Raw genomic sequence first — 144,179 nt, 5'->3', positions numbered from 1 at the left:
ACCCCAACTGATGGAAATCCGTTGTAGCGATGGAGAACTTTAATCCCTGGTACTAGTATAAAGCATTCAGTATGCGTACTGGTAATCCCATCCCTGTATTTTCGATATATCAGCATTGGATGTTGCAAGCTGTTAAGACCATTGCTTCTGCAGTGGCTCAGAGCAAAAACCAAAAACAAACAAACAAAAAAACACTGTGTCATCTTTCTGTGCCTTACAGGGTGGTGGCAACACAACAAACAAGACCAGCACATCTGCAGTGAGTTTTCAAAACATTTACGCTTTGTTTTCCTTCAAAGTTTGTGTACATCCTCTGGCTGCGTTTGCGCGGCTAAAACAGAAGCTGAAAACAGAGCAACACAGCAACAGCAAGATTACAATATAACCCAATGCTAAAATACCCTTGGCTGTATGAGCATGTACCTTTTAACGGCATCTGCGGGACAGATTGCGTGTGCGCATACTTGAGCTTTTGAAAAGACCAGTTACCTTTGACTGTGTGTGACGTTTGTGCATGCTGACGTCGGCAAGATGTCTTGTGAATTCACTCCAGAGGTGTTATCAGGTTACAGAAACAATATTTTCAGTTTTACAAGTGATTATTTCTCATTAGCTTCCACATCATGAGAAACATGTTAGATTTACAAAGACACGCAATGGTTTCGGAGCAGATTCTGCCACGTGATGCACGTGCACGCCATGTCTGTGAGATGCCTTGTAAATCACTCCAAAGGTGTTATCATGTTACAAAAACAGTGTTTCCAGTTTTAGAAGTGTTTATTTCTTGCTAGTTTTTACCTCATATATGAGAAACATGTTAGATTTACACAGAAACGCAGCGGTTTTGGAGCGGATTCCACTATGTTGAATTAGCAGCCAGAGAGAGACCAGCCAGTGACGTCACAGTGCCTCTCTACTCTGATTGGCTGTCACCCTCCCCACCCCACCCCAACCCAAAAAAGCACATTTGCATGATTCATAGCACAAAAATAGGAAACAGAATGTGACCTTTTGACATCTTAAAATAAGTTATGGTTAGCCATCTCTGAGCTTGTCTAAGGTTGGTGTCCCAAAAATGTTCCCTGTGAATTTGAAGACATTGGCAGTAATAGGACTAGACTTATGCTGAACACAGATGGACGGACGGACGGAAAGCCTTCGCAATACCCGATGGCCATATTTTGATGGTGTCGGGTAAAAATAAATAAAAACAAAATACTAATGCTTTGCCGCACCTATGTCTAAAGTCTGCTTTTTGAGGACGGCACAAGATGAAAGCATGATTAAAACCTTCTTACCTATCAGACACACAGCGCTTTCCACATAAATACACAAGTTCTCCATTCTTAATTGTTCAAAATAGGGGCTCACAGACAGAAAAAAAATTATGAAACAGCCCTCCACAACAACCTTTGTGTAAAAAGTCCACCTTTGAAGACATTTTTTCACACTACTGCTGCTGAAAATAATAATAAAAAAAATCATTAAAAATGTAATTTAAAATTACTATGTATTATTATTATTATTATTTACATAATAATAGGAAATTTAACAACTAAAATGTTAACAACTAATATTCCTCTGTGCCTAAGTTTTACGACAATTCTGCAGTAAGTGCAACTGCTGAGTAATATAAAAATATGTTTGCTTAATTTAATTTTTCTCCATAACAAAGGGGAATGTGAAGTAATATTTTTTAAGCACTACCTATGCAAGGGCATAACTGGGTCTGTTTGGAGTTCTACCTTCACAATCAGGTCAGTTAGTGTTAGAGAAAGGATAATTATGAAAACGATTAAGGCTCTTGGGGCTAGTAATCTTGTCAAACAAACATGAAGGCTGTGACGTCAATTTGGGATAGGGTAAAAGCAAAGAAAAGGTGAAAATATGCAAAAGAAAATACTAATGTAACACACATCAAGCAAGTACTAAAAATCTGGGTTACACACAAACACCACACACAACAATTTCTGAAGACTTTTAAATAAAATTAATGTAAGCAATATTAAGCACATAAATGTATCAATAGTTAGTTAGAACACACCCTCCGTGTTCCAACTATAAGGGGATCACACTCCTCAGCCTCCCCGGTAAGGTCTATTCCAGAGTACTGGAGAGGAGAATTCGACCGATGGTCGAACCTCGGATTCAGGAGGAGCAGTGTGGTTTTCGTCCTGGTCGCAGCACACTGGACCAGCTCTACACACTCCATCGGGTGCTCAAGGGTTCATGGGAGTTCGCCCAACCAGTCCACATGTGTTTTGTGGATCTGGAGAAGGCGTTCGACCGTGTCCCTCGGGGCACCCTGAGGGGATTGCTCCGGGGATACGGGGTCCGGGGTCCTTTGCTAAGGGCTATCCGGTCCCTGTATGACCGCAGCAGGAGCTTGGTTCGCATTGCCGATAGTAAGTCAAACCTGTTTCCAGTGCACGTTGGCCTCCGCCAGGGCTGCCCTTTGTCACCGGTTCTGTTCATTATTTTTATGGACTATATTCTTATATATTTCTAGGCGCAACCAAGGTGTAGAGGGGATCTGGTTTGGGAACCACAGAATCTCATCTCTGCTGTTTGTGGACGATGTGGTTCTGTTGGCTTCGTCAAATCAGGACCTTCAGCGTGCACTGGGGCGGTTTGCAGCCAAGTGTGAAGTGTCCGGGCTGAAAATCAGCACCTCCAAATCCGAGGCCATGGTTCTCGACCGGAAAAAGGTGCTTTGACCTCTTCAGGTCGGTGGAGTGTCCTTGCCTCAAGTGGAGGAGTTTAAGTATCTCGGGGTCTTGTTCACGAGTGAAGGACGGATGGAGCATGAGATCGATAGACGGATCGATGCAGCATCTGTAGTGATGCGGTCGCTGTATCGGACTGTCGTGGTGAAGAGAGAGCTGAGTAGGGGGCAAAGCTCTCGATTTATTGATCGATCTACGTTCCAAATCTCATGACCGAAAGAACGAGATCGCGAGTACAAGTGGCCGAGATGAGTGTCCTCCGCACGGTGGCTGGGCGCTCCCTTGGAGATAGGGTGAAGAGCTTGGTCACTCGGGAGGAGCTCGGAGTCGAGCCGCTGTTCCTCCACATCGAAAGGAGCCAGTTGAGGTGGCTCGGGCATCTTTTCCGGATGCCCCCTGGACGCCTCGCTGGAGAGGTGTTCCGGGCACGTCCCATTGGGAGGAGGCCCCAGGGAAGACCCAGGACACGCTGGAGGGTCTACATCTCTCAGATGTAGGATGGATGGATGTATCAATGTCGTAATATGTAGGTATTGGACGTACAATGTATTATATTGAGTTTTGAGAAACAATACAGAGTCCTATTGCCCACTTTCTGATGGAGCTCACTGTAAGCAGTGACAATACATTCCAAGCTGTACAGCTGTCAACTTTCTTGAGCTTGTTGTGAGTCGTAAATAAGAAGCAAGCAGCGATGTGCTTCTGAAATGTTGCTGGACATGACATTACATTGACAATAGTCTCATTTAGCCTGATTAATTGCTCACAGCTGCCTTTTTTACGTGTTGCGCAATGCTGTTAAAGCTCCAGTAGGACGCCAGTCTGATTAAGGCATTTCATTGATTATGTTTACATGCAGCCAATAACCCTTTTATAACCAGAATATTAGCAATAACCCGGTTGCGCACGGCCATGTAAACACCCGCAAAAACCTGAATAAGACCGCCGGGTTACTCCTTTTCTAACCTGAATATCAGGTCATATAAACGCGCATCGGGATATCCCCATAGAAAGGAACATTATTTTGTGTTCTGCGCATGTCCTATCCGCAAGGAATCTTGGTCTTTTGAGTATGGCAACTACTTGTATGTGGCGCGCGCAACCCACCGGACACCACAGAAGCAGAGGTAAACAAGTATGGGGACATCCAGATGCGGCAGCACAGCACCACACTTTTGGAGTGAGGAGGAAACCCAATACTTCATTAGTATAGTGAAAGACATGAATATAATGTCTTTTATTGACGGTAGAAGGAGGAAGAAGAAACTAAAATGACGCATATTTGCGTCATGACGTTCTCCGTGCGTCTGGATGTTGTCCATGTGTCGCTGTTTAGATGGGGATATTCCACATGATACCAGTGACCATGTATACAGGAGTAATTCTGTCTGCTTAAGCATGTAAACGGTTTATTCCTAATGATTCAGAAACTGGAATATTGACCTTAACCCGAATATTAACGGCATGTAAACGTAGTCTATGTCTGCAATGCACCTCAGCAATCAGAATACTTAATTAGATTATTGCTTACGATGATTAGGACCTTACTCTGGTTCAAGCAAACAGAAAACGCTGTTTACATGGCAGTGTCTTATTCTGACTGTTCAAATGAAGATCAACAACAGTACTGCAAACAGTAAATCGGCCACCTTATTCTTTTGGTTGAAACATAACTCGCTTCACGTATAAGCCCAGTAAAAAAAAAAAAAGAGTGTTAGATGATTGTGGTGAGATCGGACAGTAGATAATGTTATCGAGACATCAGCGGACGGAAACACAACCGTAAAACGCGCGGTTTTCACGTAGTGTGAAACCATTTCGAGCGCTGGTTTCTTGCTCAACAGCTGAGCAGAGAACATCCAGGAACACCACTCAAGTGTCTGACAGAGGAGCGAGTGGACTCGGCGGTTGGCGCTCGAAGAAGCAGCAGCTGAGGCGGCTCAGAGCCATTAGTCGCTCTCAGTGCGCAGGATATGAATGGAGCCGCTGGCTGGCTACAAGCTAGCTGCTACTGCTTTCAAACTCCGTTACCACAACGTTTTCCAAAATTCCACAACATCTGCAACGTTTTACAGCCACATCACTGACTAAACACTGCAAGACGTCCGATTCCAACAAGCGCTGCTCCTCTTTCGGAACATTTTAAAACATCCGGGCTGCATTTCGTTAGCGTTAGCTGACGAGCAAAAGCCGTCCAGCTAGCTTGTGTGCCTTTGACATTCAAAACAAACCGATGTGACGCTTTTAAAACGCTGGTTCTGCGCGGCAGAGCCTCGATTCAGCAGTGACGAGGTGGCGTTGTTTGCTTTAGGTGTGTAAACGCAGTTGCGTAGCCGAGCTGCGATGTCTCCTTGCGAGCTAAATCTGAGTTATGTTGGAATACTCTTGGATGAGGGGGGTATGTTTGGGAATTCAGTGGAAAATGGCCATGTTTGCCCGGCCGGGGCACAGTGTGGCGTCCGGATTGCGGTAGCAGTGTAGTCTGCGGCTCCTCTGCACTACGCGAAGATTGTAACTTTGGTGCAGTTATTCGAATTAAGAGAGAAATAGCTACATTGTAACAAACTCACCCGAGACGATAGCGGTGCAGGTAGCGCGGGGTCTCCAGGACAGCCTCGCACGGGCTGCTGCGCAGGACCCAAAGCTACAGGCAGGAAACAGGAGACTTCCGTTTTGCCTGACTGAAATCTGGGCTTGGTCGAGTTTTCGCTGCAGTTCGGGGCCCTGAGCTCACAGCGTTTTACATTCCAGCAGCACGGGAAGGAGTAAATGTTGTGAGGCTAATTTGTGTTAGAGCAGCTGTTTGCTTTGTGTTTAGTTGTCCAGCAGTTATGTTGTTTTCATTGCTCACAAACTAGAGGTGGGCGATACCAAGTAAATACGGGCCCAGCATCGCCGATACCGATACCGATACTCAACACAACTTAAAATCTCCTGAGGTAGAGGGCTGACAAACCACAGTACAAGGGTGCGCTGCTCCGTGTTGTGTGACACAGAGCAGCGCTGCTCTTACAGACAGAGAGTACACTTTGCGCGAGAGAAAAAAGCTTGTATCGATCATTTTACACGAGGATCGTTCAATATCAATACCAGCGTTGGTATCGATATTAGGATTGATCCGCCCACCTCTATCACAAAGTGTAGAAACACCAAAGGTAACACTTCGGGCCCTGACGGCTTTGACCCCCGTGCTATACCTTAAATCATATTTTAGATCACAAGAACCAATTTTAAAATGTTGACTGAATTTATTTAGTACAAATCAATACACATATCAAAGTACGTGCATCAAATGCAAAATGCTTGGAGGTGTTCCTCAGGGACTACACAGTGCACACATAGTAAAGAGAGAAGCTAAAACTCCAAAATATGATATAAAACTGTAAAAACTAACGTAAAAATAAAGACCTACACAACAGTGTTTAAAATTTCATTTTCAAATATTTAACGTGAAATAACTTTCACATTATTTTTGAGCACATAATGTTTGTTTGTGGTTACATAAACTGCATTATTTTAGGTCACAGAATAAGTTTGGGGCAGCACGGTGGATTAGTGGTTAGCACTGTTGCCTCACAGCGAGAAGGTCATGGGTTCAATTCCCGCCTGCGGCCTTTCTGTGTGGAATTTGCATGTTCTCCCCGTGTTTGTGTGGGTTTCCAAAGACATGCAGGTTAAGTGGTTTGGAATCTTTAAATTGTCCGTAGGTGTGCAAGTGGGTGTGACTGTGTTTGTTTGTCTATATGTGGCCCTGCGACAGACTGGTGTCCTGTCCTGGGTGTACCCCACCTCGCGCTCTATGACTGCTGGGATAGGCTCCAGCCCCCCGTGACCCCCAGTTAGGCTAAGCAGTTGAAGATGAGTGAGTGAGTGAGAATACGTTTGGATGACTTCTGCTGGGGATGAAAGTCAGCCCCTCCAAATCCTAGGCCATGGTTCTCGACCAGAAAACGGTGCTTTGCCCTCTACAGGTTGGTGGAGTGTCCTTGCCTCAAGTGGAGGAGTTTAAGTATCTCGGGGTCTTGTTCACGAGTGAGGGACGGATGGAGCATGAGATCGATAGACGGCTCGATGCAGCGTCTGCAGTGATGCGGTCGCTGTATCGGACCGTCGTGGTGAAGAGAGAGCTGAGCAGGGGGGCAAAGCTCTCGATTTACCGATTGATCTACGTTCCGATCCTCACCTATGGTCATGAGATTTGGTTCATGACCGAAAGAACGAGATCGCGAGTACAAGCGGCCGAGATGAGTTTCCTCTGCAGGGTGGCTGGGCGCTCCCTTAGAGATAGGGTGAGGAGCTCGGTCACTCGGGAGGAGCTCGGAGTCGAGCCGCTGCTCCTCCACATCGAAAGGAGCCAGTTGAGGTGGCTCGGGCATCTTTTTCGGATGCCCCCTGGACGCTTTGCTGGAGAGGTGTTCCGGGCACGTCCCATTGGGAGGAGGCCCCGGGGAAGACCCAGGACACGCTGGAGGGACTACGTCTCTCGGCTGGCTTGGGAACGCCTTGGGGTTCCCCCGGAGGACCTGGGGGAGGTGTGTGTGGATCGGGAGGTCTGGGCAGCTTTGCTTGAGCTGCTGCCCCCGGGACCCAACTCCAGATAAAGCGGAAGAAAATGGATGGATGGATGGACTTCTGCTGGTTTGGTGTTTTGTTTTTGTTGTGTTCTTATGTATCTTGTACACTCACCGGCCACTTTATTAGGTACACTTGTTCAATTGCTTGTTAGTTGCTGCAACTCAATGCATTTAAATGTGGTGAAAACGACTTGCTGAAGTTCAAACCAAGCAATCAGAATGGGGAAAAAAAGGGGATGTAACTTTGAAAGTGGCATGGTTGCTGGTGCCAGACAGACTGGTCTGAGTATTTCAGGATCTGCTAATCTACTGGGATGTTCACCAAACCATCTCTAGGGTTTACAGAGAATGTTCAGAAAAAAGAGAAGATGTCCGTTGAGCAGCAGTTGTGTAGATGAAAATGCCTTGTTGATGTCAGAGGTCAAGGGAGAATGGACAGGTGGGTTGAATGGGTGACAGTGTGATGCTCTCATGCCATCATGTACAAATATCTCTTAGGAATATTTCCAACACCTTGTTGAATCTATGCCATGAAGAATTAAGGCAGTTCTCAAGGCAAAAGGGGGGCCCAACCGGGTACTTGCAAGGTGTACTTAATAAAGTGGACAGTGAGTGTATATGAGTAATGTAACTTTACCCACCCTACTGTCTACATTTCTAAAACACAATAAGAAAGCATCCAAGCATGTACTGATGTACTGTCATAACCAGTTTAATCATACTGCGCAGTTATGTTTTAGGGGCTAAATGGCATGGAGGTCACATGTCTTGTGCTGCATTCAGAACCCTCAGAAGTTTGGAGATTCTGACCTCCGAACTTCTGTGGGTTCCGAGGATCCCAAAAAGGTGTTTTTTGGACAATGATTTCCTTGACCATTGACCAAACTACTCCAAAATAATGACCTCTAAATATCTATCCTATAAATATTCCCACCATGTTCAATCCGTCAAGGCTTCTTGGTTGTTGAGATATACGAGGTTTATTAGATAATAAACCGACCCTTTTATTTTATTTTTTAACTATATGGATTTGAATGACGTGCAATTACACCAATCATGCTTGAACCCTCGTGCGCATGCGTGAGTTTTTTCACGCATGTCGGTGACGTCATTTCCCTGTGGGCAGGCCTTGAGTGAGATGTGGTCCCGCCCTCTCGGCTGAATTCCTTTGTTTCACACGCTGCTCGAGACGGCGCGCGTTGCTATATCAAAATTTTTTCTGGACCTGTGAGGAATATCCGAGTGGACACTATTCGAGAAATTAAGCTGGTTTTCGGTGAAAAGTTTAACGGCTGATGAGAGATTGTGGGGTGTTTCTGTCGGTGTAAGGACTTCCCACGGAGCGGGACGTCGCGCAGCGCTTCCAGGCGCCGTCGTCGGCCTGTTTCGACCTGAAAACATCCTAATTTAAGGCTTAATTCACCCAGGACGTCGCGAGAGAACAGAGAAGATTCAGAAGAGGCCGGCATGAGGACTTTATGCGGACATTCCACTGTTTAAGGACATTTTTTAATGAAAGACGTGCGCGCAAATTCGCCGAGTCGTTTCCGTGACGACTCGGCAAATCTGTGTGCACCGTGACAGGAAAAACACCTCCATGTTGAAAACCATTTGTAAAATTCAGGCGGCTTTTGATGGCTTTCAACAAGTGAGTAACTGAGAAATTGTTTAACAGCTTGGGCATGTTCCAACTTGCCCGTTAAGGTTTCCAACGGAGGTGTTTTTCCTGCGGTCGGGTCCGACCCGACATGCGACTCAGCCCGCACGTTCTTTCATTACAAAATGTCCGTTAACAATGGAATGTCCGAATAAACTCCTCATGCCGACTTCTTCAGAAAGTTCTCTGTTCTCTGACGACTTACTGGGTCAACAGAGCCTGAAATGTGGAAGTTTTCAACTTGAAACGGTGAGACGCTGCCGCTTCGAAGCGCAGATCGCCGTCAGGCGCCGTGGGCCGTCCTTACGGCGACACTACCAGACCAAAATCTCTCATCAGCCGTTAAAATCTTTACCGAAAACCAGCTGAATTTATCGAATGGTGTCCACTCAGTTGTGCCTTACAGTTTTGAAAAAAATTTTGATCAAACAAAGCAGCAGTCTCTGAGCCATTCCTAAACAATGAAAAAAACGACGAGAGGGTGGGTGACTCCTCACTGAAAGACTGCCCACAGGCGAATGACGTAACTGACAGGCGTGAAAAAACTCTCGCATGCCCACGAGGGTTCAAGCATGTCTGATGTAATCACACGTGATTCAAATCCATATGGTTTTTGAAAAAAATAATAAGGTCGGATACTTTTCTAATAGACCTCGTACAAAGTAGGTGTTTCCACACTATGTATTCTGTGACCTTGACCTTTGAACAAATTACTCCAAAATCTAGTAAAACTAGTGAAATCTATGTTGTCCTCATGAAATGTTTAATAGCCCAAAAGTCACCTGAGAAAAAGTGATAGATGTTCCTCAGCACTGACTGTCTCCCTCATATTGGTATCCATCTGGGATATAACCCTGAAAGTCATTCGCATGGTCCTGTATACATCTCATGTGAACAGTTCACCGCTAGTGTTAGCACATCACATTAACCCTATGTGCAATGTGCAGGTCCATGTGAATAAGACCTTTCAAAGTCCATGTGAATAATCAGGTGTGTACATAACTGGTGCTCATGCATGCTAAAAATAAATGATGCACCACAGAATATAGACGGAATCACTTCTTAGGAGGAAAGCATTGTTGACAGATTGCAGGAAAAGAGCACCTCTCCATGTTTTCTGTTGTACATCATTTATTTTTAACACAAACGAGCACCATGAGCACCAGTTATGTGCAGGTTTGTAAATACCATTGACTTGTATGACTGTAGTTAAAAATATAGATGAGTTGTATTTTATCCTTTACAGTCCCTATGGTTACAATACCATGCCACAAAATAAAGTTATTTTTTCAGTTAGTAGCACTGTGATTGATGATTTGAAAATCTTTGACCCTACCGATAATATTTTCATTGGGGAGACTTTAATATAACCGTGTGGTTACATGGACACATCCCGTTTGTCCCTTCCCTTCAAAAAATTTGCTTATTTAAGGTCTGCTCTTTTCTCTGTCCCTGACCAAGACAGCGTCTCTACATCTGGAGTTGGTCCACGGGTGCTGAACTGTGGCTGCCCATTGCTCCTAGTGGTTAGTTTGTGTCTAACTGTAATTGTAATTAGAATAAATGCACAGGACAATTTTCGTTGTATGTATATACAATGCCAATAAAGGCCTTTTGTCCTTCCCTTTTTATTTTGCTGTTGCTTTTATTTTGACATTTTCTCTCAGTGTTCATTTCTGTACCTTCTGTCATGTTGCTAAATGCACCTGTTTCCAATGTCATTGATTTCACCACCCTCTGTGTGCTTAAGCCTGTCTTTTCCTTCACTCAGTGCCTTGGAAGTTCCTTCATGTATGAGTGGTTTGGTTGAGATGGTGGTCTGAAACGGTCCTGTTTTGTTGGACTGTACTGTCTGGAGTGTGGGCAGCAGCTGGTGTTTTTCATGTGTGGAGATTAGTGAGGTGACAGCTGAGCAGAGTGATGGTGGTGGAGGTGTGCCGTGTATGTATACGGGTGAGGATTTTGAGGAGCCATGGTGAGAGGTGTGACAAGATAGGGGCAAGAAGAAAATATAGTAAAACCTCAGGGTCTGAGGACACTGACATGGGGGTGAGAGGGATAACACTGGAAAATAGAGGTGGGCGGATCGATCCTAATATCGATAATATTGATTCCAACGCTGGTATTGATATTGAACGATCCTTGTGTAAAAAGATCGATACTCAAGCTTTTTTTTTTTCTGCTGCACGCACTGACTGCTGCGCAGGCAGATTTATCAAAGTCTACTCTCTGTCTGTAAGAGCAGCGCTGCGCTGTGCCACACAACACAGAGCAGCGCACCCTCCCCCCTCTGGTCTTTTGTTGTTGCGCCATCACGTGGCTCAGCGGCGCCAGCCAACAACCATTGTCAGGAAAGATGACTTTAAGCTTGCTCTCAGCTTGTTTTCATCTTGGAGTATAATACGTGCCATGGGATTAATATACATGCTGTTGAATTAAACTGCACAGTTTTTGGTACCTTCCAGGAGTAAGTGAGGTCATGCCGGACTTTTCCATTGCAAATGGGGAGGTCCACGGAATGAACTCGGTGGTGAAGACGAGGGAATATATCTAAAAATGATTCTAACATGACAAGTATGATCAAATGAAGTAGTAATGTTGTTGTGTGGGCCGCCAGAAGAGGAGGTACTGCTGGCCCACCACCAGAGGGCGCCCTGCCTGAAGTGCGGGCTTCAGGCACGAGAGGGCGCTGCCGCCACGGACACAGCCGGGAGTGACAGCTGTTACTCATTACTTCCTGACAGCTGTCACTCATTCTTCATCACCTCACTCCATAAAACCCAGACATCATCTCCACCTCATCGCCGAGATATCGTACTTCATTGAAGGTAATATCCTCAGCCGTTTTGTGTTACAATATATCTGTATATTGTGAGTGTTTGCAGGAGTACCGGTTCCTCTATCTGTGGAAGCTGAGTGAGTGCAGGACGGCACTCTTTTCCCCTGAGGAATCACTGCGGTACTCATCACATATTGAGTGAGAGGTGGAGGTGGCATTCCCACCGTTGTTGTTACTGGGTGTACACACACCCACACTTGACTGTCTTTGTTCTCGCCAGCAGTACCAGATCCGACAGTCGAAGACGGTGATCACCTGGGAATTCGGGACTTGGCGGCTCCAGTATTCACCAGGTTCGGTGGTGGCAGAAATCGTGTGGTTCCGGCCCTTCTCAGGACAGACGTCTTCTATCCTTGAGCCTGCCCACACGTCACCTTTGTAATTTGACTGTAATCATATTCTGAGATTGTCTGTATATTCGTTGTGCACATTTCACAACATTAAATTGTTACTTTTTGGCTCATCTATTGACCGTTCATTTGCGCCCCCTGTTGTGGGTCCGTGTCACTACACTTTCACAACAAATGTGTTAAAATTAAGAGTTGATTAGAAGATGTATTTTACGAGTAAGTGAAATGAATGATTATATGAGTTGTTTTTCATAAAGAGTGCAGAGTCAGAGAAAAAGAGGGAGTGAAGAAGATGTCGCAAGTGGGGCAAGAAAAACTGATGTGAAACAATTGACCAAATGATTAAGATGTTGGTGAAATATGAAATGAATAATAAGGAATGAGAATGTTTGTATATGATCATATTAATTGTTTTTATGTGAAAGAGAGTTGAAATGAAATGATTGAATATGATTGATGTGATTTTCAAGAAATGATTTAAAAGAATGAATTCTCAGAAAAGCTTAAGTGTTAACAGAAAAGAGGAACTTGAGAAATAAGTTACTGGTAGGGGCTGCAGAGATTTCCAGTAAAGCAGAAGGAGAAGGGAGGAGGTTTTGAGTCAACAGTGTCCCCATGGTAGCCAAGATCATCTGAGGACGACTGGAGTCAGGAACATATATAACTTGTTGAAACACCAGAAAACGGGGTTATTCTGTTGCCACTACTCCCCTGCTACGAGAAGATCACAAGACTTGACCATCTTGTGAGCATTAATTGGAATCGTGGAGTGAGAGGATTGGAGCCATGCATGTTGTGTGGGCCGCCAGAAGAGGAGGTACTGCTGGCCCACCACCAGAGGGCGCCCTGCCTGCCTGAGTAATTAATTAATTAATTAATTAATTAATTAATAATAATAAATCTCAGCCAATCATTATTTTAATTGTATTTGTATTACTGTTGTGAAATCATCACCATATAACTCATGATGAATATGTTATCGGCCCTTGCAAAACCTGCAATAAAACTCCAAGCATGCAGTCAAAGTGCTAAGGCTCGGACATTGGATTATTGATGCTTCTTAAGGTGTGAAAGTTAAGTTTATTGGGTGCACAACAACAAAGTGCTCTAAAATGTTAGTCTGGTTTTCAATAAAAATAACACATCCTGGGGACTCGCTGTACGAGTCACTAAATTTAAAATCTAGCAACATTCCAAGAGCCCTGATCCATAAGAGGAGAGCTGCCGTTAACGGGCGTGGCCGGTTCGTATCCTGGTTCCTGAGGAGGCTATTCAACCGGGGTGCGAGACCAGCTTCAGCGGGGTGGACGTCCGGATGGAGGCAGTGAGCAGCTAGACGAATCTCCTCGACACCAGCTTAAATAGCCCTTGTGTAGCCTTGCCGGGTAATACCCGTGGAGACACGAAGGTTGGACCCCAGAGACGGAGAGCTGGTTTTACACAACCACACTCATCAGAGGGTGAGTGTGTGCCGTGTATCTAGGTAGTGGGATCGGACACCATGCAGGTAGGCTCAGCCTGGCCCACCCACTCAGCGCTCTCCTCGAGTCAGCCCTCTACCTCAGGAGATTTTTTTTTAAGTTAAGTAATATTTTTTAAACAAAAATGTTGATTGTGATAATAAAGTATTTTGTTGTCATGTACAATGTTTGGCGAAATTCTATCCTAGGTCTTTTGGATCCTTTGGATCTATGAAGCTTAAATATGAAAAAGTATCGGTATTGATATCGGAGATACTGGGCCTGTATTTACTTGGTATCAGATCAATACCAAAATTCCCGGTATCGCCCACCTCTACTGGAAAAAGCAGAACTCAGTCATTCTCAAAGAGAAAGATTTTCTTGCCAGTGTCACTAATCTTCTGTTTATTTAGCAAAACTGGAGATATAGTTTGGGCAAGAATTTTGTGTGATGGTTCATTGCTGATGGTTTGTAGACATGCAGTCCAGGGTGATGAGGTGCCGGCTGTCAAGTCTGTGTGGAAAAGAGGTGAACTTCCATGATGGAATGTTGTTTAGGGGAGAGATTTCTGGGATCTCTGACAGTTGAAGAGATAAAGAAGCACATTGTAGTTGACTGTCTGACAGGTCAGATGATTGAAAACAACTGTAGAGTGTGAGTGAGTGGACACGGTCAGTGCTGATAAGCTCTGAGGGTGACGTGTTGTCCACTGAGGTGTTCACTGGTTTGTGCTGCTACAGTTGTGAATGTTCTGGGAATGTTGCTGTTTTTCACAGGAGTAAGCAGGATGGATGATGTGGATGCGGAGGTGAACATGAGTATGGAAAATGTGAGAGAACAACAAAAATGGTGCAGTTGTGGTGGCGCTCACGCTGCAGCTTATTGGGTTGTGAAACTAACAGGAATGTAGAAGCTGGGGATATCCTGTGCTGAAGCCATGAAATGGGCTGTACAAAATGCACAGTGTGCCAATTACGGCATCGCTGCCCTCAATAGCCACCACACCTGCTGCCTGTTGGTGTGGAAGTACACAAGTAGAACTGAAACAAAAATAAATAAATAAATAAAAATTAAGATCAGTGAAGCCAGCAGAAAAATCTGGATACTGCAGAAGTGAACTGGGAATTGAGTGAGGGGACACCTTGTGTGTTTAAAAGCACTGAGCTGCAGTCCGAGCTGAACGTGTGGTGTGTCGATGCAGGGATTCAGGTCAGCCTTGAAGCCATGTCTTTGGGCTTCACAGTGTGCAGCGAGCAGGCCTGCTGCTTGCTGCACAGTGTGAGGCATCTGATTCCCACTTTGAGCAGGAAAAATATTTGTCCAAGAAGAATATGAGGTGATGCAATGTGGCACGCCTCTTGATAATCATTACCCAGCCCTAATAAACTGTTTTTAACTGTTTTCCATAGAGAAAAATCTGTGGTTAAAGATATATTGACAGCAGTTTACAAAAAAAAAGAAAAAAGAAAAAGTGATGAAGTCTGATTTATGTTACTACAAATATGTGTAAATAAGTGGTTTTATTCATTTTTTTAAATACGTCTTTTTATTCCATTTCTGTCCACCATAGCTGTCTAAGGACACCAGAGACAAAACTGTAGACCTGAACAAGGCTGGAATGGACTACAGGACAACAGGCAAGCAGCTTGATAGAAGACAACAACTGTTATGATTATTTATTAGAAAGTGGAAGAAACACAAGATGACTATCAATGTTTCTGTGTAGGCTCTCAGTTGTCCAGGTGGTTTCCATAGTAGAGAAGCTTGAATCTTCGACTGGACTGGGTTGCTTGATGCGAGGACATTTCGCTTCAAATCGCAGAAGCTTCCTCAGCTAAAATTCTTGCTCTGGTAGTCTGACTTCTGTCTTGACTCTTGTAGAGAAGAAAAAACAGAAGCCACAAAAGCTGAAGTTTTAAACCGAACGAGACCCCTCCTACCGAGAGACCGACTGCTATAGGCTGGTCACTAAACAATAGCACTAGTAAGCACCCTCCTAATGACAGGGCAGCTGTCCCTCCTAATGATGGGACAGAAGCCTCTCCTGATGGCTCCCTTGATGACTCTCCTGATGACGTGAATGACTCATTACCATGAACAAAAGACTGAAACTGCTTTGACCTGAGTACCCCATTGTAAACAGGGGACAAAGCGTGTCTCAGACCCCCTCCCCGGTTAAGGCTGGGTTTCAACCGTTTCACATAGAATGCCTGAACATTGACTATCAATCTCCATCGGTCTGGGATTCCATGCAAGATCTCACTTTGTGGGGTAAGGATGATTCTGAGAAAGCTCAGAACTACACAAGAGGACCTGGTCAATGACATGAAGAGAGCTGGGACCACAGTCACAAAGATTACATTAGTAACACATGATGTTGTCATGGTTTAAAATCCTGCAGGGCAGCAAGGTCCCCCTGCTCAAGCCAGCACATGTCCAGGCCCGTTTGAAGTTCACCAGTGACCATCTGGATGATCCAGAGGAGGCATGGGAGAAGGTCATGTGGTCAGATGAGACCAGAATAGAGCTTTTTGGAATCAACTGTACTTACCATGTTTAGAGGATGAGAACAACCCCAAGAAAACCATCCCAACTGTGAAGCATGGGGGTGGAAACATCATACTCTGGGGGTGCTCTTCTGCAAAGGGGACAGGACGACTACACCATATTGAAGGGAGGATGGATGGGGTCATGTATTGCGAGATTTTGGCAAACAGCCTCCTTCCCTCAGTAAGAGCATTGAAGATGGGTCATGGCTGGGTCTTCCAGCATGACAATGACCCCAAACACACAGCCAGGGCAACTAAGGAGGGGCTCCATAAGAAGGTCCTGGAGTGGCCTGGCCAGTCTCCAGACCTGAACTCAACAAAAAATCTTTGGAGGGAGCTGAAACCCCAAACCTGAAAGATCTAGAGAAGATCTGTATGGAAGAGTGGACCAAAATCCCTGCTGCAGTGTGTGCAAACTGGTGAGAAACTACAGGAAACGTTTGACCTCTGTAATTGCAAACAAAGGCTACTGTACCAAATATTAACATTGATTTTCACAGGTGTTCAAATACTTATTTGCAGCAGTAACATACAAATAAATTATTAAAAAAAAAATCATACATTGTGATTTCCAATGGACATGCACCTAAGATGAAAATTTCAGACCCCTCCATGATTTATAAGTGGGAGAACTTGCAAAATCGCAGGGTGTTCAAATATTTATTTTCCTCACTGTATATATATATCCGTCCTGAACTACAACATTAATGACTTAAAAACAAACAACAATTGTGTGCCCAAATTTGAATTTATTTGGGATCTTCTCAAATCCACACAGGGTCAAAATTATACATACATCCTCAAATGCATTCATACTGTGATGGTTCGGCGTGGGTGGAAGACTAACCCAAGAGCAGGGAGCAGAGAACGGTATGTTAGAAAATGGATTTATTACAAGGAGCTTAAGTACAGAAGATGAAAAAGTGAGCCAATGTGCGTGGCTATCTAGCCGTGTGGAGACCAGCCCGCTCAGCGGGGGAACCAGGGGACCCGCAGCCCAGATGTCTTCAGTTCTGATGGGATGGATCTGGAGCCAGGTGCATGCCTGCAAGCTGTCGATGTGCCTGGGGAGGAGAGACAGATGAGTGCGTGCTGAGCCGGTCACTTCCAGAAGTGATTCTCACAGTCAGTCAGTGACAAACTATCACAGCTGGTCCAGATATGCAGGCAGTTAGACAGAATGATTCAGTTCAGTTTCTGCTTGTAGTTCTTATCAGGAACAGTTCACAGTTCAGTTTGTATGATTATTCCAGGCAGTGTTCAGCGGGCAGCAGCTCATATGAGCAAAAGGAAAGCAAACACTTAGTTGGTAGATGCAGAGTGTGAGAGCTCCGTGCACAGGCTGCAGGTGAAGCTGGTTTTGGTGCAGGAGCAATTAGGAAGATGTCGGCTCTGAGCAAAGGCTCAGACAGAAGGTGTGTGGAAACCCCAAAAAGTCAAAAATATTCTATTTTGGAAAATAGAGAGGCCAAGCTTACTACTGTGGAAGATTAGCTGAGATTCTGGCGAGGATGGAGTGAAGAGCTGGGGTTCATATACAGGTGATACATGACATGTGGATCAGGTGTGTCGATCAGCTTGAGGCGTGCTGCCTGTGCAGAGGAGAGAAACAGCAGCAGCAGCAGGAACAGAGCAGGCAGCCCACAACACATACATTCACTTAAATCTTTTAATACGTGATGCTGAAAGTTCTAAAATGTCTCTTAACATGATAAGGCCAAGGTCTATTACCTCCTCATTAGTGATCAGGATTGATTGCAACTGCTAGTTTGTCTTTGCCAGCATAAAAAGGATGTGTTTGAGAGCACGTATTGGCCTGACCAATACTCAGAACAACAGGAAGGTCCAAGGAACTCATTCAAGGTTGAAGAAGGAGAATTACAGATTTGCACAATTGAGAAGGTCTCTTGGAGCCATTTCTACAGTCAGATTATAACATCATCAGTTCAAACAACTGTACAAAAGTACACGTTATTCGAATGTGTCACCACTTTGCCAGTGTCTGAAGGAAGATCCAAATTGTCACCCTGAGATGAATGTAAATTGGTTAGGATGTTCAGGAACAACCCAGGAATCACCAAGGCTCAGGTCTACCATGAACTGGAAACTGCTGGAACACCAGTGTCACTGTCCACAGTGAAGTCAGTTTTACATCACCATGGACTGAGAGGGCACCCACCAACAAAGAAATCCCTGCTCCAAAATTAAAACCTTCAGGGTAGAATGAAATTTGCAGCTGCCCACATGGACAAGCCAAATGCCTTCTGGAGAAAACTTTTATGGCAAGACGAGACAAAGATTGAGATATATGGATACAGTCACAACAGGTATGTTTGGAGGAGTAAAGGTGAGGCTTTCAAACCTAAGAACAACAGCTGTAAAGCATGGTGGCAGTAGCATCATACTGTGGGGCTGTTGTGATGACAGTGGTACTGGTGCATCGAACAAACTGGATGGAATAATGAAGAAGAAGACTTCCTTCAAATTCTTCTGTGTCACTTCAAATCAAAAGCTAGATTGTTGAAACTTGGGTGTTAATTATGGAGAGAGCCCATAATTGGGTGTTCTAACAATGTGTGTGTCAGGATCTGCCCCAGCCTGGGGTTCTTGTCTGGGTTTTCCCCTTATTTGGTGCTAGGCTTTCTCTAAGGATTTTGCGGTGTTAATTTTCATATCGTTATATGTAGTCATTTAAGTCTTGGTTTTGGTCGGTTAGTTTCTTTACTTTGCATAATGTTTTTGTTACCTATATTCTGTAGTCTCTGGTTTTGTTTTTGTTCATCATTATTTCCAGTTCAGTCAATAGTTTATTGCATTCACTTGCCTGTATCATGTCCTCGTTTTAGTTATCTTTAGTTTTGTGGTTTTCCATTCTTGGACATGCCACCTTATTTCTTAGTTTCACCCCCTCTGTTTTGTTCATGTTTATTATGGTTAGTCAAGCACGTCACGTTTTGCACCATTGAGTTTTCTGTCACTTAATTATCTTGCCCCAGTGCACTTTGCTTTTGTCTTACAGCACTCTCTTGTACTCAACTTTGTCTTCCCCGGTTATGCCCCCTTCCAGCACTTTCTGCACACCTGATCCTCATTTCACTCCCTGATTCTTCCATTGGTATTTAAGTCCTCACAGTCTCACAGTCCCTCGCCAGATTGTTGCATTTTGCACTTACCAGCCTCACGCCTTTGTCCTGTTTTGCCTCGTAATATTTCTGACCTTGACTGTGTTACTGACCTCCACCTCGTCGAATCCCTGAACTCGGCTCGTTTTTTGACTTTGCCTCTGCCTCAGCCCTGTGAACTCCTGTTGCAGTGTATTTGGAACTGTGCTTGTTTTTTGGACTCCGCCTCAGCTTGTTATCTGCCTGTACCTCCACTACGTTGACCGATTTCCTGTGTACCGAACCTATTGCCTGCTTACCAGATAAAGCTATTTTTTCTTACTCCAACACCTGTGTCTGTGTGTCTGCATTTGCCTCCTACAACCTTCAGGGTCAAGCCACCACGAACCATGACAGAGTGTTTCACAATGATCCAAAACACACATCAAAACTGGTTGTGGGTTGGTTAAAACAGGCTAACATTAAACTTCTGAAATGGCCTTCCCAACGCTTTACCCTACTGAAAATTTGTGGAAAAGCTGGATCCATGCCAGGAAACAACAAATTTAAATGAACCCTACTAACTCTGCCAAGAAGAGTGGTCAAATATCAAGCCAGAATTATGCCAGAAGTTTATTGAAGGCGACTGAAATAATCTGGATAAGGTGCCGCTTCACTCAAAAAATGGCTGATTGGATGAATTCAATTCAATTATGTGCAGTATTTCCATCTAATAAATATATGTAGCCCCAACTCAAATAAAACACATCCATGCAAGATAATGTAACTTAATTTAGTTAAGACTACATTGAGATGGTTCTGGTGCTGTTAGAGCTCAATGCTGCATTTGATACTGTGGATCATCATATTCTACTCGATAGGCTGGAGAATCATTTTGGGATTACTGGGAATGCCCTTGCGTGGTTGACATTATACCTGACCAGTCATTCTCACTGTGTTTTGTACAGTAACACTGCCTCTAACCTTACGGCCCTGTCCCACTGGTGTTTAGGAGGATTTGCGCATGAAATGAGGAGACAAAAGCTGAGTGTCCGCAACAAAGGTGGGCGGAAATGACAAATGTCCCGGGGTGGATCAGCGAATACATGAGGAAGAAAAGTGGATATAACAGGGAACAGAAGCGAAGGTGACCGCGGAAGCGCCCCCATGAGGGGCACAGCAGCCGTGATGCACTCGCTTCATCCGTGCCCACTCTGTCTGCATGCGCGACATACCATTTGCGACCGTGATGTGGCCATGCTGGGCATGCGTCATATCTGTTTTGCACGCTGTCCCGGTCCGCCACCAAGCCGTGCCAACCCGTCGGTTGTGGATATCAGCGGATGACAGGGGATATGCAGCACGTTGGTTGTGTATGTCCTGCGTATGTCTTCAGTATGTGTTCAGGCAGTGATGCAGATCTCATCCACAGCAGGATTTTCGAGCCATTCAAAAATCCTGGCTGCGGACATGCGTGCCTCTGCGGATGATCACGGACGTGTTTGGATGGCAGCCGACTCAGACAGGAATGTTACACGGTTATTGCGGTTGTTTGGCGGATGTGGGCCACTTTTGTGCGCATTCCATCTGCAAATCCTCCTAAATGCCAGTGGGACAGGGCCCTTAGTGACATGAAATTTGGGGTTCCACAGGGGTCCATATTAGGCCCCCTACTTTTCTCCCTTTATGGGCTCATATTGCGACATTTTGGGATTACCTTTCACTGCTATGATGATTATACTCAGTTATACATGCCGATAACTGCTGGTAATCGCATCCACATAAAATCCATAGAAGATTGCCTTGCATCAGTGAGAAGCTGGATGTCAAGCAACTTCCTACTTTTAAACTCTGATAAGAAGAAATGATGGTTCTCGGCCCAGTGAGACATCAGCATCAATTTGACCAGTTAATGCTTAGCCTAGGCTTGTGTGTCATACATCACAATGACAAAGTGAGGAACCTTGGGGTAATTTTTGATCCTACATTGTCCTTTGACCTCCACATTAGAGATATTACAAGGACAGCTTTCTTCCACCTGCGAAATATCAATCAATCAATCAACTTTTTTCTTATATAGCGCCAAATCACAACAAACAGTTGCCCCAAGGCGCTCCATATTGCAAGGCAAGGCCATACAATAACCATGAAAAACCCCAACGGTCAAAACGACCCCCTATGAGCAAGCACTTGGCCACAGTGGGAAGGAAAAACTCCCTTTTAACAGGAAGAAACCTCCAGCAGAACCAGGCTCAGGGAGGGGCAGTCTTCTGCTGAGACTGGTTGGGGCTGAGGGAAAGAACCAGGAAAAAGACATGCCGAGAAGGGGGGCAGAGATCGATCACTAATGATTAAATGCAGAGTGATGCATACGGAGCAAAAAAAGAAAGAAACAGTGCATCATGGGAACCCCCCACAGTCTACGTCTAAAGCAACATAACCAAGGGATGGTCCAGGGTCACCCGATCCAGCCCTAACTATAAGCCTTAGCGAAAAGGAAAGTTTTAAGCCTAATCTTAAAAGTAGAGAGGGTATCTGTCTCCCTGATCTGAATTGGGAGCTGGTTCCACAGGAGAGGAGCCTGAAAGCTAAAGGCTCTGCCTCCCATTCTACTCTTACAAACCCTAGGAACCACAAGTAAGCCCGTAGTCTGAGAGCGAAGCGCTCTAATGGGGTAATATGGTACTACGAGGTCCCTAAGATAAGATGGGACCTGATTATTCAAAACCTTATAAGTAAGAAGAAGAATTTTAAATTCTATTCTAGAATTAACAGGAAGCCAATGAAGAGAGGCCAACACGGGTGAGATATGCTCTCTCCTGCTAGTCCCCGTCAGTACTCTAGCTGCAGCATTTTGAACCAACTGAAGGCTTTTTAGGGAACTTTTAGGACAACCTGATAATAATGAATTACAATAGTCCAGCCTAGAGGAAATAAATGCATGAATTAGTTTTTCAGCATCACTCTGAGACAAGACCTTTCTGATTTTAGAGATATTGCGTAAATGCTAAAAGGCAGTCCTACATATTTGTTTAATATGCGCTTTGAATGACATATCCTGATCAAAAATAACTCCAAGATTTCTCACAGTATTACTAGAGATCAGGGAAATGCCATCCAGAGTAACGATCTGGTTAGACACCATGCTTCTAAGATTTGTGGGGCCAAGTACAATAACTTCAGTTTTATCTGAGTTTAAAAGCAGGAAATTAGAGGTCATCCATGTCTTTATGTCTGTAAGACAATCCTGCAGTTTAGCTAATTGGTGTGTATCCTCTGGCTTCATGGATAGATAAAGCTGGGTATCATCTGCGTAACAATGAAAATTTAAGCAATACCGTCTAATAATACTGCCCAAGGGAAGCATGTATAAAGTGAATAAAATTGGTCCTAGCACAGAACCTTGTGGAACTCCATAATTAACTTTAGTCTGTGAAGAGGATTCCCCATTTACATGAACAAACTGTAATCTATTAGACAAATATGATTCAAACCACCGCAGCGCAGTGCCTTTAATACCTATGACATGCTCTAATCTCTGTAATAAAATTTTATGGTCAACAGTATCAAAAGCAGCACTGAGGTCCAACAGAACAAGCACAGAGATAAGTCCACTGTCCGAAGCCATAAGAAGATCATTTGTAACCTTCACTAATGCTGTTTCTGTACTATGATGAATTCTAAAACCTGACTGAAACTCTTCAAATAGACCATTCCTCTGCAGGTGATCAGTTAGCTGTTTTACAACTACCCTCTCAAGAATCTTTGAGAGAAAAGGAAGGTTGGAGATTGGCCTATAATTAGCTAAGATAGCTGGGTCAAGTGATGGCTTTTTAAGTAATGGTTTAATTACTGCCACCTTAAAGGCCTGTGGTACATAACCAACTAACAAAGATAGATTGATCATATTTAAGATTGAAGCATTAAATAATGGTAGGACTTCCTTGAGCAGCCTGGCAGGAATGGGGTCTAATAAGCATGTTGATGGTTTGGATGAAGTAACTAATGAAAATAACTCAGGCAGAACAATCGGAGAGAAAGAGTCTAACCAAATACCGGCATCACTGAAAGCAGCCAAAGATAACGATACATCTTTGGGATGGTTATGAGTAATTTTTTCTCTAATAGTCAAAATTTTGTTAGCAAAGAAAGTCATGAAGTCATCACTAGTTAAAGTTAATGGAATACTCAGCTCAATAGAGCTCTGACTCTTTGTCAGCCTGGCTACAGTGCTGAAAAGAAACCTGGGGTTGTTCTTATTTTCTTCAATTAGTGATGAGTAGAAAGATGTCCTAGCTTCACGGAGGGCTTTCTTATAGAGCAACAAACTCTTTTTCCAGGCTAAGTGAAGATCTTCTAAATTAGTGAGACGCCATTTCCTCTCCAACTTACGGGTTATCTGCTTTAAGCTACGAGTTTGTGAGTTATACCACGGAGTCAGACACTTCTGATTTAAAGCTCTCTTTTTCAGAGGAGCTACAGCATCCAAAGTTGTCTTCAATGAGGATGTAAAACTACTGACGAGATACTAGTAGCTAGGTTTAGGTAGCTACTCTGCTCTGTGTTGGTATATGACATTAGAGAACATAAAGAAGGAATCATATCCTTAAACCTAGTTACAGCACTTTCTGAAAGACTTCTAGTGTAATGAAACTTATTCCCCACTGCAGTGTAGTCCATCAGGGTAAATGTAAATGTTATTAAAAAATGATCAGACAGAAGGGAGTTTTCAGGGAATACTGATAAGTCTTCTATTTCCATACCATAAGTCAGAACAAGATCTAAAATATGATTAAAGTGGTGGGTGGACTCATTTACTTTTTGAGCAAAGCCGATAGAGTCTAATAATAGATTAAATGCAGTGTTGAGGCTGTCATTCTCAGCATCTGTGTGGATGTTAAAATCGCCCACTATAATTATCTTATCTGAGCTAAGCACTAAGTCAGACAAAAGGTCTGAAAATTCACAGAGAAAATCACAGTAACGACCAGGTGGACGATAGATAATAACAAATAAAACTGGTTTTTGGGACTTCCAATTTGGATGGACAAGACTAAGAGACAAGCTTTCAAATGAATTAAAGCTCTGTCTAGGTTTTTGATTAATTAATAAGCTGGAATGGAAGATTGCTGCTAATCCTCCGCCCCGGCCCGTGCTACGAGCATTCTGACAGTTAGTGTGACTCGGGGGTGTTGACTCATTTAAACTAACATATTCATCCTGCTGTAACCAAGTTTCTGTTAGGCAGAATAAATCAATACGTTGATCAATTATTATATCATTTACCAACAGGGACTTAGAAGAAAGAGACCTAATGTTTAATAGACCACATTTAACTGTTTTAGTCTGTGGTGCAATTGAAGGTGCTATATTATTTTTTCTTTTTGAATTTTTATGCTTAAATAGATTTTTGCTAGTTATTGGTGGTCTGGGAGCAGGCACCGTCTCTACGGGGATGGGGTAATAAGGGGATGGCAGGGGGAGAGAAGCTGCAGAGAGGTGTATAAGACCACAGCTCTGCCTCCTGGTCCCAACGCTAGACAGTCACAGTTTGGAGGATCCAAAAAAATTGGCCAGATTTCTAGAAATGAGAGCTGCTCCCTCTAAAGTGGGATGGATGCCGTCTCTCCTAACAAGACCAGGTTTTCCCCGGAAGCTTTGCCAATTATCAATGAAGCCCACCTCATTTTTTGGACACCACTCAGACAGCCAGCAATTCAAGGAGAACATGCGGCTAAACATGTCACTCCCGGTCTGATTGGGGAGGGGCCCAGAGAAAACAACAGAGTCCGACATTGTTTTTGCAAAGTTACACACCGATTTAATGTTAATTTTAGTGACCTCCGATTGGCGTAACCGAGTGTCATTACTGCCGACGTGAATTACAATCTTACCAAATTTACGCTTAGCCTTAGCCAGCAATTTCAAATGTCCTTCGATGTCGCCTGCTCTGGCCCCCGGAAGACAATTGACAATGGTTGCTGGTGTCGCTAACTTCACATTTCTCAAAACAGAGTCGCCAATAACCAGAGTTTGATCCTCGGCGGGTGTGTCGTCGAGTGGGGAAAAACGGTTAGAGATGTGAACGGGTTGACGGTGTACACGGGGCTTCTGTTTAGGGCTACGCTTCCTCCTCACAGTCACCCAGTCGGCCTGCCTTCCCGACTGCACGGGATCTGCCAGGGGGTAACTAACGGCGGCTAAGCTACCTTGGTCCGCACCGACTACAGGGGCCTGGCTAGCTGTAGAATTTTCCACGGTGCGGAGCCGAGCCTCCACTTCGCCCAGCCTGGCCTCCAAAGCTACGAATAAGCTGCACTTATTACAAGTACCGTTACTGCTAAAGGAGGCCGAGGAATAACTAAACATTTCACACCCGGAGCAGAAAAGTGCTGGAGAGACAGGAGAAGCCGCCATGCTAAATCGGCTAAGAGCTAGTAGCTACGCTAAGCTAGCGGATTCCCAAAAACACACAAAGTAAATAATGTGCAAATAATCCAAAGGTGATTCAGCAGAAGGAGTGCCCCAATCAAGGCACCAAACAGGCCATGAAGCAGCACAGGCAACGCACGACAACGGTGCTAAAATAAAATAAAAATAAAAAAAAATAAAAACGAAAGCGTTAGCAAGCTAGTTAGCCTGCCAACGCTAATAAAAGTTAGCTGATAAAAGTGCTCCGTCGCGATGTTTCGACCGTTAGAGGTCTTCCTTAGGCGTTGGAGCACAGTAAAAAGTAAAAAAAAAAAAAAAAAAATTAAAAATTAAAAAATAAAAAAGTAAAAAAAGTCTTGAAAAAGACTGTTAGTTCAAGTCCAAAGCAGCAGGTAGCAGTCTCTGTGTAAAGTCCCCAACACAACAGGAGATGAATATAGAATATAGCTAAGATTCGTCCCATCCTGTCTATGGCTGATGCTGAGACCCTGACCATACATTTGTCTCTTCTAGATTGGACTACTGCAATGTTCTATTTTCTGGTTTACTGCAGTCTAGCATTAGGGCTCTCCAATTTGTTCAAAATGCTGCAGCCAGACTTTTGACACGAAGCAGAAAGTTTGACCACATTACACCCATTTTGGCATCCCTTCACTGGCTTCCTGTCCCTGTGAGATCAGATTTTAAGGTTTTAAGTATTTCTTCTGTTTTTCTTGTTGCTTAATGCTGACAAATTATTCTGTATTTGTTGTCTTTCTGATGCCTGAGTCTGTTTTTTTTTTCTCTCTATTTGAGGTGTGGCTCCATCCAGAGATGGGTGTGGTGTCTGTTTCTGAAACCCTCCTGTCCTGTGAACGGCAACATTTCCTGTATATTCATTTTGTGAATTGTTTTGTAATTTGTGTTGGTAGCATGGCCCAAGCAGAGGGTCACCCCTTTGAGTCTGGTCTGCTTGAGGTTTCTTCCTCAGAGGGAGTTTTTCTTTACCATCGTCATCTGTGTGCTTGCTCTAGGGGTTGGTAAGGTTAGACCTTACTTGTGTGACGCACCTTGAGGCAATTTTGTTGTGATTTGGCACTATATTAATTAAAATAAATTGAATAAAAAAAAATACATATTTTTTTGATGGAATCCAATGCATCAGTTTTTTGAGTGTATCACTCAAACAAATAACTCATTGGATGAACTCAATTCAATAATGGGAAGGATTTCCACCTAATAAATATATGTAGTCCCAACTAAATTAAATTATCTTGCATGGAATGGATCCACATTATTTGAGTTGGGGCTACATATATTTATTAGTTGGAAATCCTGCTCATAATTGAACTGAGTTCATCCAATGCATCAATGAGTGTTGTTAAGGGACACTTAACCAAATATTAGTGGGGGTTATATGTTTATATTTGAATCTGGATGTATAATTTTGATCTCCTGTGGATTAGAGACGATCCAAAATAAATTCAGACTTGTGCACCAGTTTGTGTTTTTAAAGTTATTAATGATGTATGCTGTGCAGTTATTCCACCCTGACAAAAGAACAGTGTAAAGAAAAAACATTTAAAGTACAAAATTAGCATGAAATTCATGCCTGTGATGAGTGTATGTAAATGTCTTACCACAACTGTGTAAATTCTTTGTAGTTTTATAGAGTGTATATTTAACTTTTCTCCATAGTCTAGTCTCACACAAAGCTAAACAATTACAATGTGTTGTAATATCAAATTGCAATCCAGGTGGAATTGCGTTTCTCAAGTGTTGTGATACATGTCGTATAGGGAGTCAAGTGTATCATCCCAGTCCTGTTGTGTACTGATGTTCTGTGTGTGTTGTTGGACTGCCTCTATGTTTACTCCTTCACTCACACACACACACACACACACACACACACACACACACACACACACACACACACACACACACACACACACACACACACACACACACACACAGTCGCCTTGCGGACCGCCTTCCCTGTGTTTACTGACCTCTACCTGCACCAGGATGAAGACTAGTCTTTATTTACCCAGCTATGTTATTATAACAGTAATTATAATTAACTTTATTTATGTGCCACATTCTGGTGTTAATTATCTATTTCAAAGAGCTTTTGCAATTAAAATAAATCAACTATGAGTAATAGCACAATGAAATAATTAAAAGATAAAAATATAACGCAATGCTAAAATACCCTTGACCACATGAGCATAAAAATAGGAAACGGACCTAACCTCTAACCTTGACCTCTTAAAACAGGTCAAGGTTAGCCATTTTTGAACTTGTCTAAGCTCTGTGTCCCAAGAATGTTCCCTGTGAATTTGAAGAGTTTGGCGGTAATAGGACTGGACTTATATTGAGCACAGATGGACGGTCAAACGAACGCAAGGCCTTTGCAATATTAATGGCCATATTTTGGCCTCGGGTATTATTGTGAAAAGGATACACAATAATGTAAAAAATGCACCATTCTCACTTTAAGACGGCCATCCTGTTGTGTGTTGGGGGGCTTGGCTGGACATTGTTTTGCGGTTTTTGTGCTTGTTTTCCTTCCCAGGTGGTTTGGGGCTCATCTCTGGGGAGAATGTGCTGCAGAAGAGTCTCTCACCTCTGTCACGGTGATCTGCTGCACCTGTTGCACTCGTGCGATTCTCTAATCGGGACGATTTACGACACCTGTGACATTCACGTGCAGTTCTGAGGACTCTCAGATGGTATCAATGAAGAGATGAAGAGCTGCATTTAAGCCAGCAGTGATCTGGGCTTAGGGGCCGGAGAATACGACTGTGTGATGATCGTTTGAGGACGTTGAGGGCCGCTCCAGAAGCTGACATTACACCTGTGAAGGAGGACGAGGGTGAGAGGCAAACGCTGTCAGCACACGTCAGAGGTGATTATCCTTAAAAGCTTATCTGTGAATATAATGTGGCGTAGTTGCACAGCTAAATTTAAGTATTGAAGAGAATTGCTCATTTTGCTCCTCGCGGCTGTGGCGTGCGGATTGGTAATCCTCCACAAGCTGTGAGCAGCTGTTCTTTTGAATTAAGCCTGAAATCAGTCCTGAACGTGTTGCTGATAAGTGTGCCTCTAAATAGTGTTTCTTGATATAAGTACTGAATAATCTCACCTCTGTTCCTCCTTCGCAGAGTACAGTCTTGGGAAAAGCCACCTGGGGGGTGTCAGCGGAACTCCTGAGTCCAGAACGTTCGGGCTCCAATCCGTTGAGGCGCTGGGAGAGCGCGCCTCCTCTTCACCCCACCAGACTCATTTATTTTGTGTACAGCACAGTGGGAAGAAAATAAAATTGTTTCTTTTGGAACTGCTTCTGGTTATTTAGTGCTGGGTTCAGTCAGACGCTGGACCGCTCCTCAACCTGCGTCCAGACCATAACACATCCCCAGAAATTTTATTAGACAGGATCATCTTTGGGTATTGCAAAGACTTTGCGTCCGTCCATCCATCTGTCCGTTTGTGCTCAGCATAGCTCCAGTCCTATTACTGCCAGGGTCTTCAGGTTCACAGGGAGCATTCTTAGGACACAGACCTTGGACAAGTTCAAAGATGGCTAACCTTGACCTTTTCTAAGGGGTTAAAAAGTCACATTCTTTCTATACACTCTTTCAATGATTACATGCTCATACAGCCGCAGGTACATTTAGCATTGTGTTCTATATTTATATATTACACTGGTCAACACGATTTTTCTTGCTTAGAGTTTTTCAATGGTATTTGGGTAATTTGGGGACGCTGAATTTGAATCTGGTGTTTAATTTTTGCCAATCGTATCACGTTTCTGAGATATGAAAATATTTCTCATATCAAGCATTGAAGCAAAAGCTGCAGTCTTGCACAAGTCTTCGGTGCGATAAATGACATTACGGCTCTTGTTCACATTTCATGAACCTGGTTTAAAAACTGTGTGTTTGAAGCTGCTTTTGTGCATGAATAGTGGGGTCAAACCTGAGAGTGAATGAACAGCTTTTGTGTAATCCATCAATATACTTGTAGAACATGCAGATTGCAAAAAACGTGATGTGATAGAGGAAATCTGAGCTCAGATTTGGGTGCAGCACCCCAACATGACACTAAATCACTTCTCAAAGTCCATGCAATCAATCAATCAATCAATCAATCAATTTTTTTTTTTATATAGCGCCAAATCACAACAAACAGTTGCCCCAAGGCGCTTTATATTGTAAGGCAAGGCCATACAATAATTATGTAAAACCCCAACAGTCAAAACGACCCCCTGTGAGCAAGCACTTGGCTACAGTGGGAAGGAAAAACTCCCTTTTAACAGGAAGAAACCTCCAGCAGAACCAGGCTCAGGGAGGGGCAGTCTTCTGCTGGGACTGGTTGGGGCTGAGGGAGAGAACCAGGAAAAAGACATGCTGTGGAGGGGAGCAGAGATCAATCACTAATGATTAAAAGCAGAGTGGTGCATACAGAGCAAAAAGAGCCTAATCTTAAAGAGCCTAATCTTAAAAGTAGAGAGGGTATCTGTCTCCCTGATCTGAATTGGGAGCTGGTTCCACAGGAGAGGAGCCTGAAAGCTGAAGGCTCTGCCTCCCATTCTACTCTTACAAACCCTAGGAACTACAAGTAAGCCTGCAGTCTGAGAGCGAAGCGCTCTATTGGGGTGATATGGTACTACAAGGTCCCTAAGATAAGATGGGACCTGATTATTCAAAACCTTATAAGTAAGAAGAAGAATTTTAAATTCTATTCTAGAATTAACAGGAAGCCAATGAAGAGAGGCCAATATGGGTGAGATATGCTCTCTCCTTCTAGTCCCCGTCAGTACTCTAGCTGCAGCATTTTGAATTAACTGAAGGCTTTTTAGGGAACTTTTAGGACAACCTGATAATAATGAATTACAATAGTCCAGCCTAGAGGAAATAAATGCATGAATTAGTTTTTCAGCATCACTCTGAGACAAGACCTTTCTAATTTTAGAGATATTGCGTAAATGCAAAAAAGCAGTCCTACATATTTGTTTAATATGCGCTTTGAATGACATATCCTGATCAAAAATGACTCCAAGATTTCTCACAGTGTTACTAGAGGTCAGGGTAATGCCATCCAGAGTAAGGATCTGGTTAGACACCATGTTTCTAAGATTTGTGGGGCCAAGTACAATAACTTCAGTTTTATCTGAGTTTAAAAGCAGGAAATTAGAGGTCATCCATGTCTTTATGTCTGTAAGACAATCCTGCAGTTTAGCTAATTGGTGTGTGTCCTCTGGCTTCATGGATAGATAAAGCTGGGTATCATCTGCGTAACAATGAAAATTTAAGCAATACCGTCTAATAATACTGCCTAAGGGAAGCATGTATAAAGTGAATAAAATTGGTCCTAGCACAGAACCTTGTGGAACTCCATAATTAACTTTAGTCTGTGAAGAAGATTCCCCATTTACTTGAACAAATTGTAATCTATTAGACAAATATGATTCAAACCACCGCAGCGCAGTGCCTTTAATACCTATGGCATGCTCTAAACTCTGTAATAAAATTTTATGGTCAACAGTATCAAAAGCAGCACTGAGGTCTAACAGAACAAGCACAGAGATGAGTCCACTGTCCGAAGCCATAAGAAGATCATTTGTAACCTTCACTAATGCTGTTTCTGTACTATGATGAATTCTAAAACCTGACTGAAACTCTTCAAATAGACCATTCCTCTGCAGATGATCAGTTAGCTGTTTTACAACTACCCTTTCAAGAATTTTTGAGAGAAAAGGAAGGTTGGAGATTGGCCTATAATTAGCTAAGATAGCTGGGTCAAGTGATGGCTTTTTAAGTAATGGTTTAATTACTGCCACCTTAAAAGCCTGTGGTACATAGCCAACTAACAAAGATAGATTGATCATATTTAAGATCGAAGCATTAAATAATGGTAGGGCTTCCTTGAGCAGCCTGGTAGGAATGGGGTCTAATAAACATGTTGATGGTTTGGATGAAGTAACTAATGAAAATAACTCAGACAGAACAATCGGAGAGAAAGAGTCTAACCAAATACCGGCATCACTGAAAGCAGCCAAAGATAACGATACGTCTTTGGGATGGTTATGAGTAATTTTTTCTCTAATAGTTAAAATTTTGTTAGCAAAGAAAGTCATGAAGTCATTACTAGTTAAAGTTAATGGAATACTCAGCTCAATAGAGCTCTGACTCTTTGTCAGCCTGGCTACAGTGCTGAAAAGAAACCTGGGGTTGTTCTTATTTTCTTCAATTAGTGATGAGTAGAAAGATGTCCTAGCTTTACGGAGGGCTTTTTTATAGAGCAACAGACTCTTTTTCCAGGCTAAGTGAAGATTTTCTAAATTAGTGAGACGCCATTTCCTCTCCAACTTATGGGTTATCTGCTTTAAGGTACGAGTTTGTGAGTTATACCACGGAGTCAGGCACTTCTGATTTAAAGCTCTCTTTTTCAGAGGAGCTACAGCATCCAAAGTTGTCTTCAATGAGGATGTAAAACTATTGACGAGATACTCTATCTCACTTACAGAGTTTAGGTAGCTACTCTGCACTGTGTTGGTATATGGCATTAGAGAACATAAAGAAGGAATCATATCCTTAAACCTAGTTACAGCGCTTTCTGAAAGACTTCTAGTGTAATGAAACTTATTCCCCACTGCTGGGTAGTCCATCAGAGTAAATGTAAATGTTATTAAGAAATGATCAGACAGAAGGAAGTTTTCAGGGAATACTGTTAAGTCTTCTATTTCCATACCATAAGTCAGAACAAGATCTAAGATATGATTAAAGTGGTGGGTGGACTCATTTACATTTTGAGCAAAGCCAATAGAGTCTAATAATAGATTAAATGCAGTGTTGAGGCTGTCATTCTCAGCATCTGTGTGGATGTTAAAATCGCCCACTATAATTATCTTATCTGAGCTAAGCACTAAGTCAGACAAAAGGTCTGAAAATTCACAGAGAAACTCACAGTAACGACCAGGTGGACGATAGATAATAACAAATAAAACTGGTTTTTGGGACTTCCAATTTGGATGGACAAGACTAAGAGTCAAGCTTTCAAATGAATTAAAGCTCTGTCTGGGTTTTTGATTAATTAATAAGCTGGAATGGAAGATTGCCGCTAATCCTCCGCCTCGGTCCGTGCTACGAGCATTCTGACAGTTAGTGTGACTCGGGGGTGTTGACTCATTTAAACTAACATATTCATCCTGCTGTAACCAGGTTTCTGTAAGGCAGAATAAATCAATATGTTGCTCAATTATTATATCATTTACCAACAGGGACTTAGAAGAGAGAGACCTAATGTTTAATAGACCACATTTAACTGTTTTAGTCTGTGGTGCAATTGAAGGTGCTATATTATTTTTTCTTTTTGAATTTTTATGCTTAAATAGATTTTTGCTGGTTATTGGTGGTCTGGGAGCAGGCACCGTCTCTACGGGGATGGGGTAATGAGGGGATGGCAGGAGGAGAGAAGCTGCAGAGAGGTGTGTAAGACTACAACTCTGCTTCCTGGTCCCAACCCTGGATAGTCACGTTTTGGAGGATTTAAGAAAATTGGCCAGATTTCTAGAAATGAGAGCTGCTCCATCCAAAGTGGGATGGAGCAGCTCTGTGAGAATAAGTACAACTTCAGTCTTGATGTAAAAGATTCAGCTGAATCAGACTGTCAGGTCTACTGGTTGGCTGTTCCATAAAACAGATGCACGATGTGACAAAACTCCAATTTCAGAACATATAACAGTCCTGCATACCAAGAATGCAGTATATGGGGCAATACATAGGGTCTTACACTAGGTCTAGTCATTTAAAATTTTATATTAAGAAAACTAATATCTAACCTCCCATGAACTGGAAGTCAAAGTGATGCTAAAACTGCGACTAAACAGCTAAACTACAAAAGCACACAGGTGTCCTTTTTTTTTTTTTTTTTTTTTAAATAGGTTTTATTTTGCTCAAAGTACACCAAAAATACAAACTAATTGAAACAAGCAAAAATAATACCTGACCAGGCAGTTAAAAGAGGTCAAATAATACAACCTCTACTCAAAAATACTACAAGTAAAAATCAAAACATGGAATCAAACAAAGTGGCCTAGTAAAATGAGACCAGGGGCCTGTACTACGAAGCGGGGTTAACTTACTCAGATGTAACCCAGGGTCAACCTCTTAAACCGGGGTTGACAAAACCTGGTTCCCTCAAGTGGTGTTAATCGATACTACGACGCTGAATATGATGTTGATTTGTTGAACCTTTGTTAACCTAAGTGGAGTATGTGCGCGTTCACATAAAAGGGGCGTTTTGCAGCACACGTCACCATTTTTCAATGATGACACTGTTTACTTTACCGGAGAAGAATGCACAATTATTATGTGGAGCTACGAGGAATTTAAATTAACGTTAAGGGGGAAATCGAACACATCGTCTGCCAATAAAGCAAGACAGGCTTGTTGGAAACGTATTGCTGATCGGGTAAATGCGTAATTGTTCTCCAAATCTGTTACAGATGATTAACCCGTGGAATGTCTGATATGTTGTAAAAAAAAAAAAAAAAAAAAAAAATTCCCCTCTTCCATTAATTACGCCCAGATGCAACACGATTCAGAAGTGGGCATAGGCCTCCTAATAAATGTTAGGTTAATTTAATGTTTCCTAAATAGGCTACGTTGACTGTATGATTGCTATTAATCCTGTCAATATTTCAGATGTAATAGCAGTGCCAAACGCACCTGGCAGCAGGTGAAGATGAAATATAAAAACATCCTTCAGAACGGTAGGTTTATATTCATAGCTTGATAAACCCCACTTCGCCTAATGGACATGCATTAGACCTATTTTGATATTAATAATTACCCGCGATTGCATAAAACCCTTCTTTGATTTGCATTGCGGATAAATGGCCAGGGAAAACAACAAATGCATCCAACAGTTTAGATAGAGCAAGTACTACCTTGCGAATCATACGACATACAGTATTCTTGCTCAGATGTTCAGCATCACCGATGGAATACATAAATTGTCCACTGGCAAAATATCTAAGTGCGAGGCACATTATCTGCTCGCACTGTAAAAAATGACTTTTTTGTAAAAAATGACTTTTTTGTACAGGAAAACGCTGGCAGCTGTGGTTACCAGGGAATTCCTGTAAAACATACAGCAGCACAGTAGATAACATTACAAACATAATATCTATATGGATTTACAGTGAATGAACCACGGCTGACTCACATTAAAGGAACTGTTACATCTACAAACAAGAGCTCTTTTTTTTTTGTACATTTAACCGCTGTATTTTTTTTACAGTGGTGACCACAGCTGCCAGTGTTTTCCTGTAAAAACAACAGTCTTTTTTTTACAGTGTACAATGGGTGATGTTACAGACTTCTGGCCCGATCAGCTGTCAAAGATAACGACTTCCCTCGGCTGAGGATCTATATCTTTCATAGAGAATATTGTCCGGGTATGTCAGCGGATTCTGGCGGTCTTTAAACACCCTCGCCCTGCGGAGAGAGCCTCTCACAATTTGTGCCCCAATATCAAACAGATCGTCCAGGTAGGCCGGCATTGTCTTCGGAGTGATGCAGGTGGATGGACGGTACTTATAAAGGGAGTGGTTAAGCAGAAACCTCACGCTAATCCTGGAACATAACCTGCTCGGAGCAGGTTTGGCTCACAGCGTAAGTTGCCGTGGCAGCATGCCTCGATCGAAACCTATCCACCTTTCGTAGTACGGGTTAACCAGGAAGTTACTCCACACGTCATCAACTTACTCCAGAAGTTACCCTGATAAACCAGTAACCCCGCTTCGTAGTACAGGCCCCAGAGGGCAACATACACTCACAACCACTTTATTAGGTATACCTGGCAAGTTATGGATGGTCAGATATGACTGGATAAATAATGGCAATTATGAACAGCAGTGGTTGAATTCATCTAATATTTCTAATTTTGTGAAATTTTCCAAATAGCAATACATTTCATTAATTTAATAAATTTACTAACAACGTATTATTTGGGGGTATTCTGGCTAAATTAGAGTGGATTTATCTAGAGATTGCAGTAGTATACATCGTTTTACATAAAAGTCAGTTGTATGTGCATGTGTGTATGTAAGTACACTCACTGGCCACTTTTTTTTAGGTACAACTTGCTAGTATCTGGTTTGACACTTTGCCTTCAGAACTGCCTTAATTATTTGGGGCTTAGATTCAACAAGGTGTTGGAAATGGTCTTCAGAGATGTATGGACATACTGATGGCATCATGCACCCATTCAGTCAGTCTGTTCATTCTCCTCTGACCTCAACCAGGCATTTCTGCTCACACAGCTGCTGCTCACTGGATATCTTCTCTTATTTGGACCATTCTCTGTAAACCGTAGAGATGGTTGTACATGAAAATCCCAGTAGATCAGCCATTTCTGAAACACTCAGACCAGCCCGTCTGGCACCAACAACCATGCCACATTGAAAGTTACTTTTCTTCCCCATTCTGATACTCGGTTTGAACTTCAGCAAGTTGTCTTCACCACGTCTAGATGTCTAAATGCATTAAGTTGCTGCCATGTGATTGGCTGATTAGCTATTTCTGTTAGCCATTAATTGAACACGTGTACCTAATAAAGTGTATATGAGTGTATATACTGAGCATTTGGCCCATGAAACACAAAAAGGGGAGAACAATATGGACAATAACTACCCCTACACCCACCCCGTCACTCTTGGACTGGTCCACTAGTGCGTCTGTGAGCTCTACCTTCAGACACCTCTTTTGGCCAAACCAGGAAGGACTGACAGCATTCAAGGCATCTCAGAAAACAATTTCTTGTTACAGAGATTTACTTACTCTTCCATCCATAGTATTTAAGTAAACTGGTTAATCATTTTGCTGCGTTCTGTCGGCATAACACACAGCTGTCTTTGTGCTGTCAAGTTTGTTTTTTTCAACTTTTTCAGTTTCTGAATTCTTTTTCAGGTCATTTTCAAAGAACACTGGTTATCTCTGCTATGCACAATTAGTCATTTTGTTTTTGGCACTTGGTTTCTGACTGATAACTGGAAGACAGACAGACATAATATTGGATCCTCCATCCAATTTTGGTGGTGTTGGTAAATCATAACAGAAAAACAAGTGATTGAGGCACTTTTGATTGAGATATAATGCAAAATGTACATCAAATGGGCTTTTCAATATTAAATTCAAATGTCTACAAAATCCACAATCCGGATCAAACTTTGTCAGGCGATAAAGGATAACATCCTGCATCTCACATTCAAATATGAAAGGAATCTTTTTTGACAGTTACAAATTTTTGAAAATTCAATCATTCAAAGGTTCTTCCTTTAACAAGATTTTTCCTGACTTTGACCTTTGACCTTGAAAATTGAATCAGTTTTTGCCTATAGGGTATGAATCCTCTGTAAAAAATTGGAAATATAAATCACTGCATGTAGATATCTTATGTGTGCTTCTTATCACCATTTGCTTTTGTCTTCTTTGGACTCAGATTTGTAAAAAAATTGATATTGTAAACATATAATACCTCACCCCTCAAGTATACCATTCATAAAAACTTTCAACATTTTATCAATTCAATGACATATACAAAAGATACTATATATATATATATATATATATATATATATATATATATATATATATATACACACACATATATATACATATACGAGGGCTGTCCGTAAAGTATAGGTCCTTTTTATTTTTTTCAAAAACTATATGGATTTCATTCATATGTTTTTACGTCAGACATGCTTGAACCCTTGTGCGCATGCGTGAGTTTTTCCACGCCTGTCGGTGACGTCATTCACCTGTGAGCACTCCTTGTGGGAGGAGTCGTCCAGCCCCTCGTCGGAATTCCTTTGTCTGAGAAGTTGCTGAGAGACTGGCGCTTTGTTTGATCAAAATTTTTTCTAAACCTGTGAGACACATCGAAGTGGACATGGTTCAAAAAATTAAGCTGGTTTTCAGTGAAAATTTTAACAGCTGATGAGAGATTTTGAGGTGATTCTGTCGCTTTAAGGACTTTTCACGGTGCGAGACGTCGCGCTGCGCTCTCAGGCAGCGTCATCAGCCTGTTTCAAGCTTAAAACCTCCACATTTCAGGCTCTATTGATCCAGAACGTCGTGAGAGAACAGAGAAGTTTCAGAAGAAGTCAGTTTCACCATTTTATCCGGATATTCCACTGTTAAAGGAGATTTTTTTAATGAAAGACGTGCGGACGGGTCCGCGCGTCGGGACGCAGCCGACGCGGCGCGGCGGCACAGGAAAAACACCTCCGTGTTGATAACCATTTGTAAAATCCAGGCGGCTTTTGATGGCTTTCAGTGGAGTGAGTATATGAGAAATTGTTTATCAGCTGGAGATGTTCCAACTTGTCCTCAAGGCTTCCAACAGAGGTGTTTTTCCTGTGGCGGAGCGTCGCGGCGGCTGCGAGCCGACGCTGCAATCCGCCCGCACGTCTTTCATTAAAAAAATCTCCTTTAACAGTGGAATATCCGGATAAAATGCTGAAACCGACTTCTTCTGAAACTTCTCTGTTCTCTCACGACGTCCTGGATCAATAAAGCCTGAAATGTGGAGGTTTTAAGCTTGAAACAGGCTGATGACGCCGCCTGAGAGCGCTGCGCGACGTCTCGCACTGTGAAAAGTCCTTAAAGCGACAGAATCACCTCAAAATCTCTCATCAGCTGTTAAAATTTTCACTGAAGACCAGCTTAATTTTTCGAACCATGTCCACTTCGATGTGTCTCACAGGTTTAGAAAAAATTTTGATCAAACAAAGCGCCAGTCTCTCAGCAACTTCTCAGACAAAGGAATTCCGACGAGGGGCTGGACGACTCCTCCCACAAGGAGTGCTCACAGGCGAATGACGTCACCGACAGGCGTGGAAAAACTCACGCATGCGCACGAGGGTTCAAGCATGTCTGACGTAAAAACATATGAATGAAATCCATATAGTTTTAGAAAAAAATAAAAAGGACCTATACTTTACGGACAGCCCTCGTATATATACACATACGTGCACACATACATAGTCACACTTTTCAAACATCTTCACACTATATTCTCACACTTACATCATATATACAAATCATATTTTTCAGACGCCTGCACTCTGTGCTCTCACGTGCACACGCTCTCATACACATGCATTCATCAGTGGTGGGTACAAACTTGCTTTGATAAAAGCCATTTCTTTGTCAGCTGTGCAAACATTGGAAAAGTTGTACATTTCATTATATCGTTTGGTAAGATATTCCACTGACTAGAGGCAACAACAGAAAAGGCAGATTTGGCAATGCTGCACTCTCCTCTAGAGGTCACCCATAGGAACAACGCGTTGGGCCAAAACACGGAAGACTAGTGGCAGAAACCACTGATCTCTACAAAATGGAAACGTGTGACAGGACTGCTCATTTATAGCACAGTTTTCTGAAGAAAAATCCTTGGAAATGTTTTTTTGTTGTTGTTGTTTGTTACCTCAAAATTTCTGATTACTGTTTAAAAAAGTTTAGAGCACTTGTAATTAAAATAGCTAAATAAATCAATAAATGGTTCTTTAGAAACCTTTCATCTGTAAATTAAAACCACCTGTTAGTTCAGATTAGATAATTTCTTGTTTAACATAAGGAACCTTGGACATTTATTTTTAAACAAATAAAGTAATATGGAAATTTGTATATTTTTAAAGTCAACCAGAAAAAACACACACTGTAAATAAATACAAATGTTTATTATAAGTGAAACAAAATAATTTAACAATGACTGCAGTGTGATTGTAAAGTAGGATTTCTGTGACCTCATGATGAATTTTTTTATAGTCATATCAACCTATAATTACATGAAAATATGTAACTGCCTTTAATGTTGTTATCAGGACAGAGTCATTTCTAAAATATGAATTTGAGTGCAATAAGTGGAGAGCTTCTACTTGTGCAAATGTCTTTTGACTTTGATTTCGTGGACATTTTTAATGAACCGTTCATTTATTGTTAAAACATAAAATGAAACAGCTTTTTAAAAAATAATAAAATAGTTGCTGTTCAAAGAGCCTTTTATTTAGAAGCAGGTGATGTTATGCTGGATTCTCAGGAACAGATGAAGGTCTCTTCTGCAGCTTTGAACTCTGGTGGTGTTGCTGAAGACACTTTTCTCCAGTTTTGACAAGCAGAGATGTTTTCTTTCGACTGGACTTCATGGTGTTCAGCTCATCAATGTATTTAGGTTGTCTGCACAGCAAATGTTCCTGATTGGGACAAATAAAAATATGTCTTAAAACATAAAGAAACACTAAACAGTTTATTTATATAAAAAAAAGAAAAAAAAAACACGGAAAAAACTATGGAAAAAAACGCCTGGAAAAAAAAGGTTATTTAAAGTTGAGCTTTTGTGGTGTCTGAAAAAAGCTGTAGCTTTATTTGATAAAAATAACAAAGACAACCATTTACAATTAAAGTGTTCACTCAGATCAACTGTGCTAAGAGGCTACGCTAACGTTAGCTGATCATTAAACCTTCACAGCAGTTCAGTAAACGTCACGTTTTATTTTTATTTTATTCTCACCTCGATAAAGCTGCAGAACTAAACTCCGTTGGGCAAACTCGGACTTTGCATATATCCAAAAAGTGGTAGATTTCAGACTGAGTGGGTTTGCTCCATCACCCCAGCTGCCTGCCTCGCTCTGCCCAGTGATGATGCCTGAAGGCCGGCTTCTCCGTGCGGGTCGGCCCGCTGTCGCGGTTCGATCGATATCCCACCAAGTCGTCAGTCCTCCCTCGGTCGGCGTCACTCCGAAAACTAGCTGAAAAAAAAACTTCTCCCAGCAGGGTGATGGGAGAATCGTTCTACTGCTGTTTTTTTAAAGCTTTTTTGTGGTTCAGGCGTCGCAAATACAAGATGCGATCGCTGAATTTTTTTCAGGTTGTGGAAACAGCCAGAGTATGACGTAGCAATCTCCGCCCCCTTGCCGCTTCTGAAGCAAAGCGTCTGACGTCACGATGTGTTTGAAACGCATCCAACGGATTGGAAAGCGTTGATGCATCGGCCTGACGTGTTCAGTGTGAAAGGCCCATTAGGGTTCTTTTATTTGGTGAGTGATCTCAAAAAGAATTGGACAGGAAATGGACTTTAGATATTGTATAAGGTGCCTTCACTAATAACAGAGAGTCATCTAGCAGGGTCTTCGAACAAACCACATGCAACGTTTGAACAAAGAGCCCCGATTCTTGTTCTGCGCTAACTTGTAACCCTGAGTCAAGGCCGGCCCCCATGTGTGTGGTCCTTAACCTGTCGCGAATCAGTGGCTATGTGATTGGCTGCTAAGTGAAGTAGGCGGGTATAAGCGAGTGTCACGCTCACGTTGAGTTCAAGTCGGTATGTAAAAATTTAATGGTGTATTATTATCTATGTCAGCGCGCTAAAGTAACAAATCAGAGTGTTCCATCATGCTGTCCAAATTGATGCGAATACTTTGGTTTTATAAATTAGACAGCTATAAAAAGCAGTTAGGTTAAGATCACCAAATACAAGGACATTTTGGATGTGCGTCGGCCATTTTGTGGTATGCATCATGGAACACTCTGACAGCACACAGCACTAACTTTAGACAGAGACATGACAGGTGACACAGACAACAAGCATACAGAGAAGCCAGCTTCCACGCAGGGGAGAGAGAGAGAGAGAGAGAGAGAAAACACCAGAGATGCCAAACATTCACAAACCAGAAGACAAGACAGGTGAGCACAGAAATAAAAAGACATGGGGACAAATGAACAATATACTCAACATAACTGCCTGGAACAGGAACCAAACACCAATGGACGTCGACCTTGTTTAATCATTACTATAGAGACCAAACACTCAACACAGTCAAAATTATTCTATTTATTAAACCTATTAGCTCAACCAATAATTTGCACCACTTTTTACCAAAATTGGAGAAACTTTAACTTTTTACCCCTGTACAAACTGAAATTGACCTTTGTCACCATTCTTGCTGTTTTTACCCCATAACTCCAAAATGTTCTGTCACAGATAATCCAAACTATACCTTTTTTGTAATCTTTATGATCAGACAAATAATGTGATATAATTTTCAATATGATTGTAGCATCTTGTAATTTTTGACCCCAGTGTAATTCTTCAGTTGACCCTACCTGGCTGCCTATTGAACATTCAAGTGACCAGTTGTTTTGGGTTTTTTGTTTTTTTTCCCAAAACACTAATGTCTAAGGAGTATTTGTGCCGAATTTGGTACTTCTATCACCATTTGCAGGCTTGTTTCAGTTATCTGTTGCACTTGCCTCTCTCCCTCTTCATTGTTTTGCTCCAGAAGTCAGTTTAGTTGTTGCCACTAGAGGGAGCCACAGCTCCAAAAAATGCAGTCTTGAAAAGTGCAGACACTTGTTCCACATTTCTTTATTCTGTTTGAAGTGAGCACCTGAGAGAAAAAAGCAGAGGTTTACAGAAATGTCCAGTTAATACTTCCCTCCCCCTCCGGAGGGTGAAGTATTGTTTTTAGCCGCTGTGTGTGTATGTGTGTGTGTGTTTGTGTGTTTCCGCACTTGACATTCAGTTCCTGTAATGGAGTGTAACTGATGAACTGATTGACAGATCTTGGGACAGATCCGGACATTCCACTGTTAAAGGAGATTTTGTAATGAAAGACGTGTGGACGGATTTGGCGCGTTGGTAGGCAGCCGGCGCGGCGCGCCGCCACAGGAAAAACACCTCCGTGTTGATAACCATTTGTAAAAACCAGGCGGCTTTTGATGGCTTTCAGTAGAGTGAGTATCTGAGAAATTGTTTAACAGCTGGACATGTTCCAACTTGTCCTTAAGGCTTCCAACGGAGGTGTTTCTCCTGTGGTGGTGCGCCGCGCCGGCTGCCTGCCAACGCGCCAGTCCGTCCACACGTCTTTCATTACAAAATCTCCTTTAACAGTGGATTGTCCGGATAAAATGCTGATCCCAAGCTCTTCTGAAACTTCTGTTCTCTCACGACGTCCTGGGTCAACAGAGGCTTAAATTTGGAGGTTTTCAGCTCCAAACAGGCTGACGACTGCACCTCAGAGCGCTGCGCGACGTCCTGCTCCGTGGGAAGTCCTTAAACCGACAGTAACACTCCATAATCTCTCATCAGCCGTTAAAATTTTCACCGAAAACCAGCTGAATTTCTCGAATGATGTCTTCGATCTGCCTCACAGGTTCTGAAAAAATTTTGATCAAGCAAAGCGCCAGTCTCTCAGGAAGAAGTCAGACAAAGGAATTCCGACGAGGGGAGTGGACCACTCCTCACTCAAAGCCTGCCCACAGGCGAATGACGTAACCAACAGGCGTGAAAAAACTCTTGCATGCCCACGAGGGTTTAAGCTTGTCTGATGTAATCACACGTGATTGAAATCCATATGGTTTTTGAAAAAAAATAGAGGTCCAATACTTTTCTCACAGACCTCGTATAAATGCCAAGGTATACGAGCCCGTGCTCCTTTAAAATGTGGTATCACTGCACACACACATCACTTAATAAACTTGCACATAAGTATAAATAAAGATAAGTGAAGTTTTAAGAGTGGCCATAATAAATATTTAGGAAACCTAAATTTTTGGAGTATAGAGTTAAATTTGTCTCATTAATACTTGCAAATGCACAGAGGGTGATTTACAAATATCCTTTGATTTGTACACGTGCTTTGTGATCCACAAACACAAATTTCTGATTTGTAACTTGTGTGTGGGTTTTTCCAAATAAAAGTTTATTTGCAAAACTGAAACTTCTGTTTGTGAAGGGTGATTCAGCATTGGTGGATCACCGAACACACACATTCATCACTTTGCTCAGTTATGCAATATTGAGACATTCTCAGCGCAAAACTGCAGTTAAGATCCACAAATATGTCAGTCGCTATTCACATTATTGGCAGAATTATTGGGTGGGCTTATACCCCCCCCCTTGGTGCCGCCGCTGCTAATTCCTTATTTTATTATTTTATGTTAGTTATCAAGTATTTGCTTTTATCTGTTTAGAAGTGCCTGGAACCTGGTTCAAAGTCTCAACAGAAGAGTTAAGTTTCACTTCCATCATGCATGCGTAAGTTTCAGATAAATGGGGCTTCCCTCTGTCTGTGGGGAGCCAGTAAGATTAGGTTTGTGTGACTAAATCCCACCCACTGTACCGCCTACATTGCATTGTGTGACAACCCACTTGTCGGCCATGTTCGGGGTCTCAGAAGATGGAGTCCCGTGTGGGCTGAGTCTCTGGGGACCCGGGCCTGGTTCTCAGCGTGACTTTCAATAAATTCAAACTGAGGAATATATTGATTTTATTCTTTGTAAGGGGCAGTATCTACAATAAGAACCAGGAAGATTAACAGCTCCCTTGAGCTTGGGATGGATACATGAACATTTCCAAGACACTGAATATGTTTTGGACTTTATTTACATGAATTACAAAGAAACACAAACACCATGGTACTCTGTGGTAAATCTGTGTGGAGCAGAGTTTTCTCAAAAACGGAGTGGATGACCTCAGGACCCTGCCTGCCTTGGTCACGTAGCACCAATAACTCACTCAAATATAGTGGTGGTGCAAGACCATTAAGAGCTTTATAAACAGACATTAAGATTTTAAAATCAATTCTACAGTGGACGGCAGCCAGCGCAGCAAGTAGAAGACAGTGCTCATGTCTGGGGGTATTCATTAAGAGGCGGCTGCAGCGTTAAGTGCATTACAGGAGTCAAGTCTTGAGCTGATGAAAGCATGAATAGCACTGAGTTTTAAACTGATTTTACAAGCTTTGAGTATTACAGAATTGAAGCTCATCATTGCCCAACAGAGGATTATGCTTTGGCTCAACAAAAAGGTCAGTTCCTAAAGGGGGCTAATAATTTTCAACCTTGGTAGTTTTGTGAAATAATTTTGTTTTTGTGTGCAAAGTAAAATAATGTAAGCATCCAGTCAGTTACAGTTTGTGAAGAGTTACACAATTTTTGTAATTTTGCTGCTGAACACTAACACAATCCCACCTCTACACTGACGCCATGACGTAAACGCAAATTCCCGTCAAATTATTTAATGTTAACACGAAACCACATAAGCACTTGAATGTGCCAAACACACTGACGTTTACAGAGGTTTGATATTATTCAGCCTCATTATTTAGTGAAAAAATATTTCCTGCCATTTCTTTTTTGTTGAATCTGTGCCAGGATTTAACTAGTAACTCTGTGGTCTTTTATTGTCATTTTATCACATGATGTGTGATACAATAAAAAAAGACTTTAAAAAAATACATTTTTAAGCCTGGTTGGTATGTAAAGCTTGTGCCTTTGAAAAACTCACGCAAGAAACAGATTTGCTTTACATATTAGGACACATTTAGGGCCTTGAGGGAACTGATTACCTCAAAGTTTTAAAGCAAAAGTACATAACAGTTCAAGTTACTGTATCAAAGGATCAAGGATGGCTGGAAATGGACACAAAAGACAGATGAAAAAGTGTGTTAAGGCATTTATTATAAAAATCCCTGACAGGATAAAAAGTGAGTGGTGCACAGGTCTCCCATCCACAGAACAATCCTTCAGTTTCCCACTTAGTTTATTGACACTACAGGGGCTAGTTAGGTCCTGAATGAGATTCAGATTTAGGTTTTCACAATAACATAAAGGACAGATTAACACAGAGGGGAAATGTGGAAATCAATCTTAATATATCTACTCCAACTCACTGACAAAAGTTAAAAAGATGAAATGATAAATCTGTTCTTTCTCCTCTTCGCAGGTAACAGACTGCATTAAACTCCTCTTCATGTTGCCAGATGAGAATGATGTAAATTCTTAATATGGTATTTGCTTCCTCTTCACTGGTAACAGACTTTAAAACGTACCTAAAACAAGAAATGGCATTTGTCCTGTAAGAAATCCCACTGGACTCCTAGAGGACATTTTGAGTAGGTATCCCCTGTAGGTCAAGCACTGGATGAATGGATTGTATATTCAGCTCTGATATTTTGGGGTCTGACAGAAATGGGTTTGGACCAGTGAACCTCCTGTCTTGGGCCACATTAGTTATTTTAACACGCATAACGAACAAAGACAAAATAAGGACAGACAGATCCCAGGTTGGTGGTGAAGTCTTGTTGCTAATCGCAGAGTCCTGGTGGACAGTAAGACCACTGCTGTTTCTACAATAAGGGACACAGGTTTACTGGACATGACCCGAGGTCAACCCAAAGGCAATTCTACGCTCAAACGTAACACCAGCGTGATGTCCTTAAACTTAACATTTGCAACTGGACCATGGTAAGACTGCACAAAGTTTGGACCTGACTGTGCTCAGGTCCGAGGTGGATCTGTGACAATTTAAAATACGTACACAATATGTAAACTTATTTAGTCTATTGGCAATGAACACTGCCTTCAGTAACAATTACCACTCATTACACAAAACCAGGTAAACATTTGGTAACTGGAAAGAAAATGATTAAGAACAAATAAAAATAAAAATACTTTGTCATTATCAACACACTTGGCACGTACTGTAAACATACTGTAAAAGATAGAGTGAACATGTGAAAGAATTTTATGGATAAATGAAAAAAAAAATCAGAGAGAGAGAGATTGTCTTCATCTGTCAGGATGTGTATCATTCTATTCACTTTATTTTGTATTTTCAGAAAACCAAAACTATGGTAAACATGTCTGAGAGAACAACATGTCAGCTGTTCTGGAACGTGGTCCGACTCAGATGTTGGTGAGAACACTGCTGGTCCTCATGACAACAGTGACAGTTCCAGGGAGGTCGTTGTCACGGCGGTTGCCCTTGTCTCTCAGATGGAGAATCTGCTGGAAATCACCTTGATCAGCTCGCAGTGTCACCTGACCGAGGAAGGAATCTGCCACCAAGTTATGGTTATAAATCTGATGTGTGAGAGAGAGAGAGAGAGAGAGAGAGAGAGAGAGAGAGAGAGAGAGAGAGAGAGAGAGAGAGAGAGAGAGAGATGGTGTGTGAGTGTTAAACTCTTCATCGGCACAAGAGGTTTGGTAAAAGCACAAATGTCACTTTAATGAATTGAAGAAAAGTGATTTTTTTTTTTTTTTTTAATCTTTGACTATACGTGTCCAGTACACGAGCAGGACCAAAATATTAAATATTTATTCATAGTCTGTGCCAAACAATGACAAGAAAATAAAAAATAAATACAGAAATAAAAATCCTCAGTTCCCAAACACCAATGATTTCATACAAAGTAAATAATATTTTGATGTCAATAAATAAAACCTATTTATTTGTGAGGAGTAACTTAGAAATTGTAATCCTGACTACAAAATTAAATTATCACACACCTGTACTACGTGCCATCGCAGAGTGACTGGATACCCCGACTGCAGCACTTGAAAAGCTGAGTGGGGAATTAGTGTGTCTGCGTTTACTTTTGTCCTGCATCAAGACAGCGAGGGCACTTCACTAAGTTCTTGACCTCATCCAGAACATGTCACAGGAGAAAGACTGTTTTGCATGATTTTTCAACATAGTCTCCCTTAACTTCAGTGTTCAAGCTTTGCCGTCACTTCATGAAAAAGTTCACATCTTGAACCTCCAGATACTTTTGTTTCTGAGTGAAGCCAAGAACTTTTAAAAGTACCTTGAAAGACCCACCCTCTAAAAGGCTTCCTGGACTTCGCCATTAAAAGTGTACCTCTATGAGGTGACAGTGTTGAACTCGTCGTGACATTCAATCATCTCAATCGAAAGTTGTCTGGAAAAAAGTTTGTGGAGTTCTGAGGCCACTCAAGAGAGGTGCTCAGAGATGCAGAATATCTTTGCAGAAGAATGAAGGTACAAATCTTTAGGTTCCTGGTGATTCCTGTCTTATTGTATAGTTGTGAGACTTGGGGGCTATCCAGCATCCAGTGACCAAAGACGATGACAAGATCTCTTTGGTACCTGGCCTTTTAGGAGGATCCTTGGGTACTGCTGGAATGACTTCATGTCAAACAAACAGTTACTACTTACAGAGACTCAGATCACTTGCATTGTGAGGGAGCGTCAGCTACGATATTTTGGCCACATGGTGCAACAGACCATCACTGATCCATGACTATACATGTGTCCAGCACACACAGAGCAGACCTGAGGAGAAGCACCATTAAGCCTAAGGAAGCCTATAAGAGAAAAACTGAGAACCACAGACAGCAATCCACGGAGGATGTGGCAAATACAAAACCTGATTCTTCCTCCTAATTTCGTTGAATGCTGTGCCTGCAATGACAATAAAGCTTCTAACTAGCCATCTATATGAAACATAGATTATTGTGTTTTCCAGACTATACAGTAAATCTGCAACTCATACTTCCAAATTAACTTATACTGTGTCTGATTAAAAAAATACTACATTCTCACCTACGGTGAAAGGATGGCCCCATCTACACACTTGACAAGCTGCTCCTGTATGCTAAATGAGGAACTGTAATTCACATTCACTTTTTCCTACTTTTACTAAGCGTTGTGCCACTTGGAAAGCAAAGTTTTGTCGGTTTTTTTTTTTGGCTGAACCAAAAAATTATCCAATCCATGACTTGCAAATCATGATCCAATCTAAACCATGAGGTTTGTAATCAGCTGATCCAACAGACAGATGCCTCAGAGGTGAGGACCCCAGTGGCTGGAAAAGGCCAACAAAAAGCACACATTTCACCCACCTGGGGTGCATAGTTACTTTTGAGAAGTAGTGGTGGACTTCCTATCTGTCTAGGTGTTCCAGACCCATGTGGGTTCCATGGTGTGTGGATGTGGAGATGCACTGCACCAGCGCATGCTCCCACACCTGACCTGCTGTGGACAGTTTGAAGTAAAAATTTAAATATTCTTTCTGAAGACATCTGCAAACAGCATAAGGCTGCAGTTCGGAGTCTCACATACTGCCGACTCCTCAGTCTGACAAAAACATGACTACTATTAAAACTACTCAAAATACTAATACAACTACTACAAATAACAATAATAAAGTTGTGTTTTGATTTGTGTGCGCTTTTCAAGACACAAACACCTTAAAAACCATACAATTTAAGATGGTACAAAATAAAAATACATGATAATGCTGATTAACACAGAAGGTCTTGATATTCCACAGAACACACTGGGACCATTTCACCCTTTTTTGAAGAAGCAGAGCATCAACAACAACAGCAGCAGCATTCCTGGAGAAAACACAGAAAAACAAACCTCTATGCTGATTGGCTGATTAGCATTGTTCCTGTAGAACAGACCCTTGGTATCAAATACAGGGCTGCACATGTTGTTGTGGACAGGAGAGCGAACCTTCTTCCCTTCACAGCGAATGATCACGTAGGGGTCTGACACTGGAAACACAAACACACAACCATCTGAGAACAGCTGAATGTGTTTATGGATGTGCAACGTGCAACACTGACCAGGCATGATGTGATGATGCAATACAGAGGCTCATTACGGCCGGATCACACCGAAACGTTGGTGAGATGAGACTGAAATACAGCAGTGTGAGGATGTTGAAAACTTCTGTGGTGTGACCACTGCTGTGTCATAACGTGCATTCCATAGTTAGAAGTTATTATGCGCACATACACACGCACACACTTGAATGTGGACAGATGTAGCCAATGTTATAGATACACCTGACTTCCATGACAGCCATGTGCAGGTTCAAGATGTTTCTGCTGTTGAAACTCAGAACAGGAGAAGCTGACGGGTGGGAGAGGTGGGACCTTGATTGGAGGGGTGTATTTTATCTAGGATGGATGTAGTTCTGGAGTTTGGGTAGATTTTTAGAGTTGTATATGTTTAAGAGGTCTGTAGCTGTGGAACGTTTGTTAAGACTTAAGCCGGTTAGCAGTGCAAAAACGCCGCTGGTTAAGTTTAAACAATTCCATGATTACTATGTTTAATTGTGAAAATTATGAGTTATGTCAGCGTGCTGGTGTGCATGCATGTTAAAAATAAATGCCGTGCAGCACTTGCAAGAAAAGCACTTCCCTCTGTATTTTGTGTTGTTTATTTTTAGCACTCACATGTACACCAGTAATGTGCACATGTAACAGGTTTTTTGACTCACCATTACATCACGGTGCTGATGGTATTGCACAATCCATATTGTGGTGCATTGTCACACCAGTGGGGAGTATGACACAGGTGTATTGCTCACCCTTAATAAATGCTGTTATCTGGGAACAACATTCAAATCATTCCTACTCTGATTAATTCAGGTACATAAATACTGAAATAATTTTGGCAGCACAGAGGAAAAAGTGATCTGATGGCTCACAGGGACTTTTCTCTCTGAGCAAACAAAAAGTAATCTGTGCTAAATAAATGTATCTCCATGTTTATTATCATCCACATAATCACCATAGAGCAGGTAGCTCAGTGTATAAGACTCTGGCCTTAAAATTATGTGGACCTGCTTTCAAATTCTGATCAATCTCAGTCCTTGGACAAGACACTTGGGTATAATCCTAATCCTCTCCCTGCACCCTTTCCCTTTGTTTTGTGTGTTCAAATGAAGTGTAGTGTGTCCCGTTTCTTGAAGGGATAGAGGGCAAGTGGACATCATCTCTCCCTCCAAACAGCCCTCAAAAAGGAGCCTTTTCAGATGAAGACTGTTAATGAAGTGCAAGACAGAAATACCCAGCATGCATTGCAAACAGAGTCATTTTCAGAAGGAAGGTTGCTCTTGGAACAGTGAAGGTATTAGTTTAATATAGATGCAATGGAATATATAATTGTTTGTGACAACATGCACTTCAGAAAAATTGCTAATCACAATGTCATTCTAACTTTGTGCAAACTGTGATTTATATGTGACAAAGTTATTTCAGTCCCTGTTAATAATTTAGCTTTTTAAATAATCCAGCAGCCGTGTTTTGTTGCTTCTTTCTTGATCTGATAACGGCACACAGCTGAAAGTTCCACACGCAGAATGACAAAGTTTAACATCCTGGTTATTACCAATAAATAAAATAGTTTGTTCCTGCAGATCAGGACAAATATTAATGATGCGAGCAAGTCACATCTGTATTAACTGGCTACAGCATTTTTGATGAACTGGCCATAACATATGGTGTACAAATATATAAGATCTCTTATCTGTTGGGTGACATCTGAGAGTGTGTGTTTTCTTGTCATTTCATAACAACGGAGGTGATTAAAATGCTTTGGAGCAGCAGTCAGACTTTGCTGCTGTTGTTTCATATTCTTGCTAAAGTGTCCTTGTGTGAGTGACGATCACTCCAACGGAAGAACACACACGGTCATACCTCCACCTGAATCCTGCCCTGCAAGCCCGTCAGCCTGCAGTACGTGGACTTGAGTGACCAGAGAAGGATAACCACACAGACCCGACCAGCAGGTGTGAGGAGGCTCATCCAGAGTCAACTCCCTACACGGAGAAACAAACACATGACACACACACACACACTGGTCTGACACACTGCAGGCAGGGATTATGGGAAAAAGAGAGCAGACGAAGGTGTCATTTCTCTCTTCAACCAGACTATGAGATTGTATATATTTATTGTAGTGTGTCTAATTCTGTGGGTCAGCAATCTGGTTCATCTGTTCATCTGTTGATCATCACATATTTATTTATCCATCTTACTTATTTTTGGAATTTAAAAGTCCTAATGGTACACACCACGAAGTCAGGGGTTCCTGCATGAATCCACTGTTCAATTGTCCCCCATGTCCAATTTACATTTTCTTTTGTCCAAACTACATCATATAATATCCAATATGTTGTCTAAGATGTTTATTTGTCATCTTTAGGGTGGTTCAAAAAAATAAAAGTTGGAAATTCATTACTCTCACCCCTTCATTTTATGATGCTTTGGGAAAAAAGAAAGCCTGCCAAATATTTTTGTCATACATTAATACTTAGAGGTAGCACATCATAGCTGAAGGTTGTAAATATATCAGTTATCGCTGCCCGAGTGCCCGTGCAATAGGTTATCCATTATCCAGTATCTAATCACATCACTTATAAAGAGGATAGAAGTTAACCACCTGAGTGTAACTAAAGTATAATTTTATATTCAATTTAAAACTATACCTGGGTTTAAATATTTCTCACAAACAACATACTTTTAAAAATGTTATTTTAGGCTACAAGCTGAAAATTTTGCTTCAATTCACAGCTTCTTTCAGATCTTTGGTGATGGTGAATCTAACATGAGATAAATGTAAAAAGAGACACTTGCTGACTTAACATGCTTAACCATTAACTGGAAACTTCAGTAAAACATGTCAGCTACTAGAAGTAGAACATTTGTATACCTTATTGGTTCCACCGACTGAAATAAAGGGAAACAAATTGCCCTCAAATGGGCAAATACTCAAGGTATTTTTCTTCAAACACACTGATTTGAAGAAAACTGTCCATGATGCTGCTGTGACCTCTATAGACATGGCAATTACTTTTTGGGAGAGAGCTAGAATCCCACTGAGGGCAAAGCAGCATCTGATCACAAAGTTAGAAAAGGTGTTCGGAAAATGGATAACATTGAAAAAGACCAAGAATCGCAATACAGACAAGCAGAAGAAAGATGAAACAGTGTTTTGTTAATCTTTGGAGGACTTGTTTGACATGGCACATCAGGATGTCCTAACAATGATAAAGTTTGAAGATGACAGACAGTTCCTACTTGCTCAGCGAGAGAAAGGTAGAAGGGGATGCATGACAGGCATAGATAAAATACAAACTGCCAAAGAACAAAGAGCAGAAAAAAGGAAAGCTGCAGAAGCAAAATACAAAGAGAAACTGGAGGAGCCTGGACCATCTAATGTCTCACTACCTGACAGTGTCTCCAGCCAGAGTGAAGAGAACACAGAAAGTCCAGATGAAGAATTTGTTATGCCAGTGCCACAAAAAGCCAGTAAAATTAAAGCTGTTGTAACACCAGGACTTGAAGCAGCATTGGATAGGACCAAAACAACAGACAGAAGTGCCACCTATATTCTGACTGAAACGGCAGCAAGTCTTGGTCATGATGCAAGCAACTTCAATATCATTATCATGTAAAGGATGTTCTCTTATGTTACACAGCTGTATAATTGGTTCTTGTGCTGATTCATACATTTTTGAATATTAAGTACTGCAAGGCATAAAGAATATTATTGTTTGGAGCTAGATCAAAATATATGTGGAAATATATAAAGCATAGACTTATTTAAATTTATCAATAATGAAACAGTATTTCATCAATAAAATGAAAATGCAATGTTTGATTGTTAGAAAATCTTCGCTACCCCAGTATGTAGGTATTGTAGGAGCATGATACATGTACGAGAAGAACTGCATCTCACAATTCATGTTTTAGTGTTAACTATTTTATGGGATATGAAAAGATTTGATTTTCCAATGTATTGCCATAATTTCTGTCCTGACATATCAATATTAAACTGACAGAAATAATTTGGAAATATCTGGAAATGACCATACTACGAGGGCTGTCCGTAAAGTATAGGTCCTTTTTATTTTTTTCAAAAACTATATGGATTTCATTCATATGTTTTTACGTCAGACATGCTTGAACCCTCGTGCGCATGCGTGAGTTTTTCCACGCCTGTCGGTGACGTCATTCGCCTGTGACCACTCCTTGTGGGAGGAGTCGTCCAGCCCCTCGTCGGAATTCCTTTGTCTGAGAAGTTGCTGAGAGACTGGCACGTTGTTTGATCAAAATTTTTTCTAAACCTGTGAGACACATCGAAGTGGACATGGTTCGAAAAATTAAGCTGGTCTTCAGTGAAAATTTTAACAGCTGATGAGAGATTTTGAGGTGATTCTGTCGCTTTAAGGACTTTTCACGGTGCGAGACGTCGCGCAGCGCTCTCAGGCGGCGTCATCAGCCTGTTTCAAGCTTAAAACCTCCACATTTCAGGCTTTATTGATCCAGGACGTCGTGAGAGAACAGAGAAGTTTCAGAAGAAGTCGGTTTCAGCATTTTATCCGGATATTCCACTGTTAAAGGAGATTTTTTTAATGAAAGACGTACAGGCGGATTGCAGCGTCGGCTCGCAGCCGCCGCGACGCTCCGCCACAGGAAAAACACCTCTGTTGGAAGCCTTGAGGACAAGTTGGAACATCTCCAGCTGATAAACAATTTCTCATATACTCACTCCACTGAAAGCCATCAAAAGCCGCCTGGATTTTACAAATGGTTATCAACACGGAGGTGTTTTTCCTGTGCCGCCGCGCCGCGTCGGCTGCGTCCCGACGCGCGGACCCGTCCGCACGTCTTTCATTAAAAAAATCTCCTTTAACAGTGGAATATCCGGATAAAATGCTGAAACCGACTTCTTCTGAAACTTCTCTGTTCTCTCACGACGTCCTGGATCAATAGAGCCTGAAATGTGGAGGTTTTAAGCTTGAAACAGGCTGATGACGCTGCCTGAGAGCGCAGCGCGACGTCTCGCACCGTGAAAAGTCCTTAAAGCGACAGAATCACCTCAAAATCTCTCATCAGCTGTTAAAATTTTCACTGAAAACCAGCTTAACTTTTCGAACCATGTCCACTTCGATGTGTCTCACAGGTTTAGAAAAATTTTTGATCAAACAAAGCGCCAGTCTCTCAGCAACTTCTCAGACAAAGGAATTCCGACGAGGGGCTGGACGACTCCTCCCACAAGGAGTGCTCACAGGCGAATGACTTCACCGACAGGCATGGAAAAACTCACGCATGCGCACGAGGGTGCAAGCATGTCTGACGTAAAAACATATGAATGAAATCCATATAGTTTTTGAAAAAAATAAAAAGGACCTATACTTTACGGACAGCCCTCGTATATGACAAAGTTATTGCGAGCAAAATCTTTAAGGGCTGTGTGCTACCAGTAAAAATTATTAGAGTTTTATGAAATTGTACATGATGTGTTTTTATGTTAGGTACAACAAATTTAGAGGGTGAGACGTGAAGTTTTTTGAAAAAAAAATTTTGACCATTTTTATGGACCACCCTAGTCATCTTGCTCACTTTTTTGGAATTTTAAAGTCTTTATGTTAAAAAGTGACATTATCATTGCCAAACAAAGCATTTTACTACTTCATATTGGTAGCCAAAGTGCTCTTGGTTATCATAATATTAAACAATAACTACTTGCAAAATAATCCCATATGGAGGTGAGCCACTCCTCGAGCACTTCTTTTTTTTCTTCTCAAGAACCCGCATGTTAATGTGACATAGTCCGTGCTGACTGTCGTCATTACTTCCACCAATGAAGTTGACAGAGGTAATGTTTGCCTGTGAACAGCCTGGAGCCCACAATTTTTTTTTAATATATTGTTATGAAATTTTTTTTTACTGAAGATTCATGTCCTGATAGGCAAGAACTAATTCAATTTTCAAGGTCATAAGTCAAAGGTCAAAGTCAGAAAAAGATCTTGGAAAATTGAAAAAATCAATATCTTTAACATTGAATTAATTTTTAAAAATTCATAACTCTGTCAAAAAAGATCAACTTGCTTTCATATTTGAAAGCATTATGTAGGATGGTATCCTTTAATCGACAAAGTTTGATCCAGATTACAGATTTAAATTTGACATTGAAAACTCCATTCAATGTATATTTTACATTAATCTTAATCAAATGTGCCCCAGTCACTGTCATATTTGCAAGTGAGGTGCAGACTGGCACTCTGGGAATAGCATGAATTGTCGGGTGGTGTGTCAGTCTGGCAGATACAATGCCTGACATCACATTTTAGGACCCCTTCACACATAACACGAAAGACGCAAAAACCAGAAGAAAATCCGCAAACCAAACATGAAATGGGGAACCATGAAACATTCCACCTACTGTCGTGAGGGATGCACGGTCACGCAGGCGTGCATGACACACTGGCGGCGGTTTTGTGCATGCTTGTGCATGTGCACAAACACACTGCGAGCAGCTGGAACGTGTTGCACCACATCGAGCCGCTAGTGTGGAGAAAAATAAAAATAATAACCAGCTGGAATGTGTGGAACTACATTGCGCACTGCTGTGGAAAAAGTGAAAATAAAAAAATACATGCCACCCGCAGGATTCGAACCTGCAATTTACAAAAGCTCTGATTAACAGACAAAACTTTACCACTGCGTTACCATCACTGTGCTATAACAGGAGTGTAAAATGCCTAAAATCAACAAAGAGATAAACGTATTTAAAAAAAAGAAATTAGATGATATAGATGAAGAGGAAGTCTTTAATTTTCACCTTAATAACTGAAAAAATGGCATTTGTTATGGCGTATTTTTGGTGATACGTGACTGAAAGTGGTGTATTTGCCGCACTGTTGGCTTGTAGTCCTTCGGTGCACTGGCTGTGGTCTCTGTGTTTTTAATGTGACATGTCGTGTACACTGAGCTGTCATTTCCAGCCATCAGTGATCAGCTGAAAGGCGGCTCGCTGTGCAGCTGGAAAGTGATCGCGTGCTCACTATTTTCGTGCTGACAGCACGAATGGCCACACATTTTTTTTAAAGTGTCCAGCGAGCGGTGCTGGATGTTTGTGTGTGTCACCTGGAATTTGGCCAACACCTGCCGCGAGAGGGATCAAAGGGGCTCCACAGGGTACACTGTCTTTCAGCCACTGGTGTGCATGAATAGCTGTAGCGACAGGTGTACGAGGTGTTAGAGGCGGCTCCGATTTTTCATGATTGGCATGCAATTCCTCCTTCATGCGCTAGTCGGCTTTAATTGTGTTATGTGTGAAGGGGCTCTTAGGTGACCACACACCTGCCATGCCTGAGAGACAGCAGTCATTGTTGGGCTGCGGCCCACATTGTATTGTTATTATTATTATTATTTTAATCTGACTCGCTCGCTGTCAGCTCCACCTCCAAAACACACGTCCTATTGAATAGTAAAGCCCTTTCGGCTGCACCCTTGTTTCACTCAGGGTTGCCACAGCAAATCTGAGGTGGATCTGCAGGTTAATTTGGCACAAGTTTTACACCGGATGCCCTTCCTGATGTAAATCCAGATTACATGGAGAATGGGCAGGGATGTTCTTGAATTGGGAACCTTCAACTGTATTACAATATGGTTGAAATGATCCTTTCCAATACACAGCTCTAATTCATGTAGCACTTTCCCATCTGATGCTGATGTTCACAGTGCTTTATAATGATGCCTCACATTGACAGATGGAGCTTTTCCTTACCACTGTCACCTGTGTGCTTGCTCTAGGGGTTGGTAAGGTTAGACCTTACTTGTGTGAAGCGCCTTGAGGCAGCTTTGTTGTGATTTGGCGCTATATAAATGAAAATAAATTAAATTGACAGTGTGCTGCCATACAAGGTGAACACTGAGGATTAATGTCACCTCAGTGACTTTTACTTTTTGATCTAGGAATTGAACAGAGGACTCTCTGGTCACCGGCCCACCTCTCTAGGCCAGCTGTATTTAAATGAACAGCTTCTGACAAAAAGCAAAAAGACTCGCACATAAACCCAAGAAATCTGATGTCAACTTTCCCTCCATACTTGCAGTCAGACGGCACATCAGTGAAGATGCGGAGCAGAAAATCCCCCTCCAGGCCAGGGTCAAAGGTCGTGGGTATGATGACGTAGCGCCCCTCTTTCAGGTCGATGCGTACGAACACAGACCTGGAGTTGATGTAGGTGCTGCCGCCGACCTTCTGCTGGGTGATGTGCATACGATAGATCCTGTTTAACTCCACCTGAACACAGACATGTAGAGTTAACGGCACTCCGTTGTCACGCTCGTGCACAAAGCCTTTCCATTTTCAAAGTGACTCACTCTGTGTATGTCAAAGCCGATGGCCAGGTTTTCTCCACGGCCCCCTCTCAGTGTGGCTCGGCGGTCCTTCTGCTGCAGACAGATCAGCACTTCGTCCTCTGGCTTCTTCACGTCAATCACATACTGCAAACACAAACGACAGCCACTCTCACACACAATAAATACGTTCGGCCTAAAAGTCTTAGATAGTTTGGACTGTTGAGGCTTACTGATGTGACAGAACACATTTTGGGTGAGAATGTTTTTCTTTCCCACAAGCAGAAAAATAAAGTGGGGAAGTAAAGTGTGTAACTCCACAGAGGTGCAACGACTGATCTCGTCCTTCGAGCGTTCTCATATGGACAGCTGAGTGTTTTATAGTGTTTTTGCTAAACACTTTAGTTCAATTACATAATTCTTATTCAGAAATGAGGCAAAAAAGACACTTTAACTTGAAAGAAGAACCTGTAAAACCAGTCAATTCTGTATACATTTCTGTACACAAACTTTTTTATTTTTATTTTCATTTTTGTTTCTAATTTTCACAAAAGTTCATTTAAGGGTTTTTCAGAAAAATCGTGATGGTGCAACGCACATAGCATATAGCGCATTGTGCACGAATCTTGATGGCATAATTCCTGTGAACGTTTGTTCTAAGGACTAACAAACCACCTTTCAAAAGTATTTGTGACAAATTCATGTCAGTGCCGTCACTCTCATCAGGGTGATCAAAACTGTGCACAGGACATAGTGGAGAGCCTTCAGCGCTGTGTATTCACATTCACTTGACTTATTACTACAATATTTCTGCATGCCAAATTTAGTCAAGTTTATTAGCATAAGACATTTTGTATCACAGTTCCAGCACCTCTCAGGTCTCATGCACACACACACACACACACACACACACACACCTGTGGGTTCTGGAGGAAAGAGTGCTTGTTGTTGGTGCAGCCCCCTGTACGATTGAGAAGCGGGTCGTCATGACGATGCCAGGACCCCAGCATCACAGATTCCTCCCAGGTCTTATGCAAACTCAGGTAGGATGTGTTGATAAGGCGACACAGGATGAGGTCTGTGAAGTTGGCGATGAAGTCATCAAAGTTCATCCTGGAGAGCCAGAAATAAAGACCAAAATAATTTGTGATCACATACTTAAATTTGAAGTGATTAACTGATGAGTAAAGCCTCAGAAAATAATCACAACCTATTTTATCCAAGAAAAAACATTTTGAGATGCTGTTTTCTATTTTTATATTATTGTCTTCAACGAGGGGCAGCTTGTTCATCGGGCCGATTTGGGCGACACACTGCCAAATGGGAAAAGAAGGGATTTTTTTTTCTATCTACCCCAGTTGCAGTGGTTATCAGTCTTCCAAACTGTGTGACCTGCCTCTGAATGTCACCATCCAATCAGGTCCACCCATTCTGGTGCAATTTCGGTCAGACTGAAAATCGCTCCACCACATCTCTTCCACACTCTGATGTAAAATAAATATTTTTCAAAAAACAGAGCTTTCAGTGTAATCTTTATGGGTTGTGGATGTGCACAGCACATTAATCAATCAATCAATTTTATTTATATAGCACCAAATCACAACAAACAGTTGCCCCAAGGCGCTTTATATTGTAAGGCAAGGCCATACATTAATTACGTAAAAACCCCAACGGTCAAAACGACCCCCTGTGAGCAAGCACTTGGCGACAGTGGGAAGGAAAAACTCCCTTTTAACAGGAAGAAACCTCCAGCAGAACCAGGCTCAGGGAGGGGCAGTCTTCTGCTGGGACTGGTTGGGGCTGAGGGAGACAACCAGGAAAAAGACATGCTGTGGAGGGGAGCAGAGATCGATCACTAATGATTAAATGCAGAGTGGTGCATACAGAGCAAAAAGAGAAAGAAACACTCAGTGCATCATGGGAACCCCCCCAGCAGTCTAAGTCTATAGCAGCATAACTAAGGGATGGTTCAGGGTCACCTGATCCAGCCCTAACTATAAGCTTTAGCAAAAAGGAAAGTTTTAAGCCTAATCTTAAAAGTAGAGAGGGTGTCTGTCTCCCTGATTCGAATTGGGAGCTGGTTCCACAGGAGAGGAGCCTGAAAGCTGAAGGCTCTGCCTCCCATTCTACTCTTACAAACCCTAGGAACTACAAGTAAGCCTGCAGTCTGAGAGCGAAGCGCTCTATTGGGGTGATATGGTACTATGAGGTCCCTAAGATAAGATGGGATCTGATTATTCAAAACCTTATAAGTAAGAAGAAGAATTTTAAATTCTATTCTAGAATTAACAGGAAGCCAATGAAGAGAGGCCAATATGGGTGAGATATGCTCTCTCCTTCTAGTCCCTGTCATTACATGTTTACATCATATCGTCATCTTCCTAAAATAATGGCCTAAGTCATGACTTAGGCCATTATTTTAGGAAGGTGACGATATGCAAATGTGAGAAGTGTGGGTTGTGGTGTCCATCAATGTTGCGTTCAAAACCCCTGACCAGTGATGCCGGTAACGCGTTACTCTAATCTGACCACTTTTTTTTAGTAACGAGTAATCTAACGCGTTAATCTTTCTAAATCAGTAATCAGATTAAAGTTACTTCTCCATGTCACTGTGCGTTACTATTATTTTTGCATTGTGGGTCGATAGCAGCATTAAACTTGGTCTGTGGGCAGGGGGTCGGGGTTCGACTGAACTGCACACTTTAAGCGAGCTGTGAACTTTTCATCCACAGTTTTTTGCAGCTGCTCGACTCGTCCTCACCTCTTAAAGCGCGGTGATCAGCACACCTGCACTGAGCTTTACAAAGACATTTTTATACTTTTTTTCTCCTTTATTTAGAATTCTGAGCTGAGCCGCTCCGTATCGTCTCGTTAAAAACAGCTGATCCTCCGCGACGCGTCAACAACTAACACTATTTTCCACTCAAATGCACCTAAACTCTCTTTCTGAGGACCACATGATGTGAAAACGCAATAAAACTTTCTTACCTGTAAATCTGGTCCTGTTTTCTGCATAAATAAATGTTATCCATTCTTTGTGCTCAAACGCCAAAGTAGGGGCGAATCCAGATGGAATGGGGGCGTGGGGCAAGGATGTGCCCCCCTCACAACACCCCTAGATTAAAGGTCCAGTTTTGAAGCAGTTTTTTACTACAACTACTATTGCTTAAAATAATAATAATTTCAACAAGTAAAATGTTTAGAGAGAATTTAAATGTTAGAAAAATGTTAGAATTTAATAGTTACATTTATAAACAATGTAGGTTCGAAATTGCAAGTTTTACTGTTACAGTGCTGTCAACAGTTAAATATGAGGTCAAGAGAGAGGTCTTTATTTTACTTTTTATAAAACAAGTATTTATTTTCATTGAAATCAAGAAAGAGTGACTATAAAGTGAGTTTTGGCAAAACAGGTATCATTGTCATGTTGAGGTGGCAGAGGGTTGTTGTCGGCAGCTGGGAAAAGTAACTAAAAAAGTAATTAGTAATCTAACTTAGTTACTTTTACAATTGAGTAATCAGTAAAGTAACTAAGTTACTTTTTCAAGGAGTAATCAGTAATCAGTAATTGGATTACTTTTTCAAGGAGTAATCAGTAATCAGTAATTGGATTACTTTTTCAAAGTAACTGTGGCAACACTGCCCCTGACAAGCTCAGAGTCCGACGCTTACGAGCTTGCAATTAGTGGATTTATTGACTTGGATTTATCGACTTGGATTTATCGAGATGGCCGGAGGTTTTTTCCACTCAGCTGGACGTTTCCGCCGGAGGGTGCGTTACCGTCACACAAACCATTTGTTATTATCATTTATTTTATTTTGTTATTATGACTGAAAAAAAAACCAACACGTTAATTTACATTAATTAATTATAGCACCTATAATGCGTTCATTTATTAACATCATGAGTAATCACACTTTGCTCCGTTTTGTTTCGATGTGACTGACTGACTTGGTCTGTAGATAAAGTGTTTTTGAGAGCAATAACTGGGTTAGAGGTCTGTGCCTTTCAACACTTTTTTTTTGCATGTTTATCAACACCAGATCAGAAGCATTTAATTTTTTAAAATTGCAGCAAGAAAATCTCAGTACAGTCACAGTGCACAGGTTAGTTTACATATGTGGTTAAAACAGCCTCCTTAATGTTTCCTCCTGCTTAGCGAGACATGCAGGTAAAGGACGCTGAATACTTTTCAAACCGAAGTCAACTTACTGTAATAATTGTCATTGTTTTATCTCAAAAGCGGGAGTTTGTTTGTTTACCGACACGTTTGGCTTCAATGATCATTAATTAACAGCCACACTGATCTCTGACAGGCTTTAAACACTTTAAAAATGATTGCTTCTTGATGAATTTCATCCAAATTTAATGTTCAATGGACAGATTTAAAAATGAAATGGTCTTGAAGCCAATAAAATAATTATTAAAGGGGTCATATTGTGCAAAATCACCTTTCACAAAACATCTCCAAAGTCCCACAATTCTGTGTTTTCACAGATATTCTGCTGATTTAAGATTAATCTATGTCACAGCTTGTTTAACGCCTCTGTGACATATGTACCAGAAATAACCCAAATCATCTCATTTTACCTGAAAATATCACACACACAAATCTATACAGTGCTTTTCCATCACTAAGGGCCCTTGGGCAAGGTCCTTAGTCCCCAGTTGATCCCAGTGTGAATAAGTGGGTTAATTTATTGTGGGACCACTAATTTTTTTGGTATTGCTGTATGAGTTAATCAGCTAATAAATTGATACAATTGTGTTGCTTAATGTATTTACTTTATGGGTCTCCTTAATCATTGTCAGAAAAACTGACCCTCCTGAGAAATGTTTCAGGTGCTGCCACTGTCCTCTACCCTCTGAACGTGGGACATTAAAATGGCCCCCAGCCGTTCGTGCCTTCATCACTCACCTTAATACGATTTCATACTGGACATGTTCTCTGCACCAAAACCTTGTGTCCGCCACAACTTAAATTAAATGTACACGGGTTGACTAAAAAGTTCTGCCTCCTGTGCGGTTATTTCAGTAACAAGCAAGATACTCCTATGAATCACATATCTGCTTAAAGCTTGGAGTATTCTCTATCAGAGAATGTTGATACTTTCCCATGTAGTCACCTTCCTTTTCCACACACTTAGGTCAATGTTGGACAAGTTTTTGCATCCCATCAGTGAAGAAACGGGGCGTCTTCTCTTGGCACCAGCAACACACAGCTGCTTGCACTTCTGCATCATTAGTGCAATGGTGTAATTTCAGATGTTCTTTCAGTTTGGAAAAACAAATAAGTCGGAGGGCGCGAGGTAAGATTTCCGCCGCTGCGATGCATCCTGTGTTTGTCGATTTGTGTGTGGATGAGCACTGTCATGCTGAAGAATTGCGCCTTTTACAGGACGAACCCACTTCAAGTGTACACGCAGCTTTTGCAAAGTGTCTACATATCAGTCTGAGGTGACACAGTGTTGCCATTACACCCGCACTTAATGCTGTCCATCTGTGGCTATTATGGGGTACCTGCTGTGGGCCTGGTCACACAAATTCATCATGGCTGGATTTTCGCCCTTCCAACTTCTTGCCGACCTCCTGACTCCTGACAAAGGCAGCACCATAGACAACACACGTTTGTCAATAAATGTCCACTTGCACAACCCTCCACCGTGAGGAATTCAGTAACTGCACGTAGTTTCAAACACACGTCCTTATATGGTGCCATTTTGTACGGATTGCTATGCACGTGTTGCGTTGAAGGTGATTCTGCACATACCTGAACTCACACGCAAAAACCGTTTGGTGTAGCGAGAGTCAATAATTAAAGGATTATTCTGATACCAGTTTCACATTCATGTCCTGCTTGTTACTGACAGTCACTTTGGAGGCAGAACCCTTCAAATGACCCTTGTATATGAATTCCTGTTTTTATATATTAATAACACTTTACACAAGTAGAGTGTGTGACACAGAAATACACATATATTGAAAATAAGTGTTTTGAGATCTTGATTGAACAACAAAGTGAGTTTGGTGATGATTATACCTTTGTAGGTCCAAGACAAAGGTCCAAGTTTTGGGGTCCTGGTGTTTCCCATCTTACTGTACAGTTGTGAGACCTCGATGGTAAACAGTGACCTAAAGTGACAATGGGATGTCTTTCGCACCAAGTCCTGTCAGAGGATCCTTGGATACTGCTGGAATGACTTTGTGTCAAATGAAGAGTTACTTCTGGAGACTCAGATGTTTTACTTGCATTGTGAAAGAACGTCAGCTACTGCATTAGCTTGTGATCTGTTTCTGTGGTCATGATCCAGGGAGCAGGTGGCTGATCATGAAAAGAGAAACACAGGCGCAGTGTTGAGGACTCAAATGGTTACAGATTCCAATGCTGATGGTCAAGTTTCACCTAGTTGCAGCAAATAGATGGTTATGGTATAGGCAGCTGTCTGCCTGGGTACAGCAGTGAATAATCTACAAATATATTCATTGAACTTTAAGTCAAAATCAGTCCTGCAGAGATGATTTACAAATCCCATGTTCACAACTGAAGCACCAAAAGATCCCCATTAGGTACACCGTGGGCCACCTGGTGGCAGCAGTGCAGCAAAACTCACCAAAACTCTCCATCGTCCTGCACAGTGACACCAATCTTCTCCCTCTCACTCTTACTGACCTTATTCCACTCATCAGAGCTGCAAACAAAAGGAAAAGGTTAATGATCAGTCAAACATCTGCAAACAGAATTCATTTTAATCAGTATTTTAAGATGCTGATAAACCGTATTATCTCTGCACACATGCTAATTGTTTTCCTGAACAGCAAAGAGTGGGTGATAAGACACCACACACACACACACACACACACACACACACACACACACACACACACACACACACACACACACACACACACACACACACACACACACACACACACACACAAATTCATAGAGTGATAATTTTGTAAATTTGCCTCAGTACGCAATGGAGTTGGAATGAAACAATCAGGATGTGCTTGTAATGTAAATATTTAGCTTTAATTCAAGGGGTTTAACAAAAATGCTGCATTAACCATTTAGGAATTTGAGCAATTTTTTATATGCAGTCCTTCATTTTCAGAAATCTAAGTAATTGAATAAATTAACTATAAATGGTAAATGGACTGCATTTATATAGTGCTTTCATGGTCAAAGTGCCGATGCCTCACATCCACCCAAACTGATGTCAGGGTGCTGCCACGCAAGGTGCACACTACACACCGGGAGCAACTTGGAGATTAAGGACCTCACACACAGGCCCGCTGGTCACAAACTCACCCCTTTAACCACTTGAGAATCAGAATCAAAATCTTTACTCGCCAAGTATCTTCAAAGAATACAAGGAATTTGACTCCGGTTTGAACTGTACTCTCTCTGTGCAAGCAATGTATAAATAAACATGAGACACTAAATAATTCACAATAAAAATGTGGAAATAAAATGTGCAAATAAAACGTGCAAAGGAGAAACAGACAAACACCAGATATTCAAAAGACTTAATGACTACAGATGTCAGGGTGGCAGGCCTGTAGTCATTTAGTACTGTTCTGGAGGGTTTCTTTGGGACTGGGACAGTAGTGGAGCATTTGAAGCAGGAGGGGATCTCACACAGCTCCAGAGATCTATTGAAAATCCGGGTGAAGATGGGGGCTAGCTGGTCAGCACAGGTTGTCAGACTTGAGGGAGACACACCATCAGTTCTTGGAGCCTTCTTGATCTTTTGTCTGCAAAACTGCTGGCATACATCCTCTTCACAGATTGTTAGTACAGGTGGGGTTGCAGAGGGGAGGGGAAGAGAGGTGTCCAGGAGAGCAGGTAGTCCATTGATGTTGGGGTGGGTCAAGGGTGTGTAGGGTCTCTTTCAAACCTGGTGTAAAACAGGCTCAGCTCCTCAGCCAATCAGGGGTTCTCCAAAGGTTGGGGGGATGGTCTGCTGTAGTTGGTGGCATGTTGACGACCTCTCCACACTGTCACAGGGTCATTGGCTGAGAATTGTTTTTTCAGCCCACTAGAAGGTGCCCTGACACTTGCATGACTTTGATCCGCGCACTTGCACGTACATCGTCGTGACGATCCCACCGTGTTCCCAGTTGGACGCCGTGCTTTGTTCCACTGGCTGCCATGTGCTGTGCGCTGGACACTGCATATATAAAATTATTATTTTGTAGCGGATTAATAATTTTCTTTGCAAGTTGGCTGCTGAAAACGGCTCTAATCGCTTCCTGAATCACAGAGGAAATGGCTCCAGCTGGAGCCGTTTGTGCTGAACGAGTTGGAGAAAGCATTTGGAGCCGTCTAAAAAGGTAATTATTTGTCATGTTTACATTGTCATGGCTTGGTAAAACAGGTGCATGTTCTTTCCTTCTTGTGTGCAGCTGTAAAAGTACTGTATGTTTATGACAGATTTAAAGGACGGCTCGCATTTTTTTAACATCCCAGTTAGTAAGACAACATGAAAGTACTAATAATTGTAAGTGTCTCTGCACACGTGGTAATAATTAGTGATTTCTGATGTATTTTATTCCTCTCACTCTGAGCGTTAGCAGGTGCATTTCCGGAAAACGTTTCACTCGGCAATCCTCGGAATTTTTCAGTGTGTGATGTCCTTATTAGCTAAACAGAAACATCCCAATGACTGACAGACAGAGGGAAATGAAGCCGCTCCACCCAAAAACAAAGTTTCTGAGCTGCTGTTCAAACGCAATGGCTCGGATTTACAGAGAAGAGACGACATGCTTCACCCGGAAATGCTTAACTTTTTCAGTGTGTCAGATTTTGGAGCTTAAAGTGTGGTGACGTACTGTTTGTGTGGATGCTGGTTTACTGAAGCTGTGGACATGGACGCAGGTTATCGTCAAAATACATTATTTCCAGGAGTTCATGGACGTTATTTTACGTGCCATAATCGAGAGAGAGGCAAAGCTGCAGCCACGGCGATCTCACACACATGTGCGCGTTCGTTTCTTTGATCGCGTGGAGTTTACATTTGGAAATTAATCCATAACACAACGGTGAGTCTGGCATGTTCAGCATTTTACCCCTTTTGTGTTTTGTGGCTAGAGTTCTATTTTTTTTTTCAACTTTGAGAGCGTGTGAATTTCGAGCTGGAATGTGTGTGTATGTGTGCTGCGAACCTTGCTGTTTGTGTGTGTGTGTGTGTGTGTGCTGTGCAGCTGACGAGACGCGCGTTCTTCCCCGGCAGCAGATGTATTTTTTATTTTATTGATCCTGGAGCAGAGATGGTTAGTGGCAGGCAGGCTGTGTTTATGACTCGTGGCTGCATGTACACATCAACTTTCTCAGAGCCGCAGCTTTTACCGTGACTGCAACAAAATTAACAGTTATCACTTGAAATGAGTCATCATAACACGACATCACGCTTATATAAGCTTTGGAATTAACCTGTGCCTCCATTCTTAGCATTATCAGCTACATTCCATCGAAGCACATGCTGGGACGCTTCTAGTCATGACGTCACTTGTCGGAAACACCAGAGTACTCACAAGAATTTTGTTTTTCGATATCTATGTAGCTGTTTGTTGTGAATGCCATATACTTTGAAACCGGTCACGGAAGTGCACAAAGTAATCCCGATGTATCATCGGATGGTCACTAACAGCCTACATCTTAATTGTTATGATTTTGGTGCGACACAGCTCGTCTGAACAATTATAACGAGATATTAAATCTATCATAAATGTAATTTTACAGCAACAAGAAGGGATGAACATGCAACTGTTTTGCCAAGCCATTACAATATAAACATGACAAATAATTACCTTGTTAGATGCTTTCTCCACCTCATTCAGCGCACGAGAGAGAGAAATAAAAGCTGCTGCTGGAGCGGTCCTCTGTGATTCTGGAAATGATTAGATGTGTTTTTAACAGCCAAATTTCAGAAAAATGGTTAATCCGCTACAAAATAATTATTTTATATACTCAGCACCCAGCACACAATGCGGGGCATCCAGTGGAACAAAGCGCAGCGTCCAGCTGAGCTGGGAGCACAGAACACAGCGGGGGGGGGGGGGGGGGGGGATCATCACAGCGATGTGCGTGCAAGTACGCGGATCAAAGTCGTGTAAGTGTCAAGGCACCATTGTCAGTGTATTCCTGGCCTTCTTGTACAGGAGCCTGTCCCCACTTCTGTAGGCCTCGTCCTTGGCCTGGCGGAGTTGCCTTAGTTTCCTAATAATTCAAGGTTTATTGTTGCTGTATGTGCAGAAAGGTTTGGTCTGCACACACAAGTGCTCACAAAAACTGATGTAAGATGTCACAGTGTCAGAAATTCCAAGAATGTCTGTGGATACAGCTTCAAAGACGCTCCAATCTGTGCAGTCAAAACAGGCCTGTAGCACCTGCCTTCACTGTAAACCTGAATGTTCAAATTAATTAAAAAGATGAAGTAGTGTAAACCCAACATTTTAAGAAACTAAACATCTAATTGCATATTAAGTAAGCAAAACTTCAAAGCATAACTGAAGTACAACTTAAAAGAATTAAGTAATTATATATAAGTATATTTAAATATTTGAGTTGACTTAATGAACACTTTAGCAGGGGTGGTGATGAAGTGGTTAGTGCGTTTGGTTTCAGTGCAGAAGGTTCCCCATTCCCACCCCTGCCACAATTCTCTGTATAATGTGGCGTTGCGTCAGGAAGGGCATCTGTTGTAAAACTTGTGCCAGCTCAACATGATCCACCTCATATCTACTGTGGCAACCCCGAGTAAAAAACAAGGGAGCAGCCGAAGGTACTTACTTTTAGTTAATGAACACTTTAATTTCATTGTAATCATGAGGTACAAGTAGCATATAATCAAAACTTTTAAATTCTGGGAAAAATTGACTTTTAAGTTTATGAACTCAAAAATTTAGTGGGAATTGATTGCCTCAATATTTTTGAGTTCTGCTGACTTGTTCGGCTCTACAGTGTTGACTCATCTGTCCACTTCTTTACTGTCTTCAATCTGCTTAAATCTTCTTCAATCTGTCTTCAATCTTCAACTTAAATCTGCCTTTGCAGATTTAAGTTTTTGCCTGTAGGTAGGAAAAAATGCGACAGACTGGCATCCTATCCAGGGTGTACCCCGCCTCATGCTCTATGACTGCTGGGATCCAGCCCCCTGCGACCCTTAATTGGACTAAGCGGTTGAAGATGAGTGTGTGTGTGTGAGGTAGGAATGAGGTGGATCAGACAATGATCAGAGAGCCCCAAAGCTGCACAGGGAACAGAGTGATAGGAGTTTTTTTTTTTATTGTGATGTAGCAGTGGTTAAGAATGTTTGCATCCCTGGTGGGAGAGGTGATGTGCTGTCTGTACTGATGGAGTCTGTGGCTGAGATTTGCTCTGTTAAAATCCCCTAGAATCATGAGCGGGGAGTCTGGATACTTCCTCTCCACATCTGTGATCTGGTCAGTGAGCTGCTGTAGCGCCTCCATTCCGCACACCTGAAGTGGGATGTAAACACCGACCAGCACATACGAGGAGAACTCCCGTAGTAAACAGAATGGGTGAAAGTTTATGAAAAAAGTGAGCATCACCCCCATTAGAATAATTTTTAAGGATAATGAACAATCAGCACTTTTACAGCCAGTTTTCTTTTGAACAAGTCAGGGGATGAACACATGAATCACTGAATATGTCTTGGACTTCATTTATTTAAAACAATACAAACACTGTGGTACTGCATGGTAAATCCTTGGTCCACTTGTCACCATTTCCATCTGTCATTGTTTGCGTGAGCTTCAGAAGATCTTGACTGCTCATCCATGAAATCTAAGTGTATCAGTGCAATGTCTCGTATCACAGCCTTGATCCAAGTTCAAAGTATCTACCCCTTCTTTTCCTTACCTATCACTCCAGGGTCCACTCCATTCTCTCTCCCCCCACGGGTTTCTCAGGCGAATCATGGTGAGCTTGTCAGACCTGAAGTAGGCCAGAAGGCCGTGTCCCAGCCTCACTCGTCGGACATCTGTCACTGCATAGGCGTGACCTTTTACCAATCCACAGGCAAGCTTGGCCTCCATCTCTGCTGCACTGGTTGCCTGCAGCAACAACACAGTACTTATCAGCCATTCGACATTAAATCATCTGTCCAGAGTGTGCCGGTCCTCTGCTCACCTTAATTGAACAGCTGATGAGGCCTCCTCTGTTGTGGACTTTAAGTACTCTCTCAAACAGCTCATTCCTTTTGTCTTCATCTTCTTTGTATCCATCCTCTGTAAGGTCCATTTGCTCTGACACACCACCAGTAAAATCCACAAGGGCATCCGATGTGTTGCCCCCATCCAATGCTTCATAACACCCATACAGCCTGAAAACAAACACACACACACACACACACACACACACACACACACACACACACACAAAGTAACTGTAAAATGGTAAAACAGTATGTCCTGTTACATCTGCTATCAGTACTGTAACTTCATTGTGTTTGCTGAGCCCATAAAGAGGTTCCCAATGAAGCTGTGTATGTAATGTCACCAAGAGATGGTGATACAAGTTTCACAATGGCCCTTACCAAAAAGTAGTACATACAAGTATGTTTCAAGTATACTTCCAGTTTACTTTTTATATACTTATCAGTACTATTTTTTGGTAAGGGGGGTGAAACTTCATCTGTTAAGTCACACCCAGTGGGATCTCAGATGTGGTTTAACTCTGGTTGGTAAATTAAAGATTATGACACAAACAAACTGAAACACACATTTAAGTTTGTGGTATTGGAGAGCTGTTTGCTGATTGGGAGAGTTTGGGACAAGACCGTTAACACAGAAAAAAAAGTGACTGCCATCTTGTCACAAACTCTTGCCGTGCATTCTTTTGACCAGAAGATGGCAGTCAAGTCACACGAAACATTGAGCTATATCATAACTTACTTCTTTCATCCGCATTCCCCAGATGTTGCTGTGGATTTGTGAAGTACTTACACACACATGTGGCTAAATGTACATTTTCTGGGGCAAGGAATCTACTGGTACTAATTACAAATAGATACAGTCAGTGACACATATACAGTGAGGCAAATAACTATTTGATCCACTGTCTATTTTGCAAGTTTTCTATGGGGTTAAAATTGTCTCATTAATATTTGTAAATGCACGCAGGGTGATCTACAAATAATCATTGATTTGCAAATGTGTTGAGATATCCACAAATGCAAATTTCATATTTGTAACTTGTAAATTGGTCTTTGCAAATAATGTATTTGCAAATATAAAACTTAAATTTGTAAAAAAATATAAAAAATTACATTTGTAAAACTGGAAATTGTATTTGTGAATTGAGTTTCAGCATTTGTGGATCACCAATTACACGCATTCATTGCTTTCCTCTGTGATGTAATTTTGAGACATTCTTTTCACAAAATCCACACAGATCCACAAACAAATGCCTACTGATTCGCAAATACACTCACGCACACTGGATATCCTCTAGATGGCAGTGTGGTTCCATTCATTGATGTGGCAAACTGAAACTATATGCTCCCAGATGAGAGAAGACCGACATTTCAGAATAAATCATTTCACATTAACGTAATGGACCACCCCCGCCCCCCTCCCCATGATGAAATCCGCGGACGCATCAAAATTTTAAAGAATAATCGACCTTGCAGACAATATCACCATATACATACCCATCCATCAGACGCCTCCATTACGGTAAAGTGAAATGATTTATTCTGAAATGTCGGTCTTCTCTCATCCGGGAGCATATAGTTTCAGTTTGCCACATCAATGAATGGAACCACACTGCCATCTAGTGGATATCCAGTGTGCGTGAGTGTGTATTTGCGAATCAGTAGGCATTTGTTTGTGAATCTGTGTGGATTTTGCGAAAAGAATGTCTCAAAATTACGCCACAGAGGAAAGCGATGAATGCGTGTAATTGGTGATCCACAAATGCTGAAACTCAATTCACAAATACAATTTCCAGTTTTACAAATGCAATTTTTTTTTTTTTTTTTTTTTTTTTTACAAATTAAGTTTCATATTTGCAAATACAAAATATTTGCAAAGACCAATTTACAAGTTACAAATATGAAATTTGCATTTGTGGATATCTCAACACATTTGCAAATCAATGATTATTTGTAGATCACCTTGCGTGCATTTTTTACAAATATTAATGAGACAATTTTAACCCCATAGTTTTCCCTCCTACAAAGAATGGAGAGGTCTGTAATTTTTTCATAGGTACAATTCAACTGCGAGAGACAGAATCTAAAAAAAAAATCCAGAAAATCACAGTGTATGATATTTAAATAATTAATTTGCATTTTATTGCATGAAATAAGTATTTGATCGCCTACCAACCAGCAAGAATTCTGTCTCTCACAGACCTGTTAGTTTATCTTTAAGAAGTCCTCCTATTCTGCACTCTTTACCTGTATTAATTGCATCTGTCTGAACTTGTTACCTGTAAAAAGACACTTGTCCACACAATCAATCACAGCCCAACCTATCCACCATGGCCAAGACCAAAGAGCTGTCTAAGGACACCAGGGACAAAACTGTAGACCTGCACAAGGCTGGGATGGACTACAGGACAACAGGCAAGCAGCTTGGTGAGAAAGCAACAACTGTTAGTGTAATTATTAGAAAGTGGAAGAAACACACGATGACTGTAAATCTTCCTCGGTCTGGGGCTCCATGCAAGAGCTCGCCTCGTGGGGTAAGGGTGATTCTGAGAAAGTCCAGAACTACACAGGAGAACCTGGTCAATGACCTGAAGAGAGCTGGGACCACAGTCACAAAGATTACATTAGTAACACATGACGGTGTCATGGTTTAAAATCTTGCAGGGTAGCAAGGCCCCCCTGCTCACACAGCTCATGTCCAGACCTGTTTGAAGTTCACCAGTGACCATCTGGATGATCCAGAGCAGGCATGGGAGAATGTCATGTGGTCAGATAAGACCAAAATAGAGTTCTTTGGTATCAGCTCCACTCGCTGTGTTTGGAGGATGAGAACAACCCCAAGAACACAGACTCACCAGTGAAGCATGGAGGTGGAAACATCATTTTTGGGGGTGCTCTCTGCAAAGAGGACAGGACGACTGCACCGTATTGAAGGGCAGATGGATAGGGTCATGTATTGTGAGATTTTGGCAAACAACATCCTTGAATCAGTAAGACCCCTGAACATGACAATGACCCGAAACACACAGCCAGGGCAACTAAGGAGTGACGCCGTAAGAAGCAGTTAAAGGTCCTGGAGTGGCCTAGCCAGTCTCCAGACACTGAACCCAAAAGAAAATCTTTGGAGGGAGCTGAAACTCGAAACCTGAAATATCCGGAGAAAATCTGTATGGAGGAGTGGACCAAAATCCCTGCTTTCCCCAAAACCTCATTCCAGTACATATCATGTTCCATACTGAAGCTTGAAACAGGGTGCACAACAAAATAATACCCTTAACTGGAATAACTAGGTTTAGACAATGAACAGAACAGCAGGGGTGGTGGCCAGGTAGTTAGTGCACTTGTTTCCAGTGTGGAAGGTTCCTTGTTCAAACCCACACCTGCCCATTGCCCATGTAATATTGTTGCATCAGGAAGGGCATCTGGTGTAAAATTTGTGCTAAATCAACATGGTTCTGCTGTGGTGATGCTGAATGAAAACAAGGGAGCAGCTGAAGGAGAGGAATCACTTTAGACAATGAAGGGCCTGATTTTAGATCCCATATTATAAGTGCTAAAATACATGGACATTCCAAACTTTTGCGTGTTGGGCTGGTGAACATTTTATGTCTGATTTACAAAGAACTGTACACGACAGTGGTTGGTAATGTGATGTATACAGCAATATATAAATTAGGATTTTGCACGTGTAAATGAACAGGGTTCCATTTAGGTTCGGGAAAATAAGAGTCCTGTGGTCATTTGATAGAATCCCCATTTAATCAAGCAGTCAGCAACATGATGGGCAATATGTGTGAAAATCTGTGACAAAATATACAAAAGAACTGGGCCGTGAAGCTCTCTGCTACTGGTGCTCATCTCCATATTCCACAGCATCCAGTAGATGAGGGTCGATGACTCCCCAACAGGACACAGTGTGTTGTTGCAGGTTTCTTCACCCGGCCAAGGCCATTACCCATTTACAGCTGGGTGGACTGAGAGATCGACTATGTGTCTTATCCAAGGACACAGACAGGTAGCATGAGCGGGATGAAGTCTGAAAAGACGAACCTTCGTTTGATGACTCACTGAACCAATTTCTGTTTATTACATTTTAAAGTTCACATATGAGATATCTTATAAAAACTAACCGGCAGTTTTATATTAAAAAAAAAAAACTATATGGATTTGAATGACATGCGATTACACCAATCATGCTTGAACCCTCGTGCGCATGCGTGAGTTTTTTCACGCGTGTCGGTGACATCATTTCCCTGTGGGCAGGCCTTGAGTGAGATGTGGTCCCGCCCTCTCGGCTGAATTCCTTTGTTTCACACGCTGCTCGAGACGGCGCGCGTTGCTTTATCAAACTTTTTTCTGGACCTGTGAGGAATATCCGAGTGGACGCTATTCAAGAAATTCAGCTGGTTTTCGGTGAAAAGTTTAACGTCTGATGAGAAATTATGGGGTGTTTCTGTTGCTGTAAGGACTTCCCACGAAGCGGGACGTCCTGCAGCGCTTCCAGGCGCCGTCGTCGGCCTGTTTCAAGCTGAAATCATCCTAATTTAAGGCTCTGTTGACCCAGGACGTCGTGAGAGAACAGAGAAGATTCAGAAGAGGCTGGCATGAGGACTTTATGCGGACATTCCACTGTTTAAGGACATTTTTTAATGAAAGACGTGTGCGCAAATTCGCCGAGTCGTTTCCGTGACGACTCGGCGAATCTGTGTGCGCCGCGACAGGAAAAACACCTCCGTGTTGAAAACCATTTGTAAAATTCAGGCGGCTTTTGATGGCTTTTAACAAGTGAGTAACTGAGAAATTGTTTAACAGCTTGGGCATGTTCCAACTTGCCCGTTAAGGTTTCCAACATGGAGGTGTTCTTCCTGTCGCGACCCCCGCGGTCGGGTCCGGCCCGACATGCAACTCTGCCCGCACGTTCTTTCATTACAAAATGTCCATTAACAATGGAATGTCCGAATAAACTCCTCATGCCGACTTCTTCTGAAAGTTCTCTGTTCTCTGACGACTTCCTGGGTCAACAGAGCCTGAAATGTGGAAGTTTTCAACTTGAAACGGCGAGACGCTGCCCCCTCGAAGCGCAGATCACCGTCAGGCGCCGTGGGCCGTCCTTACGGCGACGCTACCAGACCAAAATCTCTCATCAGCCGTTAAAATGTTTACCGAAAACCAGCTGAATTTATCGAATGGTGTCCACTCAGTTGTGCCTTACAGTTTTGAAAAAATTTTGATCAAACAAAGCAGCAGTCTCTGAGCCATTCCTAAACAATGAAAAAATCGACGAGAGGGTGGGCGACTCCTCACTCAAAGACTGCCCACAGGCGAATGACGTAACCGACAGGCGTGAAAAAACTCTCGCATGCCCACGAGGGTTCAAGCATGTCTGATGTAATCACACGTGATTCAAATCCATATGGTTTTTGAAAAAAATAATAAGGTCGGATACTTTTCTAATAGACCTCGTACACTGAAAAAAGATAATAGTTGAACCTACTTAAGTGAACTGTTTCAATTGTTAACACCTGAATGAATTAAGCACTTTGAAATTAATTTAGTAAGTTGGAGTTGATCTAACTTACTTTCAAAGAACTTAATTCATTCAGGTGTTACAAACTGAAACAATTTATTAAGTTGGTTGTTTTTTCAGTGTATATTGTAGGAGAGGGCTGCATTGGGACTGGGTTCCGCCAACTCAAAACTTGCGGGAGCAAGAGGTCAGAACTTCGCTGCAGGCAGGAGCTGGTGGCTAAAAATAAACACTGCGGGAACAGAAGTGACAAGATGACTCGGTCAATAAAGGAGATTAGTGTAAAGTATGCATGTCCACATGCTACTTTCATCTTAAATAATTTAACAGGAGCAACGAGTCTGTGTCTGTCTGTGTCAAAGCACAGCGAGTTACTGCATGCCATGCAGTAACTGAACTGTCACATGAAACTGTTTTTAAACAGAAAACAACCACATTTTAACACTATTCCTGATCAGTGCATCAAAAGTCATCCAGGCCAGGGCTTCAACGAAACAAACATCTTTATTAATGGCCTAAATGAAGTGTTTTCTCCAGCGGGACAGGAGAATACACAAAATCAAAGCATCTCTATTATTGTGTGCTCAGCATTTCGCAGGTGCGGACGGGACTTACACACCTATGAATCCTGACAAAACAACAGAAAAGGCACTTACATTTTGGTGTGCGTCACTGGTGCTTTGACGTCAACAGTCCAACACAAACTTTAAATAGGAGTCCAAAATAGTTGTCAATCTACTTGCAAAAACCAATTGTGAATGATGTAGTCCGTGATGCACACTGACTTTGTGTACAGACTGCCGTCTGCTTTCCTCACTTCAGTGAAAAAATCGCGTCAGAAATTTGTCCAACTTTTCATCATAACAGCTCTTCATGCACCCAGACGGCTCACAGCGGAGTGGATTCGTTTTGTGTGTGCACACACGCATGTTGTATGTTGCAAGAAGTCTTTTTTTTTTTGGAAGTACGAAGTCAGTGCACAGTATTACTGGACTACACGTCACAATTTGGACTCCTATTTAAAGTTTGTGTTGGACTTTAGCAACAGTGAAAGCTCGAACACACCATTCAACGAGGCGAAGTGCGCACAGGGGACAACGACTCTACCGAGACATGATTTGATTGAGCTATCTGACGCTGGTAATTCTTGTAACTAACACACACACACACACACACACACACACACACACACACACACACACACACACACACACACACAAATCTACTCCACTGTAAGCCATCTGGATGCATGAAGAACTGTTCAGATGAAAAGCTGATGTGATTTTTGGCTGGACTGAGGAACTACACAAGGTCTTTTTGTTTTTTTCTTTTCTTTTTTATGGAAGTCCGAAGTCAGTGCACAGCATCACTGGACTACATGTCACAATTCTAACTTTAGCACCAGTGGAACACCAAAATGTAAGTCCCTTTTCTGTTTATAAATTAATAAAATATCAAATGACAAGGATCTATGTTAGCCGTTATATAAAACAAATAATGAATGTTTTACATTCTTTCAAAGGAACAAATATTTAATTCTGTGAAAGCTGGAACAAACCATTAAATTCGGCTTCGACTCATTGAATGGTATGATCCTACTTTCACCTCATGAAATATTCGTACCATTGAACTCATAAACATTCATTATTGGAATATTATACACCTAAATAGATCGTTGTCATTTGATTGGTGGATTGTATGTCATGTGACATTCATTACTTGCCTCATTGTATGAGTGATGTCACTATTATGCATTTTTGTTCAATTTACTCTGCAGTTTTCCCCAGATATGCTGTGCTGTATTGCATGGTATGCGATAACGATGATATGGTATGGCTTCATTAGGTTTTCATAAAAATGCTTCCATGATTGAGAAAGCTAAATCCAGTAGCGGCAGTACTTACTCATAGGCATAGCTTTTGTGGCTGGAGGTCTTTTTTTTTTTTTTTTGCCAGATTCAGAAAATCAGATGTGTTTCCACACATAGTGCTGAGCACCTCAGCAGCTCTCACTGCTGGTTAGAGTGAACTGACACGGAGCCTACTCTGCCCCCTGCTGTCAGCTTTATGTTCCTACAAGAAACAATTGATAATTTTATGTCAAATTTCAATTGATGTGGATCAATTTTGGTGACACACAAAACAAATTTTTGAATTTTCTCCATGTGCTCCGCCTCACTGAATGGAATATTCCATCTTTCAACTTATGTAAATACTTTTACCATTGCACTCATAAACATTATTTGTATGCTGTTCTCCTCTCCAGCAAAAGTCAATTTTCTGGTCTGTTATGCGGGGCCACTGAAATTCTTCCCTGTCATTGTTGTCTTCACTAACTCAGTTCTGTTGTAGTTCTAAAAGATAACTAGGAGCCATTATTCATTTGGACCAAAAATAAGCTGCTTTGGGAATTTAGAGCTTGGTTCCTGTTTTGTGAAAATAAACAGCCCTGACGTGGAAACTGTGACAGTTGCTTTATTCCACCTTTGCACTTGTTCCCATACAAATATGTGGAAAATGTATACCCATATACAAAACAAAAAAATGGTTTGAAAATGAGCACTATCTTGGTGGAAAAGCAAGAACATCATGGTGGAATGACGAAAGTACTTACTTGGCGTACGCTTTCTCAACCAGAGCACTCCAGAACTCATTGCTGTCATTGGAGTGGCAGTACACAAGCTCTCCATTTGCAGTGGGCAAACGGTCATCAATTACTATGTCCACCCACTTTCCAAACTGCCAGAATCGAAAGTGGAAGATTCCGGCATACGACTCTGGGTTCTTCTCATCCCACTCCTGGTCTTTCCAGTCAGGAATCACCTGAGACAAACAAATAATACACAAATATGGTACAATGTCAAAATTCCACCATTACTTCAAAAAAGGAGAAATTATTTTAATTATAGAGTTGGATCAGCTATAAATAGAAAAAAGAGAATGATGACTGGAAAACTATAAACCAGAAGATCCTGCTTCAATCTAGCACTGATAAACGTATGATGTGCTCAAAGTGTCTTTGAGCCAATTCTTCACAGGCTTCTTAATACCTCCTCAAGATCTTTTGGTCATTTTACTTCTGCATGAGACAATTTACCTTCATATCAAGGATTCATCCACTGCAACTTAAATTTCCAACTTCATTTTGAGCGATCTTTCAATCATACTTTTCAATTTAAATTATTCTCAAGACCTCTGAGGAACTTCCATATTTGGGGGAGTAACACAAATAAACTTGATTCCAAACATTTAAACCACTGGATATGGATTGTTATTCATCACTGATGTTAAAAAACAAACAAACCCTATGTGCTTTATTAAGCATTTTTGATGCTACAAACTTTAATGTGTGGAATTTATTAACATGCCATGAACAAACAGGTTTGTAGTGGACAATGACAGCACAGTGTTGTTTAGTTGGAATGGGCATGAGTGGCCAGCACCATGACAAAAATATGGCGTTTTAAAATTTTAGTTTTTTTTTTTAATCTTTGCCAGTTTAAAATTTTTTTGCAGGTGGCTGAAGTACTGAATCACTGAAGCAAATCCAATTACTGTAAATCAAACAACATCTATAATCACTGGCCACTTTATTAGATACACCTGGGGAAGAAAGGGGATTTAAGTGACTTTGAATGTGGCATGCTTGTTAGTGTCACACGGGCTGGTCTGAGAATTTCAGAAACTGTGTTGTGTGGGCCGCTGAAGAGGAGGTACTGCTGGCCCACCACCACCAGAGGGCACCCTGCCTGGAGTGTGGGCTCCAGGCACCAGAGGGCGCTGCCATCTCACAGGAGCAGCCGGGGTGACAACTGTCACCTACGACAGCTGTTACCAATCATCTGATCCACAGCGGTATATCTGCAAGACGTCATCTCCACTTCTTTGCCGAGATATCGCTCTACCAAGGAGGTAACGATCTCAGCTGACTGTGTTACTAACAGGAATATCTATTGCTTGTGTGTGTTGGACAACAGATATTCTGTTTCTTTTTCGACGAGAGGTGGAGGTGGTTTTCCCACCATACGTGTTGCTGGGTGCACGCGCACCCACATCTAACTGTTTTTGTTCCTCGCCAGCAGTACCAGATCCGACAAGCGGAGGCAGTGGCCACCTGGGTGTTCGGGACTTGGCGGCTCCAGTATTCCCGGGGTTCGGTGGCAGAGGAAATCGTGTGGTTCCGGTTCTGCTTTGGACGGACGTCTCTTATCTTCGAGCCTGCCCACGTGACACATTTATTGTGAATTGACTACTTGATTACAATTGTTATTCGCCGTGTTGGTTGTGCTTCTTCACAACAGTAAAGTGTTGTTATTTGACTTCCTCCATTGTCCGTTCATTTGCGCCCCTGTTGTGGGTCCGTGTTCCTACACTTTCACAACAGGATATCTCGGCCAACGTCATGGACCCCGAGGGGCGTCAACCGGCTGTTGAACGGCCAATGGAAGAACAGGGCGCACAGGCGTCTGCAGGAGGAATGATCGGTGAGTTGCAGCGAATCCTCACCGTCTTTACGGCTCGGTTGGATCTAATGACCGAGCAGAACGTCCTCCTTAACCGCAGGGTGGAGGCTCTCGCCGCTCAGGTGGAAGCGCGCCCTCAGGGCGCTGCTGCGGCTCTCCCTCCTGTCGATCCTGTGCGCAACGTTGAAATTCCACAGGTCGCTCAACAACCCCTCCCACCTTCCCCTGAAGCATACATAAGCCCTCCAGAGCCGTACGGGGGTTGTGTGGAGACGTGCGCGGACTTTCTTATGCAGTGTTCGCTCGTCTTCGCACAACGTCCCGTCATGTACGCGACTGATGCTAGCAAGATAGCTTATGTTATAACTCTGCTTCGCGGTGAGGCACGCGCTTGGGCTACAGCGCTCTGGGAGCAAAATTCACGGCTCCTTCAGACATATGATGGGTTTGTGAGGGAGTTCAGAACAGTGTTCGATCACCCAAATAGAGGAGAGACCGCTTCAGCCGTGCTGCTGTCAATGAGACAGGGGCGCCGGAGCGCAGCTGCTTATGCAGTCGACTTCCGCATCGCGGCGGTGAGGTCCGGCTGGAATAGCACTGCCCTCCGTGCCGCCTTCGTAAACGGACTGTCGTTAGTCCTGAAGGAGCACCTGGTCGCTAAGGACGAACAGCGGGATTTAGACGGGCTTATTGATCTGGTTATACGATTAGACAATCGGTTAGAAGAACACCGTCGGGAACGAGACGAAGGGCGTGGCCGGGCATGCGCTGTCCCTCTCCCTTCCGGTTCCAACCGAGCTCCGCCCTCCCCACGCTCCACGCTCCGTGTGGTTACAGCTCCCCCTGCTGATGAAGCTATGGACACGAGCAGGGCCACATTTAGACCACCGGATAGACAGAGGAGGCTGGTCCGCGGAGCGTGCTTTGTTTGTGGCTCGATAGAGCATCAAGTGAGGGACTGCCCCGAGCGGTTAAACACCAACGCCCACCCCTAGAAACTACCTAAGAAAGTGGCTAGTGACTGAAAATTCAAAAGGGCATGAAATTAAGCCATCAAAGACCATCAAATTAGTCCACTGTCTGCTCACAAAGCATTGGTCTGCCTGTCAAGACTCTCTCTACCATAAAGAATCATACAGCAGACACACAGACTCCTCAATACACTCACACCCACATACTCCACTCACCCCCCCATCCCCATGACACACACACACACCCCTCAGATGCTACATGATGCTCAGATGCTCCATGACTGCTGTGAACTTGATTTATTTTTAATTTTTCTTATGTCCCTTTTAAAATATGTACTGAACAAAAATATAAACCCAACACTTTGTTTTTGCTCCCATTTTTCATGAGCTGAACTCAAACATCTAAAACATTTTCTATATACACAAAAGACCTATTTCTCTCAAATATTGTTTACAAATGTGTGTTAAGGCCCTGTCCCACTGGGGAGAGGATTAATTGCGCATGAATTGAGTATACAAATTTCGGGTGTTCGTTGTCGTCCACAACAAAATTGGCCAAGAATGACAAATTTCTCAGTATGAATTACGGATATATTAATAATGTATAGCGAATATATGATGAACAATCACGATGTATAAAGCATGTATTGAGGAAACAGATTGGACGCACTGCGATTATCACGGAAGTATTACGGATGTATTGAGAATGCATTGTGCACGTGTTGCTTTTAGAATGTACTCTTGAAATGAGGACAGCTTGTGCTGTGGCCCAATGATGACGTGATGGATGGATGCTGGCTCTGCACCGAAGCGTGCTGGGTGACTCCCTGCCTGTGGCACCAATGAATGCATGCTCATCTCTATAATGCATTTTGTTTGTAATGCTATCCTGGTTTTTCTGTTTCCTGTTTCTTCAGATTTGGTGAAAACTTTGTAAAAACCTTGTTACTGTTAGAATGGCCTAAAGCAGTGGGTCACCCCTCTGAGTCTGGTCTGCTTGAGGTTTCTTCCTCAACATCATCAGAGGGAGTTTTTCCCTTACCACTGTCACCTGTGTGCTTGTCTAGGGGTTGGTAGGTAAGGGTGGTATAGTTAGACCTTACTCATGTGAAGTGCCTTCAGGCAACTTTGTTGTGATTTTATAAATGAAATAAATTGAAAATAACTTGAAACTGATGCGTCAACAACAAATACCGTGCCCAACCCAACGTGCCTAAAGTCTCTTTCTGAGGACGACATGATGTAAAGAGTGCTAATAAAACCTTCTTACCTGTCATTTAGGTCATGCTTTCTGCATAAATGCACGTTATTCATTCTTCCTGCTCAGACGGCAAACCAGGGACGAATCCAGATGGAAAGATTAAAGGTCCACATTTGAAGACATTTTTTTTCCCATACTACCAAATACTACTACTGCTACTACTTATAATAATAATAATAATAATTATTATTATTATTATTATTATTACTACAATAATAATTCTAACAACTAAAATGTTTAAGTTGGTATGACTCTGGGACTATGTTTTACTATAGTCCTGCACTAAGTTTAACTGATGAGCCAATGTATGTTTAATGTTTATAATATAGGTAGATCATTTTGACTTCGTCATTTTAAAAGTAGCTCACAAGCCGACAAAGTGTAGGCACCCCTGACCTAGACTAATAATAATAAAAATGCCTTTACTGGGCTGATTCTGATTGGATTCGATCAGAGATTTGATCAACAGGGAGCACAGCAGATTTATCAATGTGGCTTTTGAGGAAATCAATGCAGAAAAGCTGCACCTCTGCAGCCCCACATCACTGAAATGGAGCACAAAGTGTGCACAACAAAGGATGTGCACGCACAGCTGCTCCACTCAGTGTGTTTTCACAGTGAATGTATAGAAATAAATGCAGTTATCCCTTTACAAAAGTCATTACACAAAACATCGCAATTAATCTGCAGTTCATGTATTCCTAATTGGGGGGGGGGGGGGTGTCCTGTACCACCACTACACCATTGGGTAAATACACTTTTTAAAGAAACTTCAACTAACAGGTGAAGCAATTACAACAGCATGCAAACAGTTTTTGGTGATGGTAATTTTCACATTGCTGTAGATATTTTTGTTGACAATTGAGGTTCTCTTCCAAAAACTTTCAACAATGCACAAATTTTCTTGAAGGGCATGTTATTTTGGTGAATGTTTAATCAGGCAATTTGGGATTGTGCCTTATTTTGGTTGAATTTCACAGTTTTCTACACAAAAACCCCATATTTTGCCTAAAATTTACAAATTCTGTAAGGAAGAACTGTGAACAGTGCTTTGAAGAAGAAAACAAAATAATATAAGGCAAAATCATCAAGAAATGAAGGAGAAGAAGCATTTACTATAAAGTTTGGATGGACATCAGAAGGACGCTTTACTCGTCGGACCATTGGTCCCAGATGAGCTAAAAATTGTCATGTCCAAATACTTATGTATCTGACTGTGCAATTAGCATGAGCGACTGAGCATTTACACTTAATTAAAAATGTCATTCACACACATACTGCACTAAAATCCCTCCTGAATACAGCACAGCACTCAGGGACAAAGCAACAACACAATTACAACCCTGAGTGAAGACATTGATCTAAATAAATCACTCATCCAATCAGCTTCCAGGAGCTCTGAGGAGACTCACAGCTCCCATCTGGACGTCATCACTACCTCCTGTTACCTAGCACCGTCACACACCACCTACCTCCTTAAAATAAAGAGGAACATTTTCATTTCACATTACTACAACTTACATTATCCTACAATTTCAATTCATAATAAATTCTTTTTGGATTTCTGAGTTTTACAGAAAAAAGAAGACAGGGTTTGCTGGTTTTAATAAAGTTCACAATTCTTTCATATTTGCCCAAATTGCAAACAGTAACTTGTTTTCACAACAGGACTTTTAGAGCAGTTTGTGTGGCTGCTCCTCCAATCCTGAATGTGCTGCTGCAGATAAGTCACTTATGTGTCAAAATATGAAGATAAAAACTAAATGAGACTGGGATAACAGAAAACTGAGAAGACAGTTAACTAGTCTGAGTAAAGGCGTTTTCACATTGACCCCATTCATTAAAACATTGCCTTCCCTCCGTGTGTGGCGTACAATCAATGTGCCCCAAATCAAATGCCCTGGGAGCAAGAGAGAGAGACAGAGAGAGCGAGAAAGAGGTGATAAACTGCTGCACTGATGGAAACAGCTGTAAAGATCACACAGACTGTCACAGCAGCAGCAGAAAGGAAGCCCTCACACTTTAACAAACCCAGCATCCTCCTCAGTGTCAGACATGGACAAAGACAAATCTCCATCCAGTGCCTATGTACTGTCTTTTAAAGAGGATACTGCACTGACAGAGGTAAGTCACACACAAAATATGTAACCATTTACCTGGCTGCATGTCTGAGTCAAAATACAAATTATCTGCTTTTTTTTATTATGTAACAGTGAACTAAAGAATTTTGTGTTTTGTAATGTTGGTCAGCGTAAACAAAATCTTGTTTTGAGTACTGCAAAAAATGGAAAAAACAAATTCTTCCTTTTTTGAGATGAAACAATCAACTTAACTAGAAAATGTGAAACTTAACTTGGTTTGACCAGCACATTACAAAATGGGTTATGAACCCTATCTGATTAAGTTTAAGTTTGGGCTACATCCACAATCAGTATTACATAAAATTATTATTCAATGTACTATTTGTTTCAACATTTACATTATATCGCATTTTATATTCTTATTTTCACTGAAAACAAAGCTTTTTTAAACTTTTGTCTTTCAGTTTTGCTCTAATTGCCATGTTAAACTTTACTGTATCGCCCCCATCTTATCATTTTGTTGAGGCACGTGTGGTGATGAGGTCAATCATTTACATACAATCAGTTATCAGGGTTTGACTAATCTTTCAGTGCAATTAAACTGTTTATCAAAATACTATGAGTTGATTCTTGAATGCTGACCTGAGTGCTAAAATATGCAATAACTCAACAAAGAATGAACACCTTAGTTTAAAAAAAAAAGTGGAGACCAGAATAATTAATTTTGCTACTATACCAAATTGCAGTTCAGCTCACCATGTTAATGCAGTAAACAAATTATTGCAAGAGTTACCAATAATATATCCAGTATTGCACCATATCTAACATTTGATGCACCATAATTTGATTACCAGACATTATTATCACTTTACTGAGGCGTTGCTGGGCCGGTATCGTAGATTTACGTCGACACTACCTGGCTATGCACGCCCGATGTGTGAAACAAATGCCGTCATAGCGCGTGCAGCCCAAGAACTGTCCGCAGAGGGGGAAAAAAAAAAACAAAAAACAAAAAAAAAACTGTCCGCAGAGGAAAAGATGAAAAGGCGAGAAGTGTGTTTTGGTCCCAATATGGATATTCCGGATGGTTTTCTCATGGATAGTACAACAACGAACAGCAGCTAAAGCAGCCAGCTTGATGAGGACGCACTGCTGAATTTGGAGAGCAGTGCTGACACGACAAAAGTTGAGCCAACTTTTTATGTACGCGTTACATGTTGTGTATCTCAGTAAAATGTGATAATAATGCAAATAACATGCTGTTGTCGTGCGGTATGCACGACAACAGCGTTCATGCCCAGATATTCGCCCTTGTCTAACTCGGGCGAATATCTGTCATTTTAGGTGACTGCGCGTGAACACCGGCCTCTAAAAATGCATACCACCCTCCAAAAGCATGTTATTGTATTATTACAAGATTGAATGAAAAATGCAGTGTCTGAACAATGATGCCAGTTTTGTAATTTAGCATCTGTACACCACCACTTTTAATTCAAACAAGACAAATCAGGATATGTTGGTAGTGTAGACTTTCATCTTTAATTCCAGGGGATTAAAAAAAATGTCATCATAATCATTTACAAATTACAGCTATTTTTATATTCAGTCACTTCATTTTCAGAGCCCACAAGTAATTCAACAAACTAAATATGAGGATTATTGTTGGTGAAAATCAAACCTTTTCAGAGCTAGTTTTCTTTTGACAAGTCAGTGGATGGACACATGAACATTTCACAGTACTGAATCTGGAGATTGCCACTGGCACCAATGGGCCCATCTAGTACTTAGTTCTTCTTTATTTAAATCAGTCAATATGAAAGACAAATGGAATGGTTTCATATGGAATCAGCGGTTCTCAAAAACTGAGTGACTGTGCAAGGAGATGCGACTCTGAGGGAGTTGTCATGAGTACATGACAACCATTAAAGTGATGATTTCGCCATCATATTTAGAATGAAAGGCACCAGAGGGCTGATGCATACCATGCACACTCTACACACCACAATATAAATGCACAAGTAAATATATATGTCTAAAATTGTTTTTTTTCCACTATGTGTGACTTCATTATGAATTCATTCATACCACTCAGTCACAAATATTTTGCTGATATGTTTTAGATCATCCATCTAGGCATCTTGGTTGTTGAGATATACAAAAAAGGTATTTTTTGACAGTTTTCCTTGACCTTTGACAAAACTACTCCAGAATCTAAGCACCACTAATTATATGTCCAAGTAATACTCACCACCAAGTTTTAAAGAAATCCGTCCAGCCATTTTTGAGTTCTCTTGTCCCCCCCCCACACACACACACGAAAACAATACCCTACCATCACTGCCATGTTGATGCCCAGGTAATTATGTTCATCTGTCCACATCATCGATCTCTATGTGTTGCCAGCAGCCTCCATCTTGCTTAGTGCTATTACGCGTTGCCAGGCACTAGATCAAATAGAAATAGATTATTTGCTGACTTAAATTTGGGGTAAAGTGATCTAAAAATGCTGTTTTCTGCAGTGTTCAGGTGCTGCGACAAGCTGATAAAGGAGTATCAGCTGGTTAAATGAAAGTTAAATAAATAAAAAATAAATAATAAATTGTGGAGTGAGCTTTCATAAGTGTGTATTGTATGTAATATTAGTGATGAGGTAGAAATGACTAAAATTGCTGAATAAAGGTTAGAAAATGATTTTTTTGTGTGTGTGTCTGATCTGTATTCTTCCAGTTTTACTGCCTGAATGCTTTGTTGTGAGAAATATGTCACCATTCGTTTAGTGATTCAATTAGAAGTCTCACTTTCGCCTCAATTTTTAATTTGCCTCAGGTTTTTTTTCACATCAGGTTTTCAATCCTGAGATATTCTATAAGAGCAAATTATTCATAGAATGGAAATGTTTTTCTCTCAATTTAGTGGGTCACATGACAGTCACTTTGACATTGTATATTCTACTAATATAAGAATATACATGAATAAGATTAATTTCTCTATGATATACTGAATATTCCAGTGAAGTGTTTTCAGATGTCTTTCAACTTGGTCCAGAAAATATTGAATAATGTTATTTTCACCCTGGCTGGCATGGCTGTTTCATTTTACTAATATTTGATATTTTTGTGGAGAAGTGCTCCGTAAAAGCAGCACTGCAGGTGGGTTAAGAGCAGTATTTAATATTAATATCTTTAATATGATGCAAGCGTGCAAAGCTCTTACTTTTACTCGATTATTTCCCATCTATAACTTCATAATGAATTTAATTAAGGATTAGACTAGTATCTCGTGTCGTGGCAGACAGCGTGTTTGACAAACTGATGGTATTGTTTTCTATCTGGACTGGGACTAAAATACATTCGAGTCTGTTTATATAAACAGTATGATCCTCTTCTGTATTTGTTTTGACAAATAGTGGCTATAGAAATGTGGGACCGAGTTTGAATAAATGTAACAGCACATTAATAGCACGGAAAAAGCAGATTAATGGTGAAACTCTTAAACATTGATCATGCCCACATTCATTTCTATTGTCTGGTTGTCAGACACTAACCAAGATGGCGGTGCTAAGCAACAGCCAGCGAATGAACAGATCACCGCGATCCTCCATCTAGTGAGTAAACAGAAGTCGATGGTCCACATACTCTGAAAATTGGAGAGACTGTGTACAAAAATGGCTGAAATCATGACAGCAAATGGTTAATTTGATCATTTTGATGAATTCCTTGAATTAAAGCTGAAACTCTACACTACAAACATATCGACAGCACAAAATAGCACTGTGGTTTCAGATGTTGTACAGCACAAACATTTTCTGGTTTCAGACAAACTCAGCTCAGCACTTGACCACATCTCATTTTTGTGTTAAAATGCTCATGAGTGCAAGTGGTATTGTGATCAAGATTAGAGGACACAAGTGCATGGCATTAAGATGACATCTGTGTCAGGTGGAAATCTTGGACTGAGCCATGCACTGCTTCGCGTTAGGTAGAAAATGGGGTCCAAAGAGTGTGAGCTGGAAAAATAAATTAAAAAATACACTCGTTCACATTCCACCCATCTCTTTCACATAAGGGCCTTTATTTTGATCCACCCACAAAACCAGGTCAGTGCGGGTGGCTGGAGCAGATCAGGAGGACAGGTTTGAATGTTGGCTTGTTGACTGGAAAACTATTGGAAATCTGTGAGAACTGAAAGTAGTTCACTGATGTTTCCCTTTTAGTCTGGTTTGGATTGAGTGGAAAATATTAATCTTGCTTTGTCATGAAAATAAATACTGTACAGTCTATCTCAAGTATGTATTACAATATCAAAGATGTTGAAACAATCAAAGCACAGATATATTACAAAGTGACTACTACATCCCATATTAGGGTCATTGATGTAGATTTGCAGTTATTGATGTGCGCGTGACCCTTTTAAAGTTCTCTGTCACGTCTTTATGCAATTTGCCACAGAAACAGGAACCTTTTCTAGATGAATTTGTTCATCAACGAGCTCCACTTCTTTATACAATCGTCAACCTCCAAACCAACAATACAGTACGTACAATTTCCCTCCATGAATTGCGGGTCATTTGAGTGTCTTTTTCTGACTCTGTGTTGTAAAGTTGGTCACATTTGCAGACTTTTCTGTCAAACGTATTTGATCCATGATTGACATAATCGGCGGGTGCACTGCAAAAACTGTTTAAATATGATGGGAGAGGAAGGAGTGAAGACGTAAAAGTGACAAATCACAGCCCTTGCGGTCTCCATCATTTAGCAGGTACACGTCAGGCAGAGGGTTTGCAGCCATACAAAGGGCTCTGATCTAAAGCGGGTGTCTTTGGTTTGTCACACCCAGGGATATATGTGAAACTTAACACCATATTACAGTGCAGACAGCAAGCAGCATTTTGTTAATAATCATTTTATAAGAAACATTTAATATGGCATCTATTGCAAAGACTTCTTATGCTGCGCTTCTGTTTCCACTCTAGATGATGCGCCTTCGTGTCTCATTTTTGCAACGAACAGGACAGAAGCGTCAGGATGGCGAACATCTGCTTCTTCCACATGAAACTGTCTATCGACTCGACTTCACCACCCAGGAGCTGAACTTCTCTCGCTGGTACTTCTCACTAGTTGGCCATGGTCGTGTTACCATCACTGGTATTTGCCAGCACTGGACACCTGACCTCACCAACCTGATGACTCGCCAGCTGCTGGAACCCATCGGAACCTTTTGGCGCAAGGCAGATGACCCAGATAATTCACCGCTCAAATGTCTGGAGGCAGACATGCAGGAGTTCGGTGAAAGGATTGCTGAACTGGCCAAGGTCAGAAAAGTCATGTACTTTCTGATTGCCTTTAAGGATGGAGCGGAGCCGGCAAATCTCAGCTGCTCTGTGGAATTCACCCCAGAGAAATAACAGGCCATTATTCCTCAGACAAAACGATTTATTTTCATGTTTAATTTGTCACTGAAAGACCACCTTAGATCTTTCTCCACTGAAACGCCTCTTTAGGTCCATTATTGAGCTCTTTGCTTCTTTTTTTTTTTTTTTTTGCTCCAGTCCTAGTTAGCATATACCTCAAAGACATACAATTAGTAGAAGGTTAATTATCATGCCAAACAACAAATTAAAATGATTCCTCATACGCAGTATACAAAGAACCCTATAAGGAAGTACATTTCACAAAGTACAAAACACTGATTAAAAAAAGACACACAAGCTGAATACTTCATTAAAATAACTAATGCATTACTGAATTTGTACACACATTTAATGGTTCATGAACAACATTAATTAACACAGTGGTTCCTAAAGTTGGAAGGTACTGCAGTAGGAGTTTGGCAAGGCAGATGAATTTGCTTTGTTGTGAACAGTGTGTTGCTGTCAGATTTTCATGTACACTTCAGCAGCGTTGTATTTTATGATTATACTAAGCAACAGGGACAGGGTGTGTGTATGTATATAACTCAAACTAATATCTTTATAGCTATATGCCATAGCTTGGTGTGCATTTTATTGGTTTTTGAACAGGTTTTGGGATGGAAATAGTCAGTTGTATCTGGCAACACTAATGATAATCGTGCCTGAGCACTACTAGCAGATCATGGACAGGTTTGTGAAAAAAATTAAGATAATGTAAGTCACTTTTAATAATTCCACTGTCAAGGTGATTTTCCTATTTATTTTGTTGAATAAGAAGTTATAGTTTTGTATAAATTACAATGTGTAAAATAAATTCCATTGGAGTTTGGAAGCAAAAGATGTGTACAAGTGTGTACACATCCCCTCTACAAAGGGGGGGGGGTTACAGAAAAGGTTTGGGAACCACTGAATTAAAATATTAAGATTAATGTATATACAAAAACATGTGATCATAAAAAAATAAACATTCACAATTATTTTATTAATGTGACAGTCTATTTAAAATGTCCTTTGACTCAAAGTGTTGATAATTATCTGGATATAGTGATAATTTATGTGTACAAATGGTCATTTTCGTACATTTTTTGTCACTGTTCATGTTAGCAGCAGACTGATGCACACAGTAAGTTGCAGTGAAGAGAAAATAAACATCTATGTGGCATCATCAACGATCCTTGGAGTGAACTATTAAATATTGACTGAAAGCTGAAAGGGCAAACTGCAGCACACAGGGTAAGAAGCACACAGAGTATCAAAAATGAAAGTAAAAAACAATTTGTAAATGTACATATAAATATACAAATATAAATACCAGAAAAATACTGCTCTCTACTGATTCACTGGCTACTACTGTTCCTCTCCTTCCCGTCCTCTGTCTTCCTGTTACTGATCTTCCCTAATTAGTGAGGAGTTGTACAGTCTGATGGCCTGAGGGACAAAAAAGTTTTTCATTCTGTTCGTCCTACACTTGGGAAGGATCAGTCTGTGGCTGAAGAGGCTCCTCCGTCACCAGAGAGTCCACCTTCATGCCAACCATGGAGCCAGCCCGCCTGATCAGTTTGTCCAGCCTGGATGTGTCCTTCTTGGATGTCCTGCCCACCCAGCACACCACGGTATTAAAGAGGACGCTGGCTACCACGGACTGGTAGAACATCCTCAGGAGTTTACTGCAGAAGTTAAACGACCACAGCCTCCTCAGAAAGTACAGCCTGCTCTGTCCCTTCCTGTATAGGTGGTTGATGTGGGTTGTCCAGTTCAGTTTGCTGTCTAGCCACAGCCTGAGGTACTTGTAGGAATCCAGAGCCTTCACCTCAACTCCCTTGATCAGAACTGGTCGTGGAGTTGGTCTGGACTTCCCAAAGTCAATGGGCAGCTCCTTTGTCTTCAAGGTATTGAGCAGTAGATGGTTTGTGTGGCACCAGGCACCAAAGTCCTTCACTAGGCTTCTTTACTCCTCTCTTTCATCCCTGATGCGTCCAACAATGGCTATGTCATCTGCAAACTTCTGGATGTGACACAGATCAGAGTTGTAGCAGAGGTCAGAGGTGTACAGGGTGAAGAGAAGAGGGGCCAGCACCGTGCCCTGGGGTGTGCCGGTGCTGCTGATCACAGTGTCAGACGTGGTGTCCCTCAGCCTGACATACTGCAGCCTGTCGAGAAAATCAAGCCACTTGTACCCATGTAGCTGGAGATCCAAGTGACCAGGCAGGGGTCCACTTGCATTCTAGTCAGTTTGTCCTGAAGCACAAAAGGCTGGATGGTGTTGAAGGCACTCGAGAATTCCAGGAAAAGAACTGTGCTGTTTCCCTTTTCCAGGTGCGAGTGGACTCGGTGTAGCAGGTAGAGGATGGCGTCCTCCACACCAACACCTGCCCAATATGCACACTGCAGACAGTTCTGGGCGGATTGTACCTGGGGTTTGAGGAAGCCGAGGAAGAGCCGCTCCAATGTTTTCCTCAGGTGTGAAGTGAGTGCCACTGGTCAGAAGTCATTCAGCTCCCAGGGCCAGTTCTTCTTAGAAACTGGAACGATGCATGATTCCAAAGGGCGGGCACTCTCCCTATCTGCAGGCTAAGGCTGAAGATACATTGATCACTTCTTGCCTATCAGGATGTGAATAGTCAGTAAAAATTTCATAACAATATATGAAAAATTGTGGGCTCCAGGCTGTTCACAGACAGACAAACGGGCAAACAAACGGGTAAAAACACAACCTCCTCCAAGGTAACAAGATTACGGTGTGTGTGTACACAAACTGATTATATATATATATATATATATATATATATATATATATATATATATATATATATATATATATATATATATATATATATATATATATATATATATATATATATATATATATATATATATATATACACACACGAGGTCTGTCAATAAAGCAACGGTCCTTTTTATTTTTTTCAAAAACTATATGGATTTCATTCATATGTTTTTACGTCAGACATGCTTGAACCCTCGTGCGCATGCGTGAGTTTTTCCACGCCTGTCGGTGACGTCATTCGCCTGTGAGCACTCCTTGTGGGAGGAGTCGTCCAGCCCCTCGTCGGAATTCCTTTGTCTGAGAAGTTGCTGAGAGACTGGCGCTTTGTTTGATCAAAATTTTTTCTAAACCTGTGAGACACATCGAAGTGGACACGGTTCGAAAAATTAAGCGGGTTTTCAGTGAAAATTTTAACGGCTGATGAGAGATTTTGAGGTGATTATGTCGCTTTAAGGACTTCCCACGGTGCGAGACGTCGCTCAGCGCTCTCAGCCGCCGTCGTCAGCCTGTTCAAGCTGAAAACCTCCACATTTCAGGCTCTATTGATCCAGGACGTCGTGAGAGAACAGAGAAGTTTCAGAAGAAGTCGGTTTCAGCATTTTATCCGGATATTCCACTGTTAAAGGAGATTTTTTTAATGAAAGACGTGCGGACGGGTCCGAGCGTCGGGACGCAGCTGACGCGGTGCGGCGGCACAGGAAAAACACCTCCGTGTTGATAACCATTTGTAAAATCCAGGCGGCTTTTGATGGCTTTCAGTGGAGTGAGTATATGAGAAATTGTTTAACAGCAGGACATGTTCCAACTTGTCCTTAAGGCTTTCAACAGAGGTGTTTTTCCTGTGGCGGAGCGTCGCGGCGGCTGCGAGCCGACGCGCGGACCCGTCCGCACGTCTTTCATTAAAAAAAATCTCCTTTAACAGTGGAATATCCGGATAAAATACTGAAACCGACTTCTTCTGAAACTTCTCTGTTCTCTCACAACGTCCTGGATCAATAGAGCCTGAAATGTGGAGGTTTTCAGCTTGAACAGGCTGACGACGGCGGCTGAGAGCGCTGAGCGACGTCTCGCACCGTGGGAAGTCCTTAAAGCGACAGAATCACCTCAAAATCTCTCATCAGCCGTTAAAATTTTCACTGAAAACCAGCTTAAATTTTCGAACTGTGTCCACTTCGATGTGTCTCACAGGTTTAGAAAAAATTTTGATCAAACAACGCGCCAGTCTCTCAGCAACTTCTCAGACAAAGGAATTCCGACGAGGGGCTGGACGACTCCTCCCACAAGGAGTGCTCACAGGCGAATGACGTCACCGACAGGCGTGGAAAATCTCACACATGCGCACGAGGGTTCAAGCATGTCTGATGTAAAAACATATGAATGAAATCCATATAGTTTTTGAAAAAAATAAAAAGGACCGTTACTTTATTGACAGCCCTCGTATATATATATATATATATATATATATATATATATATATGCATGCGAGGTCTATTAGATTAAAAACCGACATTTTTTTTTAACTATATGGATTTGAATGACGTGCGATTACACCAATCATGCTTGAACCCTCGTGCGCATGCGTGAGTTTTTTCACGCGTGTCGGTGACGTCATTTCCCTGTGCGCAGGCCTTGAGTGAGATGTGGTCCCGCCCTCTCGGCTGAATTTCTTTGTTTCACACGCTGCTCGAGAGGGCGCGTGTTGCTTTATCAAAATTTTTTCTGGACCTGTGAGGAATATCCGAGTGGACACTATTCGAGAAATTTAGCTGGTTTTCGGTGAAAAGTTTAACGGCTGATGAGAGATTATGGGGTGTTTCTGTCGCTGTAAGGACTTCCCACGGAGCGGGACGTCGCGCAGCGCTTCCAGGCGCCGTCGTCGGCCTGTTTCGACCTGAAAACATCCTAATTTAAGACTTAATTCACCCAGGACGTCGTGAGAGAACAGAGAAGATTCAGAAGAGGCCGGCATGAGGACTTTATGCAGACATTCCACTGTTTATGTTATGTGTCGGACGCAGCTCGGAGAACCAACCAGCGTTTGAAGGACCCAGTATGAAATAAGCAGAGCACGGTACAAAGGCTAACTGAATTTAATACATAACAGTGATACAAAACATAACAAAAGAAAGTGCGGTCTGGCGTGGTGCGCTCCCAGCAGCGCTAACGGTCCGGAGCCAGAAGCTGTTCGGACCCAAGGACCCCGCCGACACCCCCCAGGTGGCCGCAACAAACCGAGTCTGTGAAAGAAGGAACCATTATGTGAGTCCACACTCTACACACAGAGAGAACACTTAAAGGTGTACAAACAGCAAACACTTCCTGGCTTGATTACTCATCAGCTTCCCAACCTGCAGGCATGGAACATCCAGTTCACAAAACTCCACTGCAGTGGAAGCCGATACATGACTAACATACAGCTCAATATAAAAAGGTGTGAGGGACACCACATTTACTGACTGTATAAATGTTAGTCACAAAATGTAACGTACCTCAGGAAGTGTGCTGACGAGCGTGAGACCTCACCCCCTCCTCTTTCACAGACCGTGCATCAAACCCTGGACGTTCTCTGCATCCACTGATGATGAGATGGCTCCCGAGACGACGATCTCACCCGTCTGGTCACAAGGTCGAGTCTCTGGCAAATACACACTGTATACTCCAGTCTTAAATGCCACCATGTTCCAATCCATATAGATGCACCACAGCTGTGAGTCCTGACGAGCCGCAGGAGATCAGGGTGAGGTCCTGATAACCTCAGCTACACAGCCACTCAGTCCCAAATGCAAACCACCTGGAAGGAAAACCAAAAGACAGAAACAAAAAGGCAGCCAGGCCCCCCCAGCCATACAACAGTTTAAGGACATTTTTTAAATGAAAGACGTGCGCGCAAATTCGCTGAGTCGTTTCCGTGACGACTCGGCGAATCTGTGTGCGCCGCGACAGGAAAAACACCTCCGTGTTGAAAACCATTTGTAAAATTCAGGCGGCTTTTGATGGCTTTCAACAAGTGAGTAACTGAGAAATTGTTTAACAACTTGGGCATGTTCCAAATTGCCCGTTAAGGTTTCCAACGGAGGTGTTTTTCCTGTCGCGACCCCCTGCAGTCGGGTCCGGCCCGACATGCGACTCTGCCCGCACGTTCTTTCATTACAAATGTCCGTTAACAATGGAATGTCCGAATAAACTCCTCATGCCGACTTCTTCTGAAAGTTCTCTGACGACTTCCTGGGTCAACAGAGCCTGAAATGTGGATGTTTTCAACTTGAAACGGCGAGACGCTGCCGCCTCGAAGCATAGATTGCCGTCAGGCGCCGTGGGCCGTCCTTACGGCGACACTACCAGACCAAAATCTCTCATCAGCCGTTAAAATTTTTACCGAAAACCAGCTGAATTTATCGAATGGTGTCCACTCAGTTGTGCCTTATAGTTTTGAAAAAATTTTTATCAAACAAAGCAGCAGTCTCTGAGCCATTCCTAAACAATGAAAAAAAATCGACGAGAGGGTGGGCGACTCCTTACTCAAAGACTGCCCACAGGCGAATGACGTAACCGACAGGCGTGAAAAAACTCTCGCATGCCCACGAGGGTTCAAGCATGTCTGATGTAATCACACGTGATTCAAATCCATATGGTTTTTGAAAAAAATAATAAGGTCGGATACTTTTCTAATAGACCTCGTATATATATATATATATATATATATAGTGAGGAATATAAGTATTTGAACACCCTGCAATTTTGCAAGTTCTCCCACTTAGAAATCATGGAGGGCTCTGAAATTTTCACCTTAGGTGCATGTCCACTGTGAGAGACATAATCTAAGAAAAGAAAATAATTTACTTGTATGTTACTGCTGCAAATAAGTATTTAACCCCCCTACCAACCAACAAGAATTCTGGCTAATTTTTCTTTAAGAAGCCCTCTTATTCTGCACTCTTTACTTGTATTAATTGCACCTGTTTGAACTTGTTACCTGTATAAAAGACACCTGTTCACACACGCAATCAATCACACTCCAACCTGTCCACCATAGCCAAGACCAAAGAGCTGTCTAAGGACACCACAGACAAAACTGTAGACCTGCACAAGACTGGGATGGACTACAGGACAACAGGCAAGCAGCTTGGTAGAAGACAACAACTGTTATGATTATTTATTAGAAAGTGGAAGAAACACAAGATGACTGTCAATCTCCCTCGGTCTGGGATTCCATGCAAGATCTCACTTTGTTGGGCAAGGATGATTCTGAGAAAGCTCAGAACTACACAGGAGGACCTGGTCAATGACCTGAAGAGAGCTGGGACCACAGTCACAAAGATTACATTAGTAACACATGATGCTGTCATGGTTTAAAATCCTGCATGGCAGCAAGGTCCCCCTGCTCAAGCCAGCACATGTCCAGGCCCGTTTGAAGTTCACCAGTGACCATCTGGATGATCCAGAGGAGGCATGGGAGAATGTCATGTGGTCAGATGAGACCAGAATAGAGCTTTTTGGAATCAACTCCACTTACCATGTTTAGAGGATGAGAACAACCCCAAGAAAACCATCCCAACCGTGAAGCATGGGGGTGGAAACATCATACTCTGGGGGTGCTCTTCTGCAAAGGGGACAGGACGACGGCACCGTATTGAAGGGAGGATGGATGGGGTCATGTATTGCGAGATTTTGGCAAACAACCTCCTTCTCTCAGTAAGAGCATTTGATGATGGGTCATGGCTGGGTCTTCCAGCATGACAGTGACCCCAAACACACAGCCAGGGCAACTAAAGAGGGGCTCTGGAAGAAGCATTTCAAGGTCCTGGAGTGGCCTGGCCGGTCTCCAGACCTGAACTCAATAGAAAATCTTGGAGGGAGCTGAAACTCCAAATATGAAAGATTTGGAGACGATCTGTATGGAGGAGTGGACCAAAATCCCTGCTGCAGTGTGTGAAAACCTGGTGAAAAACTACGGGAAACGTTTGACCTCTGTAATTGCAAACAAAGGCTACTGTACCAAATATTAACATTGATTTTCACAGGTGTTCAAATACTTATTTGCAGCAGTAACATACAAATAAATAAAAAAAAAAAAAAAAATCATACATTGTGATTTTTTTTTAGATTATGTCTCTCACAGTGGACATGCACCTAAGATGAAAATTTCAGACCCCTCCATGATTTATAAGTGGGAGAACTTGCAAAATCACAGGGTGTTCAAATACTTATACTCAACAAAAATATAAACGCAACACTTTTGGTTTTGCTCCCATTTTGTATGAGATGAACTCAAAGATCTAAAACTTTTTCCACATACACAATATCACCATTTCCCTCAAATATTGTTCACAAACCAGTCTAAATCTGTGATAGTGAGCACTTCTCCTTTGCTGAGATAATCCATCCCACCTCACAGGTGTGCCATACCAAGATGCTGATTAGACACCATGATTAGTGCACAGGTGTGCCTTAGACTGCCCACAATAAAAGGCCAGTCTGAAAGGTGCAGTTTTGTTTTATGGGGGGGGATACCAGTCAGTATCTGGTGTGACCACCATTTGCCTCATGCAGTGCAACACATGTCCTTCGCATCATCCGTGAAGAGAACACCTCTCCAACGTGCCAAACGCCAGCGAATGTGAGCATTTGCCCACTCAAGTCGGTTATGACGACGAACTGGAGTCAGGTCGAGACCCCGATGAGGACGACAAGCATGCAGATGAGCTTCCCTGAGATGGTTTCTGACAGTTTGTGCGGAAATTCTTTGGTTATGCAAACCAATTGTTCCAGCAGCTGTCCGAGTGGCTGGTCTCAGACGATCTTGGAGGTGAACATGCTGGATGTGGAGGTCCTGGGCTCACTATCACAGATTTAGACTGGTTTGTGAACAATATTTGAGGGAAATGATGATATTGTGTATGTGGAAAAAGTTTTAGATCTTTGAGTTCATCTCATACAAAATGGGAGCAAAACCAAAAGTGTTGCGTTATATTTTTGTTGAGTGTATTTTCCTCACTGTATATATATAGGCACTGTCTAACAACCAGTGGACCTGACTGTATATCAATAGTATTCAAAATTTCATTAATAGTGCCTTTGAACTATACTCACCCATTTCGCTCCATGCTTTCGAAAGCCTGGCTCTCGCACAAAATTTAACAAAGGTCAATCCAGGACACCAATGATGACCTGTCAGGCATCCCATCACAATAATTAAATTGCACTAGAAGGTAATAGAATACATTAAACTTTTCAAATTTAGCTGAATGTGATTTTATGAGGCACCCTAATAAAGTCTGACACAGGCCCAGCGGTCCATTTGTGGCAGTGCCTAGCATGAAGTGGATGTGACTTGGACTACCCTGGATGGCACACCAAGCACTGTACTGAGAAAATGTAAATGAATTCCCATCTTGTCAAAGGACACAAACAAGTAAAGAGTGATAAGACAATTTACATAAAATTCATTCAACACTACTGTCATCAGGATGTAGAATAACAAAACAATTCATCTTACGATTGGCAAAGATTTCTTCTGAATAGATGTCTTGTACAGTATGTTGAAATAATACTAGAGTCTTACTAAACTGAGGCAGTGTTTGCTTCTGGACCATTGATGGCTGTCAAGGCAACCAGATGCTCCACTGAGGAAAACACATCTAAAACAGGCTTTCGTTTTCCTTCAGTCAATGGAAACCTGAGTGATGCAGAGGACCTTCTGAGACCAGACAGGATGAATGAGGTAACAAGCAGTGGAAAAAACAGAAATGATGTGCACACATGCAAGTGCGCGCACGCACACACACAAAATAGTACATTCCCATCAGCTGAAACACCCAAAAGGCTGTACAAAAGAGGATCAGGTGTAATGTGAAAGGTACAGGCTGTCACACAAAAGATAAATTAATGTGAATAAATGCAAGCTTTGCAAATTAATTAATTGCACATATTTTGGGGGGTGGGGGAAGAGATGCCATCACTGGAGATGCACATCTGCACATTAAGCAGAACAATGTGAGGCACTTGGAAAACAAAGCTTGTGAGCAAAAAAATCTCCATTCATTAAAAACACTTCCAAAAACAGTTTATTGTAGAAAAATAAACTGTCTAACCTATGAATTTTGCAAAAATGGCACATCATGAACACATGGCGCATGACCCATTGCTGCACTACAATCTGTACGACCCAAATCAGAAAAAGTTGGGACAATATGTAAAATGCAAAAATCAATCAATCAATAAAGAAATAAATTTGAATTGGAAAGTGTATGACTGGTATTTTTATCTATCTATCTATCTATTATAGATAGATCAATTGATGTATTGATCAATCAATACATAGTTAATTAGAGAGTGAGAAAGGAATAAAATTATTAGATTCATCTCCAATTTACTTTCTACTATGCTTTGACTAATGAAAAACAAAAAAACAAAAACAAAAGAGACTCCACAGGGCCATGATGGCACTTATTTTTTTAGGAGGTGGGAATTTATTTTTAGAACTTATTTTGCATTCCCTCACAATTAGTTTTGAGTTTCTGCACAATACCTTTTCTTTCCCTGGCAGTACATTGTGCATTCCCATGCAGTTTTGACTACATTCTTCTCAATTAACCACTCAAAATACCCATCACAATGCAATGTTTGCACTCACTGGACTGCATGTTGTGTTCTGCGTTAAATATTCTGACATAGTAGAACTACTGAATGAAAAACATGGCTGTGCAATTAGCTACAGAAAACTAATAAGATTTCTCAGAATGCCAGAGAAAATGTCACAGTAGTCTAGTAAAATGTGTTGATTTTATTCAGCTTCAGTTACTTCACCTCAGACAACTTCACAGATACAAACTAATGCATTCCAAATGGAGGGAATATGATCTGCTCCTAAGAAAACAGGACGTACCCTGTTTTCTGTAAGAATTGGATAGGAGAGGGATTTTCCTGAGGAAAAGGAGGCAGAATTATTACTGAAAGGGGACAAATATAAACAAAGCTCAAAATACAGTTCAATGTGTGCATCTGTTCTGTAGGTTTGGTTATTTTGAGTGGCTAATTAAGATGGGGTGTAGCCAAAATGCAAAACAAGCTAGCAAAATAAATAAAAGAAATGTATTCCCACCACAGTCCTTGGGGGAAAATTCTTAGCAGTGTGAATATTTATTTATATTTTTTAAGCTATGTAGCGACAGCATACAACACGATCACTTTACTTTTGAAAGCGATCTTCCTTTTGTGAACAAATTTAAACCATATGAACCACTTTGTCCAATGTGGATACTGTGCAGATTTACACAACTTACTAAATCTGTTCAGAAATATACTGAGGCCAACATGGTCAGTTTTTCTTTTTCTGTTAGATGTTCTCATCTTGCAAGGATGTTTTTAAAATGACATTTTAAATGCACGTGTCAGTCATGTCACATGCAGTGTGACATCACCGTCTCTTGTACTGCTACTCCAATTCCAAAGAAGTTGGGACGTTGTGTGAAATGTAAATAAAAATAGAATATAATAATTTGAAAATCCTCTTCAATCTATACTCAACAAAAATATAAACGCAACACTTTTGGTTTTGCTCCCATTTTGTATGAGATGAACTCAAAGATCTAAAACTTTTTCCACATACACAATATCACCATTTCCCTCAAATATTGTTCACAAACCAGTCTAAATCTGTGATAGTGAGCACTTCTCCTTTGCTGAGATAATCCATCCCACCTCACAGGTGTGCCATATCAAGATGCTGATTAGACACCATGATTAGTGCACAGGTGTGCCTTAGACTGTCCACAATAAAAGGCCACTCTGAAAGGTGCAGTTTTGTTTTATTGGGGGGGATACCAGTCAGTATCTGGTGTGACCACCATTTGCCTCATGCAGTGCAACACATCTCCTTCGCATAGAGTTGATCAGGTTGTCAATTGTGGCCTGTGGAATGTTGGTCCACTCCTCTTCAATGGCTGTGCGAAGTTGCGACGACGAACTGGAGTCAGGTCGAGACCCCGATGAGGACGACGAGCATGCAGATGAGCTTCCCTGAGACGGTTTCTGACAGTTTGTGCAGAAATTCTTTGGTTATGAACACCGATTGTTTCAGCAGCTGTCCGAGTAGCTGGTCTCAGACGATCTTGGAGGTGAACATGCTGGATGTGGAGGTCCTGAGCTGGTGTGGTTACACGTGGTCTGCAGTTGTGAGGCTGGTTGGATGTACTGCCAAATTCTCTGAAACGCCTTTGGAGACGGCTTATGGTAGAGAAATGAACATTCAATACACGAGCAACAGCTCTGGTTGACATTCCTGCTGTCAGCATGCCAATTGCACGCTCCCTCAAATCTTGCGACATCTGTGGCATTGCGCTGTGTGATAAAACTGCACCTTTCAGAGTGGCCTTTTATTGTGGGCAGTCTAAGGCACACCTGTGCACTAATCATGGTGTCTAATCAGCATCTTGATATGGCACACCTGTGAGGTGGGATGGATTATCTCAGCAAAGGAGAAGTGCTCACTATCACAGATTTAGACTGGTTTGTGAACAATATTTGAGGGAAATGGTGATATTGTATGTGGAAAAAGTTTTAGATCTTTGAGTTCATCTCATACAAAATGGGAGCAAAACCAAAAGTGTTGCATTTATATTTTTGTTGAGTGTATATTCAATTGAATACATGACAAAGACAAGATATTTAATGTTCAAAAGGATAAACTTTACTGTTTTTGTGCAAATATCTGCTCATTATGAAATGGGTGCCTGCAACATTTAAAAAAGCTGGGACAGGGGTAACAATGCTCAAAGAACGCCTGTTTGGAACATTCCACAGGTGAACAGGTTAATTGGAAACAGGCGAGTGTCATGATTGGGTATAAAAGGAGCATCCCCACAAGGCTCAGCTGTTCACAAGCAAAGATGGGGTGAGGATCACCACTTCGTAAACAACTGCATGAAAAAAAATAGTCCAACAGTTTAAGAACAATGTTTCTCAACTTTCAATTGCAAGGAATTTAGGGATTCCATCATCTACAGTCCATAATATAATCAGAAGATTCAGAGAATCTGGAGAACTTTCCACACATAAGCAGCAAGTCCAAAAACCAACATTGAATGCCTGTGACCTTCAATCCCTCAGGCGGCATCGCATTAAAAACTGACATCATTGTGTAAAAGATTTTACTGCGTGGGCTCAGGAACACTTCAGAAAACCATTGTCAGTTAACACAATTCGTCGCTACATCTACAAGTGCAAGTTAAAACTCTACCATGCAAAGTGAAAGCCATAGATCAACAACATCCAAAAATGCCACCGCTTTCTGTGGGCCTGAGCTCATTTGAAATGGACAGACGCAAAGTGGAAAAATGTGCTGTGGTCTGATGAGTACACATTTCAGATTGTTTTTGGAAATCATGGACATTGTGTCCTGTGGACAAAAGAGGAAAAAGACCATCCAGATTGTTACCAGCGCAAAGTTTAAAAGCCAGCATCTGTGATGGTATGGGGGGGTGTTAGTGCCCATGGCATAGGCAACTTACACATCTGTGATGGCACCATCAATGCTGAAAGGTACATCCAGGTTTTGGAGCAACACATGCTGCCATCCAAGCAATGTCTTTTTCAGGGACGTTCCTGCTTATTTCAGCAAGACAATGCCAAGCCACATTCTGCAGGCGTTACAACAGCGTGGCTTTGTAGTAAAAGAGTGCAGGTACTAGACTGACCTGCCTGCAGTCCAGACCTGTTGCCCACTGAAAATGTGTGGCGCATTATGAAGCACAATATAAGATAACAGAGACCCCGGACTGTTGAACAACTGAAGTCGTACATCAAGCAACAATGGGAAAGAATTCCACCTGCAAAGCTTCAACAGTTATTGTCCTCAGTTCCCAAACGCTTATTGAGTGTTGTTAGAAGGAAAGGTGATGTAACACAGTGATAAACATACCCTTGTCCCAGCTTTTTTGAAATGTATTGCAGGCATACATTTCAAAATGAGCAAATATTTGCAAAAAAACAAGTTTATCAGTTTGAACATTAAATATCTTGTCTTTGTGGTGTGTTCAACTGAATATAGGTTGAAGAGGATTTGCAAATCATTGTATTCTGTTTTTATTTACATGTTACACAACATTCCAACTTCATTGGAATTTGGGTTGTAAACTCAAATGGACATACAGTAGTGTTCAGAATAATAGTAGTGCTATGTGACTAAAAAGATTAATCCAGGTTTTGAGGAGATTTCTTATTGTTACATGGAAAACAAGGTACCAGTAGATTCAGTAGATTCTCACAAATCCAACAAGACCAAGCATTCATGATATGCACACTCTTAAGGCTATGAAATTGGACTATTAGTAAAAAAAAAAGTAGAAAAGGGGGTGTTCACAATAATACGCTACAGACTCAAAACTATTATGTTCAAACTGCTTTTTTAGCAATCCTGTGAATCACTAAACTAGTATTTAGTTGTATGACCACAGTTTTTCATGATTTCTTCACATCTGCGAGGCATTAATTTTGTTGGTTTGGAACCAAGATTTTGCTTGTTTACTAGTGTGCTTGGGGTCATTGTCTTGTTGAAACACCCATTTCAAGGGCATGTCCTCTTGAGCATAAGGCAACATGACCTCTTCAAGTATTCTGACATATCCAAACTGATCCATGATACCTGGTATGCGATATATAGGCCCAACACCATAGTAAGAGAAACATGCCCATATCATGATGCTTGCACCACCATGCTTCACTGTCTTCACTGTGAACTGTGGCTTGAATTCAGAGTTTGGGGGTCGTCTCACAAACTGTCTGTGGCCCTAGGACCCAAAAAGAACAATTTTACTCTCATCAGTCCACAAAATATTCCTCCATTTCTCTTTAGGCCAGTTGATGTGTTCTTTGGCAAATTGTAACCTCTTCTGCACGTCTTTTATTTAACAGACGGACTTTGCGGGGGATTCTTGCAAATAAATTAGCTTCACACAGGCATCTTCTAACTGTCACAGCACTTACAGGTAACTCCAGACTGTCTTTGATCATCCTGGAGCTGATCAATGGGTGAGCCTTTGCAATTCTGGTTATTCTTCTATCCATTTTAATGGCTGTTTTCCATTTTCTTCCATGCGTCTCTGGTTTTTTTTTTGTCCATTTTAAAGCATTGGAGATCATTGTAGATGAACAGCCTACACTTTTTTGCACCTGCGTATAAGTTTTCCCCTCTCCAATCAACTTTTTAATCAAACTACGCTGTTCTTCTGAACAATGTCTTGAATGTCCCATGTTCCTCAGGCTTTCAAAGAGAAAAGCATGTTCAACAGGTGCTGGCTTCATCCTTATATAGGGGACACCTGATTCACACCTGTTTGTTCCACAAAATTGCCGAACTCACTGACTGAATGCCACACTACTATTATTGTGAACACCCCCTTTTCTACTTTTTTTTTTTTACTAATAGCCCAATTTCATAGCCTTAAGAGTGTGCATATCATGAATGCTTGGTCTTGTTGGATTTGTGAGACTCTACTGAATCTACTGGTACCTTGTTTCCCATGTAACAATAAGAAATATACTCAAAACCTGGATTAATCTTTTTAGTCACATAGCACTACTATTATATTGAACACTACTGTATTACCAGACCAGCACATCGTTTATGTGACAAAGTAGACGGTGCTCTATTCAGTTTGATAAAGGCTACAAGCATATGTACCCAAAACCATCTTATCCTCTTCCTGTACAAAAGTAGCAGGTCTTCATCACTGCATGTCGTCCTGCAACTATCTATGTTGATTTGACATGTAACAATTCTTTGTGAGTGGGACATTATCAGTGTTCATTACTCAATCAGTGGAGATCATTTTGGCATCAGGTCATGACAAAGTCCGCATTTACTGATCTAGTTCCTGACTGTAGCGGGAATAAGACAGCTGCCGTACTCGCTCTTCAGGAGAACAAAAAAAATCATTGTCAGTATAAAGGTTAAGTCGTTATTTCTCAATCTCTGTTCACACAAGAACACAATCTAGCAAAGCTAAAGAGTTACATTTACACAAAAAAAGCTTGGGTCAGTCATTGTGTATTATGCGCAATATCTGCATTTAAGGCACAACAATCACCGAGAGGATCTCAGTCATTAAAGTTGTCACACAACCGCCCTCTCACCTTCTGCCAAAGTGCTTCTATGGAGGCCAAACTCGAACAGGCGGCCACAAACCAGCAGTTACCCAGCTGGCCTTGGTACAAGTCATGAGCGCTGATGCCATCCACAAACAAATGGGGGTTGCTGCATAATTCCTGCAAAGATATATGTCACAGTTAGTGTTGTGTCCTTTTTTCTTCTTAAAAATTACAACCTCATTTTAACAACATAATGCTACACTCAGATTGGATGTGGGATTTTTTTTTTTAAGCAGTGGGGTTTTTTTTCCAATAACTGCATAGGTTTCAAAACAAATACACTGGCCCAGTAGAGGGCACTACATTTGAGTTGAGTGCATCTCAAAGGACACCTGGGTGTCATGGTTTGTGGTGGCTTGGCCCTGAAGGTTGTAGGAGGAATATGCAGACTCACAGACATAGGTGTAGAATTAAGAAAAGGGGCTTCATCTGGTAAGCAGGCAACAGGTTCGGTACACAGGGAATCAGACAACGTAGAGGAGGTACAGGCAGGTAGCAAGCTGCGGCAGAGTCCAAAAAAAACAAGCATTTTCCAAATACACGTCGTCAAGGAGTTCACAGGGCTGAGGCAGAGGCAAAGTCAAAAAACAAGCAGAGTTCAGGGATAAGACGAGGCAGAGGTCGATTACACAGGCAAGGTCATAAATACAGCAAGGCAAAACAGGACAAAGGCGTGAGGATGGAGAGTGCAAAAATGCAACAATCTGGCAAGGGACTGTGAGACTGTGAGGACTTAAATACTAGTGGAAGAATCAGGGTGTGAAATGAGGAACAGGTGTGCAGAAGGTGCTGGGAGGGGGCGTAACCGGGGAAGACAAAGCTAAGTGCAAGAAAGTGCAGTAAGCCAAAAGCAAAGTGCACTGGGCCAAGATAATTAAAAACCCAACGGTGCAAAACGTGACGTGCTTGACTAACTGTAATAAACGCAAACAAAACAGAGGGATATAACTAAAAACTAAGGTGGTGAGTCAAAGAGTGGAAAACCAGAAAACTAATGATAATATCTAAAACAAGAGGATGTGACACAGGAAAGTGAATACACTAAGCATGACAAAACAAGCTATTGACAGAATAGGAAATAAATGATTAACAAATCAAAACCAGGGACTAGGTAATGCAATGAATAACTAAACCATAAATAAATTATGAACAGAGAACAAAACAGGTAACAAAAGCATTACACAAAGTAAAGAAACAAACACAACCAAACCAAAATTTAAATGACAACGTATAATAATAAGAAAAGTAAAACCGTAAAATCCTCACTGGAAGCCTAGACTAAAACAAGGGGAAAACCCAGACATGAATCCTGGGCTGGGGCAGATCCTGACACTGGGACAGGATTTAGCAAACAAGCATGCACACGCATGTGCGTGCATGTATGTGGGGCATGCAAATCTCTTGTTAAAAATGAACAAATGCACAAAGTGTATGAATAAAAAATAAAAAAAATCAAATCAATATTTAGTGAGAAATATCTTATAGGCCCAGGGGCTCAAGGCTTAGGACACCTGTGACTACGTCACAATAACTTAACTACACCAGAGTCTCATCAAATACAGTTGACTTATTTCATACTTCTTTGACTGTGATTTGCTGATGGACATGAACAAAGTCACCAAACAGGCTCTGAGGTTCAATGGTGGTGGTGCTTGTCCTCAGATTGTGTAGTGTGAAGCTGATGTGGGTGTTACGGCTTATGGACAGAATGCCAAAACTGGCACACATTTTGTATGTTTGTCATGTGACTGTGTTTATGCATTCAAATTGTGTTAATTTTTCCCCTTTTACCGACAGGCACGGCTTTTTAACTTTTAACTGCAACAATGCAATCTTTTTCTTCAAGCAAAGGTGGTGTTGACACACACACACACACACACACACACACACACACACACACACACACACACACACACACACACACACACCTTGTCTGTTGCAATACTTCAAAGCATATATGCATATAATGGCATGCAGAGGTGGGGTGACACACACAGACAACAACGGCAAAACATTTCCAGCAGTCCGGAGGTTGTGACTTCTGTGCATGTCAGCACAAGTGCAAAGCTATGAGCTTGTGTCAGTTGAGACAGTTCAAACACACTGCTCATGATCCCACCCTAAAGATACACACAAGAACACTGAAGGATAAAGTTACAATCTCCACTATTAACTCATTGGTAATGTGTTGTGGGTCACAAAACAGGGTCTAGGGATAGAAGAAGAGAAGAAGAGTGGGGGGTGCAGTTAAGGTAAACCTGGGCTTACACTGTGCGGGTTTTGGCCCCTTTTCAGCTGGTTTTTCACTCGTGCGAGAATTTTCTGCATCACGCTGAGTTTCAGCTTAATTGTGCGTCCTGCATCGTGTAGTATACATGGAGTAACGAGCTGTGTTTAACCTCTCACGACCACCTCCCAATCGGTAATTGTATAGTCGAATGAAAATCAAACCTGTTGGATATTCTGGTCGGCCCTCGTAAGGGTATCGAGCCGATTTACCCCAACCTCTCGCGCTGCACATGTGCAAACAATGGAGAGAGCATAAACAATCATCTCTTTGGGAGAGCAGCTTCTATTTCTTTTTCCCCCTTATTCTTCAACTCATGTAAAGTCTTGTATTGTTTTTTTTGTTGTTGTTAAAACTTTGATGTCACCCATCGAGTTTTTGTAAAAATAAGAAATGTAAATGAAGTTTAAAAAAAAGAAAAAGAAAAAAAAGCTGTTTACATTTTCCTTCTGAAAACACGAGTACGACGTGTGGTTTTTGAAAGTACAATGTGAGTAGTCAGATCGCATCAGAGCACTGGGCCGTAGTGTGAGAACATACAACCCCTGGCAAAAATTATGGAATCACCGGCCTCGGAGGATGTTCATTCAGTTCTTTAATTTTGTAGAAAAAAAAAGCAGATCACAGACATGACACAAAACTATAGTCATTTCAAATGGCAACTTTCTGGCTTTAAGAAACACTATAAGAAATCAGGAAAAAAAATTGTGGCAGTCAGTAACGGTTACTTTTTTAGACCAAGCAGAGGGAAAAAAAATATGGAATCACTCAATTCTGAGGAAAAAATTATGGAATCATGAAAAACAAAAAAACGCTCCAACACATCACTAGTATTTTGTTGCACCACCTCTGGCTTTTATAACAGCTTGCAGTCTCTGAGGCATGGACTTAATGAGTGACAAACAGTACTCTTCATCAATCTGGCTCCAACTTTCTCTGATTGCTGTTGCCACATCAGCTTTGCAGGTTGGAGCCTTGTCATGGACCATTTTCTTCAACTTCCACCACAGATTTTCAATTGGATTAAGATCCGGACTATTTGCAGGCCATGACATTGACCCTATGTGTTATATGTTTTTGCAAGGAATGTTTTCACAGTTTTTGCTCTATGGCAAGATGCATTATCATCTTGAAAAATGATTTCATCATCCCCAAACATCCTTTCAATTGATGGGATAAGAAAAGTGTCCAAAATAGCAACGTAAACTTGTGCATTTATTGATGATCTAATGACACCCATCTCCCCAGTGCCTTTACCTGACATGCAGCCCCATATCATCAATGACTGTGGAAATTTACATGTTCTCTTCAGGAGTCATCTTTATAAATCTCATTGGAACGGCACCAAACAAAAGTTCCAGCATCATCAGCTTGCCCAACGCAGATTCGAGATTCATCACTGAATATGACTTTCATCCAGTCATCCACAGTCCACGATTGCTTTTCCTTAGCCCATTGTAACCTTGTTTTTTTTCTGTTTAGGTGTTAATGATGGCTTTCGTTTAGCTTTTCTGTATGTAAATCCCATTTCCTTTAGGCTGTTTCTTACAGTTCGGTCACAGACATTGACTCCAGTTTCCGCCCATTCATTCCGCATTTGTTTTGTTGTGCATTTTCGATTTTTGAGCCATATTGCTTTAAGTTTTCTGTCTTGACGCTTTGATGTCTTCCTTGGTCTATCAGTATGTTTGCCTTTAACAACCTTCCCATGTTGTTTGTATTTGGTCCAGAGTTTAGACACAGCTGACTGTGAATAACCAACATCTTTTGCAACATTGTGTGATGATTTACCCTCTTAAGAGTTTGATAATCCTCTCCTTTGTTTCAACTGACATCTCTTGTGTTGGAGCCATGATTCATGTCAGTCCAATTGGTGCAACAGCTCTCCAAGGTGTGATCACTCCTTTTTAGATGCAGACTAACGAGCAGATCTGATATGATGCAGGTGTTAGTTTGGTCTAAAAAAGTAACCATTACTGACTGCCACAATTTTTTTCCTGATTTCTTATAGTGTTTCTTAAAGCCAGAAAGTTGCCATTTGAAATGACTTTAGTTTTGTGTCATGTCAGTGATCTGCTTTTTTTCTACAAAATTAAACAACTGAATGAACATCCTCCGAGGCCGGTGATTCCATAATTATTGCCAGGGGTTGTAAATCATGTGCTCTGAACTTTTACACCCTGCGGTTTTGTCGCACAGTTTGAGCTGGAGCAGAGTACGACTGAAAATATCGTACAGTGTCTGCCCAGTTTAAGAGTAACGCCTCATCCACACAGAAACAGAACTTTGTCAAAAAGTGTTTTGTAAACACTGCACTGTGTCAAGAGCTAGGCAAAAACGTGGTCGAGAGACAGGCTGGGTTCAAAAACACTGAGATACTATATCATAGGCTGAGGCAAAAACTGGGTCCAGTAAACAAAGCAAGGTCGAAACACACTGAGGCAGAAACAAGACAAAATCAAGAGGCTGGAACTTGGATACATGGATTACGACAAACTGGCAAGGAGTGGAGAAAGTGAAGGCCTTAAATACACAGGTGGGGTAATTAGGTTAACAAGGTGCACATGTGGAAGAAAGGTGTGGTCAGGTGAATCCAAGAGGAGGGAAGAGATGCAATAAAGTGAGGGACTGATGAAGGCAGACAGACAAAGATGAAACAGGCAGGTACAAGAGTGTAAGTGAACACACGGGGAAAACAAAGACAAAGATGAAAGAGGTAGGTGCAAGAGTGTAAGTGAACACGGGGGAAGACACAAACAAAGATGAAACAGTCAGGTGCAAGAGTGTAAGTAAAGGACATACAAAAGGAGAACAAAATCAGTGACTACTTTAGGTAACAAACTAAACACATGGCTGAAGTATAAAATATAATAACCATAACAAAGTAACGTTTAGATAAACAGCGTAATTGCATAACAGAAAACAAAACTCAAGACAACTGTATAAAATGTAACACAAAAAAGGAATGAAACAATGAAAGACTACATAAGAAGCAGTAAATAAAACCAGAAACAAAAGCATAATACAATGAAAAAAACAATAACTGGACAGAGACTACAATTGAATAACAGAAAGACAGAATACTGAACAGAAAATAAATGACGAACTCAGAATGAAACTAATAAATAGAAAATTGAGCTGTGGAAAGGGGAAATAAGAGAACCTACCCCACCCCGGGGTCGGAACCTGACATAGAGAAGAATGCAATCAAAAAAAAAAGAAAAAAAAAATCAGCCAGAGTTGCATAGGTCCTCTTTAACAGTATTCTTATCAGTACTTTTTAGAGGGGGGGGGAATCAAATTAAGAAAACAAATGCTAAACAATACTTTATTGTCTATATACCATCTACAAAGAGGAATTGATGCTCACTCTGTTCAGATCACTGGAGTCTCACTTGCATTCCCACATTTACAATAATTTGTTGATGCTCACTCTACAAACCAAAGAAGCTTGAGTCTAATCCTTGTGTGGGTTCAAAAAAAATACACATGTGCAACAGCAAAAGGATTTTCATATAATAAAACAAATCAGATCTATGCTCAAATTTCACAGCCACCTTCTGGCAAAGTGTTGAAAAGGTTCATGCTGTCTTTATAAGAAAACCCATTCTGTACAACTCCACCATGAAGCTGTATAAGTGGGGACACAACAGACAAAACCTGCACTGTGGACAGTTCATCCAATTCCAGCAACAGAAGCTTATATGTATTTACTTCAGATTTGTTATGGGCGTGACGTATCAGCGTGACGTGCACACCAGAGACATATTTATAAACAATTAACACCCATGTGTTTGCAATTATAATGGGTGGACATAATGCACATGCTTTTACGCATGTGCAAAGTGATGCGTAAAATGGCACATTCAAATATGTTGTTTGTTATTATTACATCCAAGGACATAATAAAATCATCGTTTATTTATTCATCTGTCTGTCTGTTAACAGAATTATGTCAAAAATACTGCACGGATTTTGACGAACGTTTCACCACAGATACATATTAGGCCATGGAAGACTCCATTACATTTTGGAGGTAATCTGGTTCTGGATTCTGGATCAAGATTTCACTTTATATAGGCTTTAACGAATTACATCAAAACTACTGCACAGATTTTCACCAACGTTACACCATAGATAGATATTAGGTCATGAAAGACTCCACTAAATTTTGGAGGTGATTCGGATTCAAGATCAGAATTTCAATTTTTACATTTCACTTTGTCAGATTTTGAGGATTACGTGAAAACTACTTCACTACACATTGGTGATAGGCCTTGGAAGACTCCATTAAAATCCGGAGGTGATCTGGATCTGTATCCGGATTCGGGATCAGGATAATGGTTAAATGGACTGCATTTATATAGCTCTTTTCCATCTGCATAAGACACTCAAAGTGCTTTACCAATAATGCACGACGATATATGTTTTTATTTATGTCCATGTAAATACAGCAATCAGACACACGCGCCTCACAGTGGACAGTTGTTAGTCCATAACTGTCCAAACACAGTAGGTGTTGTGTAGCTGGAATGTCCAGAATGACAGATCACCACAGCTGCTTCTGTTGGAAGCCACGCCTCCCATGAGTGGAGGGCACACACCCACGTGTCAGTGTGTATGTTTGCAAAGTCACACTCGTGAGGAACTCAGACAAATTTCACAGCAGTACGACAGTGATTGTCTGCAGTCTCTTGTTGTGCCAAGAATGCATCTGGCCACACATTTTCTAAGTGCCATGCGTGCGGTGTTAGGTGTTTGTGCGTGTACCCTGGAATTTGGCTGGAACCTGCCGCGAGAGGGTGCAATGGGTTCGCACAGCGCACACTTTGTCTTGTCAGTTGTAGGAACAGGTGTATGAGGCCTTGGCGACAAGGACAACATTACACGGTTTGCACACAATTCCTGCATCATGCGCACTAAGTGTGCACTTCATCCAAACTTCGCACTATGTGTGAAGGGACTTTAAAGTCGTGCATGTCACAAACTGTCAGTGGCGGTGCACCTCAAGTTTTTAACTTCAGTGTGTGCACTGTTCTGGCCCGACAGCATTTACGCCTTCACACACACACGCTCCCATGCATATTTTTCCAGTTCCACGTTTATTCTGTGTAACAGGGCACCAAATAAACTATCCCTGCATGTCTCCATGTAATTTCCAGTCATCTGTGGCACACGCTCAATATAAATTATTTTCTGTGTTCATGTTGTCTGAGGTGATGGCGTGTGCAATCCCAGCTCCAGGGCCTATTTACATAGATTTCCATATTTAAATAGGGGCACGGCTAGGGCGGAGTTTGGTGCATGTGCATATGCGCTCAATTCCACATTGAGTGGGGGTGTATAAACAGAACGTACTTGGATCCATGTGTACGCACAATTTGATACGTCTGGATATTTTTGTGCTTATGCCAGTTTCTGGGTTTTGGCATATGCCACGTTTCAGTAGGAAGGCAAGTCTTTGTACACGAGGCTCCTGGTCATGTTGGCAAGCTGTCAGGCATATAATAACTTGAAGATGGAGATTAGCCACAGCACTCAGTCAGCAATCTTAAGGTAAACAGAGGTAAAGAAGCAACAAATGATACAGATGGAATACACCAATGTCACACACACCCAACAGGATCATTAAGTACTCAGACTCAGTTACTACACAGTACACGACCCATAGATGTTCGTCATGGACAGATTCTGCAACTATTTTAAGAAACAGGAATTAAATTTACTCCATTTTGAAAACAAGTACTTCAAAACTAAAACCTAAATTGTACTTTAATTACTTAGTGACAGGGTAACAGAGGTGGGTAGGGACACATTACATTTACTCTGTTACATGTACTTATGAGAGTTATTTGTTTTACAGAATACTTATTACTCCTACTCAGTTACATGTATCATGAATAAAAATGCACTCTCACTTTGTTACATTGGGCAACACGTGATGCTACTTTTACTCGTTTATAAGTAATATTAAATTTGTTTTTGTTAAACACATAGCAGAGCTCTCACATTGACTTTTTGACCAAGAGCAGCAGCACAGAATGAATGGTGGAGCAGCCCTGCCCTCGCCACACTCAACAATTGCTCAGCAATTTGTAATGTGTAAAGTTCTTAACATGCAGATTCATTGGTGGTATGGTATTTTCAACATCAGCATGTGATAGCATTTTGTCATAAAAGGGGGAATGAATATTTTTAATGTTCACAGTCTGCTGCAGGAACACATTAGCACAGCAGTGTCGTGCTTAACTTAAAACGTTGAAAATATTCTGCATTTAATGGCAAAGTGCTGTCATGTACTGCTGTTGAAAGTGTCGCATCACTAATGCAGGTTTTAATCCAAACATTCAGAAATTTATCATCGCACAGACTGCAGAGTGGAAAATGTGATGGCTGCTGGACTTGAACTAAAGTTATGGAGTCTCAGAGCAGACAAATGATCTACAGAATCTATTCATGAAGTTTTCTGTCCAAAACAGAAGTTTTTTTTTGTTTACATGGAATGATACTGTCAACAGGTCAACCTCAGATGCACGCACATCTACAATAGAATAGATGTTTATTGTCATTGCATTTATGCAGTGAAATTCTGGTGGCACTTTCCAAACAGCTATATACAAAAAACAACACAGCAGCAGCTTTAAAAAAAAAACATGGAACAGCTTCACAGGATGGCAAGACCTTCTTAAAATACCAAAACAACAACAAACGTATGTTAGGGTGCTCTTTGCAGATTTTAGCAATCCATGCTTTTGTCACAGAAGTCACAGGTTTCACAATGGGGTGCCTATGGAGAAGCTGTGACTTTTGTGACAGAGAAGCATGGAATTGCCCAGTGTAGGGGTGCCCAACCTTTTCTGAACCGAGCTCTACTTTTAAATTTGACAGTGTATCAAAATGCATCAAGCCATATTGAACGCCATAGCGTAGCCGCAATTTATTGTTCACCAACACAATTTTCTGGCACAAATATAAAGTTTTAACAGTAATAATACATGATTGCAGTAAATGTGCGTGGTGCAAAGAATAAGCACAAGTAGGCCTAGGACTGGCCTGTAACAACACAAGAAACAACTCAAATAATACAATACTTAATTCATGTTGGAAAAGTACCCTACCTTAGTGGGATTTCTGGCACTGAGAGGAGGCAGATCGTCTCTCGTAATCTGGACAGTAGGAGCTGAGTGCCAGCTGTAAGCAGGCTGCAAGGTGGTCATCTGTCATGGTGGATCTCTATTTTGACTTGATGATTTTCATGTGTGAAAAGGCAGACTCACACAGATAAGTTGATCCAAAAAGCGCAGTCAAATTCTGTGCAGTTTGTCTGAGACTGGGGTATTTCTCTTTAGATAAACATCCAAACCAGGTGTTGCTCTGGATTTCACATCAATGTCATTTTTCAGTGTGAGGATCTCAACAGTAAAGAGATTCAGGTTGAAGAGTAATGCTATTTTGGACATTATACAGTCCACATCCGTATTTTCCTCAAATGGAAAACAGAGAAAAGTGAGAACAGTCTCAATGGAAGCAAAATCAGTAAAGCGCCTATCAAATTCTGACAAGATGCTCTGCACTTGCTCAGCATAACGTGCACTCTCAGGCTCAGCACAGTCTTTGCCCTGACACTTAAGTTCTGAATCCATGTGTGGAAAGTTCTGTAGATCACACTGTTGCAACCTGCTTGATAGCAAGTGTAACTTGCTTTTAAACGTGTTCACGGAGCTGATCATGATGATGATGATGATGGGTTTGTCTTTACCCTGCAATTCTAGACTCAAGTTATTGAGCTTGTCAGTCAGATCAATAAGAAAGACTCAATCCAAGAGCCACTGACTGTCTTCAGACATGCTGAATTTAGGGCTGAAACGAATCCCTGTACCGAATCCCTGCTTGTTTATTCAGCATATTCAGCATGAGTTGAATGTTTCAGAAATTCTTTAATTTTGGGCAACAAAACCATTCCAGAAATTTCCCTCAGCTGAGCCATCAAACATCTGTGTGCGGCAGCAGATCTGTGTGTTTTGCACCTGTCTCCTCCAGCTGTGCACAAAATAATCGCCTCTGCAGACTCCTGGCTCGAAAAGAACACACAATTTTGTTGGCCACATCCATAACATCTTCCATATTTAAAATTTTCAGTGGCGGACGGCATGTGTTTTCCACCAATGATAAAGGGGTAGACTTGCTTTTCCCCCGGCTAGAGGTGACAGAAGAGGTAGATGTTCACACACGCATCGAAGGCAGTGCCTCCACAATCAAATACGTGGGTGTGTGATCATTTTTATTTGGCTTAGGTTGTGCATTTTCCACCAAATGATAAAGGGAAATTCATGTTTTTTCCCTTGTAATTGCTCCGAGGAAAGAGGCAGAGAACCTCCTGTTTGTGCGCACACTGGGCCAAGCAATTGGTCGAAGCACCACTCCACACATTAGCATAATATTCAGGAAAAAGCCTGGCCAAAATTATTAATCATTATTCAAGTTTTACTGGGTCTATCAACAAAATTTTTAAACTGGTTTATAGGTTGAAGTCTGCACTTTCAACAAGAGTGTGGGGAATTTGATGGGAGGACCGCATAATTCAGTCACGTGACTTTGATGTGTCTCCGCATCAAATGACTCCTAATAGTTAAAAATACAGCTAATAAGTGTAAAACAGAGTGAACAAGCTAAGTAACAAATAATAAATACATACCTCACAACACAACCACATTCCGATCATTTCACTTATTAAACGGCACACAGCAGTCACAGAGAATATCCTCCTGCTGTCTGATGCTGCTTCCAGCTTGAGAGGGCTTTGAGCCTTACATACTTTAGAGTTCCTCAAGTTCCACATAATGCCCATTAAACATCAGCTTGCCATCATCGCTTCTGTATCTTTTGATTCATTCATTTGTCCAGCCACAGTCAATAAGCTGGTAAACACAGACATCGCTAACAGCTAGCAGTGCTAACTGCTTCAAAGACCCTATATGCAGCAGGAAGAATAGACCATTGTTGCATTGTTTGGCGCATGCATGATAAGTCCACCTGAGGTCTCTCGCATGGAACACCTTGGGGTATAAGGTGTTAAACTAGCACTTCTCGGACATGCATGCACCACGTAAGCTCCACAGACATGCTGAATCTAGGGCTGAAACGATTAGTCGAGTAACTCGAATAATTCTATTACAAATGTTTGAGGCAAGTTCTGTGCCTCAAAGCTTTGTTTAACATTGTAGTACATATGCCAGGCCTGTGTGTGGTGCTGTAACATCCCCAGAAAAAAAAAAACAGAAGACTAGAACATTCACCTAGCTCTGTAAGAGCTCATCAATATAGCACCAGAAGCTACAACTTTCCAATGCGACACAGAGTAAAATAAAGCCTTTTAAGAGAGAGTGGGTCCACGCTGATAATCTGAAATAGACCTACTGCGCATTTCAAAAGAAGCAGTGTGTTTGTGTATTTAAATTCAGATTTGATCAGCGTTTTCATCAACAGGGTGCAGAGCGTATTTAGCAATGTGGTTTTGGTGGAAAAGATGCACTCCAGAGCCCAGTTTTTCACAGACTGTGCTCACGTTCACATGCAGCCTGACTGACTAGATTACACCGACCGTCTGCACTTACCATCCGGGAAATATCCAAAACTTGTAAAGATGTGAAAAATAAATAATTACCCAGGAAAACAGAAAGGGATACCCTAAATTTGACAATCTGTGTGATGGCACAGCAACACTGTGCCATTGCTTAGGGAGAGCCGTGTACTATTGATGTTGTTTGCTATACAGAGAATTCATTAAAAGTAAATCAAGAGAGGCAGAGATTAAATATAAGGGCAATAAAAATAAATTAACAACTATTATGCCGAACTATTAAAAAAAAAAAAAATCATACTTTGAAAAAAATACTAAACAATAATAAAAACAACATAAAGGAAACATGGAAAATACTGAATAATATTACAGCAAATGAACCCAAATCAAATAACTACACAACATACTTTACTTATAATGACAAAGATGAATATAACATGAGCCAAGTAGTGAATAGTTTCAATAATTTTTTTTTCTAATGTTGGGCCAGATCTGGCAGCTAAAATTCCACCCAGGAAAAATCAACAATTAATTGACAGAAATTCACACACGTTTCTTGGCCCAGTAGATGAAAGGGAAATTATTAATGTAGTTAGTACATGTAAAATTAAAGTCAGCTGATCATAATGATGTACATATGCCCTTAGTAAAGCAAATAATTACTAAAAATCACAAAACCATTATTCACTTTTTAATAAATCATTTCAAACTGGAATTGTTACAAATGGTATGAAAGTGGCAAAAGTGATACCTTAATTTAAATCTGGTAGCAAGCATTGTTTTACTAATTACAAGCCTGTGTCTCTGTTGTCACACTTTTCAAAAGATATTGGAAAAGCTTTACTACAGCAGACTGGAGAAATTTATAGAACAACACAACTTGCTTGATGAAAGTCAATATGGTTTGAGAGTGAAAAAGTCCACTGCACTGGCATTGCTCGATTCAACAGAAGAGACTAATAAACATGTGGACCAAAGGGAAATAGTAATAGGTTTATTTACTGACCTAAGAAAGGCTTTTGACACAATTGATCACAACATATTATTTCAAAAGATGGAACCGTATGGGATCACAGGGGTAGCTCTGAACTGGATTAAAAGTTACTTACAAAACCAGAAGCAGTTTGTTAAACTCGGCGCTGTGTTGCTGCTGTGTTGTGTATGTAAATTGTTTGGTATAATTGTTGCTATTATTACTGCTATTATTATTGTTATATTATTGTTACTATTGTTATTAGTATTACTATTATTATTATTTGCAAACTTGTGTGACAGAGTATTTTGAAATCAACTGATGATATATATGTATATAGCAAATGGTAAAATGGGTGGGTGTTTATAAGGTTTTGCTTCAGTCTACACCCCTTCGGCTGCACAAAACTGGAAAATGGCTGAGTTTTGTTTTTTGTTTTGTTTAATGAGACATGTCTTCTTTTCTTTGTTGTTGTTAAGTATGTGTGTGTGTGTGTGTGTGTGTGTGTGTGTGTGCGACGCTAAATAAATTCATTCAAATTCATTAATTTGTTTAAAAATGCAAAAATACCTTTTATCCAATTACGCGATTAATGGATTAAATAACTGCTAGAATACTCTATTTCTATTTTGTACTGAATGTATGTAAAGTAATAAACATTTACTTACATGATCCTCTGCTTTCATGTGAATGTACTGTGCACCTTTTACTTCACTCTGTAATTCTGCCTTTGTGCTTGTGTTATGCAGCCCAAACATAGCCTTTAGGATAAGACTTTATTGATCTCACAGTGTAGAAATTCATATGTTATGTCAGCTCTTAAAAAAACACACAAGATGAGTGTGAGTAGAGGAAAATGTGCATCAAACAGCGTGTGGAAAGATAAGCAATAATAATACTTGTAACAATACAATAAAATAAGAAAATGAGGTAAAAAATGTTTATCAAACAGCGTGTGCAAAGATAAGCAATAATAAAAATACTTGTAACAATACAATAAAATAACAAAGAGGTAGTATATATACACACACACACACACATATATATATATATATATATATATATATATATATATATATATATATATACATACACACATACACACACACACATATATACATATATATATATATATGCATATATAAACATGATTGGGATTACTCTTTACTCTTGCTATGTAATCTATTCTTGCTGTGTAAGATCTATAATGTATGATCAAAATTTGGATTGTTGAAGAAAATTGTTATAGTTTCACATCTCCTTCAGATTTTGTAGCAAAATGCACCAGTTGATCTAAGTTAACTTTTTATTTTGATTGACCAATCAAATGATTATTAAAACATCACAACACAGATTAAACACACTATTAATACCGACTGTTTTGTTTCTTAAAGACGGTTTGTACATATCTGCTATATAAGGGCATAGTGTCGCTACAGTAACTCTCGCTGTGGACCTGCTCTGCTCTGCCTCTCTTTCTGTGCGTTGCTCCGGTTAAATTAAAAGACGTCTATCTAACATAAAAATAGCACGTGGACACTGCATACTTTTACACGTCTCCTTTGTTGACGGAATTTCATTCACGAAGTTAGTGGTGTGACTTAGTGGCACAGCGGGGTCATTGTAATCTGCAAACAGTGGCTCAGTTATTTAAGGCACAGGATTGAAAAAACTGCCAGTCTTCTCGAACATTTTAAATCACTAGACCGAAAACAATTTTAACTCGACATTGGTCTAGCAGGGGAAAATATCAACTACACATATCAATGGTTTCTGGTCCATGTGCTTGGACCAGTGGATTTCTCTACCTCCATAAAGAGGCTAAAATCATGTTGGTGCATGCTATAACAGTAGCCAGTTTGCTAATGTGATCTTATCTGCAGCAAATGTTATAGCTAAGTAGTATAATACACAATTATAGACTTTTGATTTCGGTGTACCCGTATTATGCGGGCCTGGTCAGGATGGGGTTCACTGAGGCCTTGGCCTGTTTTATTATATGGTAAACAAGAAAATTGGGAGTTTGTCAAACATACTAAAACTGAAAACTCAATCTCAAGTTTCAACTCTTTATTATTACTGTCATACTGCACCAACAGGTCCAAAATACTTCATGAGCACAATCTCTAAAGCCCATTTCACACCAGGGCTGCCTCGAGCTTCCTGCGGTGTCATGAAGACGTAGGAGTGTCTGCGTCAGGTGCGCGCTGCAGACACACTGTGCACTCTGATTTATCTTCTAGTTTATATTTGTTCTTGTGCTGAGCTGCTGAGCTGCTGGTCTGCGCTCTGAGTTCTGTTATAGTTTATCTTTCCTACTTTGACCGAGAGATGCGCGTGCCCACATGCTCAAACGAACCGTCTGTGAGTAAATGTGGAGATATCTGGAGTTATACTTGATGTGGACATGTCCTGTGTCTGGCAATCGGTCTGTGAGCAGGACTTATGTCCTTTAACACAGTGATGAGAGAGTTTGCGGACAGCGAGGAGCACAGGCAGCCTTCTTTTAATTGTTCACATGTGCGCGCACGAACGAATCATCCATGAGTGGACTGGAGATGTCCGGACTTTTTACTGAACATGGACATGTCCTGTCTCTGGCAATCAGTCTGTGAGCAGGACTTTTACGGACTGTATTTAAACACATTTGTGAGAGAAGACCGAGGAGCTGCTGCAGCCAGCAGCGTTTTTTTTTTCTGTGCCCTTAGATTTTACTGCCTTGTGTACACGGTGTCGTCATGACAACGCACAAGCAACTCGAAGCGGGCCAAAGCAGGCGTTGTATCGCGTTATTTGATTGGTTGTTATCGATAGAAGGTGCCGCTTGATTGGCTAGCGCTACGCTGCACGCGAGGTGTACTCGGCTCCACCATCCATCAACTCGGCTCCACCAGTGGTCAACTCTGCATGTGGTACAGCTCAGAAAGTGGCGAATGGGCCAATCAGAAGGTGGAAAAATCACATACCATATAATAAAGTAACTTATTTGACTATTACATTTAAAATAGTAGAACCCTCCCAGAAGAAAAGGAACAACCACAAATTAATAAAAAAATTTTTTTGCTGTTCTTCCAGCAATAGAAGTGTTTTTTGAGTGAAATTCAGCAGATTTAGGACATACACTACTGTAAAAGGTGTTTTTTATGATATTCTACAAATGTCTGTGTTGTAATATTTCTTAAATTTTGGTTTTACATTATTGTTTGGTGAGTATACTTTACTCATTCTGTCATGATCTAGCTCATTTAGGCCAGCTGTTATGATTCTGGACTTTTTTTCCCACTTTCATGTTCTGAGCCTTTTGTCTTTTAGTCATACGTATATAGTCCTGCTTAGGTTATGTCTGGTGTTGTTTCATGTTCATGTCAGGTCATCATGCTTATGTTATCTTTGGTTTTGTTTCTATTTCATCCTCTTTGTATTTGTTCACACTTAGTCACTTTAGACTTAGTTTATTCTGCTTATCATATTTATTGTATTATGTGTTAGTCACATGTTTTTGTTATTTCCCTTCAGTTATCTTGTTTTCTTTACTGCACTATTCTATAGTCACTGGCTACATTATTCTCTGTTTGATTTTGCTTTGCCACTTTGTTTGTTTGTTACTTTCATACTTTTGACATTGTTCACTTCAATTCTGGTTTTGTTCAGCCAGTTTGTGTTTTTGATCATTAGTTTTTCACTTGTTTATTTTTCTCATTTCATTTGTGAGTTCAGTTACGCTATAATCTTGGGTTTTGTTTTCAGTTCTCGTGTTCATGCTCTGTCCTGGTTATAGTTGTATTCTGTCCATGGTTTCTGTTATTGCCTCATCTTCTTTGATTGCCCCTGCACCAGCACTTGTGTCTTAGTCTCTCACTGACTCTTTCTGCTCTGTGTTTCCATCCACTTCCGCTCTTGCACCTGCTCACGTGTCTTTGTCTCTTTCATCACTCCACTGTTTTCCTGCCTTCACTCTTGCACCATGCATAATCTTTGTTCACTTGCCATGCCCCCACCCAGAACTTTCACTGATGCCTGTGTCTTGTTTCACTAATTACACCACCAGTTATTTAAGCCCTCACAGTCTCACAGCTCACTGCTAGATTGTTGAATGTATTTCACTTACCAGCCCTCATGTCCTGTCTTGCTTTCTGATCAGCCTGCCGGTATTTGACCTTGTTTTGCCTTCGACCACGTTTTTTGTCTCTGCCTCTGATTGCCACCACGCCGTGTATTTTGACCTCAGCCTGTTTGTTTGACCAAGCCTCAGCCTTATGTCTGTCTGTGCCTTTGCTTCGCTGCTGGACTGCCTGTGTACTGAATCCCTGCTTGTTTATCCCATTAAACTCTATTCTAACTGCATTCGCTGTGAGAGTTTGCATTTGTGTGCACCCGGTTTGTGCCACGCCCTGATACATACAGTATTTTCATGGTCTGATGCTGCTCGGGCTTCATTCATCCCATCCAGACTATGCACGGTGTCACCCACGCTCCGCCTCTCTATCCAAACATGAGTTAGTTGTGATAGAGGCAGAGTAATCGCTGTTAACGTGTCAACATCCAACCCAGCAATTTCATGACTGTGCTCATTAATGATTAGGCACTGAAAAAAATAGACATTAAAGAAATATATTTCTCTGCATACACACAAGCATCCTGGTAAGAGGTTTTGATGTCATGAGGTGAAAAAATGTCCTCGAGTATATTGTTGATGAAATGAGTTTAAAAACTAATTACCCATTTTCACAGATTTTAAAAGGACATGTCGCAAGTTATTTAATGCTCCAGTTAGCAACACAACATCAAAGTATTCATGAGTGCAAGTCTATCCCTGCACGTGGTAATAATTAGTGGTCACTGATGTATTTTACTGCTAATTATTTCTCTCACTCAGAGTTAGTACATGCAGTTCCAGTTACTCTGCATTTCTCAGCATGTGACATGCATTTTAGAAAAAGCTGAAACATCCTGATGGCCACCAGACAGAGTGACACAAACACTGCTACATCCGATAATGAAGCTTCTCAGCTTTCATTGAAAAGTGATGGTTCGGATTTACAGAGGATGTACAGAGAGGAAGCGACACTTTGAAACACTTAACTTTTAACAATCTGGTTAGAAACTCCACTGCCATCTGTCCTAGACATTTCCATGCCTCCACTGGAATGTCATCTGGACCAAATGCCTTTCCACTCTCTTTTCACTCTTCATCCTCTTCATAGATGCCCTCAGGAGTGATTTGTGACCAAAGAATATCAGCAAGAGTGAAGGGGAAAGTCTACAAGACAGTAGTGAGACTAGCTATGCTGTACGGCTTAGAGGCGGTGACATTAACAAAAAGACAGGAGGCAGAGCTGGAGGTGGAAGAGCTGAAGCTGTTGCGACTCTCTTTGGCAGTGACGACAATGAACAGGATTATGAATTAACATATCAGAGGGGCAGCTCAGGTGGGACGGTTTGGAGACAAAGTCAGAGAGGTGAGACTGAGATGGTCTGGACATGTGCAGAGGAGGGAGGCAGGAGAAGCGGGAGGCCAAAGAGGAGGTTAATGGATGTGCTGAGGGAGGACATGCAGGTGGTTGGTGTGACAGAGGAAGATGCAGAGGACAGGGTGAGAAGTAAACGGTTGATCTGCTGTGGCGACCCCTAACAGGATCAGCCGTAAGAAGAATATGATCATTGATGGATGGACTATTTCAGCTACATGCCCCTTAATTTTCATTAACCATTTAGAAATAATGTTTTTTATTAAATTGGAGAAAATTATATATACAATGAGAGGGTCCACTGGGAAGTTTTTTCATGAATGGCCACCTTTTATACATCTTATTTTACAGAACTACAGGTGTTGCCTGATTGAACTCTCATCTGCCCATAATCATCAGTGTTTTCATGGAATTATGTGGCTGGTCGGAGTGAGTGGGTTTGTGGTGTTTCCATGTGTGTTTATTTGGTTAAATTTATAGTTATACTATTTTTGGACTTTTTGTCCCTTTCTTCCACCATACAAGTATGTGTCATCCCCCCCCCCCCCCCAAAAAAAAAAAATTAAAATAGAGAACCTGTTTTTCATATTGTTTTGTCAAATTGTTATTCTCTCAATAATAAAAAATAAAAATAAATTTGTTTGTGGTCTGCACTACCCTGATGTATAATACGAGACATAACCATAGGGTGACCATATTTTGATTACCGAAAACAGGACACTCGGCCCGTCTATGAGATATTGAAATGATACTCAAATGCCGGTCAATTTAATGGCCCAATGAAAAACAATGAAAACCAGGACATTGCCAGTACTTTCCAAAAAACAACTCAGAATGGCCAGGACACTTGGTCACCCTACATAACTATAGACTGCTATTGTAATAAATTGGGCCAGATTGCCTCATTTTAACAATCAGGAAGGCAGTCTGGGCCAAAAATCTATAGTGGGACGCCACCCTTAGAGGACATGCAGTCAGGGAGACGCAACACATCCTGCTTCTATTACATCTGACTCCACAGCCCGTAATGTAGTCAAACTAAACCACATGAATCATGGGGTACACCGTCACAATACTGTCTGATATTTCAGTGAACTACCAAAATGTAGAAGATTCTGTGATTTAATCTGCAGAGAAATGTCCTGTATATGTCTTCCTTTCCTGAAGTGAGCATTAAAAATCACTGTGGTAATAACATATGATGTGCTTGTATATTATTCTGCTTTTACTAGATTAAATCAGACTGTGACAACTTAATTCTGGTTTGCGCTCATCGGGAGACGGGCTGCCCAAAGGCATGTTGACAGACAGGGTTAGGTCCTCTGACTCCACACCAGGTTCAACAGAAAGGTTGTCATCACACAGTGAAACTATACAAATGGCCTTTTCTTCACTCTATGCACAAATCAATAATACTGACAGAAAAAAGTGCCTCATGTTTCCTGTTTAATCATCTGGAAGCACAGCTTGAGAGTGACTAGCACGAACAGCACCTTACATAGCTCAGCCTACAGAAACGGAAGACATTTTATTCAACAGAACTGCTACACAATGATAAGCCTTCACACTCAGACCTCAGCAGTGTCTCTTTTGCAAACCAGAACTCAAAAGCTGAAATAACTCACTGATTAAGCCATAAGGCTACAGGAAAATAATCATCCACTGTTTTAATAATTGCATTAGAGATTTTGACAAGAACTGATTCACTATTTAAGGTCACACGTCAAAGGTCAAAGTCAGGAAAAATCTTGGAGAATGGGAAAAATCCCTATCCTTTAACTTTGAACAAATTTGCAAAAATTCAGAACTCTGTCAAGAAAGATCTATTTTCTTTCATATTTGAGAGAATTATGTAGGGTGGTATCCTTTATCAAATGAAAACATTTGATCCAGATTACAGATTGTGATATTTTTAACTGTGAAATTTAACATTGAAAATCCCATTTAATGTATATTTCACATTATATCTTAATCAAACGTGTCCCAAATAACGCTCATATTTAAAAGTGAGGTGCAGACTGGCACTCCCTGTCACCTGACAAAGTTTGATCCAGATCTGATCTGGATTGTGGGTTTTGTGGACATGGAAATTTAATATTGAAAAGCCCATTTGGTGTACATTTTGCATTATATCTCAATCAGAAGTGCCTGGATTTACCTACACCAGCAAAATTGGATGGACATCCCAATTTTATGCCTGTTTGTCTATCTTTCAGTTATCAGTCAGAAACCAAGTGCCAAAAAGCATCAACAAACTGTGCAAAGCAGAGATAACCAATGTTCTGTGAAAAATGATCTGAAAAAGAATTTAGAAACCGAAAAAGTTGAAAAAACAAAAAACAAAACAAAACCTGACAACACAACAAAAAAAGTTAAGTGCATCAACTATCACACTTTGTCAGTGTGATGTATGACATCACACTGAAAGTCAGGAACTTTGGGGTGATTTCTGATCCCACGTTGTCCTTTGACCTCCACATTACAGATATTACGAGGACTGATTTCTACCACCTGCAAAATATAGTGAAGATTCGTCCCATCCTGTCTATGGCTGATGCTGAGACCTTGATTCATGTGTTTGTCTCTTCTAGATTGGACTACTGCAATGTTCTATTTTCTGGCTTACCGCAGTCCAGCATTAGGGGTCTCCAACTGGTTCAAAATGCTGCTGCCACAGTCTTGACAGGAAACAGAAAGTTTGACAATATTACACCCATTTTGGCATCTCTTCACTGGCTTCCTGTGCCTGTGAGGTCGGATTTTAAGGTTCTGCTATTACCCTATAAAATTATTCACGGACTGGCACATCCCTACTTAGCTGACCTAATTAAACCCTATGTTTAATTAGGTCAGATTAGCCGGATTAGCCTGTGCCGGCAATCCGGCACAGGCTCTGCATTCTCAAGGGCGCAGGACTACTTTGTGTCCATAAGGTGAATAAAAATCTGCGGGCCACAGAGCTTTCTCTTACCGTGCACCTATTTTGTGAAACCTATGGAGCTAAAATAGTCTGATTTTGTAAAGACTTTCAAGTTCAGAATTAACACATTTATTCTCCTCATATGGCTAACATACTGGCATAGCATGAAACTATGCTTCCTATCCTTTTAAATTCATTGTATTAGCAATGGAATGAGTCTCGGCCTCAACTTCACGTAAATTCTGGGTCTGTTAGTGAAGCTGTGGGCTGGCATCTGGCAATGACCTTTATTTTCTCTGCTTTCCTGTTGATTTAATGCTGACGAATTATACCTTAGGTGTAGTTTTTCCAGCCGACTGATTATGCTCTTTTTCACTCTGTTCGAGGTGGAGATAACGTGGCATAGGATTGCAGGATTGACGGATACAGGTCGCAGGGTGCTGGACTGACAGCAAGATGCCACGCCTGAAGCTGATGCAGCACACTATATATATATATATATTTGTCCAGCTCTGACTAAAAACTATCTTCACATTCAAGCAACTTCTGTGCCGTGTGAGAGGGTCTTCTCCAAAACTGGAGCAGTAATAACAAAGGAGAGGATCAGACTCAAGACTCAAGGGTCAGACTCAAGCCTAAAAAGATCTTGTTTTTAAACTAAAAGCCTTTGAAGTGCCAAAATCCCCATCACTTTGTACAGCTATTTTCATAACAGGCCCTAGCAGCACAAGCATTTCTGAATTTATATCTCTATCACATAGAGTATTTTATGATGGCACAATCACATCATAACACAAGTATATTATTAATGCCTTTAAATGAAAATATAGTCAAAAATTTCAAGATGCACAAAGAATCTTTATTATTAAACATACACAGTGCCTTACTGTTTCATGACACTTGCCCTTTATTGTTCCATGCAAGTGCCATGTAAAAGACTGGCCAGCAGATGTCACCATATTTAATTGTATCAAATGCTTTAAACCATGGACCATTTCAACACAATTGCTTCAATTTGATTCAGTGATTCAAAAAACTTTGGTTTCTCCATCACTAGTTGGAAGCTACAAAAGTGCTATCTAGTGATGTTATGCTCGAAGCAGATGGCTCGACACCGTATCGATCTTTCAAAGCAGAAACATCGCTGCAAGATGTTTCAATGCCTCGCTTCACCCTGTGAAAAATCTCATGACTCCCCAACTAAAGCTTCATTACATCACACTCGTATCTGCGACATGTCACACTGATTTGAATTCAGGGCGGGAGCTATCAAACTCTCGTAGCACTTATAAACAGACACAATCCCTCTATATTTCATGGGTTTTTTGAGAGGAGGAGAGTTTTGGTGTGTTGTTAATACAGTTTCACTAATTGAGAACCAGAGAGAGAGATTTAGGTCAGATTAGCATTAGAACAGATAAACCATCATACATTTACACACTCACACACAGACATTCAAACACTATAGATACTGATTTACCCACTTACATACTTACACATATTAAGTATACATACAGAGAAAGATTAAAAGGTTAGTTAGCGGATAAATGTAAAGTGAGTGTGAGAAGATCTGTCTGGTGAGTGTTTGAGAATGTGAGGAAAGGAGAGATGGGGAGGATGGAGACAGCTGTTTATCCAACTCTTTACAAGTTGACTAAAATCCATCTTCATATGCCAGCAATTTCTGTGCCGTGTGAAGATCTTCTCCAAAACTGGAGAGGTAGTAACAAAGAAGAGGAACAGACAAGCCTAAAACCGCTGAAATGATCTTGTTTTTTTTGTTTTTTTAAACTCAATCTTTATTTTTCTTTATTTTTATATAAACACATACACACAAAAGAAGAACAAACAGCAGCATGAGAAACAGCAATCAAAGAAAAACATGTTTGATACATCACAGTATTCATGTCAATGACAGCAGAAAACAGACAAATACAGGTCATTGTATTAATAATGGCAGAACTGGTTTCCATCTCTCATCAAAAATTGGTTTCTGAAGTCTCAGTAAATACGTAAAATGATCTTGTTTTTGAATAAAAACCTTTGAAGCACCCAAATCCCCATCATTTTGTACAACTACTTTCATAACCATCCCTAGTTGCACAAGTATTTCCCAATTTATATCTGTTACATACCGTATTTTATGGTGGCACAATCACACTATAACACAAGTATATTGTCTTTAAATGGAAAATCTAGTCAAAAATTTCAAGATGCACATAGAACCTTTATTACCTCCGCCAAGGAGGTTATGTTTTCAGTTGTGTCCATTTGTTTGTTGGTTGGTTGGTTGGTTTATTAGCAGGATTACTCAAAAAATCCTCAACAAATTTCAATGAAATTTTTACCAGGGGTGTAGCTTGGCCTAACTTGGAAGTCATTAAATTTTGGTAATGATCCGGAACACGATCCGGATCCAGTAATTTTTTAAAGGATTCTTTATCATTGCAGGATAGGGACAATTTCAAAATTTTTGCATCCAACTTCATGAAGACGGGTCACAAAGGCTGAACAAAAATTAAGTTACGACACAACAATAATTTAGCATTTGTTTCTCCTCATTGAATAAACTTATTAGAAAATAAAAAAAAAAACTTGTGTAGTTCATGCAGTTTCTCTTTATAAATACATTTGCTTAAGATCTAAGGGTTTAACCACTGAATCTGAAACATGATGGTAGATGTGTGAAACTACGTGGAATAAGTCTCTTTGCCAAAGGGTATTCCATGTGACGTCAGTGACCCTATGGCCTTGGCGGAGGTTTGCGCTCTCCAAGTGCTTCTAGTTATTAAACATACACAGTGCCTTATTGTTCCATGACACTTTGCCTTGTTCCATGCAAGTGCCATGTTAAAGATTGGCAGGCAGATGTTGCCACATTTAATTGTATCAAACACTTCGAAACACTGAACCATTTCAACACAATTGCTTCATATTGATTCAGTGGTTCAAAAAGCGTTACTTACTCCATCACTAGTGCTATCTGTAGCACGCCTGCATTTAACAAATTTGTGGATCCAGCACAATGCTTTAAATTTATATCTCGAGTATCTTACCTGTCTTTTCTCTTATTTGTGCCTTTTGGTTGCAATTCACCTAGTGAGGATGGGCCAAAAGATGAGTTCCAGGAAGCAGTGGGTCTACATACAGGAAGTACCAAAGAATCTGTCCCAAGTGCCTGCTGCATTAATGGGGGGAAATGGATTGTTACGTCTGCCAAGGACATAATAAAATCACAGGCGTTTATTTATTTGTCCGTCTGTCTTTTAGCAGGATTACGTCAAAACTACTGCACAGATTTTGACCAGCGTTTTACCAGAGATAGATATTAGGCCATGGAAGAACCCATTAAATTTTGTAGGTGATCTGGATCCGGATCCAGATTCTGGACCAAGTTTTACTTTATATAAGCTTTGAAGGATTACATCAAAACTACAGCATGAATTTTGATTAACTTTTCAACACAGATTAGGCCATGGAAAACTCCATTAGATTTTGGAGATGATCCGGATCCGAATCCGGGTCCTCGATCAAGATTTCATTTTATACAGGCATTGAACGATTACGTCAAAACTACTTCACGAATTCTCACCAAATTTGCACCACAGATGGATATTAGAGCATGGAAGACTCCACTGAATTTTGGAGGTGATCCAGATCCAAATTCTGGACCAAGAGTTCCTTTTATATCGGCTTTGAAGGATTACTTGAAAACTACTTCACAAATTCTCACCAAATTTGCACCACAGAGATATTAGGGGAGATGATGGTGTAGTGGTTAAGTGTTGGGCTTGAGACCAGAGGATCCTTGGTTCAAATCCCAGCCTGACAGGAAAATCACTAGTTGCTCCCGGTGTGTAGTGAGTGCCTTGTATTGCAGCACCCTGACACTGGGGTGAATGTGAGGTATTATTGTAAAGCGCTTTGAGTATCTGATGCAGATGGAAAAGCGCTATATAAATGCAGTCCATTTACCATTTTTACCATATAAGACTCCACTGAAGTTGGAGGTGATCCAGATTAGGATTGGCATATGTCAGAACCCTTACCAAAAATTGTACTGATAAGTATAGAGAAAGTAAACTGTAAGTATACTTGAAACATACTTGCATGTACTACTTTTTGGTAAGGAAAATCTCTGATTGCTCTTGTTTAATTTGATTTACTTTGTGTAGTTTTTTTTTTATTTACTTTGGTATTTACATATTTCCTATTTTCATCAGTAGTGTACTTGTTTTATGTATTAGATTAACTGCACACTTCTGTTTTTTGTAAGTGACTGTAGTGTTTTTGTTGCGACATCCCTCTTCTATGTGTGATTGGTCTGATCAGCCAATATACAGGTGTTTTTATTTATTTATTTGATTATTGGGTAAAATAAAAACCCTTATTTTAGTAAAAATACGGGTAAATTAGTAAAACAATTAGTAAGAACAATTTTACTAATTTGTGGACAAGCCTCAAACCTTCAGTGCATAATGAAAGAAAATCGTCAAGTGGCCCAGCTGTGAGGTTTCTGTGTGTATGCAATTTAAGTATGTTTGACACACATTACACAAACTAAAACCTACAGTCAAGAGGAAGAAGAAAATTGACCAAAACTCAAAATAATGCCATCATCCTTGCAGGGTATTAAAAAAAAAGTTTTATAAACACACAAAAGTGGGTGCTGAGAGAAAAGGCCCTTTATGGGTCACCTTTGGTCAGTAACTATCAACTTCTGATTCAGCCATCCAAATATTTGTTCAAAGAGCAAACAGAAAATGTGCACACAATGAAACTATCCCTAAGTGTCAAATGAGATTCAAGAGGTAAATTCATCAATTCCATTCGTTTAGATCATGTAAGCTTTCCTCTGCTTATATACCAGGTACTTTGCAGTGGTCACAGCCCCCCCCCCCTTCTAGATACTAGCAGATAACTGAACTTAACCACCTTTGCAGCTTTATGTTGTGAAAGCAGGAGAGTGGATACTGACTGACTTGTAAGTGTAAAATGCTCCAGCCATTAACTCAAGACCATCAACCTTAACACAGCACAATCTAAAACTCTGAGCTCCAACCACACAGACCAGAGAGACTCAAGTTTCCCCTCATTTGATGTGTGGGTAAAAGGACAGAGAGTGTCAGGTGTTGTGGATAATGTGAAGACCACTACTCCATTCTCTGATTAAAGAAAATATATTCAAAGTAAATAGAATATGTTTCAGTACCGTAGAATAATTGGAGAAATAACATGTCACTTTTTGAGAACTTCTGAGAACAGACAGTCCTTGAAACACGTGGGAGCTCTGCCTGTTGTCTTTCTTTTACCTTAGGTCTTTTCCATGTGACTCGGCCAATGTTGTTGCTCTGGTAGAAGAGTGACTGATCAGATGCAGGGAACAGAGGATCTTCAAACAGACATCCATTTTGCTGGCACTGCCTCCTCAGGGCAGAGAAGGACTGGCCCTCATATGGAACCACCATCACCCTGCAGACAGACGATAACAACCAAGCTAAGCAAGGCATTCCACAAAGAAGCCTACAGAGGCACTGCAAGATTATTTTTTTTTGTTGTTTTTTATTTTTTTTATTTTATGTAATATTAAAGGACTTGTCATCTATCGGGGAAAGAGAGGGACCGCCTGGATTGTAACAACTTCAGGGTCATTCGACCGCTTTCTGTGCCAGGCAAGGCACTTGAAAGGATCATTTGTAACAGGATTTAATCCCCTCTTGAGATGAATGCATTACCACCAGGGCACCCCCCCCCCTCATTTGGCTTCGCACCCCCTTGCTAAAATGCGTTACTCCTACCATACAGCCTTCCCCTCAGCAATCAATTCTACTGTAAATACATAACACTGATGCCAGGAAATAACAAGCCTGTTCATAATAAAAAGGATATTTTTTTCCAAAATACTAAAAATGTGGGGAACATTACAGTAAGAATGCATAAACATGTCCTTTTCACGCAGCACCCATGCTCTGTTGTTGTTCCGGGGTCGCCAACCAAACAGTCCCTCCTAAAAATTGGTCCGCCCTGCCTTCACTGCACATGCATCATTTCAGAGCGTCAGCAGCAATTCACCAATTATTACCTCATTTCTGCTTAAAACTGCACTCCAGTCATCATCTATCCCAGCAACAGAGATCTGAAGCTTTTGTACAACAATCATTTCCACATAAATTCAGCATTATTTCATAATTAAAGACAGGGGAACCGATCAGAGAGCCACAGCAGCCAGATGTGCTGCTGGGCCTACGTCATTTTAGAGCGTCAGTAGCAACTCGCCCATTATCGCCTCGTTTCTACTTAAAACTGATTTTAGAATGATTTCAGAGATTTTATCTTGTCATCTGATGGTTAATAATCACATTATTCTCTTTGATTGCTTTGGGTGTAAAGTCAGACTCAGATATGCTGCTGTGGTCCCAAATGACGCTTGCGCTGTGAATGCAAAGTGGGCCAATTTTTAGGGGGGACCATCTGGTCGGCGGCACCGGTCCTTCGAGAAGCCTCAGAATGCCCCATTTTGACCTCAAATTTTCAAAGGCTCCACAGTGTGGATGGGGAGAGGGCCCCCATTAGCACTATCCCTCACATCTGGTGTCACTCCCTTACTAAATTTTCCTTGATAAACCCCTGACCACCATCATTTGGACAAGGTCCTGCTTACAATACTGGCAAGAAACAAACACAAATCATGCCCATCTTGCAATTTTAGATTAAAAATGGGTTTACATTATTTGTGTTGGTCAAATTTTATTAAGAAAAAATTTTTATCTTATTAAAAACAGTATGTCTTATGTCTCAGCTGTGCAAAGGATTGTAACAACTATGTCAATAAATTATTGTCTACAGTCTGCTATTTCTGAAGTTTCATGCTGGTTCTTATGGTAAGATTTTTATTGTTTGTTAAAGCTTTTTGAAACTGACTGACGTTCTGTCCAAATGTTATTGTGATGTCAAAATTAAGAAGAAACGTGGCGCACCATAAGTGACATGCCATCACCACCTAAGGCCCGTCCACATGGAGATGAGTTTAGGCGTGGCCTCAAAAGTTTTGTATCGTATTGGCATTTCATCCACACAGAACCGACATTTTAAGAGCCCATAACCACTACTTTTTGAAAATGGGTCCCAGAGTAGATAAATCTCAAAATGCCACCTTTGCGTTTTCAACAACCAATACACAACTTTTGTGAAACGATGACATCATAGCCCCACCTCTCTAACCTCAGCCTTAACCCTGGTTACAAGACATCATGTCTTTCTCTCTCAGGTGTCTCAGATATGGTGCCTGAAACACATTCATTGTATCGGCATATCTGGATTGACACGATTCCCAGTCAACATTCTCTTTTAGTTTAGTCAATTTATAAAATAATGCAACTCAAAGCAGAAGTTCAATTTTCTATGTGCATGTTCCACATCTTCTTGTTCACATCTTCCTGTTTTTTATTATTATTATCCCAGTGATGTGGCCACACAGAAGTACCTCAGTTTCTGTTTTAGAATTTTTTGTTCCTGCTGTTCCTCTTAGTCACCATGATAAGTACACATTTGTTTATGTATGAATATTCATGAGGTGTTTTGCATTGATCATTTATGGTTGAATGTAGTCATGTAAAGGGCGGGATATGAAGCAGATCAATGTGAGCATAATTCAGAACAGTGATTTATATGATGATGCATCAAGATGAATTCATTTACAGGCGTGCATATGAAAGGTTTCTTTTTATACACCATTTTTGTTTTTCATTCGTACATGTACTTTTAACATGAATTTTACAAAGTGTTTCATAAATGAGGTCCAAGATAGGGCATGGGTGACCTTGAACCTAACACTTTCTGGTCTGCTAACTTGCACCACTGTGCTGCCCATTATTTTGGTTTACATACAGTATTTCATAGGTGCACTAACTGATTTTTCTGCCAAAAGATGTCATACTAACTTCAGCTTTTCAGAACCAAAAAAGAGGTTTCCCTCCTCAGCCACTCTCCAACCTGCTCTCCTTCAGCCTACAAATGGAGAAGGAACAGCAGATGGAGCCTTTTAACAGATATAACCACGTGGGAAAACACAAATGCATGTTGATTCTAGTCTGAGGCTTAGAGGTTCAAGGCGTTTTTAGCCTCCACATTTTGTGGAAGAATTTCTGGAAATTTGCTGCCATCTGTCATCTTGAAAAGATTCAACAGCTGTGCAGTGAGTAGTGGGTACAGATGTCTTTTTAGAAATTTCAATTACAATTTCACAGGGCAGGCCTTGCATTCCAGAATCACATAAAACAGTTGTCTGTTACACTGTTTAAAAATTTCAGTTCTCTCACAGTTGATTTATATCATGCTGTCAGTCGGCCGCATTCATCCACTGCACCGATGAAGGCAGGCTTTAACCACGAGTGTTCAATTCCTCTCTTTGAACAGATGTCCACACAGTGAACACTGGATGATGCTTGAATGTGACAGAGGAACTGCCTCTCAAGCCTTGAGCTGGGTGCAGCTGCTCTCAGCCCTGAAGCTGACACACTAACACACCATTCCTCCAAAATCCTTGTAAACTCTATTAAAGTCTTCCAACATGTGGCACTGATTAAAGGCTTCCTTTCCCACAAGTCAGGAGAGATGTCACACTTCTTCATAGACTGCTTCAAATGATTCTTAAACCTCTTCTATTACCCACTAGGCAATTCTAGCCTTTTGCAAGTTCATCATAACAGGGTGTTTTTGACAGCTGCATCATCTTGATGCTGTAGAAATTTGTTTTCAAAGTTTAAAGGGCACCATTTGTTTGGGCATTGGTTTTTGCTTTTTTGTTGTTGTTAATCCAATGTCATAAGGAAATGTGTAATGAATGAATGTAATGAATGTGTAAAAAGCCCATGGGCAGCCAAACATCTGCATGCCACCATGGTCACACAAACTGGCTGGTCCAAGCCTTTCCAAAGGGTCCTTTAAGTGTTCTGACTAAGTTATAGGGTTCAGGGTGTAACTGAATTTAGGTTATGGGTGTTATAAGATAGCAATTTATGATTACTGTTAGAGGTAAGGACTAAAGAATGACAGTAAGAGTCCTTACAAAGAAAAAGAAGCACACGTGTTCGTTTTCCTATGGAAAAACGCTGTCTATAACACAGTATGCTCTATTTCTCTTCTCATAACACAAGAAACATCCACAGAGGCATTCCGACTGTTGGATGAGGAATTAATAACACGGATATAGTTCATTTTCAACCACATCACATGACTGAAGCACAAATTACATCAATCAGCCAGTCAGTCATATGACAGCAAGCAAAACAAACACAGAGGGCCACATCCCACTATGAATCACTGTCAAAGAAAACACAGTTAACCAATGTGAGGGAGGGAGAGAGAGAGAAAGAGAGAGAGAGAGAGAGAGAGATCAGACCAAACTCTTTTGTTATTTTGTCTTTTCGTATTTCATAAAACATCCAGATTTCTGGGAAACAAATATCACTTCACAAGTGGAAAACACACAATAGAAAAACTGTTTGAATGTTTGGATATAATTATTTGGGCTCTACACTAAGTTCCACTGGAACTTTCAAATTCATATTCAATTTTTATTTGACAGCAGCCATGGCTTCTTCGTTAAGGAAGACTATCAAATGGCTTCGCCAAAATCCGGTCCACAACATTTAAATTGTCTGCCATTATGTGCAGCTTGCTACCTAGCTAGCTTGCTAGCCGGGACTGGCGCGAGGCTAGTGTGAAGTTTGTCCGCCTGTGAGCGCTTTGTGACGGTGGAGGAGCTCAGCAACACCCACTGCTCGGTAGGGACAGAAACTGCGACAGAAGTCAGAAAGAGTGATAGAAGTCAGTCTCCAAACACAAGCAGCTACAAAAAAAACCCCACCAGAAATAGAAGCTCGATTTGTTGCTAGTTGTTTTTAACAAAGAAAATGCCGCTAAGAGGATTAGGAAAGTCTCTGGTTCAACTCAGAACAGAATGAAAATTAAAAAATGCTCCCACGGATGTTTACACCAAAAGATCGCTGACTCGCTCATTCGCTGTCAATCAAAAAGGGATTCAGCCTCAGACAGATCATCCAATCATCATGCAGAAGCTGAGCGTCCGGGCCAGCCGAGGCCGGCCCACTGCCCCATAGATCCCCAGAGACGCTGAGCGTCCGATGGGCGGGACAAAGCCCAGCATTTATCCAATGACTCGTCTCGTTTCGCTGCACTCTTTGCTTCGCTATTGATCTCTTGTGGATGCTCAGCCATACCAGTTTTACTTATAAAGCACCTTAAAACAGCCAGTGCTGACACAAGGTGCTGTACACTACAAACAATACAAATGAACACACAATGTGATTAAAAAAAGAACCAGAAAATGAAAATAAAATGCAATTAAAAATTATTAAACTAAGCCTTGTTGATGTTGAAAGCCAAGGAAAAAAGATAAGTCTTTAAACGAACTTTAAAAATAACCGATGAGGGTGCCTCCCTAACACCCAGCGGCAAGCTGTTCTACAGTTTGGGAACAGTAAGAGGAAAAAGCCCTGTCCCCCTGAGCTTTCCTTTTGACCTTGACACTTGCAGGAGCAGCTGGTCAGACAACCTGAGAAACCAAGAGACCTGAAGAAGCCCAGAGAAGCTAACTTTTCAGTTAGTTGTGCCCACCACTGCATGGGTGTGAGGCTGGGCAACAAAACAATCACAGTCAGGGATTGAAACAAATTTTACACTGATAAAGATGAGAAACTCTGGACATTTTTACATGATATGAACAGATCCAACAGCCTGTCACACAAGAGAAAAGTGAAGACAGCCAGTCGATCTAGAGTTTTTGGCTTGCACATCATAGTGCATGCCTATTTCCTACAACAAAGCATTGTTTGAGCTATTGGTGGTGACAAAAGCTGTGAAAATGAGGAAAAACTGTGGAACCAGTGATGGGCACAAAAGCGACTGTCAAATCACCTCGTATCAGCCTCTAAAACTGAGAAAATTGACAAAAAATGTTATGCTTATAGCAGTATAACAAGCTAGAAGCTCCATTATGTGAACTCACACCAGCAAAACTCTTTCCTACTGAACTCACCATCAAGCAACCTACAAGGGGAAAGATACGCAATTTCTATCCTGATTTTCCAGTAACAGCTTAGTGCTGCTATCAAAGGACAATAAAATAGATCAGAACTTTTTTCTAAGAGGTAACTCAATAAAATAACTGAAAACACAATGTCTAGTGGTTTGGATATCTTTAAAATGAAGAAAAAGCACATATTAAGATGTTCTGAAAAATATGTTGTTGGCTGGCACCAACCAAAATGGGAAACACATATTTATCATCAAAAAACATGCCATTTTAGTTTGATTTGCACCATTTTTACCAGATGGCCATATGTTGGCCTCGGGTAAAAATGCCACAGTCCTCAAATTCACAGGGAACATTCTTGGGACACACACCTTGGACAAGTGCAAAGATGGTTAACCTTGACATATTTTAAGAGGTTTAAAAAGTTGCATTCTTATAATCTGATCATTTTCGTGCTTGAGTGACGCAAGTGACAGCCAATTAGAGTGGAGCTGCACTTTGTTTTGTGTGTTTATATACATTTCTCATATTATGTAAAAGCTAGCGAGAAGTAAGCACTTCTATAACTGAAAACGCTGTTTTTGGAACCTATTAACACCTGTGAACTTATTTATAAGACATTTTACAGTGGTTAGCATGGTGACGTTACTTCCTAGTTTTGTGACTTGCTAACTGCTTCATTTCTGGTATATTATGTAAAAGCAAGCGAGAAATAAACACTTCTAAAACTGAAAACACTGTTCTTGTAACCTGATAACACCTCTGGTGTCATTTACAAGACATTTTGTGGATGTTAGCTTGCATGCTACCTTTCGCTAACTCAAACCTAACTTTCTATGGAATTAAATTTGTCTCATTAATATTAATATGTGCAAATGCACAGAGGGTAATCTACAAATATTCCTGATTTGCACAACATGAACAAATGATGATTTGATCATGTACAAATTGTATGTAAGACAATAGGATGGTAATAATTAACTAAACAACTGCAAATTATAAATAACGCAATGCTCATACGGCCGAGAGTATTGTAGCACTGCATTATATTAATAAGTTACAAGGCAAGCTGACTTGTTTTGTAAAGGCAGATAAGGCATGTTTGCACAGTTAGAGCTTTATGTTATTCTAGTTTTGTTAATAAACAGTAGCCAATTAACTGGCGCTGGATCCTGCTAATATAACACCCGTTGCCTGGCACAGAGAGCAGATAAAGGCCCTGTAGTTTGTGTAATCAAGGTGATGTAATAACCAAGCCTTTCTTCCTATCTGTTCTAGATTTTCATGTTCTAGACAGAAGGAAATAAATGCCAAGTGGACAAAATCTCCATAAGAAGTACATTCTGCACAGATGAAGAGACTAAATGGTACAAATAAAAGGGCAAGAATGGCAGAGACATGGGTGTGGTTTCATATTGGCAACAGAAAATTTGGCACAATAACATATACAAGTACAAGAGACTAACACACATTCAGATTTCAAAACAGCATGTTATGTCATTTTGCACGGTATGTGACATACGTTAGTGTGAAAATATGTTTATTACCGCGAGGATGGACTGAACACACCAAATTTGTCACATTTTGATAAACCATAAACATTTTGCCGAAAATGCATAAAGCATGATTCAACTGTGTCAAGCAAACCACAGCACAGCACCATCACACCAGAAATTAACCAACTTCGCCTTCAAAATAATGGTGGAATTTTCGAAAAGGGCACAAGTACTGCAATTACATTTGGAAATACAGTTGCAGATGTAAATTCACATGCATTTTTTTCCTCAGACAGCCATACTGGAGTAAATCAACTTGAATGTCTGCTTTATTATCATATAAAACAGCTTAAAAAAAAATACAAGATGGGTTTGTTTCAGTATCTGTTCAAAAGACATGATGCCTCTTTAAATGGTATTGATCATAACAGATTTTTTTGTTTGTTTGTTTGCTTGTTTGTTTTAAGGCCTAATGACAGCTATTTGCTCACTAACAATCTCATATGTCAATTCCGGCACAAAATCTCAGTGTTATGTATGCTACAATTGCAGATTCCATAATGACAGATACGCAATGTTCTGAGCAGTATGTGAAGGGTGGTCAAAAAAAAAAAAAAAAAAAAAAAAAAATGTGCTCCTGAAACTCTTCAGTAATTCTGGAAAGGAACTTAATGTCTCAAATGCCTTGTAACCTTGAATATCAATGTCTATTTATACCTTTATTTAATTTTCACTTATTGTTTTTATTTTGTTTAAAGCCAGAACTGCACTGAAGGGAGGAAATTCCTTATTCTTTGTATTATTTTCTTGTATTGTTCGACTTAAAAAAAAGAACAAGTTTGAAATTGTTTACAATATTTGTTGTGGTGTGTTAGTTTTTCTCTATTGTGGTTTGTCAGCTCTCCAATCTCAGAAGATTGTTTTAATTTGCTTTAAGTTCTATTTTTTTTTTTTTACACTCTTTAAGAAACAACGTAGAGAAGTGCACTGAAGGGAAAAAATTCATTATTTTTTATATTATTTTATTGTATTGTTCAACTTGAAAAACAGAATCATTTTGAAACTGTTTACAGTATTTGTTGTGGTGTGTTCATTTTGTTGTATTGTGGTTTGTTAGCCCTCTATCTCAGGAGATTTTAAGTTGTGTTGACTGATATGTTTTTAAACAAAAATGTTGTTTGTGATAATAAAGTATTTTGTTGTCACATACAATGTTTGGCGAAATTCTATCCTAGGTCTTTTGGATCCTTTGGATCTATGAAGCTTAAATATGAAAAAGTATCGGTATCGGGAATACTGGGCCTGTATTTACTTGGTATCGGATCAATACCAAAATTCCCAGTATCGCCCACCTGTAGTTACGACTGGGATAAGTATTTTTCATAAATGCATAAAAAGTCTGGATATTTGAACAGCACATTTGCATCCGGACAAGTGACTTTGCACACTTCCGGATCAATCCATGTAGTTTTGTAAACAGCTCCGTATCTCACAAGAGTTACTTTACATCAAATATCAATGAGAAAAATAAAACAATTACTTTACAATACAAACGGGAAAGTTATCTAAAAATAAATGGAATGTAAAACCAAGCTGAAGTTGTAGCTAAAATACAAACTGCGTCCGTATATATATATATATATAAAAAAAAAAAAGTTATTTTGAAGGAAACTGCAGGAAACGCATTTTTGTTTTGTTTTGTTTTTTTTGCAGCGAAACGAAACTGGCCAATCTGCAAAGAAGTTATCTTAAAACATGTCTGTTTTATTCTGTACTGCGTTAGCTTTGTCTAATAAGCGCATTATGTATCGTAGTTAAAATCTCATTTTACAGCAGATTTGCGGACGTGAACCAGTTTCAGCGCTGAGTTTTATTTACCTGGAGAATCGATTATCGCCTCCAGAGGGACACAAACACCACTGTTGTCCTCCTTCTCTCAGGAGATGTTCGCTGGTTTTACTCCCGCCGCTGTAATTTGAGAAACTTTACTTTTTAAGTTGTTTTAAAAGAATACTTAAACCACACGCGCGCGCAGCTTTTCCGAAGCTCCGTCCAACCCGTCTTCAGCTTACTGGTGATGCCTTCACTGAGGGCTCGGACATTTCACAATCCACTTTTAAGCACAGCCCAGCCTTGAACAGTTTACAGCAGCAGCAACGAGATGAGCACGGCCGTAGCCAGAGGTGTACTACAGGGACTGTGCGCCCCCCCAAGATCATCGCAGATACACCAATAAAAATGACACAAAAAAGCACTATTGTATTACTGTAAAACATCTATACTAAAATACTAAATGGACGAAATGGAGCCTGATCATCACGAAATGGGGTAAAAAGTAACAAAATGGAGAAGACTGACTCCAAATATGATTAAATATGATTCAATTAAATACTTTTATTTAATTATTTTAAGTGAAGTGGGGACTGATAACAAAACGGGGTAAAACATAGCGTAATGGAGCAGACTGACCCATTGAATGACGTTTCATCTCTTGAATGACAGGTGGCACACCTGCCCCTACTACATGTACTGAGCGCATCGCACAAAAAAACAAAAGCCAAACAATTAAATAAAAGTACTTATTTGGAGTCAGTCTGGGTCACGCCGCTCCATTTCATAATTATCAGCCCCCATTTCATATTTTAGTATGGCCCACTGTAAAATTTTGAGGATGTTGCTTTTTCAGAGACCTGAGTAACACCAAATTTAAAAATTAATGTCACTTGTAGTCTTCATAACAAAAATTATTCCCCCTCTAGGATCTGTGTGTGTTTTACACAAGCAGCAACCTGAGACCACGTGAAATAAAGCCAATGCAGAAGTGCACTTAAAGCGCGATTTCTGAGAAAATACGCAGCTTATAACTTTTAATGTGCACAACAAAGTAAACTGTTAGAAGAACCACTGTGCAGTCCCAGAAACATGATTTAATCCCGAGGTTTTGCGGGATTTGAAACCTGAAAAGGGTGGATATGCCAGTGTTTGCTCATGCCTCAGACCCCTGCCTGGAGATGTCTGTGTTTTTGCCTCACCCTGCTGGTACCTCTGCTCTTTTCTCTGACAACCTGTATACCGACCCTCTGCCTGAAATAAACTCTACGACTACTTATACCTCAAGTCCTGGTTTAGGAGTTTGTATCATGGGTCCACCTGCTCCGGGCGACAGGCTCCCGCCCGTTCTGACACACATATTATGTAAACACTAGCCAGAAATAAACATTTACAAAACATTTTGCAAACGTTAGCGTGCACGCTAACTTCAGCTCACTCAAAGTTAACTTCCTATGGAGTTAAATTTGTCTCCTTAATACCTGCAAATGCACAGAGGGTGATCTATAAATATTCCTTGATTTGCACAACATGAACAAATGATGATTTGATTTGAACATGTACACATTGTACATAAGACAATACAATCTTAATAATTAATTAAACAACTGCAACTTATAAAGAACACAATGCTCATACGGCCGTGGTTATTTTAGCACTGCATTATATTTAAGTCTCTAAATATCTGTTGACGTTCAGTTAAAGCAGTTACAGAGAAATGTAAAGATTATGACATTTTGCAATAAATCTATCTTGAGCAGGCACGGAGACTCACGAAAAATTGTTTTACATAATAGTGCAGTGGATAAGAGAATATTTAGAGGGTAATCCTGCAAATGGTGATAAAAGCATCAAATTTGGCAGAAATACTCCTCAGACAATCCTCTTTTGAAAAAAGACGATTGGCCACTTGAATTTTCAATCGGTGGTCAGGTAGGGGTCAATTGAAGAATTACACAGAGGTCAAAATTAAAAGATGCTCCAATCATATTGAAAAATATTCCACATTATTTGCCTGATCATAAAGATTCCAAAAAGGTATACGAGGTCTCTTAGATAATAAACCGACCCTTTTATTTATTTTTTTAACTATATGGATTTGAATGACATGCGATTACACCAATCATGCTTGAACCCTCGTGCGCATGCGTGAGTTTTTTCACGCGTGTCGGTGACGTCATTTCCCTGTGGGCAGGTCTTGAGTGAGATGTGGTCCCGCCCTCTCGGCTGAATTCCTTTGTTTCACACGCTGCTCGAGACGGCGCGCGTTGCTTTATCAAAATTTTTTCTGGACCTGTGAGGAATATCCGAGTGGACACTATTCGAGAAATTAAGCTGGTTTTCTGTGAAAAGTTTAACGGCTGATGAGAGATTATGGGGTGTTTCTGTCGGTGTAAGGACTTCCCACGGAGCGGGACGTCCTGCAGCGCTTCCAGGCGCTGTCGTCGGCCTGTTTCGAGCTGAAAACATCCTAATTTAAGGCTTAATTCACCCAGGACATCGTGAGAGAACAGAGAAGATTCAGAAGAGGCCGGCATGAGGAATTTATGCGGACATTCCACTGTTTAAGGACATTTTTTTAATGAAAGACGTACGCGCAAATTCGCTGAGTTGTTTCCGTGACGACTCGGCAAATCTGTGTGCGCCGCGACAGGAAAAACACCTCCGTGTTGAAAACCATTTGTAGAATTCAGGCGGCTTTTAATGGCTTTCAACAAGTGAGTAACTGAGAAATTGTTTAACAGCTTGGGCATGTTCCAACTTGCCCGTTAAGATTTCCAACGGAGGTGTTTTTCCTGCCGCGACCCCCCGCGGTTGGGTCCAGCCCGACATGCGACTCTGCCCGCACGTTCTTTCATTACAAAATGACCGTTAACAATGGAATGTCCAAATAAACTCCTCATGCCGACTTCTTCTGAAAGTTCTCTGTTCTCTGACGACTTACTGCGTCAACAGAGCCTGAAATGTGGAAGTTTCCAACTTGAAACGGCGAGACGCTGCCGCCTCGAAGCGCAGATCGCCGTCAGGCGCCGTGGACCGTCCTTAAAGCGACACTACCAGACCAAAATCTCTCATCAGCCGTTAAAATTTTTACCGAAAACCAGCTGAATTTATTGAATGGTGTCCACTCAGTTGTGCCTTACAGTTTTGAAAAAATTTTTATCAAACAAAGCAACAGTCTCTGAGCCATTCCTAAACAATGAAAAAAATTGATGAGCGGGTGGACGACTCCTCACTCAAAGACTGCCCACAGGCGAATGACGTAACCGACAGGCGTGAAAAAACTCTCGCATGCCCACGAGG

General features: G+C 41.1%; 3 protein-coding genes across 4 annotated transcripts in view; 1 reads left to right on the top strand and 2 right to left on the bottom strand.

Moving 5' to 3' along the window:
- The window catches only part of bicra (BRD4 interacting chromatin remodeling complex associated protein), an 81,845-nt gene extending 76,501 nt beyond the window's left edge, over nucleotides 1-5,344 (bottom strand). For both annotated transcript variants that reach the window (XM_034168508.1, XM_034168509.1), the window contains exon 1: nucleotides 5,297-5,344. The gene's annotated coding sequence lies outside the window, so the exon portion shown is untranslated. The remainder of the gene's footprint in view (nucleotides 1-5,296) is intronic.
- A 39,841-nt stretch (nucleotides 5,345-45,185) lies between these two features.
- LOC117508692 (calpain-5-like) lies at nucleotides 45,186-141,128 on the bottom strand. Its single transcript, XM_034168505.1, has 13 exons — nucleotides 140,925-141,128; nucleotides 131,807-131,966; nucleotides 105,252-105,383; nucleotides 77,761-77,969; nucleotides 69,596-69,788; nucleotides 69,326-69,519; nucleotides 64,050-64,127; nucleotides 58,355-58,550; nucleotides 57,462-57,584; nucleotides 57,185-57,381; nucleotides 50,982-51,103; nucleotides 48,913-49,049; nucleotides 45,186-46,607 (listed from the first exon to the last, which is right to left on the bottom strand). The coding sequence occupies exons 2-13, from the start codon at nucleotides 131,960-131,962 to the stop codon at nucleotides 46,431-46,433; spliced, it is 1,914 nt and encodes a 637-aa protein (XP_034024396.1). The 5' UTR covers nucleotides 131,963-131,966; nucleotides 140,925-141,128; the 3' UTR covers nucleotides 45,186-46,430.
- LOC117508693 (olfactory marker protein-like) lies at nucleotides 83,847-89,467 on the top strand. The gene is made up of 2 exons (XM_034168507.1): nucleotides 83,847-83,965; nucleotides 88,895-89,467. The coding sequence occupies exons 1-2, from the start codon at nucleotides 83,897-83,899 to the stop codon at nucleotides 89,324-89,326; spliced, it is 501 nt and encodes a 166-aa protein (XP_034024398.1). The 5' UTR covers nucleotides 83,847-83,896; the 3' UTR covers nucleotides 89,327-89,467.
- Nucleotides 141,129-144,179: the final 3,051 nt, after the last annotated feature.

Source organism: Thalassophryne amazonica, chromosome 4 (genome assembly GCF_902500255.1).
Source record: "Thalassophryne amazonica chromosome 4, fThaAma1.1, whole genome shotgun sequence".
Classification (NCBI taxonomy): domain Eukaryota; kingdom Metazoa; phylum Chordata; class Actinopteri; order Batrachoidiformes; family Batrachoididae; genus Thalassophryne; species Thalassophryne amazonica.
This window is presented reverse-complemented; position numbering and strand designations above follow the sequence as displayed.

Excerpts from the sequence above, each read along its gene's own strand:
- LOC117508693 (XM_034168507.1), top strand. The coding sequence starts at position 83,897 with ATGGACAAAGACAAATCTCCATCCAGTGCCTATGTACTGTCTTTTAAA. Across the intron at positions 83,966-88,894 it reads AGGATACTGCACTGACAGAG|ATGATGCGCCTTCGTGTCTC; the intron begins GTAAGTCACACA and ends TTTCCACTCTAG.
- LOC117508692 (XM_034168505.1), bottom strand. The coding sequence starts at position 131,962 with ATGGTGGTTCCATATGAGGGCCAGTCCTTCTCTGCCCTGAGGAGGCAG. Across the intron at positions 64,128-69,325 it reads AGTGGACCCTGGAGTGATAG|CTCTGATGAGTGGAATAAGG; the intron begins GTAAGGAAAAGA and ends TTTTGTTTGCAG. Across the intron at positions 57,382-57,461 it reads TCGGCTTTGACATACACAGA|GTGGAGTTAAACAGGATCTA; the intron begins GTGAGTCACTTT and ends GTCTGTGTTCAG.